This window comes from Cenococcum geophilum (assembly GCF_001692895.1).
Source record: "Cenococcum geophilum 1.58 unplaced genomic scaffold K441scaffold_37, whole genome shotgun sequence".
NCBI classification, from domain to species: Eukaryota; Fungi; Ascomycota; class Dothideomycetes; order Gloniales; family Gloniaceae; genus Cenococcum; species Cenococcum geophilum.
The window spans coordinates 683,142-821,199 of NW_027137595.1; the positions used below are offsets into that span (position 1 = coordinate 683,142).

Consider the following 138,058-nt stretch of genomic DNA (forward strand, 5'->3'; position numbering starts at 1 on the left):
TTAGCGCCTATAAGTCGCCTATAGTGCTCTACTACCTTACTATTTAACCTCCTTAGGAACTACTGCTGCCGTAATAAGCCTATAGACGCGCTAGTATTATAAACTATTACTTTACTACTATAGAGTTACTAGGGGGCACCTACTACTCGCCCCCTTACCTTCTATTACCATTTCCCTTATAACCCGGAACTAATTTAGCACATTTTAACTAATAAGCCACTAGGTAACCGCCTTAAGGCCTTTTTATATTAAGAGTAGTATATTATAGTTCTCTATACTAGCTACTAAGAGCATTATTTCTTAATTAGTGTATAGGGGGCATAGCAGTATTACGTATTTTAGTGTCTGTCTTAGCTAGCTACATTTATATCTTAGGCTACCTACTAAAACACCCACCTAGTAAAGCCAATCTTTTAGTCCTATTATTCCTGTTCTTAAGAGTGTTGCTATTATATTTTCTGCCTTTATTAGGCCTTCTTAGAGCCCTTAGGTATTTACCCCCTATAGTATTAACTATACTATAGCTTAGGTTTGTCTTACCTAAGTTAACCTCTATACCTTTAACTCCTATTTACCTCTCTAGCGTTGGTCTAACTAGTATTGCATTACGGTAGATGGTTTCCTAGCGTTCTTATATATTCTACTTTAGCTCCTTTCTTTATCTTACTGTTGTCTTTACTAACCTCTTACACGTCTCCCTTTTTCCTCTATATAGGCCTAGGCCCTAAAGCGGCACTATTCTTTTTCTACTTTTTTTACCTGTTTCTCTAATATCTCTTCCCTACTTTAGGGTTATTGGTTTATTCTCCTATAGGGCACCCTAGGGTCCCTTTATAGTTTACTTAGGCATGTCTTAATATACTTTATAATATTAGAGTTGCGTTTATTTTACGTCCTTTATATTATAGCGGCTTTAATATATAACTATAGGGGGGGAATATTAGATTCCTTCTTAAGTAGTACTATAGCCGTTTACTTATACCCACCTATAATACTCTAAAGGTAGGCTATTTAGACCTTTTAAAGTAGTTTAAGGAGTAATTTAGGGGGGCCCTTTTTAGTTTCTCTAATGGCCTAAATACTGGATCTATATATTATGGTTAGCCGGACGACTACTATATATAGTAGGCGTAACCTCTAAAAGCATAGNCCCTATATAGAATTNACNATCCTANATAANNTAATANACTNTNCTTAGCCNTTANNGGCCGCTTNCGCCNNATATACGCTCTACCGGAGCTTACTATCTACCTATACTCCTAATACCCTTAGGCCCTAAACTAGTTAACCCCTAAAGCCTTAAATACGAATTATATGCTAAAGATCTGCAGATTAGTTGCGTTTTCTTATAAAATGGATTAGCTAGTATTTCTCTAGTNAGAATTAGACTCTATANCGTNTTGCCTATTCTATATANGTNTTATANGCTTTCTCTAGTNTTCTGCAATTNTNTNCGGCTGTTGGCCTGTATATAATTAGGTTTATATTATTAATAAAGCCTATCCCCTAGGTCGCCCCTTCCTTAAAGGAATTAAGTAGGTTGCTTATAAAGAAAAGGAAGAATATAGGCGAGAGGGGTAATTCTTATAGTATTCTTGTTATAACTACAATAGGGGGGCTCTAGTATCCGCTAAAGACCAGTAATATTTCTTTCTGGCCTGTAAACCCTTAGACAAATTATATAATCCATTCTGGGAAGCCCTTTACCCTAAGGATATATAGAAGACGCTTATGGGGTATATTGTCGTAGGCACCACTAATGTCTAGGCTAAGCATTAATACTATAAAGTCCTTTCGCATCGCCCATATAGATTTAATAGTAGCAGCGAGTAGCGTAAGTGCTAATAGTGTTAAGCGGTTCTTTCTTGCCCCTATTTGGCTTTATGGTAATAGGGCGTATTCCTTTACCGTATTAGGTAGTTATATATTAGCTATAATATAGTAGAGTTTAATATGCCTACTTATCTAGGCCTCTACCCTAGTTTTTAGTGGCTTATTCCCACCTTTGGGCGTTACTACCTCTACGGTTAAGGCTGGGCCAAAACCTCTCCCACCTAAGTAACTTCTATTTGCTCCTTAAGTATATCTTACTAACATATCGCCCTAAAGGCGAACGGTTCCGTCTATTAATATACCGACACGCGTATCCGTTCTTTCGAGCCACGTAGCAGTTTCTCCGGCTAGGGTATAATCCTACCTACCTACTAGGTGCACTAAGGGTTAGAGCCTAGCTAAGGGGTAAGGTCCTTAAAGCTAGCAGTAGCTGCTATATACTACGCCCTATAGGAGGCTAGTAGTAGTATAGGGGCGCAATACCCTATACTACTGCTAGTTCCCGTTTCGCGTTACCTATAAGAGTTTCCTTATAATAGGCCGACCGTGTCTTATAGGAGGGGGCTATAGACTAGGTCCTGTGCCAGGCGACCTACTCCCCCCTTTCCTACTAACTAAGCTTATGTCCCCCCTTCCTATAAGCTAGCCTATATCTCTAACTATTAAGACCTCGTCCAACTGGCCTATATTTCCCCTACAGCCTCCCCTATATATATGTATTAGGTTATATACACCACGCCTATTAAAATCCTCCTATAAGTCGCCTTATATATATACGTTAGGTTATATACACTACGCCTATTAAGACCCTCCTATAAGTCACCTAGTTAAACGCTATAGGGCCGTTAAAGCTGGCCTATGTTTCCGCTGCCTAGAGCTTTGCCTATATTTCCACCTCGTTAAGCTATTTAGTCGCCGTTGCGTCACTATCGCGTTGCTATTATATTGCCGCGTCGCTGTCTTCTAGGTCGCGCGCACTACGCCTATTAAGACCCTCTTTTAAGTCACCTAAGTGTACCAGATACTAGATAGGCCCTCGTAAAGGGGCCTTAATAAGTTTCGTACAAAGTATCTGCGACGCGTTAACCTTAACAAGTTCTTATAAAAAGAGGTTCCCTACGCCCTTACCGCGTCCCTTTACGATCTCAGAGCTAGTGTAAGCCCAAGGGTGTCCTATTATACGACTAGGACGCGTCTATATCGACTAACTAGATAATAAGGCCAGTTTCGGGCCTAGCTACGAGCCAGGTAGTCATATATCGGGTGGTTTTCGTATCCTAGTATCCCTTAATAGGCCTCCCTAGGTAGTAGGGCAAGAGCCTTATACGGAGGCAGTGAGGCTTCTAGTGTTATTAAGGGCGATACTTTATACGGTGGTACGCGTCGCAAGCTCAACACCACAGAATCGCGACGACAGCGCGCTGCACGCGCTGCGACGGCTCCCTACCATCGCCTCTGCACTTAGCCATTAAAAGGAACGATTTCCTAATAATGTTTCCACCCGCGGCGACGTGGACGTGTACAGTAGGGCTTCGCGGGCTTTAATATCATTATACAGTTGCTTATTAAAGCTATTGCTATTCTATATATCTAATATAAAGGCGGCTAAATAGATATCTTTAATAAGTTTTAAAAATTAATCTAGTATAAGAGAACTAATAGCGTCGGTAACGTAGTCTATTTACTTAAAGAAGTCTCTGCTAAAGGCAATAAGGTAGCCCTTACGTTGTATTACTATATAGAATAATACAACTACGTATGCCGTAAAGCCCTACGCAACAATTAGTTCTATTAGGTAATATTTAGCGTTCTCCTAACTACACTAACTGCGACCCTATATAGTAATATTAGCTTATAAGCAATAATAAGCCTCCTCTTTAGAAATAATAGGTACCTAATACGTACGGATAATAGTATTTAGTAGGTTTATCTAGATATAGAACTACGTAGGTATACTAAGAAGCTAATCCCGTCAGTTATATAGTCGGCAAGCCTAAGTTTGCTTATTTTTAACAGCCCTAATATAGATTACCGTAAGTTAGTCTCTATAGATAAGCCAGAGTTAATTACAAAAGTCGTTACGGGTGGGTTTAGCTTTAGTAGGGTTTTCTAGTGCCTATAAACTAAGCTAGTCTAGAAATATACTTTTATAGACGCCGTAAGTACCTTTAATAGTACCCTTATCCTTAAATATAGCCCTAAATTGCCAGAACTTAGTCTGATTTATATTAAGACAATACATACTTAGCATTTTAGGATAGCGATTACTATCTCTAAATATAAAGGTAATACTAGCCGTATAAAGTCTCTTAATTACATCTAATATAAGGCTTCGCGTAATATTTAATTTAATCCTACCGTCTTTACCAGATATACTAGGGGCAGCCAATATATCTTTAAGCCTAAGTGGTATTATTAGATTGTATATAGATTAATATAAACCTAAAAGTAGTAGTCCAGGGCAAAGAATAATAGCCGCTATTGTTATTAACTGTATAGTATCTATATAGCCTATAACCTAGTTACGCTTCCTATCCTTAAAGTTAATATTATTATAAACAATTACTACCTACTTATTTAACGCTTAAAGCTTAAGCTATCTCTAAAGACGTTAGCTAATTAGCCTAGAAGTTTAGAGTTAAATACTATACCTCTACCTCCTTAGCAATCTTACTTATTAACTAATTAGCTTAATAATAACCGTAATACACCCTAAACCCTAATAGAGTCTTAATTACTCGCCACTTTATACCAGAGCCTATTAAATAAACATCTAGTATTAAAGAGAGGAAGCTAGATCGCTTTTTGGCCCAAGAATAATATACTATACTAGTAATAGCAAATAATTGCCTAGATAATACATTAGACTATAGCGTAGCGTTATAACTAGCTTAGTAGGCGCGCTAATTGCTTATAAGTCTTAAAAAAACAGTATACTATATTAGGGCAACCTCCTTAATAGTCTAAAAGGCTAGCTTAAAGTCTAGTATCTCTAGGTCTATAGTATAATCAAATTAAACAAAGTAGGGCTAACGGATAAGATTATTAAGCTCTATAGCAAAAGAATCTGCTAGAGAAGGACGCTAGCAGATGCCCCTTATACGTAGATCATCCACAGTACGCATTAGTGCACGCTGTTGCTCTTATAGATGGGCATATTAGAAGTTCTAAATTATAACCTCTTTACCCTTTTCTGCCCTAGCCCAAGCAAGTATAAAGGTTTAAAAACTCTATTAAACGCGGCGTAGTATATTAGCTACCTATTATAGCTTAAATTACGTAAACTGCCGTTTCTTAGAACTTATATTATATTAACCACGGGTAGAAAAGGAAGGTTCGTCAGAGGAAGGCTAAAGAGCCTTAATAGCGTCGCTATTAAGCTTATTATTAAGGTAGTCCATATCACTATTAAAATACCCATTAGGGTGTCCGTTAGGGTGTCTATTAGGAGAAAGAAGATAGCCAGAAGGGGTGCTAGATAAAAAACTTTATAAGTTATCAGATAGGGGCATATACATTCCACTAGTAGCGTCTATTACTTCTTAATTAGATAAAGGAAGTAAATAGCTTTTAATTAGATCTAGTTATAAGTGTTTTAGAATTAATTTAGGGTATAAGATATAGCGTTATAATAGAAGAGTTGTCGCCTAATAAGAAATATTAATTTCGTATATAAAGGGCGCCTATAAGCTCTTAGACCCTTAAGGAGAAATTCCTTTTAGTGTAATATAATTAGTCTAGAAGTTTATAGGACTTTATAGGACTAGGGTAAGGTGATCTAATTGGCTTAGGAGTTCGCAGGACTTCACAAGCGTAGCGCTAGCCCTTAGCGCCACGCCGTGGCGCTATTTCTCCCCGGGGGTCTAATTTATAAGATAACCGCGAATGTCTTATCTTATAAATCAGACGCTTCGCAGAAGATTTGTTCTATAACATGGGATAATATATAGACCCTCTAAAACTTCTACAAACTCCTAAGCCAATTATAATAGCGCCCTAACTCCTGCTAACTCCTACTAACTCCTAAACCAATTAGAACAGTGCACTAGTGTTAGCCCCCTGCGTACCCCTATTACCTAATAAAATCTTTTATAAAGCGTTTAAGAGCTTATAGGCCTCGCTTTAGTAGTAACTCAGAATTTTAAATCACATATTTTAACTTTAACTAGCTCTATAGAAACCCCATTAACGGTTATTAACACTTTATTTAATGTATTTAGATCTTTAGGTAATAAGCTCTAATTCTATATACGTAAAAGCTAATTATAATACGGTTAGAGGTATGAGATACAGCGCGTAAAACCTTAAGCGCATTTTTAAACGGAATCTTTATACCACCTACAGACCGTTTTACCTACTACTACCCACACCATAGCTATATTACATCTACTTTTATTACTAGCTAAGTCCTATAACCTCTTACAAACTCCTATAAACTTCTGCAAACTTCTAGGCCAATTAAATCGCTCGTGTACAGGACCCTAGGGCACGTCTAGCGTTGCTCCTCTATATATACCACCTGTTACCAATTAAAGCACAGCTAATTTATATTCTTTTTAACTCCTATAAACTTCCGCAAACTCCTATAAACTCCTATAAACTCCTAAGCTAATTAGATGCCTAAACTAAATCGCAATTGTAGGAAGAAATGGTATAAGGGTTAGCGGAAGACCGGGGTAGGCTAGCCAAAGGTTTATTTACGCCCAATACTGCAACTAAGTCGTATTATAGCAATTAGTTCAATAGACCTAGAAGAATTGCCATCCATTATTAAGGAAGCTCAGCGTAAGGAAAATGTTCTATTATAGATGGCCGTTTTAGAAGCATGTCTTTAACGAATACTCCAGTATATAAACCTAGGAGGCCGCCCTTAAACTCCTTATTTTAAATAGGTGCGCACCTTAAGACGTCTAATATTTGGTTTTAGTAATATACTTCTTATTGCACGCACGGGTTTTAGAAAGAGTCTTATTTTTTATACTTTTTTAATCTTAATAGGCAAGATTACTATTTAGTTAATCCTACTAAGCAAGCTTAGTAATAAATAGTTAGATAATATTTAGAAGCTTAATGGTTCCAATTTATATCTTATTACTGCTAAGAGTAGAAGCATAGATAAGGCGCTAATTGTAAAAATAAAGGATGGTGTGTATATATATATACTCCTTAGTCCTAAGCAGGCCTTATTAAAGTCTTTTTAGGATATATTAAAGAGCACAAAACTATAGGCTAGGGTTAGTCTTATTATAATTAATGAGTATTATCTAGTAAAGTAATGGGAAACGTTCCGACCGGCGTTTATAATATTAGGCGAGCTATAAACAATACTTCATTAGGATATAGTTTGGTTTAGTTATTCTGCTACGCTTAATAAAGAGGCAGAGCAACTAGTTCTTAGCAATGCCGGTTTTCGCTCCCTAGGTAATCGTATATACTAGACTAAGGTTATTAGGACTTCTATAAATCGCCCTAATATCTTAATCTACGTACTGCTACTTTGTAAAGTTAAGGTAGATCTATAGGAGGCACTATACTTCTTATTAGACACGTATATAACTCTAGATACCGCCGTCCCGGAGTAAATACTAAAGATAATTATCTTTATAAACGGTCGTGGGTCCGTCTAAGAGGCAGCAGTATACCTCCGAAAAGTACTCCTTATAAAGACTTCAACCTTTACACCTAATAAACAGTATACTACTAATGCCGATAGTAAAGCCCGTTGCGTAACTAATGTGGTCCAGGTATATACTATATATATTTAAGAATATAATCATACTGCTTAATATAAAGAATTTAAGAAATCCTCCTCAGCTATAAGAATTATAGTAGCGACAACCTCTCTTAGTATAGGTATTAATGTTACAGATATTAAATGGGTAGTAATTTAGAAATTTCTAATTACAGAGAGTCTTGTAAATCTATAGTAGCGTCTTAATTGCGGTAGACGGGGCTACCTTTAAACTAGTAAAGGTTATATATTTCTGCCGTATTAGGCCTTTAATACGGAAGGCGTTAATAAACCGGAGGTTAAACAGCTATAATTACAACTAAATATACCTTAGAAGACCACTTATAGGTTATATTAGAATTAACTACTAGCTAATTAAGTAATAGTACGTAGCTAACTAGCTAATGGCTATACGCCTAGCGACGTAAGTAATACGGAAAGTGCAGCTTCTTAAATATTAGCTTCTAGCTAGGCTCCTACTCCTATTAATAAAGATATAATAACTAAATTCTGGACTAAGACAGAGATGTTTTAACGCGCTAAGCTACTAGCTATATAGATGAAAATAATTAACAGTATATGCCATCGGAAGGCTATTCTAACTTACTTTAGCGAGAATAAGCTACTACTATAAGTTAAGGTTACCCGCGTACCGCCGGATTAATATTACAGTTGTTGTAACCTAGTATTACTTCTAACTCTTACTTAGGCTCCGGACATCCCATAACCAATTACTTAGCTAAGAAGTAGTACTCGACCTCGCTTTACCCTAACTCTTATTAATAAATAGGCAACTATATAGGCGAAAGCATTATACAGTAGCATAGATAGACGTTTCCCTATACCGCTATCTTTGTATATAAATACTATGTGCCACTAGCAGCTTGCGTATATATATAAACTAGGGCCAGGCTTTTAGGACACGCTAACCTTTAATTATCTCTATACTAAGGCTCCTTTACTTTAGATATGGCCTTATAGAGAGAAAGATAGGCAACTATTAGTAGAGCAACTTTAGTACTTTATTAAGGAGGTTAATAACTTATAAACGGAAATAAAGGATATAAGAGATATAAGAAAGCAGCAGCAGCTATAGGAGCTGTAAGATTAGTAGAATTAAGTATCTAATATAAGTGTATCTAATTATACTACAACTATTTAGAAAAGAGATAATACTTTTACCACCTAGGTCGCAAAAAGAGAGGTATTAAGGGCTGTATAAATATATGTAATTAAGATAGCTAGAGCAAATAAGAGTACGTTATTGGGTAGAGCAAGAGATAGTATGCCGCCGTTAACCTCATAACTAGGAGAATAGGTTAATAGTGTTATTACTACGTCAGTATTACTATTACTATTACTAATCTCACCTGTACCTAACGGTGTATTAGAAGATATTTAGCGTGCTATAAGATATCTTAAAGAAGCTCGCATCTTAGGAGCAGATATTATTAGGTATAGCCCTAATAGCAGCTAGTTAGATATCTAGCAGCCAGTTATTAATATATTAGATACTTAGAAATTGGCTACTCCTAGTTAAAAAAGATAATGGCAAAGGTGTAATAGTATAGAGCCTATAACCCCACTAATATGTTACTTGCCGTTAGTAGAAAGAGATCTAAATATAGGTAAAATACTAACCTTTATACCTGTCTTAAAGAGAAGGCGTATAAGGTATATAACCCTAAAGGGAAAAGAGAACTTTTGTACAGATATATAGATATCTAATAGCCTAGGAGTTTATAGGAGTTTATACGCGGTTCTAATTAGCCTAGGAGTTTAAAGTAGTTTAGAAAATTAAGAATATTAAAGTAAATATAAATTAAAATTCTAATTTCGTTTAAATCTTTAACCTTAAAATTCTTTTTTATACTTATATCTATCAACCATCTCCTATTAAAGCTTTTTTTTTTTAAATAAAAAGCTTATAAAATGTCTCCTCCTACTTTCTAGGTGCGTGCGTACCCCCCTAACGTCCTCCTTAATAAGGAGAGAATACTATAGGCTGCGGCCCTCCTTTATTATCACTAGCTTCGGTCTAGTAGAATTCGTATTAAGATATAGTTAGTATTGGAAGTCTAACTATTAGCTATAAGATATAACTAACTAGTTTTAATAGGCGCCCTCGCCCTCGCCGCCGCCCTCTCCTCCTAGTAGTAGTAGCGGCAGCAGCAATAGTAATAGCAGCAGCAGCAGCGACAGCATTACCACCACCACCACCACCGCTGCCAGCACTGCTGCCGCCGCCGCCTTCCGCCGCCGCTAACGACGATAATAATAACGACAACGACGACGAGGATAAATGGTTTAGTAGTAGGGAGTTGGGAGAGGAGCCGTAAGTATTAATAACTATATAGTATGTACTTAGCTTATATATGTTTATAGACCACTACTATTACTATTACCGGCCCTGGCCCCGACCCCGGCTCCGGCTCTGGCTCTAGCTCCCGCTCTGGCTCCTACTCCGGCCCTCCCCACCCTTACTGCCGCCGGGTTTGCCCTTACTTAGCGCGCCGACCCCGCCTACCGTAGGCTTGGGCCCCCCGCGGCAAGACGGCTGCCCTATACGCCCCTACCGCCTAGGGCAAATAGTAGTCGCAGTTGGCGGCGGGGTTGGCGGCTATAGGGCCGAATAAATAGAGAGACTGGGGCTATATTGGCCGGATAATAGAGACAGAGTTAGGGGTAGAGTTAGTAGGTAGTAACCAATGCACTGCCTACCAAGCCTTAGGTAAGGAGTGTTAGGTATACTCTAAAAAGGGTATATAGTAGGTAAGAAGGCCTAGGGATACCTATACTTACTACTAAGTGGCGGCCCGTTCTAGTAGGTGCAGCCTCTTAAAGCGTAAGCGTAAGGACCTTAAGAATCCCTTACCCCCACCTCCTAGGCTAAGGTCTTTAGCGGCGTATAAGCCGTCTAGTAGTCTACCACTAGGTCCTAGCGGCAGTGGCATTACAGCGTAAGGGGGGGGCGAAGGTAAAGAGAGGAGGGGGGGGTTAGCGTTGCTTTCTGGCACTCTAGTGCGCTAAAGTGGCGGCTTTTATAGCATATTCTTTATAGGTAAGCTTTAATCCGGCTATATTAATCTAAGGGGTAAAACTTAGATAACGATACTGTCTGGTATAGGCCTAACTGTAAGACATCCTTTATAGGCAAGCTTTAATCCAGCTATGTTAATCTAAGGGGTAATCCTAGATAATAGTACTATTTAGTATAGGCCTAACTGCAAGGCGTTATAGAAGCCCTAGAGTTACCCAGTGGGTAGTATAGGTAGATGGTAGTTAAATATAGTTACTAGGTTCTGTTGTTACCTTATATATAAAAGTTCGTATAAAAGTTTATATAAAAGTTTAATGTATAAGTTCGTGTAGATTAATTAGCCTAGTTAAATAGAAATATAGGCATCTAATTGGCCTAGAAGTTCGTAGGAGTTTATAAAAGTTTAAGAATTAAGTAAATTTAGCCTAAGGGAGTTATTGCTAGTATACTGGTTTAGAGCATTAATAAACGTAGGCATTTAATTGGTTTAGGAGTTTGTAGGAGTTTATAGGAGTTTATAGGAGTCTAGAGATTAGTTAGCTACTGCAATTCCTATAAGATTAATTGTGTTAATTATTATAAGGTTAATTATTAGATCAATAACCCCATCTAACCCCTCCCTAATTTAGTCTGTATAGTCTTCTATATTAGCAAATCTATTAGGATTATTTAGGGCACTAAAAGGATACGACCCCCTAATAGTATCTAATTGTCGGACGTGTTACTAGTTAAATTAATTAACCTTATCCGCTAGTACCTCTATACCTACTTATAAGATATTATAAGAATTAAAAAACTTTATACTAGCTAATTGCTTAGTACTCCGCAGTTCGGCTAGATCTAAAGTAAAGAGAGTATAAGCGAGTAAAAACATATCCAGTAGTATAGTAGTAGTAGTATAAGTCCTGGGTATATACTCGCCGAATATAGCCTTTACTTTTTTACGTAATGCCCTAACCTAAGTATTGGATAGATATACTCGGTTAAATATAATATCTACGTTATAGGTTAAGTTCTTATAACACTTTATTTCAATCTTATAGCTACTATTAAGATACTTAAGCCTAAGGTCAATTGCTTTATATATAGTAGCCCTACTAGGCTAGTTTATAAGCCTAAAGGATAGTATTATATACTATAATTTAGGAGTGTTTACCGGGAAGAGATTTTATTAATAGAACAACATTTTACGGCTATAGTTGTACTAGGTCGCGCTAAAAAAGTAGATAATAAGAGGGTTAATAAGGCGCCTTAGCATACTAATATTAGCATTTTTGACAGTATGCCGAACAGTTAGAAATAGTTTAATCTCCTAAAGCATATAACATATTGTGCGGAATTCAATATTATTATACGGCTGTTTATTAGGGTTATTGCCATTCCACGCATCTAATATAAAGGCGGCTAGACGGACGTCTTTAATAAATTCTAAAAACTGATCCGGTATAAAAGAACTAATTACGTTGGTAATATAGTCTATCCGCTTAAAGAAGTCTCTACTAAAGGCAATAAGGTAGCCCCTACGTCGCATTACTATATAAAATAATGCAACTACGCGCGCCATAAAGCCCTGCGCGACAATTAGTTCCGTTAAGTAGTATTTAGCATTCTCCTAACTATATTAACCGCGACCCCACATAGTAGTATTAGCTCGTAGGTAATAATAAGCCTCCTTTCTAGAAAGAGCAGGTGCCCAATGCGTACGGATAATAGTATTTAGTAGGTTTATCTATATATAGAACCACGTAGGTACACTAAGAAGCCAATCCCGTTTGTTATACGGTCGGTATATCTAAGTTTATTCATTTTTAACAGCCCTAATATGGTATACGGTAAGTTGGTCTCTATAGATAAGCCAAAGTTAATTATAGAAGTTGTTACGAACAGCTTTAGCTTTAATAAGGTCTTTTAGTACCTATAGACTAAGCTAGTCTAGAAATATGCTTTTATGGACGCTATATATACCTTTAATAGTACCCTTGTCCTTAAATATAGCTCCAAATTGCTAGAACTTAGTCTTATTTATAATAAGACAATATATACTCGGCATTTTAGGATAGCGATTACTATCTCTAAATATAGTATTAACACTAGCTATATAAATTCTCTTAAGTGTATCTAATATAAGGCTTCGTGTAATATTTACCCTAACCCTACCGTCTTCACTAGATATACTAGGGGCATCTAGTATATCTTTAAGCCTAAGTAGTAGTATTAGATTATGCATAGATTAACGCAGACCTAAAGGTGGTAGCTTAGGGCAAAGAACAATAGCTGCCGTCGTTATTGCCCGTATAGTAGCTATATAGCCCATAACCTCGTTACATTTTTTATCCTTAAAATTAACGTTGTCATAGACAATTACTGCCTGCTTATTAGACGCTTAAAGCTAGAGCTATCTCTAAGGAAGTTAGTTAATTGGCCTAGGAGTTTATAGGAGCTAGATACTATACCTCTGCCTCTATAACAATCTTACCCATTAACTAATTAGCCTAATAATAACCATAATATATTCTAAGCCCTAATAGAGTCTTAATTACTCGCCGCTTTACACCAGAGCCTATTAAATAGATATCTAGTATTGAAGTAAGAAAGCTAGATCGCTTCTTAGCTCGAGAATAATATACTATACTAGTAATAGCAAATAATCGCCTAGATAATGTATCAGACTTAGGCGTAGCGTCGTAGCTAGCTTAATAGGCGCGCTAATTGCTTATAAGTCTTATAAGAACAGTATGCTACGTAGGGGCAATCTCCTAGATAGTCCTAAAGACTAGCTTAAAGTCTAGCGTCTCTAGGTCTGTGGTATAATTAAATTAAGTAAAATAGGGCTAACGGATAAGATTATTAAGCTCTACGGCAAAAGAATCCGCTAGAGAAGGACGCGAGCAGGTGTCCGTTATGCGTAGATTATCTATAATACGCCTTAGTGCACGCCGTCGCTAATATAGATAGCTATATCGGCGGTGCTTAATTGTAACCTTTTTACTCGCTTTTACCCCAGCCTAAGTAAGCATAAAAGTTTTAAAACTCCATCAAATACGGCGTAGTGTATTAGCCACCTGTTATAGCTTAAACTACATAGACTGCCGTTCCCTAGAGCTTATATTATGTTAATCGCGGGTAAAAAAAAAAGGTTCGTTAAAGGAAGGCTAAAGGGCCTTAATAGCGTTGCTATTAAGTTTATCGTTAAGGTCGTTTATATCGCTGTCGGGTTCGTTAAAATACCCATTGGGGTATCCGTTATAGTGTCCATCGGGAGGTAAAAGAGGGCTAGGAGGAGGGCTGGATAAAGGGCTTTACAAATCATTAGATAGGGGCACATATACCCCACTAGTAACGTCTATTATTTCTTAATTAGATAGAGGAGGTAAATGGCTTTTAATTTAATCTAGTTATAACCGTTTTAGAGTTAATTTAGGGTATAAGATATAGCGTTATAATAGAAGAGTTGTTGCTTAATAAGTAATTCTAAGTTTACATACAAAGGGCTCCTATAAGCTCTCAGACCCTCAGGGAGAAATTCCTCTTAATGCGATCTAATTAGTCCAGGAGTTTACAGGACTCCACAGGACTAGGGTAAGGTAATCTAATTGGCTTAGGAGTTTACAGGAGTTCACAAGCGTAGCGCTAAAGGGCTAGCGCCACGCCGTGGCGCAATTTCTTCCCGGGGGTCTGATTTATAAGATAACGAATGTCGACGGGGGTTGTATGTGTCACGTGCAGCTCAGCGACTGATCGGGCGCTCAGCCGAATCTTGAACACCAGTATCAGAGCCAAGCTTTCAGTCGAACAAGAGTCTGTGATTGACCAAACCCTTATCGATATGCGTGGACGCAAACCAGCGTGGGAAGGGATAATGCTTTTGATTTCATAGCAAATTGATATAAAAGCTTAATCTTTAGAGTTGAGTCACTTGGTATAAGGCCTCTAGCAGTCATCGTTTCTGCAGAACGGTATTTTGCAGTTGGTGGTGTATTTAATGGTTGATTTCTACAGATATACGCGTTGTTCTAATTCTGGTGTTCGCGCACGGGCCTTCTCCTCTGCTCGCCCAAACGGGTTAAGGGATAGGACTTAATGGTGCACTGTGGACAAGGGAAGGTGCCCGTTCATAACATATTATAGTAGAAATTATTTATCCCCTATCATTGCTCTTAGTTAGCAGCGTGCGGGCTTTCTCACAGCCATCTATCGCGCCTCTCTACCTCTTAAACCGCCAAATAAAGTAGAAAAGCGCAGCGGCTAGTACTATACTAAATAAAACGCCCAAAACAATACTAGCAATGGCGCCGCTGGACATACATAAATGGTTCGTAGGGCTAGAGCTTATTAACATTAATGAGGACAATATGGAGACAGACTGGTTAAATACATTAAGAGGACTCATTGGTTCAGTCAGCAGGCAATAATCGACCGCTTAATAGTAGACGTTGTTGACGAATCGTTTTCGAGCCACCTTGTAGTAAAAGCACAGGATATCGTATATTTCTTTTTTGACATATTCTACAGGAGAGTGGCATACAAAAAACCTATTTATCCAATAAGCCGCCCAGCTTAAACACCAGCATCTGAAACATCTGCTTAGCTTAGGGCTTAGCAACTATCACCTAAACCAGGTAATTACCGTCTGCAAGATCTGTAGCTATCATAGGCACAATCACAGAAGACTTTCCCCTCGCCCATGTTCAACTGCATGACCACGTTCTTGCCGGACGAGGGAGATATCACGTATGCGGCAATCTGCTCCTAAACTTCTCGGATCATTATACCGCTCTCAATCTCTAAGAGCAAGGATTCGGGATGGTCGCGCGGGTGCCAGTTTATATGGCCGGGATTCTGCGGTTTATTAATTAAATCTTTCCACTTATTTAAGAACTTCTATATATCGTCAAAGGGGGCGGGGGCAGGAGAAATATGGAATAATTATTAGGGACTATCAAGTTAACATGCGACAATTAGTATATACCGGGTTCTCCCTCTAACTAAAGCTCCAGGTAACCGGCTCCATAACGGTTATCTAAATTATCGGCCTACCTAAGAACGTCGTAGCTAGCGTGTACGGACTGGTCGGGTACAGCGGCGTCTTCGTCTTCTTCGTAATCTTAATCAGCGGGTGCGTCTGCATAGCCGCATATTTAGTCAAGCCCATCTACATACTCCACACCATAGCAAAGTTGCCCATCTCACCACTTCCCGCCGCATTACCAACATCGTTTTAAGTTGGCGGTCCTTCCGTGTTAGTTACAGAGGCCAATCTAGTAACAGAATTCTCTGGGAAGCTGCCCATCATGCCGGTCAACGAGAAGCGCGAGAAGTAGTTAATGACCTGGCCGCCGTTAGTGTCCACCAGACCATCTTAAAAAAGTATATGTTAGCTGTGCTTCCTCCTTATGTCGTTACAACCGCCCCTTACGCCTGATTGCCATTGGCGAACGAGCCTTGTATTATGATCATCGCTACTACTATTTAACTCGCATCGTCTTAACCGCCCGCGACCAGGAAGAGCTGGTACTGGGACAGATCTAAAATTAATGGAGCAATGCAAGAGTCCTGCCACATAATACTTATGGTGCCGCCGCCTACTAACAAAGCGCCAGCTGCGGGAGATGTAAATTCAACATCTGTGAGTGCTAATCGAGCAAAGACGGTAAGTAGAGAAAGGTGTAAGGCGCATGGTTAAGGAGGCTACCGGGCGGCGTTAATGGATGGTAAGATCGGATTCGGCAGTTCGATGTAGGGAGTAACAGTGAAAGCGAGCGTAGGAGTGTAACAGAGCCGTTGTCAGTAGTTGTTACAGGGGTTTCTTGTACCGCAGGATCGGATGATGATGCCAAGCAAATGACGATGATCGAACGAAATCGACGGCAAGGAAGACTCGAGGCCTTCTCCGACCTAAGCCTTAACAGGACAACTATAAACCCTTATATGTGTAGACATGTTCCATCTCAATGCATTAGTTTAGAGCCAACATGGCCTCCAAAGTATACAGCAGCCTCCCTATAGACACCGCAAGCAAAAAAATCCGGCTCATCGAGCTGCTCCCGGGTCAAGATAATGAGCCAATATCCTGCATCTTCCATTGTTACGCACTAGGCTCTCCCAATCTCAAATACACGGCGTTATCCTATACATAGGGTGACCCTAAGAGCCCAAAGTATAAGATCCTTATCGACAACCATACGTTCAATATCCGTCAGAATCTGTGGCATTTTCTGAAGCAAGGCCGCCAATTTGGTCAATACAGTCTTCTCTAAATTAATGCTATTTCTGTCAATCAGAGCGATATAAACGAGAGAAATCACCAAGTGGCTCTAATGCGAGATATTTATTCGCAGGTAAGGAGAAGATTATTAACCGCGCAGGTGGCTTTATTTGACCATAACTAGGCATCTCATATCTTTATCTAGCTTGGCCTAGCTGCTAAGGAAAGCGATTATACAATTAAGAGGATCCACAGATTCCCCAGCAAAGCAGCAAGAAACATATCCCGTCCGATCTGGTCGTATCAAGAGGGCCAGGCAATACTGGCTTTGTTCAGCAGAAAATACTAAAGACGTGTCTAGATAACGCAGGAGATCGTGCTCGCTCGAGAATTAATTATTCTGTGCGGCACCAAGCAGTTCCATTAGACTTCTGTTAAAGCCCTATCCACGGAACTGCAACAAATTAATAAGGCACGCATACGCCATCATCCATCAGCTGGCGCCGTACAAGCAAGTAATGCGTTAAGATTATGCGCTCAAAGGGATCTGTGGACCAACTTACCATCTTTTGACAAAAGGCTCAAGTTACAAGAGCTGTTAGAAACACATCAAAACACCGAATACACCGATATCCGCGATAAGGTATTTAGTTTCCTTAGTCTCACCTCAGCACCGGGGCTGCCTCCAATATTTCTGGCCGATTATTCCAAATCTGTCAATGAAGTCTATAGTCAGACTTTAAGATACCTCTATCTCCGCTCTTGTGGCTCAGATGGAAGGCTATTAAACCCTTCTCTATTTAGAAAGTTTGCCGTCTTACTACAGCATTCACTTAAGCTCAGTCATCTCGAAGATCTCGCTAAGAGTAAGATCAACAGAATTCTAGCCAAGATTGGGGAGGAGCATCCTTCCACGCTGACCAGCATCGCCAACCTAGCGTCGATGTACAGGAATCAAGGGCGGTAGAAGGAGGCCGAAGAGCTAGAGGTGCAAGTAATAGAGACGAGAAAGAGGGTGCCTAGGGAGGAGCATCCAGACACGCTGACTAGCATGGGCAACCTGGCGTCAACGTACAGGAATCAAGGGCGGTGGAAGGAGGCCGAAGAGCTAGAGGTGCAAGTAATGGAGATATTTAAGAGGGTACTTAGGGAGGAGCATTCGGACACGCTAAGCAGCATGGCTAACCTGGCGTTGACGTACAGGAATCAAAGGCGGTGGAAGGAGGCCGAAGATCTAGATGTGCAAGTAATGGAGACAAGGAAGAGGGTGCTTGGGGCGGAGCATCTAGATACGCTAACCAGTATGGGCAACCTGGCGTCGACGTACATGGATTAAGGGCGGTGGAAGGAGGCCAAAGAGCTGGAGGTGCAAGTAATGGAGACGAGAAAGAAGGTGCTTGGGGAAGAGCATCCTTCCACGCTGACCAGCATGGGCAACCTGGCGTCGACGTACAGAAATCAAGGGCGGTGGAAGAAGGCTAAAGAGCTGTTTGTGTAAGTGATAAAGACAAAAAAAAGGGTGCTTGAGGCGGAGCATCTAGACACGCTGGCCAGCATAAACAACCTGGCGTTGATGTACGGGAATCAAGGGTGGTGGAAGGAGGCCGAAGAGCTATTTGTGCAAGTAATGGAGACAAAAAAGAGGGTGCTTGGGGCGGAGCATCCAGATACGCTAACCAGCATAGGTAACCTGGCGTCGACGTACATGGATCAAGGGCGGTAGAAGGAGGCCAAAGAGCTAGAGGTGCAAGTGATAGAGACGAGAAAGAAGGTGCTTGGGGAAGAGCATCCTTCCACGCTAACCAGCATGGGCAACCTGGCGTCGACGTATAGGAATCAAGGGCGGTGGAAGGAGGCTGAAGAGCTGTTTGTGCAAGTGATAGAGACGTTCAAGAGGGTGCTTGGGGCGGAGCATCCTTCCACGCTGACCAGCATATACAACCTAGCATCGACATACAGGAATCAAGGGCGGTGGGAGGAGGCCGAAGAGCTATTTGTGCAAGTGATGGAGATGTTCAAGAGGGTGCTTAGGGCGGAGCATCCAGACACGCTGACTAGCATGAACAATTTAGCACACACCTGGAAGTCCCAAGGCCGCAGTAATAAAGCTATATCTCTCTTAGCTAAATGCCATGAGCTACGAAAGCGGATCCTAGGATCCCGTCACCCCTTTACTCTATCCTCGCTTTGGGCTCTTAATGAGTAGAGAATAGAGCGAACTGTATTAGAATCTTAAAGTGATAATAAGCAAGGCAAACACTTCCCTTTTGTGGAATGTAAAGTAGATTTGATTAGCATAGCAGCGTAAAACGCGCAACCTACTACTGATATTCTTACCGATAACTATTTAGAGTTGGAACAGGCAAGGCGAAGTGAGCGGGATGTGTCAGCATTCAAAACAGACCCAGAACGGTTATAAAAGCAGTTTTTGTACCACAAGTCGCCACCACAAGCAGGGAGGGCGGCCGGACGAAGGCAAGGACGAGGATGAGGGCTCGGCTCGGGCAAGGGCGAAGGCGAAGGCGAGGACCTATAAGGGTGTGGCCACCCTCCCTTCTAGCGCAGCCGAAGTTGTAATAGCACCGCTTGATCCGACTTTTAGCATTAATAAATTCCGCCACTTAAAGCGCGTAGGTTAAGCTACTTAGAATATTGCCTATATTACGATGCTAGGTATAGAGTTGATATCCTCGCTTAGTAGGGTGACCTAACAGGTTAGCGCCGGCCTAACGCCTCCTACTAGTATATTTCCCGCCTAAGGGGGAAACTTATATCTCCTATCTCTAGTAATAAGCGTATAACCCTTATAAAAGACACTAAAATCGGAGTAGTAAATAAGTCTATATAAGTATATATCTCTTTTAACCCTCTTTAAAATAGAGATATAAAGAAAATAATATATATTATATATAAGGCTATTATAACCTTACTACTACTAATATACTACTACTCTACTATACTAAATTGGAGAAATGATATACCCCCTAATAAGTGTCCTAATACAACTGTTGCATTCCAAACAGCTACATAAGTCGCTTGATAGTTAGGAGGAAGCCAAAGAATATTCTTCCCCTCCTCCTCTACCCAATCGTTTGACACAAATAGAGTACGCAACTGCTCTAAAGAATCTAGCGATACCTTAAAAGAGGTCATATCCACTACTCCCCTATCTGTTTTAAGGTATTGGCCCAAAGTAGAGAATGAAAGGTTATTAATAACCACACCAATCTTGAGAGTCTGCAGCGCCACTCCCGTGACGGCGTCCCAGAGCCTGACTGTCTTATCGCGCGAGCCTGACGCCACCAGCTTGCCGTCCGGCGAGAAGGCCACTGACGTGACCGAATCTGAATGACCCTCGAGCGTCTGCAGCGCCGCTCCCGTGACGGCGTCCCAGAGCCTGACTGTCCTATTGCGCGAGCCTGACGCCACCAGCTTGCCGTCCGGCGAGAAGGCCACTAACGTAACCGAATCTGAATGGCCCTTGAGCGTCTGCAGCGCCGCTCCCGTAACGGCGTCCCAGAGCCTGACTGTCTGATCGCCCGAGCCTGACGCCACCAGCTTGCCGTCCGGCGAGAAGGGCCACTGACGTGACCGAATATGAATGGCCCTTGAGTGTCTGCAGCGCCGCTCCCGTGACGGCGTTCCCAGAGCCCTGACTGTCTGATCGCGCGAGCCTGACGCCCACCAGCTTGGCCGTCCGGCAAGAAGGCTACTGACGTGACTGAATATGGATGGCCCTCGAGCGTCTGTAGCGCCGCTCCCGTGACGGCGTCCCAGAGCCTGACTGTCTTTATCGCGCGAGCCTGACGCCACCCAACTTGCCGTCTGGCGAGAAGGGCTACTGACGTGATCCAATCTGAATGGCCCCTCGAGCGTCTGCAGCGCCGCTCCCGTAATGGCATCCCAGAGCTTAACTGTCTGATCGAACGAGCCTGACACCACCAGCTTGCCGTCCCGGCGAGAAGGCCACTGACGTAACCCAATCTAAATGGCCCTCGAGCGTCTGCAGCGCGCCGCTCCGTAACGGCGTCCCAGAGCCTAACTGTCTGATCGTGCGAGCCTGACGCCACCAGCTTGCCGTCTGGCGAGAAAGGCCACAGATGTGACCCAAATCTGAATGGCCCTCGAGCGTCTGCAGCGCGCCGCTCCCGTGACGGCGTCCTAGAGCCTGACTATCTTATCGTCCGAGCCTGACGGCCACCCAGGCTTGCCGTCCAGGCGAGAAGGCCACTACTGAACGTGACCGAATATATGAATGGCCCTCGAGCGTCTGCAGCGCGGCCGCTCCCGTGACGGCGTCCCAGAGGCCTGACTGTCTGATGATCGTCCGAGCCTGACGCCACCAGCTTGGCCGTCCGGCGAGAAAGGCCACTGTGCGTGACCGATTTGAATGGTCGGCCCTCGAGCCGTCTGTAGCGCCGCTCCCGTGACGGCGTCCCAGAGCCTGACTGTCTGATCGTCCGAGCCTGACGCCACCAGCTTGCCGTCCGGCGAGAAGGCCACTGACGTGACCTAAGATGAATGGCCCTCGAGCGTCTGCAGCGCCGCTCCCGTGACGGCGTCCTAGAGCCTGACTGTCTGATCGCGCGAGCCTGACGCCACCAGCTTGCCGTCCGGCGAGAAGGTCACTGACGTGACTGAATATGAATGGCCCTCGAGCGTCTGCAGCGCCGCGCTCCAATTTGCTTGCACTCTTGGCTTTATTTAGATCCAAGTGGGGATACACCTCTCGAATTGTCTCCGAATGATACTCTTCTCTGGGGCGAAGATGAGGGCCGAGCAATATAGCTGGAGGGGTGTCTGTTTAATCACTAATCGGTTATATAGGACGAATTGCTTCGCATTATGAATAAACGCGTATAAATTGGGACTTTTATTGGCCTAGGTATAGATTAGTTAGGATCACCTAATATACTCTAAAGAGGACTTACTGGAATTTGAGCCTCTAAGGACAATATCGCAAGAATCCCTTCTAAAGTCTTTCCTATCCAGCTAAGGGCCTCAAGCCAGTGAAGTAAATGCTCCCGTAGAAACTGATGTACTTGGTTGTCGTTATAAAGTTAAGTACTACTCCTTTGAAGATGCTGGACCCAGTAGAGACATGCGTACTGAACCTCCGGGGGAATACACTGCTCTACTTGACTACTCTCTATGTTAGTAGCAAGAACACCAGGAGCGCTAACACCATAGATGTCTTGCTTGAGAAACTTAGACATGGCCTGTATACAGCCAGCCGCTAACTTCTGATGTGCTTGCTTGTCCATGCGTACTGAACCTCCGGGGGAATACACTGCTCTACTTGACTACTCTCTATGTTAGTAGCAAGAACACCAGGAGCGCTAACACCATAGATGTCTTGCTTGAGAAACTTAGACATGGCCTGTATACAGCCAGCCGCTAACTTCTGATGTGCTTGCTTGTCGTCTGTCTGGAAGTTTGGATCTGTGCACCTGTCTTTGTTAAGTAGAAAGTCGCGAAATGAGGGGTGGTGGAGGCGTAGCGGGTGGGTTTTGTCCCTTGGTATATTAAGGATAGCGTGAAGGTCCTCTAACGTGCGGTTTACTCTCTGTTTTGGGATAAGAAGCAACCTGCTTAAAGATTCCAGTGAGAGCGGAGAGAATAGAACGACGATACTTCTAAGGACGTCTTTTAGCATATTACACAAGCTTCGACGCTCTTGTTTAATGTAACCCACACGGATGGAATTGCGCAGAACAGTTATATAGATGCCGTTAAGGTGCATTTCAGGTGTAGCAGTAGAGGTGCTGCCGTCTAGAATTGTGTATAGTCTTTCCTTAGCGAACAGTCCTTCACAAATAAACCGACAGGCAGTTGCAGCCCAGATGAACAGACCGCTTGTATGCTGGACTAGACGTCTGATAACTTTATCCTCTGGCCAGCCGGCCTCTAGTTTATGTTCCTGCCCGAGTCGTCTTAGATTGTACCTTAGGAAAATGGAGATGTCGTGGTCCACAACTGACGGCGATATGTTATGGAGCATAAAGTCCTGGTGTTTCGCCTCTGGTATCTGATAGAAGCCGTATTGGATTGGAATTTTAGGTCTGCTTGTTAGAAAGACTTGGAGCCGGACCGTCTCCAACTAAGTTTTAGCTAAGAGTTGCAAAATGGTCCGGATGTTGTTCTTATTATTACACTCATCAAGCGCATCGACTACAAGGACATGCGAGGAATGATAGTCGTTGCTGTTAAGCTTAGATAATGGACCGAGAACGAGATGGTGCCACTGATCGCTGAGAGACTGGCTTGCAATATCGCTATGCTCGGTAATAGCGTTACAAATGTAACGCTTCAGCGGCAGAATCTTGTTCGCAAGTTGCACAGCAATGCTTGTGAAAAACTTTCCGGCATGGCCAATATCCCCGCCGCCTCTTGAGAAAAAGAAGCTAGCCCCAAGGCTACCCTTCTCTGAGTATTTGGTGGCCAATGTTCGCGCTACCGTAGACTTTCCAGTACCTGCTAAGCCATTCAGCCAGAAGATGCATGGCGTGTCTTCTCTATTAGCCCAGTTGTATATCTCCTGGAGGAGGTTGACACGGGTGTCGGGGAGGTAGGTTGGCTCGTGTTGTCGCTGGTATGCATTGAACGGGGCGTCCGCAGCGGTGGGCAAGGTCTTGAGCAGGTCGTTTAGGCCTAGACTGCCAGTCAGCATTCTGTGATCTCACGGCCTCTAGCCCGCCGAAATGTACTTACTTCCATTGTCCCCAAAGTACACAGATCCATGAACTGTACCCGCGATGAGCTGCGAATAACTGTTTGCGGACACGCCGCTGATAAGTTGCGTGCCGCCTGACATGAGCTTCGGAGCAGTAATAAAGTTAGGTCTTGCCAGTTGCAAACTACTGCACTTTTATAGCACAGGTTCCTATGCATGTGCGCACTCGAACAGTTGGAGTAAAGTTTCGCTTGTGCATCCCGTATGAGGTTCGAGCTGACTTAAGGTGCTGCGCGCGTTCGTCGCAGCTCGCGTCGGGCAGTAGCAGGGCCTCGTGGACACTAGCGGTGCCAGCCAGTCAAATGATGTAAACTGTTAATGCCATTTACTACACAGATACAATATGTCCTAAAGCATAAGCAGTATCGTACTTTAACATCGTTTGTTCTACATCTTCAATTAAAAAATAGCTAATGCACATCGCCACCGCTAGCAGGGAGGGTGGACGACCCGCTCCGGCCACACCCTTGTCGAGGTGGAGAAAAGCCTGAAGATGATGGGGGGAGTGGTAAATGGGACCGACGAGGAGAGGCTGACAGAGAGGCTTAGCCACATGTGGTGGAGCACGTCCCTTATTCATATTTCATATGCAAATCATTTGTATTTTACGACGCTGATCTCTAAGCCTGTTTTGTACACGGGCCACCGGCACCGTTGTTTGACGCTTGACTTGGTTTAGTATGGGACTGCCAAGAGGTCGTCTTATGGGGGAGGGGCAAAATCGCAGCAGCCAGGCATACCGAAATAAGTTGTGGGACACATTTTAACTAGCCTATGTGAAGATTGATAGCTTTCACAACCATAACGGTTGGTATACCTTCTATAAATTCCTTGTAAGACTCTTCTAGTATTATTTTATTTAACTCTCTTTTTTATTATTCTATTCTTAACCTTGGTTGTGTTATCACGCTGCAAAGAAATCGCTTAGTCAGAAAGTGTCCTACGACTTATTTCAGTATGCCTGCGGTGCACTTAGAGGGGAAGCTGATTTTGCAAGCAACTATAATCCGATAATCACCTGCATGCAGGTGGTCGCTGTTCATGCGGGACTGGGTGACGATCACCCAACTGAGTAGACACTGTCTATTATCTCATTTATTACCCATAATCTAAGTCATCCACGTTATTAAATAATGCGCTGCACTGGCGTCGTCTAATGCTATGGTAATGAAGAATCGCAATAAAAGCCGCAATGAATCACGATTGTGAGCAGAGTACTCCAACAAATGTATGCGAATTGCTCCATCATAGCCCGACTTTCTGCTGATTTGTTCTTGTAGTGCGTAAAATCGTCAGGCGCTGGTGTAGCGTAGGGAGTTAAGGAAGAGGAAGGAAGGGATGGGAGGCGGGGTTGTTTGAGCCTTAAGGTAGATATTGAAGTTTAGAGAAAGGGTTTGGAAGGGAGTGGTACTAACGTGGTATTGATAGGGAGAATTATATATAAGGGCATGGTGGGCTGGTAACCGGTAAATACTCATTAAGTCATTAAGGTGTGCTTGCAGTTGCATAGTTAATAGGAGAGTGAATTCATGCTTGGAGAATGAGTGGTCTTAGGTGAAGGGCGTTGAGCTGAGGTTTGGAGCCTGAGCTCCTCTAAAAAGCCGCTCCTGGTGTTGTGATGGAGGTCGTATGAGGCTGTCAACGAGCCGGTTAGTGTTTTGGGTTGCTCTTCTGCAAGAAATGTGGCGTGTAATTAAAACTATTAATTGCAACTAAATGTGGGAGAAGCTATTAGTATTAACCTGTATACTCGTTATACTGTAACAAAATCTCCTTCTTAAACTACAACCTATACTCGTTCTAACCCCACAGCGTAATATCATAAAGGTTATCAAATAACCTCTTTATATCGTCTATAGAATAAGTATCCCCTAGCCTTAGTAGTCCCAAGAAGAACATGTTGAATTCGTCTAGTTTCTTTAGAATTTCCTCAGCCGTCACAATATAGAGAAGCTAAGTATTAGTTTGAATTTCCACTGCAAAGATAGGTATAGAGAGAGACCAGCCTTTAAGCTGCCGCTTTCGGAATTCCGCTGCTATCTAGGCCGCTAATTATATCGCCGGATCTTTATTCACATAGTTGCGTTTAACTTCTATATTAAGGAATATAGGGTAGTAGTTCGTAAAGGAGGCGGTCTGGTTAATAGACTTAGTAACAGTTAGGGCCGCTTATAACGCTAAAAGGGTATATCAGCTAATGTTAAGGCCAACAGCATAGTTAATTTTCTTATCGAGGTCTTTAAATAAATCAGGTTCGGAGGAGTAAGGGCAAAGCTTAGGCGGAGATATTTTAATGGATGCGCTATAGTAAAACCAATATTAGCAAAGCTTGCACCACACGGATAAATCTACGCCACGCTGCGGAGCTGGGATAAGTGAACGTACATGTTAAACACTATGATATTCTCGTTCCCTAATTTATTCTTCTTCTAAAAGTGGTGGAGGCGCCGGAGCAGGTATAGGATCAGGCCCACGACGACCGAGATATAGTGCGACTCTGTGGTATTAGTAGAGCGCCATTTCTCGGCTATATCAAATGCATCTATTAATATATTATTAATCAACTCAGTATCTGCCGCGGTAAGAGGGATTGGGGAGCTTGTAAAGGGAGGTGCGCTATAGCAGGCCTAGCACTCTCTGTTAGTAATTAACATTCACCTCACTAATGCGACAATTAGTAGTAATATACCTCGCAACGCTCCTAGAGCGCCTATATAGATCCAGAGAGCGTAATTCCAAGATTCTCGGCCTGCCTCATCGCTTTAAATTCGATCCGCGGGCTAAGATAGGCTAAATCCTCCCGCTTTATAACTACCCGCTTCTTCGGCAATAATAACCGGGTACGGGTGGAAGATTGCGATGTCTTTAACGAGACAGTTGTCGGCGGAGGGAACGATAGAACTTCCGATATTGTGTCGAAGGCTAAGACAACTAATGCGTCTTCTGTGACAGGTATAGGGTTTTTATCTTCAGCTATTAAATTCACCGTCGACCGAAGCGATAGCGCTAACCCTAACCTTGCCGCATTCCGGGTGTAACTCCGCATCGCTTAATTCTCCTTATCACCTGCTTTCCGCTGCTTTCGGAGCGTGCTGCTTATAATAGATGGTTTATAATATTAAGGGTTGTGGGTGTGGGAGATGTCGGCTAGCGCGCGGCGATGCTTATGAGTTTGGGATGTAACGGCGGGTGGAGGGCACTCGCTTATCCAGCACGCAATGTTGGGGCGACCATCTATACGAGTTGCGTGTAAGATGTCAAAGACGTCGTGGGGCCGTTTGCGCTTGCGCGAGTATTGTGCGATAGTTATAATGGGAGGCTGGCGATATTCAAGAGACAGAATGAGTGACATGATGTTGATGCAGCTTAAGCGTTGCTCCACCAACCGAAGCGAAGCTTCACGGGGCGACATCAGCCACTACTTGTCACCCATCACTCGCTTTGACTTTCCGCAGCGGCCTCACTGTGTACTTACCGTCGCTCCTCTTCCAAGACCCCCATCTTGTCCGACCTTGAATTTGCCTCGCCATTCCCTTGGCGCCCGCTTTTTCAACCTCTATGTCTACTCTCTCTTAATCGGTGCTAAATAATAGCTCACAGACGTATGTATGTATGTATGTATGTATGTATGCATGTATATTCTATTATGGCCATGCACCATCTAGGGTATGGGCCGTTACAGAGCGCTAACTAATACTTCCTGCCATTAACATGCTTGCTCCAGTTCAGAAAATCGGTGCTAAATAATAGCTCACAGACAAGGGTGTGGCCGGTGCGGGTCGGCCACCTCCCTGCTTGTGGTGGCAATATCTAGTGCTAAACCACTTTGATTACTGTTAGATAACTATAAAGCTGTCTATTCAAAGCGAAGTCACGCCTCCTCTAAACAGCAACATCAATATCTATCACAATCAGCCTTTCGGCTTTTCGCTTTGAAATAAGGCTTATTTGATAGAGAATTTGTTGTTCATTCGTTTTATAGCCTCGATAATACTGTGCCGTATGGCGCTGCGTCGTCGTCGCGATAAAACGTCTTACCCCTTGGAGGATCGCGAAGTTTCGCGTCGCGTCTTTCCACAGCTGTTGATAAGTAGTCTTTCCTGACAATTTTTCCCACAGGGTTTTTAACAGGTTTTAAATTGACGCTTTCCAGCTTCCTCTCCTTCTCCTTCCTACNACGTCGTCGTCGTTAATAGCCTTCAATACTACCTAGAGATTCTACGTTGCTCGAANGGTCTGTTAACGATACCCTACGGGCGCAAAGAGACGATATATATTCCTACATTCATATTNGTTGTTGGGCGCAGGCCTCGTACTGTTAGGTTCTAGCAGTACGCGTTGTTTGGGGCAATGAGTGCGTAATTATCTACCACTGCTTGACAGTAGGGAACCTACTATGCAAGCAGGCTGAGGCGAGATTACCCTCTCCTCGGGCCTACACCCCCCAATACAATACAAATACATATTTGGAATATATCTCTGCGAGCGAGTGAATAGATTGTAGTATGCTTACTTAGCTATACCTGATTCGCATTGTAGACCAGTTTCTGTTTGCTAAAGAACCTCTCGAGGCTATGCCTACGAGACACGAGTACTAGAGTAGGCGTTATATGAATTCGAAAATTGTTCTGCTGAAAGTAGTTACTATACTAGGGCTGATTCCGCCTTTTGCTGCGCCATGCTCTAAGGCTAATCTATGACCTTGCTTTTTCCTTGCTTAGACCTGCTTCCGAACAATTACAAACTCAGCTTCTTAGTGCAGGGCTCGAAGCAACCCCCTTTCGTTCTACATATGATTACCCTCTGTTCTCGTTAGAAAAGCTGTACTTTTTCGCGTCAGGCTTTGGATTTGCTCTGGTGAGTTCCCCGCCGTTAATGCCTTCGCGACCATCTGCCTAACCCCGCGCCATCTCAATGTTATCACAGCTTATCCCCCAACCTATCTCTCCCGTACGACAAAAGATGGGTGTTTTCAAATACGAACCGATTGATCTTGAAAGGCCTGCGTTTCGGCTGCTACGACTTTTTAAAGGCGCAGTAGGGGACGATATCGAGTGCGAGCTCTTTCAAGCCTGGCTCCAAGGCGACAGCACTATTCCTTATAAGGCTTTGTCATATATATGGGGCAGCACGGAAACGACTGAACGCATAAAGATAAATAGGCGAACGCTTGGTGTCACCAATAACCTATACTTAGCACTTAGGTATCTACGTTCCCAAGATACTAACCAGATATTTTAGGTTAATGCAGTTTATATTAACCAAGGCAATAATAAAAAACAAGAACACCAAGTTCAGTAAATAGGGAATATATATTCTTAGGCTAATCAGGTTATTTTCTGGTTAGGCCTAGCAACATACAAGATAAAGATGCTTATGGATTCTCTAAAGTAATTAGAGGAAGAGAGTATCAAGCACGCATATAAGGACTGGAAACTCACTAATATGCGCTAGATGGACCTTTGGTCAGAAGTACAGCGCGCGGGGATGGAAATGCTCTTAGAGCGATCTTGGTTTAGGAGAGTTTGGATTTTATAAGAAGTCGCCAACGCAAATATTGCGGTAGTCTATACCGGCACTAGATCTGTCTTAGCGCACATCTTTGCCCTTGCCCCGTTATTAATGGGAGTACAACCAGAACCTCATTGTCAAGCTGTCTTGGATATAATGCCGGGTCCCTTAAGGAAAGACTCTTGGTAGAGCCGGAAGCGAGATCTTTATACTCTTCTATTAAAGTTTAACGGAAGCTAAGCAAGTAATCCACGGGATATAATATACGCGTTACTTGGCATATATTCTAATGCGCGGACTAATAATCTACATACGGATTATACAAAAACCGTCTAGTAAGTTATTTATAATACCATATTATTCTTATTCGACCTGTCTAACTCCCCCTATTATACAATAATACAATTCTTATGCAATTTCACTTCCTTAAACACGGTATATCTTAGTAGAGTTATAATATTGTGTAATGCGAACAATATAGCCGATTTTTTTAAACGACGAGGAGGCGAGGTTAAGATCACAAAGGAGGTAGTTAAAGCCGCGGCAGGGAATACTTGGAACGGAAAAGAGGTAATGGCGCTTCTTTATAAGCAGAGAGGAGAGGAGGTGGTCAGAGCCGCAGCACAGAGTGGAAAAGAAGTAATGGCGCTTCTTCTTAAGCAGCAAGGAGATGAGGTAAATATTACAGAGGAGGTAGTTAAAGCCGCGGCGGGGAATACACAGAACGGAAAACAGGTAATAACGCTTCTTCTTAAGCAGCAAGGAAAGAACATTACTATTACAGAAGAGCTATAAGCAAAAGCACTAGAAATATGCTTAAGGGTAGTTAGGGAGAAGCATCTCTTTACGCTAACTAGTATGGCCAACCTGGCATTAACGTACAGGAATCAAGGGCGGTAGAAGGAGGCCAAAGAGCTAGAGGTATAAGTGATAGAGACTATAAATAGGGTACTTAAGGCGGGGCATCCAGATACGCTAAGCATCATAACCAACCTAGCGTTAACGTTTTGGAATCAAAGGCGGTAGAAGAAGGCCAGAGAGCTAGAGGTGCAAGTAATGGAGACAAGAAAGAGGGTGCTTAGGGCGGAGCATCCAAACACGCTAAGCATTATGGACAACCTGGTGTGGATATACGGGTATCGAAAGCGGTGGGTGTGGGAAATGTTGGAGATGAGGAGGAGGATACTTTGGGCGAAGTATTTAGACACGCTGAGCAGCATGGCTAACCTGGCGTTAACGTATAGGAATTAAGGGTGGTGGAAGGAGGCCGAAGAGCTGGAGGTGCATGGCCAACTTGGCGTTGATGTACAAGAATCAAGGGCGGTAAAACGAGGCCGAAGAACTGGAGGTGTAAGTGATGGAGACAAGAAAGAGGGTGCTTAGGGCGGAGTATCCAGACACGCTAACTAGCATAAACAACCTTGCATTTACGTTGAAGTCCCAAAGCTGCATTAAAGAGGCCGTCTCACTGCTGGAAAAATGCTTCCATCTCTGGAAACATGTCCTTGGCCCTTAGCATTCTCGCACTCTAAATGAGTAGCAGATAAAGAACATAGAGATCGGACTTTAAAGAGACTTTATTTTATAGGATATCTCCTAGGTGTAACCGGAAGATATTATATAGTAAACAGAAGCTGGCATGAACGTAAAAAGGCTAAACTGCGTAAGCGTGCCTATGAACGATATGTAACGGTAATGAAAGCAATTTGGCACTAGACGTTGCCACCACAAGCAGGGAGGGTGGCCGACCCGCACCGGCTACACCCTTGTGAGGTGGCGAATTCTGTAGCCGTTTTCAGAGAGTTGAGTTGGTTAACCAGACGCATGGCTAAGGTTAAGTTAGATCGCAAGGCTGCGGGGCTGAGGTTGGCCAACTTGCCAAGACTCCGTACAGCCACAGGCTTAGACTTGCTTAATTGACGTAAGTAAATTACTTCCTGGATGTCACGTGGAATGTGCGGGGTCGTTTTGCACTAGCCGGAATTGGTAATCGCTTTAATTAGAGGTACTAACCCGCGTGGCAACCTTGCATGAATTTGCGTACCATAGTAGACACGAGGCTAATAATAACTTCCTAATATTGTAACGAAGTTCTTAGGCTTGGATAAGACCATATTATAAGTTTTATAAGTGGTAAGAGCTTAATAGTGGTACCGTAGTAAAGGGACATTATTACGCCCTAAAAGGAGGCTCTCTGCGAATAAAGCGCGAGGGCGACAATGCGAACGTAATTTATAGATATAAAGGGTCTCAAATATTGCAAAGTAGCTATAGCATACGACTTATATATAATTATAGTGAAGTATAACGTGTGCGCAGAGTTATAGTTACTTAAGGTCAAAGTACCCCTTATATTTTCCGGTACGGTGGGTTTTCCACGACGTAGGGACGGACATTGGGTAGAGGTACGAGTAGAGACACGGGCAGAGCCAAAAGAGAAGTAGGAAGTAGGAGGAGAAGAAGTAGAGAAGGAAGTAGAAAAGGGTAGCCTAGGTAGAAAGGCAGATTTAGGTAAATAGTACTTAAGCTTTAACATTTTCTTTTTAGTTACCCCTTTTAACTATAACCTCTGCCTCTACACCTCTATAACTCTCTACCTCTGCCGGTGTCTCTACTTGTGTCTCTGCTCGCTTGCGTCTCTACTTATGTATTTCTTATATAAAAGCATAAGAGAGAGCAGAGACAGGAATAAAGATAGAAGTAGTAGGGTTAAATTTAACTATCTATAGGTAAGGAGTAGGCGGGGGAGGCTAAAATAGGTTCTAAGTAGTGCCTTAGCCTCCCTTATCGCCTGTTAGGCCGCTAGCTTGACAGAAGATTCGGACAGTAAAGTTACTGCCAAGTGTTACTGTCCGGATCCTGTCCTGTTTTGACACGCTATGGTAAGGAGGCTCGAAAAACGATTTCAGATACGGTTTACTCGTGGTTGATAGGATAAGTAGCAAAGATAGCGAAGCGTAGCACTATCGAGACTGATAGAGCCGTACTGCTTGAACCAAAAGACGACTAAAAGCATCAGATATAAGGTGGTGAGTCCAGCCGCGTGAACGTTGTTAATTCAGGACTCATTGGTGGCGAAGATAACCACGAGATAAAGGACGAGGTATATCTCCGACAGCCAATCCCAATTCCAGGTACGGACGCAAGGACGATAATACAGGATAGGGGTATACGATGCTTGAGACAACTGAGAAAACTCCACCTCCATAAGATATCCATTGTAACAGGAAGTACGCCGGGGTATAGGTATGATATACAGCGGACTACAAACTCCATGCCAGATGCCCACTTTCCCGACCGGCTGATTTAGCACATATTTCATTCTCCATGTCCTGCGTCAGATCACAATCCTTGAGCGAATCAGGTAAAATCATGTGCTCCTCTTCGACGTCTTCGGCAATAGCCCTTGCCCACTCGCCCTCATCTTTCTCATTGCCATTTCAACCATTTGCTGTCTCTTTGCAACGAGTTCATGCCTCCTTTCAATCTCATGCTCAAATTCCATGGCGAGCTTGCGCTTCTTTCGCCGTGCATCTGTCATCTTTTTGACGACATCACCAAACTGCTCGGCAAACCAGTCACCGGCTTCTTCCCACTCCCTTATGGGTAATGAATCAAAGAATTTGCACTGATCTTGGGCTGCAAGGTGGTGTTGGACGAATTCCAAGCGTTCTGAAAGAGGGTTCTGCATCATGTCATCTGGTATGACGGATGGCGGGGCACGGGGATCAAAGTCAAGAGGCTGAGATTTGAGCTCATCGTAAGACATCTTGTATAATTCGGAAGCTTCATAATCCTCGAACGGAATTTTCTCATCTTCACTCGCGAAATCTGACGCAGGTACGTGATGTATATGTGCGCCTGTGATGGTCGAAACTGCAGATTCGTTTCGTGCATGTCGAGATTGATCACTAGGGTAATCATGCACGCTCTGAGGTGTAGGATGACCCGTCTGATAGGAAGGGTTTGGCTCGTAATGGACGTTCTTCTTATGCGTCGGCTCACTCTGAGGTCTTGATATGTCAGCAGGAGGAATTGTTTGTCGTAGGGTAAGGTTCGAGTTGGGGCGATTTGCTTGTCTGAGGGCTTGGCCTTTCTGGTAGATTGTTTTAGGGTTGGCTGAAGGTTTTCGCTGACCTTGGGCAATTGACTGGCTATGCTGGAAGAAGTGAGGGCTTGTATGCTTGCGTTCTTGGTCTTGCGTTTGAGCCTGGGATATATTCTCTTCATCTACAGGATCAGAGGGCGGTTCCTCTACAGCCTCATCATCCTCCAACCGTCCAGAAGTAGTTGTAGGGTATGAGTCGTCTGCGCCAAGCATCTGTGATTCATCTGCGAGATTTCCGTGGAATATTTCACGTTGCAACGCGCCCAGCTGTACTGCACGACTAAACATATCCCCTTCCTTTTGATTATCTTCCTCAGATTCTTCTCCGTCCTCAGGCTCACTCCCAGAGTAGTTCATTCTGCCATCGGAATGCTGAGCAAATGGAATGCCACGCTTATCTAATTGACTGTCCTCTACTAGCACCTCACCGTGACTGTGAATTGTGGTGTCTAGACTCTCAGCATCTGTATCATATAGATCTCGTTTTTGAGATCCCATATGTCCCCGGCCTTCTTGTTTAATATGCTGGCTTGAGGGCTTTGGTGGAGGTAACATATGGCCATGCAAGCTTTGCTGTCTACTCGGTGGTTGTGATGGCTGGAGAGTATGCTGAGATGAGAGATGTGTAGGAGGTACGCCGATTCGTGCATTGTTGGCGATCAGCTGACGTCGAGAAGTGTTAGCATTTTGAGGCTCTTTTTGAACAGGACTGGCTGCTCTGCCTTCTCGGCTTCGGACGAAACCCTGCATTAGCAGAAATGATACTGAAGAACTGAAAAAAGTTGAGTTAACGTTGGATTAGAGATGTTGAAGTTGTTTTGTTGGCAGCCACAAGCGCTGAAAGCCGTCAGTCCATGCGGCGTTGTTGATATAGGCGTTTGACGTTAGCGGAATAACGCGTTGTTTGTCAAATTTCTCCCGTGAGCTTATCGATAAGAAGATGCGCTAATGATGACGATATCCGCCACTATTTTTCGCCGCGGCACCAATTCATTATCTGATTCATTGCCCTTTTTATTTTTTTAATCTGTTCTCCTGTAAATAATTCATCTATAATGGAAACTGCAATAGCCCATCCTTGCTATCTCTCCATGCTTCCCAATGAGGTATGCTCTTCCATGCTTCCCTCCGCAATCACTAATTCATCTTGCAGCTTCTCTTCCATATCCTCACTCCGCTTCCTACACCAACCCTCCTCCCATTAACAATTCTATCACATCGCATCTACGCTGTAATCCTACGCATCTTACACGACCGCCTTCTCCTTGCCGCTACACACCACGACTACTCACTCATCTTAGAATGCTACCACCCCACCGCAAAGCTGACCGAGCCTGCATATTTCTGCACCTACCACGGCACTAATGGTCTTGATACATATCGAGAACCTAGGGCTTCTGACTCGGATCTAGTGCCGAGGTTGGGCCAATTGAGGAATATGTACTCGAGTTTCAGACCGCACCGGAGAGAGTTAGAGGCCGGTGGGCGCAGAGCTAAGAGACATCCGGCAGGAGATGTGCCGGGGAGTCGGACTCATCCCTCTCCCTCGGCAGCGGGACGTAGGCTAGACAACGATGAGTTGGTGCGGCAGATTTTGTCGCTAGATGGTGAAGAGTGGTTTACGCAACTTTGCGCTGTGACGAATTTGGTAAAGGTTGGGCCTAGAAATGGGTTGTTTAGCTGTTTCGTAGAGGTTGAGGAAGGGGTGGTGAGAGTATGGAAGAAATGGTTGAGAGAGATGGCTGGGAGAGAAGGAGTACCGAATTCTGGAGCGCGAGATAAGAATGCTCTTATCATCGAGGAAGAGACCGGCCGGAGCGGGAAAGGGAAGGAGACCATACAAGATTTTAGTGGCATTGCTGATGACCTCAATGACGACAATATTCTCTGGGTTAGTTCGGCTCGAAATACCGGACTTAGATTCACGGTTCGGGAAAGGAAATTCAGGTGCGATACCCCTATCTTGATGTACGCGAACGAAGATACCCCCGTAAGCTATGAAATTGAATATGACGGTATGTCTTTCATATTCTTTATCTAGCTATCCTAGTCGGCCCCTTCGAAATTCCCTGTGCTGACCGTGTTCATTGTGCAATTGCAGAGCTTCTCGTCCGGACGTCCCACCTTCTCCTAAAGTTTGAGAACTCTCTCATTCAGCAAGACAATGCGTCTGGAAAAGCTATTGTCTTTGGCTCGTTTGGCTGAAAATAATTACTGTACGCTTTTATTCGCTTTCTCAATATGTCAGTCTCGGACTTTATATTAATTAATTGTTCTATATCTACTGGGAGATCTTCGCGGAGTTCTGTCGCTTAAACTAGACCGCTCGTAATACTATAAATATTTCAAATCTGTAAATAAATCAAATCACGCCTTGGACATTGTAGAAAATTTCTTCCTATCCTATCACAACTAGTTCTAGCTAATTTCCGGTTCATCAATACCTCCTGGGACCCAAAATCCCAAACTTCTCGCACGCCTCCCCGATCCACCGACAAACCATCCACACCATTCTCCCAGGCCAACTAACAACCCACACAATCTCTCTCACGGCATCAAGCACATACCATGCTCCCATTGCCAGATAGACCACCAAACACACCTTCGCCACTAGCTTAGCAACCCGCTGCACACTCTCGCACCACTCATCAAAGCTACCAGCCCTGCTGCTAGATTTCTCGCGGGGACTTAGCGGCCGGGATAATTTACGCTTGGAAGGAGATGCGAGAGTGAATGGGTCAATGTAAGTTGTGGAGGTGGAATCGGAGCCGTGACGTTGGCGCGAGCTGCTGGGACGCAGCCATGCGAGGCCGGAGCTGCCGGCACGGTGGTGGGGTGGCGTTGGCGTCGAGGAATGAATGCTTGGCGCGGTGCGCCAGGATCCCGGGATTTCTTTGAGGGTATATGGCTTTGGGGCTTTGGGTGAGAAGGGGGAGGGGGAGGGTCGGTGTGGCCGCGTCGACAGGCTCCACCAAGGTTTATCGGATCGTTGTTGGTTGGTTTGGGCGGGGGTTTGGTCGGATCGGTGGCCTTGTGCTTTTGCCATCGCCCGCGTTTTTGCCTCGGTGGGGGAGTTGGGCGGGGGGTGTTTGGCGCCGGCTGAGGTGTGGTCGATTTTGTTGTCCTCCATTGATTGGCGCGGACTCGCGCTTGCGCCGACAGGTTTGCGTATTATTGAGTACCGGGGTGTTGGAATCGAGCGGGAGCCAGAGTTGTAGTGAGATGTGGTGAAGGTTGGCTCGGGAGGTGAAGTTGGGAACGCTCCTGGAGGGGTGGTGGGAGGTGACGATGGCGGAGTAGCATCGAGCTCGAGGATGTAGTGTGGATTGAAGGGAATATTCTCGTACGCACAGTCATAAGACACAGCCATATGAGCAGCGTGTTCAGTCTGGTAATCATTGAAAACGTTGCGTCGAGCTTTCTCTGCATAGTTTTGGTATGCTGCTATTTGGGTTGGAGATGGAGAAGTGTAGGGCTCGGCGGGTTCTCGAGTAGTAGGCATGTTAACTGCAAATGCGTCGGACTCGAAAGCAGGCTGGTCATTGCCAGTCTCTGTTAAAATTGTCGCGGTGGACGTCTTCCGGGAACGTGGAATTTTACCGGTCTTCTACCTCGAGAAGGTTTCCGCGGGCAATTCTTTGGAATTGGAACGCCAGTAACTTCTTTTGCCTACGGGTGACTGAGTTCTTCTATAATTGGACGGAAGTTTTGTAACAACAGAAAGTGTCAATACTTCATCCGGTGCCTCTGGGGTATATGCAAGAATACTGACGGCACCTGGGCTGAAACGACCAGTTTTGGAATTTGGAAACTGAGCAGTGATAAAATCATCCGTGTGTTTCATCTCCATGCTTGATTTTTCGGAAAGAGGATGGATTAAGGAGGCCATTGTGAGCGGAGTGAGAAGGACATCGTTATCGAAGAGAAAAACGGTTCGTGAGCTCAACCGCGGAAAGATAAGACTGCTCGGCAAAAAAAATTCTATTGTGAGAACATTCCAGGTGTAGGCAGCAGTAGCATAAAACATAACGCTTCATCAAACTTGGAGGAATGTTCTGTGGCTGGCTCGGTAACAGATAGGAATTTGACCATGTCATCGCGAAGGTCTTAGGGGGACGAAGATTGACGACCTTGAGCATGCGTTGCTTATAATATTCAATAAAGTGATCACGTTGGTATGATACCATAAACCAACTTATTCGTGCCATAGCAAATATTTATAAAACACTGAGCCATCTTGCTACAGTCCCTCGTCAAAAGTTTCCGCGTTTTGCCAATTTCCCACTAAAACTCACCATAAAAATCTAATATCTTACAGAAATTTACTTTTACTAAAACTCTCCCTACTAAAATTTTTATTTAAAAAATATGGAAAATTATTATAGGATTATAAAGTTAATAAAGAAGAAAAAAGTATTTAGATGGTTAACTTTTTAACTTTTTAGTCTTATAATAAACTTTTATACTTTTAAAATAAAAATTTAAACTTCAGAATTAATCATGTGGTTATAGTAATCTGGCAGAGTGTTATTAACCATCACAACTAATCTGGATTTTCGCAATTGGCAAGTTTTCTTAACTGCTTGCATGATTGTAAGATTATTTCAAATCTAGAGGCTTCCACATGCGAATCAGTGCTTGAATTCTAACATGAAAGAGGGAAGATTAGAACAGCGACTTGCTTGCTATGCAAAGCTACTAAGATTTCCTTTCCCTACTCCACTTGTCCGCTGCAACTTTGCGAGGGACTAAGATATGATTCATCGGAGTTTTTCCAAAAAAGCAACTCCAATCGAGTAACTTGTTTACGAGAATATACTCCATGCAGAAGTCTCTCCCATTTGGAAATTTTGAAGCGGGTATCTAGAATGTGTGACGAAACGTAATTTTCCAATCCATAGGCGGAAAACCTAAGTGGTCTACAATACCCAAGAACGCCAGTGTTCTGGTGACGAAAAGACATTCAGAACTCTAGATCCATATTCGCCAGATACAGAGAAATAACACTGAGTACCAGCTCAACGATCTCGTGCAGCATCGATTTCAGCATATTCGAGCCATTTATTATTAACAGCTTTCTTCCATGTGCGTATAGCGCCGTCATCACCCGTAGAAACAAGGAGATCACCTAAAAAAAGGTAAATGGCTTTCTAAAAAATATATCGGAGAACTTTTACCTACCCATCTGAGAGAATGCCACTCGCCACACTGCACCATGGTGCTGAGTCAGCTCAGCAACCATTTTCACCACATGCCTTACTCGGCCTGGATGTTGTTCACTGTCCTGAGCATTGTCGTTGACGCGGGATGCGCCAGCCAGTCCAGCTCCAATTCCAGATGGCGGGTTGCTTCGTGGGCCTCGTAGTCGGGGAGATACCATATTATCGGCAGCCGTAGATGCAGCCGATACGTTGGCAGTTAATGTTTTTTTGGTTGATTGAGGTGTTGTTAGCTCATATACACGAATAGCCCCATCTTTGCTAGCCGTAGCAATCACATCATAGCCTCTCATAGAACCATTTGCCCAAGCGATATCGCGGATTACTTGACGGGCCCCTTTCAATTCTGCGGCAAGATAGAAGCGCTTCGCTTTGTCCGTTCTGAAGACCTGAACATTATGCATGGCAGCAACTGCAAGTGACAAGGCCTTTCGATCAAGACCGGCCATAATAGAAGTCCAGCAAGGAAGCTTCTCCCTGTGGAAGCAGACTTTGAAACCTACTTCCTCTTGCCTGTCGGGCGGAATTTCGCAAACCCATTTTTGCGCAATTAAATTCCATTCTGAGAGATTACTCTGGTCTAGGGGTTCATAGACGGTGAGACGGCCGTCTCGTGTGACTAGCGCTACCCAGGTGTCTTGTAGGATATTCTTGAAATCTAATGACATGAATGGTGCTCTGGTATCGGAGCCAATATTAGTGATGAGCTTGAATCGTCGACTAGATGCGGGGACCTCGGTAACATCTTCTTGCCAGAGCTTGAATCGTCCATCTTCCGCAATACTACCCAGAACTTCTCCCATGAATGGGCCATTCCATTTCACCTAAGAAAAGTTAGTCGTACTCGTAGCATATTAGTCCGAAGAACTCCCGCACACGATAGAGCAGTAAATTCAGATCGACTTGGAAGGAGTATGTGAAGCTCATACTGGGCCGAATGCGTGAAACGAGGATGCTTACATCAACAATCTCCGCATCGTGTCCTCTCCAACTGTCGACAAGGTTCCACGAATCGTCCTTTCTATCCCAAACCTTGAGCCTGTGATCAGACGAGGCTGTTACCATGCGTGTGCCAAAATAATTAAAGTCCACGGCCAAAACCAAGTCTTGATGGCCATGCGAGAATGTTTGAAAATTGCGTTCTGATGCCATCTTGGCATATGCGTGGTGCGCGTCTAAGAAGCGCGCTTCTAGCTTCTCGCTGATGCACTGGGCTACATTCGGAATGTCGCCATCGGGACTTAGCTCTAGAGTCAAGATAGAAGCGTATTCTAATTCATCGATAGAGCCTTCAAACGTGATAGAGAGCTTCGAATGACTGCGCTGGTGATGAGAAAACGAGTCGCGTGCTTCGTGTAGGGCTTCCTTTGGCGAGAGAGACGAATCAGAAGCGGCTTGAGAAGGCAGACGGCTGGGCGAGAGGCTTTTCAGAAAGCTCGGGCGAATGAGGCGATGATTAACTGCGTTGAGGCCCTCTTGAATGGGATCGTGATGATCTTCTTGGTGGAGTTGGTCGTCAAGATCCATCTTTGTTAATTGGGACTATCGCCGTTTCGCGTTAGATTTTCTTGCGATGGCTGGGGCGGTGAGAGGAGTTGAACACCTTTCAACTTTTGGAGCAGCAACACGCCAACTTCATTCACCAAATTTAAAATGTCTGCCAGACTTGGCCGGACGGAGGTTTTATCCCTTCTTTCTTTGTCGCTGGCGTGTATTGGGACTTTAGCAAACACGCTGCATGGCGATGGCGAGCCTCTAATCGCTTCGATTGCTTTTAGCGGCCTGGCTTTCTCTTTCACATACGCTTTAATACGATGGCTTGGGAATGCTTTTATGAGAGCTGGCCTCAAAGGGAAAGATTTGTCCAAGCTTCGGCAGGTTGAAATGTATGTAGGCAATCAATATTTCTCCGTGCACCCAACAAACCTACTACTACTGCTCACATATGTGATAGTCCAGAAACCATGGGCGCTGTTTGTGCCGTTGTGTATCTTCTTACAATCATTGTATTTATTCCATGGCCGTTCTACAAAGACATTGTAGCTGCCACGTCTGGTGGAGGAAACAGAGATGTTATTCTCGAACTCCGGCAAGTTGAAACCGGACGGCTACTTCATCGATTTCCTCATAGCAAGGTTAGTTTTTTAGCTTCAACTATATGCATAGACTAAATCTTTCCCAATAGCTGGCATCGTATCTTTCTGCCATTCTCTCTTTGCAATCTATTGTAATACTCGGCATTGGTGATGACCTCTTCGATATCAGATGGCGGCATAAAGTCTTCATTCCAGCGTTTGCCTCGATCCCCATGCTTATTGTCTACTTCGTGGACTTTGGTGTCACGAAAATGGTTGTTCCAACTCCTCTTCGACCTTGTCTTGGGGAGTTGTTTGATCTCGGTACGGAGGTTGATCTCGTTCCGGTCAAAAATGAAGCTGACAGGCCCCTGCAGGATGGCTGTACTACGTATATATGGCCATGATCTCCATATTTTGCCCCAACAGCATCAATATCCTGGCAGGAATTAACGGAATCGAAGTGGCGCAATCCCTGGTAATTGCCATGCTCATCGTGTTCAATGATGCACTGTACTTGTCACCATTTACCCCGTATCCTCATCCGGCAACGGACTCACATCTCTTTTCTCTGTACCTTCTCCTTCCCTTCATTGGCGTATCAATCGCCTTGTTGATGCACAACTGGTATCCTGCCAAGGTGTTTGTTGGTGATACATACTGCTATTTTGCCGGTATGGTGTTCGCTGTTGACGGTATTCTCGGGCATTTCAGCAAGACCCTCATATTGCTTCTTCTCCCTCAAATATTCAACTTTGTGTACTCAGCCCCACAGCTGTTTCACATCGTACCATGCCCCCGACATCGGCTACCCCATTTCAACGTCAGAACGGGTTTGTTGGAGTGTTCCACTGTGGAGTTTAAGAAGCCTCTGGCTTTTCCGATAGCGGAGGCTTTGAAGCTGCTTCACCAATTACGGTTACTCCGAATAGAGACAAATGAAAAGGGAGAAGTAGTATCGTCCACCAATTTCACCATCATCAATCTGTGGCTTGTGTGGTTTGGGCCAATGCGGGAAGATCGGTTAGCGATGGGCTTATTGGCGTTTCAGACTGCGTGCGGATTGGTAGGTTTGTTTATCAGGCATCGACTGGCGCTTTGGGTGTTTACGCAGGATAACCTGTGAAGTATGTACATGTTAGCTAAAAGCGATTCAAGCTGCAGCACCGATTGTAGGTTTAGGCGGCATTTTAGGCGTATCTTAGACACATCACTGTTAGTATTCATATGGCGAGAAGTAGACGGACTTAAGTAGTATCTGTTCGAAGACAGGCGTAAATGTGAATTGCAAAGGATACCCTTCGTCCCTGACCAAAAGTTTGGAAGGTGGAAATAACGAAGTTTAGGGTCTAATGCCGATCGTCCTATCAGATTTGTGATGATTCGAGAAGTCCCCGCACTCCGATATCGGCATTAGGGTCTGATGGTTTCTATTGAAGAAGGCAATATTTCAAGTGCCACCAGCTCCTCTCCAAGTCGTGACACTTCTCTGCTAACTTTCCTCTACTCTCTTTTCCTTTATACATCTCATTCCTCCCTTGTAATTCCTCCTTCCAATTGACTCCCTTTTGTACCACCTCCACCATGCCGTCTGCGGTGAAACCACCACAGACCCTGTACGACAAAGTCTCCCAGGACCATATTGTCGAGGAGAAAGAGGATGGAACGATTCTATTGTATATTGGTATGTCTCTGCCTTGGATTCGTTATAGGTCAGCGCTGACTGAATCTCCAGACAGGCATCTTGTGCATGAAGTGACTTCTCCCGTGAGTACCCGCTGTTAACCATGCAGCAGAAGCGGAGCATTGACACGGTGCAGCAAGCATTCGAAGGACTTCGGAATGCCAGCCGGAAAGTGCGAAGACCCGATTGTACCCTGGCAACAGTAGACCACGTACGTTTTTGTCCTCGGCTTTTCCACATTCTCGCCACTGACACCCACCAGAACATCCCCACCAGTTCCCGAAAGAACCTTACCACTACAGCAAAGTTTATTGATGAGGCAGACTCGCGGACACAATGCGTGACTCTCGAAGAGAATGTGAAGGATTTCGGCCTCACATACTTTGGCCTGGGAGACAAGCGACAAGGAATCGTACATATCATCGGTCCAGAACAGGGTTTTACTCTGCCAGGCACCACAGTCGTTTGTGGTGATAGCCATACCTCCACACATGGAGCTTTCGGAGCTCTAGCATTCGGTATCGGTACTAGCGAGGTCGAGCATGTTTTGGCTACACAAACATTAATCACACGACGGAGCAAAAATATGAGGGTCCAGGTTGATGGGCAACTTGCACCCGGTGTGAGCAGCAAAGACATTATCCTCCACGTAATCGGGGTTATCGGGACTGCAGGAGGTACTGGTGCTGTAATTGAGTTCTGCGGGTCTGCTATTAGAGGTTTGAGCATGGAAGCTCGCATGTCCATATGCAACATGTCAATTGAGGCTGGTGCAAGAGCGGGAATGGTCGCACCTGATCAAACAACATTCGACTATCTTAAAGGTCGGCCGTTGGCTCCCAAGCCTGATAGCCCAGAATGGAAGAAGGCTGTGGCATACTGGTCGAGTCTAAAATCAGATGAAGGAGCGAAATACGACATGGACGTCTTCGTAGACTGTAAGGATATTGCTCCGACAGTTTCATGGGGTACATCTCCACAAGACGTCGTCCCTATCACAGGCGTTGTTCCTGGCCCCGACGACTTCCAGGATGAGAATAAGAAGAAGGCCTGTGTTCGTGCTCTTGAGTACATGGGATTAACCCCAGGCACACCTATGCAAGACATTACCCTCGACAAAATATTCATCGGCTCCTGCACGAATGCTCGAATTGAGGATCTTCGCGCTGCTGCCCGCGTTGTCGAAGGGAAGAAGATTGCTCCCAATCTTAAGCGTGCCATGATCGTGCCAGGCTCTGGCCTAGTAAAGCGACAGGCTGAAGCTGAAGGTCTTGACAAAATCTTCACCGATGCTGGTTTTGAGTGGCGGGAGGCTGGCTGCTCCATGTGTCTTGGAATGAATCCCGATATTCTCTCGCCTCAAGAACGGTGTGCCAGTACGTCGAACCGTAACTTCGAAGGTCGACAAGGAGCTGGTGGTCGAACGCATCTTATGTCTCCCGTCATGGCCGCCGCGGCAGCTATCGTTGGAAAGCTTGCTGATGTCCGTAAACTCGCACCTCAGCCAACCTCTGCTAGCAAGGCCTCTCCGAAGGTCGAGCTAAATGCACAAACTGAGGATATTGAGAGTGATGATGATCTTGACCGCATCTTCGACACTCTTGTAGATCCTCAAACCCGCCCCACGAACTCCACCGCGGCTCATTCTTCAGGAGCTGGTATGCCTAAATTTACCACTCTCAGGGGCATCGCTGCTCCCATGGAGATCTCCAACATCGACACCGATGCCATTATTCCAAAACAATTCTTAAAAACAATCAAGCGATCCGGACTTGGGACTGCTCTCTTCCACGCTTGGCGCTACATCCCTGGCACGGACAAGGAGAATCCCGACTTTGTTCTGAACCAAGAGCCATACCGTAAATCCAAGATCCTCGTCTGCACCGGCCCGAACTTTGGATGCGGAAGCAGTAGGGAACATGCGCCATGGGCACTGCTGGACTTTGGCATTACATGTGTGATCGCCCCCAGCTATGGTGACATTTTCTTCAACAATACATTCAAGAATGGCATGCTCCCGCTCATCATTCCTCCCGGTGAAGCCCTCAACGCCATCGCTGCTCAAGCTAAGGCTGGCCATGAGATCGAAGTCGACCTACCAGCGCAAGTCATTCGCAACGCAGATGGTAAGGAAATTGCGAGGTTCGAGGTCGACGAGTTCAGGAAACACTGCCTTGTGAACGGCCTTGATGATATCGGATTAACTATGGCGAATGCTGATAAGATCGAGTCGTTCGAGCAGAAGAGGACGAAGGAGTGGCCATGGTTGGATGGGAGCGGGTATTTGGCTCGGCATAGGAGTGGACCGGTTAAAGTCGATGCGGTACCCGTACCGACCACGAACCGGGGTGAGATCCTCAAGGAGCCCTTAGAGTGGTGATGTGCGCGGCTTCTGCCAAATAAGAAGTTGGTAAGGAAATGTCTGCCGGAGAGAAAAGTATAATGATTGTGTTTGGTAACGGTTGATGACTGAACCATATAGGGGAATGAGTCTATTGGACTTACTGGTATTCCTATCTGGCTGTGCTTTTCCTGGCTTTTGTCAGTGGCCTGGAAGGATTTTATTTCATTCTATATGGTCGGCCAGTTTGGCTTTATGGTTATGCTTAATAGGTGACAGCCTTAAATATCAAAGGCTTCTTGCAATCATCGTAATATCTGCACGATAAATTGCGCGAAGAGAATATGACATTCTTAGTTATACTTTTAAATTTTTCGCAGTGACATCTTCTATTGAAGTACCTAGGACACGGAGAAATTGAGTGTTTCAAGTACAAACCGGGTATGCGTAACATCCGGACCGAGATCTCAGATAAAATCGAAGTAATATTGAACCATTTAACCCATCCCATGCCCGAACGCCTAGATTCTAGTCTTAAAAGACCCGTACCGATGCCCTAGTCCTATGCAAAAACCCAGCCTAAGCATCAAATCGTCTAAAGCTCGCTTGAACGCAGGGAAGCCCGTTCGCCGCCAATACCTCAGCTCCAACCACAAGTCCAATTAATTTCACTTGTTTTATGGGGATTCGGACGGTCTAAATGCGGTCTACCTCGCTCCGCCAGGCCCATCCTTCCCCCACCCTCTCGCTCGCATATTCTCCTCAATCGAACCCCACACCTGCTCCACAACCTCTCGGTCCCGCCACCTCCCCGCGCTACCCTGGACGCCGTTCCATTTGTCGACCTTGACGTTGATGACGCCACGGCCCCAGCCCTTGACCACTGGCGGCGGCTCCTCACCTTGCCAGCCGACGTAGACGCCCAGGACGTGCGAAAACAGCTCGGTTGGCTGCGTCCACTTGTAGCCCTTGAACTGCCATGTTTGGCCGGTGGTGAAGACAGCGACGACGCGCGACCAGTAGTCGGGCTTGAATTGGTCGGGAGTGTCGACGAGGATGAAGCGGAGCGGGCGCGAGGCGTCGATTGAGGGCAGAGTACGCGAGATGTGCAGGAGGTTGACGGACGTGGTGGACGCTTCAGCGCTATTGGCGGGGATGTAGACGCCGGAGTCAAGGAAGGATTTGATGTTGGACATGCGGAGGAGTGAACTGGCAGAGGGCGATAGCAGGATGATAGGTTCGAGGCGGCGGGAGGGCTTCTTGAGGTTCGAAACGAGGGCGGCGGACGGGGCAGGGAGGGCGGAGTTGGCTGGTGGTGCGGTACCTGGTCGGTTAGGGTGGCGCGATGTTAGGAAGGTTGCGGCGGTCTTGCGGACGTGGGAGAAGTCCTGGATGGTGTTGTTAGTAGGATACTATTTTCCCATGGAAGCAATGAGAGACTGTAGGACGGTAGCATGTTTGGAAAGCGGTGCCAATTATGAACAGGTTAAGGGAATAGAGAGCAAACATACCGTAGGCTTGATTCCCCGTAACACACTGTTCCGATCTCCGATCTTCCTTTCTCCCTCATAAATCTCTACCAACCTCGGATCCACTTGCCTTCCAGTCTTTCCTCCAGCCGCTGCACCCGTGGCCGGTACTGTTGCAGCACCTCCGGTGGCTCCAGACGCAACATCGGCAGCGCTTGTTGCTTGCGCGGTAGCAGCCTCAGAATCCAGAGGCTTGATATATTCACTCTCATCCGAGTGTCCCTGCAACCACGCTATCAAATCGAGCTTCTGGACGAATACGAGATTCTGCACGCCCCCGCCTGCGCCGCCGGGGAGCTCTTCATTGAGACGCTGGGTTGTAGCAATATATTCGGGGACAGTAGCATCCTTGTTTAGCCAGGCAAAGTAGATACTGCGCAAATCGATTGAAGTGCCAGCTGAGACAAATCGAGTCAGAGTAGTGAGAGGAAAAGAGCGGTGCGTATTATCATGATTGAATTGGATGTGGGTTGCGAGTGCTATGTCTTGCTGAGGGTCATTGGTAGAGATGGGCTCAGCGGTTGTTGTTAAAAGAGGAGCAGTGTTGGTTGCAATAGCGCGGCGGAGGTTGAGGAGAGGATCTTCTAATTCAACCAAAGAAGCCATAGCTGGGTGTTAAAGGAGAAGGCTGATGTTGGAGATGCAGAGCGACGCTGGAGGTTGCGACACAGCTACGCGAGATTTTCTCGAGGTTCCTGCCAAGGCTCGCGTTCATTCTTTTACTTCATTTTTCAATGGAATAATAAGACGCCTTCAACCGGTCCCCTCATCGTTTTATTTATTTCACAAAAGATATATATCAGTGTATGAGAATATGACTTCATCTGCCCGTGGCACTATCAGGACCAATTTCATCCCTAGGTAACTCCTGAGCCTCCTGGGCCGTCTTTCCGGTTAAAGCATCCTTCCCAACTCCGGTTAGTCTTCTCTCAAAACCATAACCAATTCATCACAGTATAATTTCATCGTATTTGGTTGCAAATGTAATTGATGGAAGAGGTTTGAAATCAAGGGTCTAGCTAAGGCCAAGGATAAAATTCTCAAGATATACATGATATGTCTGAGAGAATGGCAGTTGCAAGTTTAATCTGAGCAGCCCGCCTTACACACAAATTAGACGCATGTGTCGGCTCTTTCCAGGGGGGAACAGCAGAAAGAGTAATTCGTTCACTTATTAAAATCCAACAAACAATTTTGAAATACTGCTGGGTCCCCATAAGATGCTCAAGAGCCTAACATGTTAAAATAGTAACCAAGGAAATGAGGAGGGGGCACTTCAAAATTTCTTCCAAGACCCCAAAGTTGTCAGTGCCACAAATCCAGGCTTCATCCGAAATATATATTTGGTTCCACAACATTTCGTAGTACCATTGCAAGCGTCTATTGGTATTCTCCTGGATCATACTGAAACTCCTGTGGCACCTAGTCAAGAATCGGATAGAAGCAATTACTCCGCCTCCGCCATCGTGTATTTGAGGCTTGGTGATCTCGAGAATTTTGCACCTGTGGCCATCGTATCCTGCTGCGGCTGAACGGCTGAAAACAATCAAGAAGGCCGTGTCGATCTGTAAAGCGAGTACGCGCCGACGTACGAGACGTGGCTATCCCTTCCGCTGGTATGGTTCTCTTGATCCTATTGATCCTATTGGCTGGCTTTTATCGATAACCGTAGGACCCATTTTACCAGCGGAAGGGATACCAAGATATTGTTTCCAGATGAATTCCTTGCCAAAACTGCCCTGATCGATGATTTGCTCGCATATTTTGGCAGGGATGATCTTGCGCGCAAATCACAGGGCTGAGCGAGCTGAAGTGACACGCACAATCTCCACCGACTTAAAATCAAGCATATCCCGGACGAGAATGCGCTCGTTGAATTTTTAGTGGCCGCTAAAGCGATCTAATTTCTCGGTGGCTCCCGAATCCTCTCCTACCAAGTAGTAAGCATCGCAGCTTATACGGGACAGGAAAAGGAGGTTTACACGGAACCATTCTCGGCTTTCTTAACGTTACGTATTTCGATTCTTGCATTGGTCAGACCCATTTGAGCCGGGTATATACACTCTCTTACTTGACGCCATGGTCGGCAGACTACTCCTTGGCAAACAGTGGCGAAGTCACAGCAGGATTAGGTTTGTGAACAGTATGTCCCTGAATTACTTTCGAATATTTATAAAGCCTTGTAACTGGCCGTTCATTCTTTCAACCCACCAAAAGTACCACATTCGTTACCATTGCTTGTACCTGTCACTCATTCCCTCTCCAAGAGGACTTACTCTCATTAATAAATACTTTTACCTACTTTGACCAATCCATACCTTCTTCATTATGAGATTCTCATCTCTCGGCCTCTTGGCCGGACTTGCAGTCTGTGCGGTAGCAGAAGACCTCCTTTTCATAGATTCATTGCAGGATAAGGAGTATGACGAAGCTATTGCATTGGGCTATACAGCAAAGGTTGTGACCGAGACTGAATGGAGAGCCATGACTACAGCCGATTTCGCGGCATTCAGGGCCATTGTCATTTCTGACCCGGATTGCGGAGACATTAGTCAAATTAAGTTCTTGGAGGACACTAAAGCCGTTTGGTCTCCTGCTATTCTTGGGAACATAATCCTAATCGGTATACCTCCTTGCAAACGAAGGCCGCTCTCTCGCTTTACTAATGATTCGAAAGGAACCGACCCAACCTTCCACTTCGGTACAGGTGGTGCGCAAACATTGATTGACAATAGCATCAAGTTCGTCGCTTCCGGGAAGACTCCAGGTGGGGTCGATCAGACTGGTCTCTACTTCGCTCTCTCTTGCTATTATAACGACATCGATTCATCTGCAGTTGATGCTCTCTCGGCGTTTGGTGACTTCACCGTTCGTGGAAACCTCAATTGCTACGACAAGGCTCACTTGGTGGCCCACTCCGATGCCATGACCTCCCTCGATGATGCTGCTATATCCGACTGGGGCTGCAGTGTTCACGAAGCATTCTCTTCATATCCATCAGTCGGCCTCAATGGATTCCAAGCTCTTGCTATTGCTCAGGATATCATTGGTGATGGTAGTCAGACCTTTGGTGATGGCACTATTGGTCTTCCTTATATCATCAGCCGTGGTGCTACTCCTGCTAAGTGCGGCGATGGGGTTTGGGACAAGAGTTTTGGAGAGGAATGTGATGATGGCAATACGGTTAATGGAGATGGTTGCTCTGCCAGCTGCAAGTGTGAGAGTGGTCTACCCAAGGGTGATGGAACTTGCCTACCAGCACCTGGAGGAAATATCAGCACTCCTATCAGCACTCCTATTAGCACACCAATCAGCAGCGGCTCTGTTAGTGGATACCCGACGCCGCATGGCGGTTACTATGGGTAAGACAATCAATTAGACTCTCTTGCGGTGTTTGCTAACATTTCTTTCAGCAACCACAGCGACACAGCGACACCTCCCTATCCCTACCCATCTACAACCGTGAAGCCATTCTACCCACCCCCATATGTCACTCCTAAGTGCCCAACGGGGCCCAAGATTGTTGGTGTCGAAGTCATTGTCGAGGTCACAATCACGGAATCCTGCAAGACAATCGACTCTACTTCCACAGGTATGTCTACCTACAACTTGAAATAATAACTCTTAATTGATACTTTCTAGTCACCGAAACCATAACTGTGCCTTGCGCCACAAAAGAAAGGCCAATCTACGATGTTGAAACTTCTGGTCTCCCGTGCTACGTCTGCGCGATGAGCTCTGAGGGCATTAGCTGCCCAACCAGCCATTTCCTCACTGTATCTACAGTAAGTAGCATGCATAAATTCTCTCCGCCAAATTTATACTAATCTAACCTAGACGGCCTGCCCTTCATGCTCCGGTGGCCTCCTCCCGACATACGCTCCTCCTGTCATCTACACCAGCAGCTCATGCTCCGGTTACACTCTGACCAACACCGATATAATCACCCCCGGCGCATCCGCATACACTTACCCCGCGATCCCATACCCAACCACCAAGCCGCATGAACACCAGGAAACCGCGACCACAACGGAAGCCACCGCCTATGCGACTCACAGCGTGTACGGTGTCCCGAGCGGCACCGGCATAGCCACCTACAAAGCCACCGGCACCGGTTCCGCCACGCCTTATAAGCCGACCTCATCAGTCGTCCCCTTCACTGGTGGCGCGGGCAGCAATGCGGTCGCTTTCTCTGCACTGATCGGCGGAGCGTTGCTGGCGCTGGCAACGATGCTATAAGCAGATGCCTAAGGTGCTGATGATTTGGTCGGATGGTTGTGACGGATGACGGACGGTGTTGGTTGGTGGATTGCTTTTTATTTTACTTTTGTGGGGTTAATTTTCGAGAGGGGACGGGTGATTGGTGATTTTTGTAGGATAGAAGATTGGCAAGGCTTAATTCTATTCTGATTTGCTCTGCCGGGGAGAGGGTTCATAATGTATTTGTGATATTACCATTAGAACCAAGCTCTGGAAGGTTCTTCGATCATTCATCAAGAATATAAATGAGAGTATTTCAAGGGATATTGCGATAATTGACGGTATCATTGTCAGATCTGCTATGCGTCTATCCTCATACTACCTCAACCAAGAAAGCAACAACTTTCGCGGTGAAAAGGGTAAAACCAAAGCATTGCTCTCTTTATCAAGCGGCTTGCCGGAGACTTGTGGATTAAAAACTGTAGTGAAGACTATTCCCGCTACAATGTAATATTAATAAAAGTTTTAATATTTATGATATATATTTACCGCGTGTAAGTTTCTTCCAGCCAATTAGAAGCTAGCTTGGCAAAGTTTAAAAGTCTAAGACCTGAAAGTAATAGAGTACTTGTAAACTTGGGTCAATGAGCATTTAGGTACGATTTTAAATATTGAACTACGTATAAGAAAAATAATACTACTATCTACAAAATACACCAGCTATCCCGCGGGATATGAGGGATAACTTCGGATAGGCGAGAGCCAAACAAACAAATCCAAATACTATTTACACGTCCTCTTTGATTGCGATCAACAGTCGTATTACTCGTAAGGCGGGCATGACAGGCTGCAGTTCCCAGTGGCGGCCTGATTCGTAAGCGCGACTAGGATTAAAGAAGGAAAGTAGAATGACAGCTGACATGCGATAACATGCCGGCGGCTGAGTAGTCCGGTAGCTGCCGTGCCTAGAGAAAGGCATATAATTCTCCGCGCTCCTTTTCCTAAACCAATGCAATGTAGAAACAAGTCTAGATCCTTCTAGCTATACCAACAAACTTCGCACTCATTTATGTAGGCAGCTCTAGGGGTAATTGCGGTGGCTGTGGCTGTTGCTTGTATCTCACTCCCCCTTGGTTAACATATGCCTGGCCCATCTCTGTAGTCCCCATTTCCGTAGTCTGGCTAGAATCAAGCTCGGTGGGAGAGTAATGGTTTGCGGGCGCGAGCGAGTACTCCTGTTGCTTGGGCTGAGCCGCACGTTTTCGCCACCAGAGGAATGCTCCGATAAGTAACGCGATGGCTGCAATACTACCGATAACAGGGCCAGCAATCCACGCCTTGCTACTGCTGCTGCCGCTGCCAGAAGATGGCTGATTGATGCCACTAGGCTTGGACGTTGGAATCGAGGTGCCCGTGAGGAGAGCAAAGGTAGTGTTGGCGTTATTAGTAACCACGCTCGTTGTGTTCTGGAGGTAACAGTTCTGGAAACCACCCTGCAGTGTGCTATCGAATAGAACACCGACGCAGCCCTGCTTGTTGTTCGCGCAGGTATCCATACAACTAGTCAGGTTTGCCCGATGGACAGATGTGATGTTTGTTCCAGCATTTAGCTGTCCACAATGAATCTCAAATGTTTTGCCGCCGGTGGTATAGGAATTGTCGCGAGGGCAGGTGGTGTTGATCGTTTCTATGCTTGTGACAACTGCCGTGTGTAGTACTCCCTGACCAGTTGCCGGGTTATCAATGGCATTCGCAGATCCAGTCTTCGGCCAGCAGTTTGCATATCCGATTTCCATGCCAGGGTTCCACGATACAGCGAGGCAGAGTGGGTGAGATTGTGCGCATATTCTCATGCATTCCTGCAGGCTGTCGGCATGCCAATACCCAACAAAAGGCGAAGGAAGACATTCAGGGTACTCCTGGAAGCAATCGTCGAAGCCACCGATGACTTTCCCGCAGTGGATGGTGAAGCCTTCGCCGCTGTTCAGGGTCTGCACCGAGAGGTCGCTGAAAGGACAAGAGGTGTTCAGCGGCGAAAGTTGTGACCGTGGGACCAACGCAGTGTGAGAGCCTGTTTCTGGATAAAGGCGTGATGTAGATATGGTGGAGGTTTTAATCCAGCAATCCGTGGTGTTTTGGTTCCATACCACCCCGTAACATCCCTCGCTGTCGCCCCAATACCTCGAGCAATGTTCCATACATTCTTCCATTGTGCTCACTTTGAACTGCGATGGAATGTCGCTCTGTGGATCGTTCTGATTGCAATACATGGTGAAATTCATGCCATTTCGGCTCTGATAGCCGCTGGGACATTGGGACGAAGCGCGGATTTCCAGATCGCGGGTTTCAAGCTCGGGGACTTCGATGCCGCCAATTTCGAGACTTTCTAAGACAGATGGTCAGACAAGCTCGAGGAAGAGTTAATATCGCATCGGGGTCCTACCTATTGCTGTGCCTATGGAGAGAGCGGCGATGGATATCAGAGTCCAACCGCACAAACTCCATGACCATGAGCTATCGTTCCTCATTTTGGCCGAGAATCCTCAGAGATGTTCGAAGGAGGGAAGCAGTGTGACAACGGGAACAAGTAGAATTTTAGGCATGAATTTTAGGTGGATGAGTTTCAAGATGGGCAGGGCCATGGCTCCATGTATTTCCCGGCGGAGGCGACCAGGGCTCGCCGGAGGTGTCAGACAACACTGCCTTGAAGTGGGAAGGATCTGAGTCCTCCATGGTTGCGTAGGAGGGTATTGGCCGTAGAGCGGTGCTTATGCCTGCGGTGTTTTTATTTTAGTCAGAACTATGGGGGCCAGCCTTACCAACTTCCTCACTCAGGGATCAGCGCTCAGACCCTCACCCACTCGTGCCACTCAAAATAGGGAACCGCGCCACCATCTCTTGGGAGCTCAGCCCTGCGACTGGTGTGGCAAGAGGGATCTTCTGGTCAAGGCCCCGCTTCAGGGAAATATCTACTGAAGCTTGCAGAAATCATGAGGGCTTGCCAAGTTATTATCCCGGTAATCGAGCGCCAACGGCCTGCAATATGTGACTCAGATGGACATGTCTATGTGGCTAAGCGAGCACTGCAGCAGCACCCCTGCATCTCAGCAACACCAACATCATCAACATTCACAAAATTGAGCCTTGCTTGCTTGCTTTCCATATTAGTCTTATTTAAGAGCNAATGCCTTATTTACTTAATTTCTAATAATTAATTATTACTGTTAATAACTTAATAACTTATACGCTTGTCTAAACCTTCGCAAATTATCTATAAAAACCTTAAAAACTTAACTAATAATAATACACTTAACAAGCTAAACTCCTTAGAGGTTACCTACTAGTCTCCCTTACCTTCCCCTATACCTTTAGGCGATACGCCAGCGTTATAGTCTCTATCCTTTATAATAGTGCCTCTCTCCACGGCTTAATGTAAGACTTTAGCTGCTAAAAAAGCTAAAGAATAGCTTTAGTAACTATATAAGGAGGACTTAAGGATTAGAAGAGCTTAGGTAAAGAAGGTTAAGAACTAGGCAACTAACTAGAAAATAAGACTTCTTTAGAAATAAAAGGACTATACTAAAATGCTATACGTCTAAAAAGAATAGGAAGATTAGGTAACTAAACTCTATATATTAAGCCTCGCTATAGTAATAGCAAGATTAGCTATAGTAGTATTATCCTTAACCCTAATTAATAAACTAGGTAAGTTGCTTCTATTTATAGCTAATATTCTAAATACCTTTTTCCCTAGCGTCCTAAATAAAGAGATACTTAAAGTATTTTGGGGTACTTTTTTACCTAATAACCTTTCTTACCTCTAGATATACTAGCTCTAGTCTAAGCCTTAAAATAATATCCTTATTATTAATAGCGTTCTTTTTATAAGACTAAAAAAAGGGATAATAAAGGACTACCTATCCGTTAAAGTATAGGTAGAGGGCTTCCTTAACTATATAATAATTTTAATTATTATATATAAGAATCTTTTAGTAAATCTTATTCCTTAAATACTTACCTTCTATAATTAAGTTATTTAGCTATCTACTACCTATTAAATTGCTCTTTTAATAACTATAGCCTTAGAGTACTACTTTATAGTTATTTAAAAGAACTAGTTAGAACTAGCTAACTAAAAAATCTTTAGTAATTTCTTAGATATTTATTATAATCCTAGTACTTATAAATCTATATTTATCTTAAAACGCGTATAAGTAAGTACTAATATCTTAAGAACCTATTATAGCTTTAATAGAGGGAAGTATAACCTAGGTAAGGATTGCAAGTTCCTATATACCTATAGTAAGTACGGTAGCCTATATGCTATAAGAAATTATAAGTAGTAATTACTAAAGAAAAGTGTTAATAAGGAAAAGGAAGAGGAGGAAGAGGATTTTATTAAGCTATACCTATACTTTACCAAAATCGTGCTCTACCCTTATAGTATAGGTAGGCTAAATACTATATTATTATTTCTAGTTTTTCTACCCTTCTCTCCTCTATAGGACTTTCCCTCCCCTTTAATTATTTAAGTGTAGGGGTGTTATTTATCTTTATACCCTAGTAACCTCTAACGTAATATTATCGGTATCTTAAAGTTTAGATACTAGATTAGGGTAAACCTAGAAATTAAGCTCCTTTTTTAAAAGAACTAAGTCTTAATAGCCGTAAATACGGTTCTAATCTTAGAGAAGATTAGCACTAATCTAGATATAGGTAGGATTATAATAGTAACGTCTCCTATTATATCTTTACTATTAGGTTTAGTACCTAAAGCGAATAGGGAATAGCGCCGTATTTATAACTTATCCTTACTATCTAGCCGATTTATTAATAACTTAATCCCTATAGTATTCGCTATACTATAATATTTAATAGTTAATTAGGTTCTCTAATACGTTATATATACAAGCCGTAGTTATATAATTATTAAGAGGGATATTAAGGACGCCTTTTAAAATATCCTACTTTTTATTAAAGCTTAACGCCTTATAGGGTTCTCCTAAAAGGGTATAGTATATTTTAAACGTTGCCTCTTATTTAGCCTTTAAACTATACCCTTTTTATTTAATCTTTTTATAGAGGGATTTTACTAGATACTTATTTAATATATCTTAAACGCCACCTTAAAGTATTATCTAGATAACTTTATCTTTATACTCTTTAACGCTTCTATCCTCCCTTAATTACTTAGTATATATAATTAATTAAGTAATAAATTAGGTATTCTATAAAATAAATTAAAGAATATTAAAGGCACTATAGCTAAAGTCCTAGGTTATATTATAGATACTCTAAAGTCTAAGCTATATCTTTTTCCTTTAAAATAGGCCACTATAATTAAGGAGATTAATAAAGCGTTAAGTGGTAGATCCCTAACGCTAGTTTAGAGTTAAAAACTAGCTAGTAGACTTGCTTAAAGCGCCCAGGTAATTAGGCTTAGGCATTTATATAACCGCTCTATTTAGGAGTTTATCTCTACTTTTATAAAAGTAGGTAGTTATCCTCGCTAACGGCTAATAGCTAAACTTTACTAAGACTTGTTATAGTAGAGGGATACTCTTACCCTTTTAAATAGTATCCTCTTCTTTAATAATACGGATTAAAAATAATTCTATCTCTTTTTAGATGTATCTAGGATTCTTAGTTATAGGGCCTTTTTTTTTCTTAAGGATTCTTAAGGGATAATATAGCCGCCCTATTTAGTATCTCTACCCTAAAATAATTCTTTAAGCTATTACCCTAATATAGAACACCGCCTTGCCCTAATTAATAAGTGGGAGGTCTAAGCGATTATAACCTTATTTTAGCTCTGGGTAATATAATAGGAGTATAGCTTAGTTTATATCTATATAGATAATATAGTAGTACTTTTAGGATTTTAAAATACGGTAGTAAAAGAACTAGGTAATTACCCGCTTTATAAGATCCTCTAACTAGCCGCAGCTTATAATATTACGCTCTATATAGAGTAGGTTTTTATCACAGTACTATAATAAAGTAAACTGAATAACTACGTTGTGGTATAAAGAGGGGAAGAAGGTAGAAAGGGGGTATTGTATATAAATAGTAGGGCCGGCCGCTAAGTCGCTAGTGGTAGGCCAGCTAATAGTAGGGAATAGTATAAGACAGTATGAAACAGTATGCGTTAGGTTAGTGCCGTAATAGTACTCCTTTCCCCTAGACGGTTTGGTCCCTAAACTAAATAGATAACTTAAAAATAGGCAGTGTACGGGGTTGCCTATTTTTTACCGCAAAGATATCAGTTCCGCTTACCGCCCTTAACTAAGCCAATGGCGATTTTCTATACTGGGTATAGAAAATCCTAATTAGTTAGTTTAGTGAGTAAGGTTAGCAGAACTCTACACCGCCACCTAAATCGGTCCGTGTGGCGTTTCTTAGCAAGAATTTAGCTAATTAGACAACTTTAACCGCCAGTTAAAGTTCTATAACATCTTAACCACTATAAATTTTAATGCGGTGGTCGGCCGCAACCTTAACGTAACTTTTTCTTATCTTATACCCAGTCTAGGGGTCTTGGCTTCTTAGGGTATTGCTTATAGAAGCGCTATATAGCTTATTCGCAACCCTTTAGGTCTTCCTCTAGCTACTAGGTTGTATCCTTATAATATTTCTATTTAATCTCATAAGTTAGGCCCTAGGGGTCTTTATTATATATATTAAGGATTTTTTTAAACTCCCATTTATCTTCTATATTGCCGTTATTATCTCTCTCTGCCACTCATCCTTATATATTACGGCGCTCTATAGTATTAATATTTGCTTGGCTAGGGATCTCTTTAGCAGCCTAGAGGCGGACCTTAGATATATAAAAGGATTTATTTACTTAAATATAGTCCGGGAGGTCTACTACGACTACCCCTTAATATACTGCAAGTACAGGGTACAGGCCGTCCTATTTATTATCCTATTTCTTCTTAAGTTTATTTATCTTTATATTTTTTAAGCTAACTATAACCATATTACCTTCGTAGAATAACGCGCTCTTATCCCTACGGGTATTAGCATTATCTTTATAGCGTTACTATAAAATCCAGGCTAGGGCCTTAAGCTATATTAATATCCGCTTAAAGCGGTTGGCCACAGAGTTTACGCGGAAGAACTCCTTCTTTACTTATACTAATAGTGTCAGTAGGTAGGGGCTAGTAGGCTCAATTCCGAGGTAAGGGTTAAAGCCATAGTTTATAAAAAACGGGGAGATGCCTATGCTCTTGTTGACTTAGTTATTTATAGTAAACTCGGCGAGCGGCAGGTAGTTAACCTAGTCGTCCTATATAAAGCTAATAAAAGCATAAAGGTATTTATTTACGGCGGCGTTAATAATTTTAGTTTAGCCGTCTATTTCTAGGTGCTAGGCTAAGCTTAGTCGCAAAGTTGTCTTAAAGCGTTTACTTAGTTGTCGCTAGAAGTTGCTAATAAATTATATACCACAATTAGAGATAATCGTGCTTAGTACACCGTGGAGCTTATATACGTTATTAATAAAGCTATTAACTAACTCCTTTATTAAGAGTCCTATTACTAAAACAAGGTATTATATTTTAGTTAGGCGGTCTATAATAATAAGGATATATTTATATGCCTTGCCGTAGCATTAGTATACTAGCAGCGTTATAATATAGTTAATTAAGATATCGGTCTACGGGCGGGTAGGTAATTCTAGTAGCTTTAGGAAACTAGGCAGGGTAAAACGGGGGGTCTTAGTGCGAAAGTATAGGGTATAGTCTTTAACAAAGGTAGCTATAAACTGGGAGATTCCTAGCTACTAGTATATTTGGTTTAAGAGGTTAAAAGTTTTAACCCGGCTGGGGTAACTAGCGGGGCCGCTACTATAAGAGTGATGGGTAACTTCTAGGCGGAGGTCTAGGGCGTTAGGGATAAAGAGATATTAGCGGAAGTAGATCTGTCCGTTAACAATACTATATTCTAACTTATCGCAACAGAGTAATTTCCTAATTTTCTTTAGCTAACGGCGAGCTTTCCAATCACGTAGGGCTGCCACTATATCTCTTACGAGTTCGTTCTCCTAGTATCCTAGCTAAATTAACTCGTCTAGTGACTTTTTGGCTATTTTAGGGTCTAGAGCGGCTATAAACTCTACATTATTAGAGTTACGGGACTTATATAGTAATTCTTCTAAGATTATAGGGTTAACTTTCTAGGGCGGTATAATAACTTAGGCTCAGTGGCGGAGGCGTTTATTATTAGTATCCTTAGGCCTTATTCCTAGTAGCCGGCTTAAGGCATTAGGGAGCGTGGCTTTACTGCCGGGTCTATATATAATTACAAAGTTAAACTATAAAAGAAACTCTGCCCACCAGACTTAGCGCTAGTTTAGCTGCTTAGTAGTTATAAACATCTATAGGTTCTTATAGTCGGTAATAATTTTAAACGGCTCCTTAGTCCCTTACAGCTTAGGATGCTATTCCTCTAAAGCCTTAATAATAGCTAGGAGTTCTTTATTATAGATCTTATAGTTACATTCTGGCGCGGAGTGCTTTATAGAGAAGAATATAACTAGTCTTAATTTTCCGTCGTTATTATATTAAGAAAGGACTCTACCGGAAGCCTAATTTAATACATTTATCTCTACCACTGTTTTCTTTATATAGTTATAGTATACTAGTACTAGTGCTAAAATAAAGGCTCCCTTAAGGGCCTTAAACGATTTAGCTTATTCTAGTCCCTATAGCCATCCGATATCCTTCTTTAGAAGTTTTATTATAGGTATAGCAATAACAGAGTAGCCTTGGATAAATTATTAGTAGAAGTTCGCAAAGCTAAGAAATTATTATAGTTCTTTAATTAATATTAGGTTCTTCCATTTCTATAAGGCCTATATCTTCTTAGGGTCTATAGTTATACTATTAGTTAAGATAATTAAGCCGAGGTATTTTATTTTAGTAGAGTAGAACTTAAACTTATTAATATTAATCTAAAGTCTAGCATTGCCGAGTCTTTAGATAACTTCATTTACATACTTAGTATGCTTGGCGCGTGTTTTAGAAAAGACAAGGACGTCGTCAAGGTAGGCAGTGTAGTAGTTATTAAGGGCGTTATATAGAATATAGTTAATATAGTTCTAAAATATAGCGGGTGCGTTATAGAGGCTAAATAGTATAACTAGTATTTTATAGAGTCCGAACCGGGTAATAAATGCTATAAGTCATTTATGGCCCTCTGCAATCCGGATCCAGTTAAACGCAGCAATTATATTAAGTTTAGTAAAGTACTTGGCGCCATAAAGTGCGTTAAGTATCTTACGGATTAGTGGCAGTAGGTATTAATTCTTAATAGTAACTATATTTAGGCCTTAGTAGTTATAGTAGATTTATATACCGCCGCCGGGCTTAGTAGTAAGGAGGAGTAGTATAGCAGCTAGTAAGGTTAATTCGCGGATAAAACCCTTATCCAGTATCTTATTAATCCACTTCTTTATATACCTAAGTTTAGTAGATAAAAGTGGTCTATTTTTATAGTACGGGGCCTAGTTTCTAGGGGTAATCTTAATTTTATAGTCCCATAGTTAGTAAGGGGGCAGCTTATCTACGTTTTTAGGGAGAAAGTGCTTAATATATTTACTAAACTCCTTTAATAGGCGTTATAGAATATCTTCGCGGGTTAATCCTAGTTTACCTTTTAGGAATTTTTCAATATTAGTGTCGACTATCTTCCAACGTAAAAGCTTGGGTTTAGTTTTTAGATTTATCTTAAGGAAGTTATAGAAATAGGGGGGNAGCNCTTTACGGGCTTNCTTTATTNTATAGTNGCCTTCNANNAGCNNGNNGAAAGACCTTTNTAATAGGTTCGGTACTTCTATTAGGCCTATAGGCAGCTCTTTAAGTAGCTATTAGTGCTTATCTTATTTAACTAGTTCTACTAGCTCTACTATATAGATCCTTATTACCTTTACGTCTTTTTATTTACAGAACTGGGTAAAATTAATAGCATAGGTGCATTTAATATTGTCTAGGTTAGGGCATATCTGGCTCTCTGGTGCTACGGCTAGGCTAGCACAGCTTAGTCGGCCCAGGGGGGCGGAAATGAGGCGGCGGCCCTATACGGTACGCGCGGGAGATAGGTATAAGGTTAGGCGTTATAGTAGCGCGGTTTCTATTATCTGGGTCTTGGTAGTTTTATAGCTAGTCCTTACTATAACGCGAGCTGTAGTGTGCGTATATAGTATATGGCTTAGTTCTAAGTGTTGGGCTAGGCGGCTAGGGTTTAAATAGTGCCTGGGTTGGGGTTGGTTTTTTAGTAATAGCGGCGCGAAGTAAACCTTCTTCTTTAGTCTCGGCAGGGCTGGCTAGCCCATTGTTTTAGTCTTAAGTGCTAGGTTAGTCCAGTTTTCCACTATCTTGTTTCTTTATAGCTATATAGGCTCCCCTTTATTAGGAACGTCTTCTACTATTAAGGCTTTATATATAGTCCTAGGCACTAGGCTTAGTAGTACTAAGTGTCTATATAGGGCGTCCCTACTAACATCGGCTATCCCCCATAGGAGGTAGTGCCTAGAGTAGTAGTCTAAGTTAAAGCGGATTTTAAGTTTCCTAAAGCTAGAATGGGGCTTATGCTTTTAAAGCTAGGGCATACCTAGGATAATTAGGGTAGTAGGTAAGAGTTTAGTAATAAAAAAGAGTATAGCTTTAGTATAGAGGCCGATTAATATTTAGGCGGTAAAGTAGTCTGTAATAAGTAAAGTTGGGATGCCGTTTATAAGGCGTAGTGGCCTAGGTACTAGCAGCTTCTTAGTTATAACGTTATACTTTCTTATAATAGACTCTATATTAATAAATGCTATTATAGTACTACCGGAGTCCACTAGGCTTACTATATTAATATAAACTTAGGGGTATAGGTTATATAATAAGGAGAGTTAGGTTTAAATAAGGATTAATTTCTTATTACTATTTACTAATCTAAGATTAAGTGGCAGTTTATTAATAGAAAGGACTAATTAATCTAGTAATAGGGACCTAATCTTCTCGTCTTCCTCCTTATATGGTTTAAACCCTTAGGCGCGACTTAGTCTAAGGGTCTGCCTTTTAATGACTAGGGTATAGGGCTGTCTTAGCGGGGCGGTCTAGTGTCCGTCTAGCTGGCGGTATTTATCTCTATTTTAGTCGGGGTATAGGAAGATAATACCTCACCGATAACGTGGCTGTGTTTGTATTCGCTAACGCGAAGTTGCTAATACTAGGCGTTATTAACGGGTTAGGCTCCTATATAGGGCATAGTTTAAAGTAACTAAGCCGTAGGGTTAAAGGGGGGGGGTCGTCCGCCGCGGCTATAATAGGCTCCACGGTCGCCGCGTCTATAATAGACTCTACGGTTACCGCGTCCGCGGTTATTTATTCGCGTCGTTTAACGGGGTGGTATTAGGACTGGGTTTACTATCTTAGCGGGGTTATAGGCATCCTTCTAGTGGCTAGGTAGGCTATAGGCAAGGCACAGTTTATTATTAACGCGGCGCTTACGCTCCGTGTCTAAGATTCTATTAAGGTTTATAGGTTCTCTAGTTACTACTAGGGTTAGGGTTAATATAGGGGCAGGGGCTTAGGTAGGTAGGCAGTAGTTAGCGTTCTTCTTAAGGTTGGCTTAGTGTATATAGTTTATGAGGTTCTTAATAAATACATCCATCTGCTTACTCTAACCTATATAGTTACTATTATTAATTTTATAGGCCAGTCCAAGTACTAGCTCTTCTATCTTTAAAGAGATAAATTTTTAGAGTAGGTCCACCTTCTATTTATCTATCTTCTTGGCGCGGACTATTAGCTTATTAAGCTCTCCCTTNNAGNACTAGTAATTACGCTCGCNNTAGNGGAAATAGTTAAGCTTATTNTTTNNGACCTAGGTTATNTTAAGGACCTTATAGTAGGCAGTAAGGTCTTTAAGCATATCTTCCTTAGTAGGCCATTTCCACACAGATATGTTATTTAGGTTCTCGTGTATAAGCTCTAAGCCCTACTTAATAAACTTATAGGCCTTATCCTCTAGCATATCCGAGATATAAAGGATTTAGGACTAAACTATATTAAAGTAGTCCTAGTCCTAGTCGAAGACTCCCTTAATCTTAATATGCCAGGTCTTGAAATTAGCTTATTATTCTAGTAGGGTGCCTTTTCCGCTAAATATTGGCGGGTCTTTAGATCTCCGTTTTTTCTGCTAGGTTACTACTATTATTATAGGGGTTAATTATTTTAGAACGGTAATAGTCTCTACCTAGAAGTTAATAGTTCCTATCTAGAAAGCGATAAGGGCACTAAGGTTTTCGTTAGCTTTCTTATTAGCGGTGTTTGTGTTATATATACACTATAGTCCTACTTTAATATTATTAAGGAACTCATTAGTATAGTTAATAAGGGTAAGGTAAGCTTTACTAGGCTTAAAGGTCTTAAGGTACGGTAGGGAGCGGCGGATTGTCCACGCGATATTAGGATATATCTCTATAAATAGGTCTACAAAAACGTTATAGGGGTTCTAGATTTTGGCCATTTCAGCGTCGTTAGTGTCGCCTATCTAGGCGCTAGGTAAAAACTAAGGATTGTTCTAGGACTGTACTGGGGACGTATTGGTTTCAGTAGAGGCGCGCGTAGGTCGCGATTGCTCTAGGGTGGAGGTTAATTAGCTAGGGTACGGGGAATCAGTGATCGCAACGGGGCGCAAATTAAAGATACTATAAACTGTCACAGTGCTACAATAAAGTAGACTAAATAACTACGTTGTGGTATAAAGAGGGGAAGAAGGTGGAAAGGGGGTATTATATATAAATAGTAGGGCCGGCCGCCAAGTCGCTAGTGGTGGGCCAGCCAACAGTAGGGAATAGTACGAGACAGTATGAAACAGTATGCGTCAGGTCAGTGCCGTAACAGTTTTCTCTATAGAAAATAGGCTAGCTAATACTTTATCTCATTTTAATTGCAATAGGGTATTATTACTATACCCGCATTAGGATACTTCTAATTTACTGTTACTATACGCTTCTTTATTATATTTAATCTAACGCTAAAATAGAAGATCTGGTCCCTCTTAAAGACCCCCTATTTAATTTTTGGATTAAGGTAAAAGCCCCCTTAGAATACTTTGGCCAACTATTATAGTATAGCCTCTCTAATAGAACGAGAGATTTATACTATCCCGTAATTAAGAGTTAGGAGGGCTACTACAACCTTTATAGAGCGGTAAAGTACCTAGCGCCCCTCTACTACTTAGGAGAATGGATTACCTAATAGATCTTTAGTAATGCTAGTCTAGGAATAAGCCGTATTAAGCCTACTATAATTAAAGCCTATATCTCCGCAATTTAATCCTACTATATTAACGCTAATTATAACACCTTTGTCTTTAATAATCCTATTATTAAGAGGATCCTAAACGGTGTAATATTTATAAATCCCTCTACTACAGCTAAAAGATTGCTAATTACTAAAGATATCTTTACCTAATTAGTTACCCTAAATACCTAATCCGTTAAAGATCTTAACTTTAATACTACCGTTACTATGGCCTTTACGGGATTCCTTTATCTAGGTAAAATTACCTATACTAAGGCTTAGAAAGATAGCCACGCCTTTTTTATTATAAAATGTACTAAAAATAATATAACGCTAATAGAGGACTATATAATATTACGTCTAAAGCGTAGTAAAACGGACGTTAATTACTAAGGAGTTTTAATTATAATTACCGCTTTAGGGCAACTTAAATACGTAGTTCGAGCTATAAAATACCTATTTAAAAATAACCCCTAATCTAGAAACGCCCCTCTTTTTTACTTTAAGAGATTGGCCTTTATAAGCTACGTAGTTAGAAATAAGCTAAAGTATAAAGTTGCCGCTCTTAGCCTCTACTCTAAGCTCTATAATAGATACTTATTTTAAAAAGGTGCTGCTTAATACGCTTAAGATAACGGTTTTATAGATAGCTAAATATAATAACTAGGCCGGTGGTCCTTATAAGCGTTTTAGCTTTACTATTTATTATCCCTAAAAAACCTATTTTAGCTAAGTATAAACTTCTAATATAGAACGCTAATACTNTTNTTATTATTACTCGCCCTANATATAATAGGNNAANGTATTTAGNNATAANNGCGTATAGNAGTNCCTATTTTNGCACTCTAATATATTAACTTAAATCTCTCCTTTCCCCCCCTTTTTTATTTTTTATTTTTTCTTTCCCCTACTCTACCTTATATAGTACAGGCGCTGCGCTTTTAGGTCTATGGGTATTATATTTAGTTAAGGTAAGGCAATCCCCTATAAATGGCCTTACGAATATACCTATTCTTAATTAATGCCTTTAAGCCCGTACCCACTAATTAGATTAATTAATTCTCTTCTCTATAAGCGTGTAAATAATAGATAGATATATCTATATAGCTAAGCGAGCATTATAGCAGCACCCCTATATCTTAGTAATACTAATATTATTAATATTTATAAAATTAAGCTTTACTTGCTTACTTTCCCTCCCACCTACACCTTTTTCTTTAGTTGTATATTTTAGGCTTTATAAATAGATACTGTAGTGATATGCTTGCGCACGGGTCTATAGGCATCACGTTTAGTCAAGGCAGGGCAATTCCCTATAAATGGCCTTGCGAATATACCCATTCTCAATTAATGCCTTTGAGCCCGTACCCACTAATCAGATTAATTAATCCTCTTCTCCGCAAGCGTGTGAATAATAGACAACTTTCCAAGGGTTCAACGTCGGCTGTCCTACTGACAATCTGTTCTTCAGTAGTTGGCGCCCTATGAACGTTTTTCCAGCCTTCTTCGGGTCTTCGGAATGGGATTGAGTAAGTAGAATGTCTTTCTAAAGTTCCTATTATGACTGCATCTAAGAAATGCCTGCAGATTTGCAACCCGAACCTTATCAACACGGTGCGAGGCGCCATCCGTCTAATTGGTGTCACAGGCTACCCGGTTTAAATGAGCCCTTAAAGGATCTCAAAGGAGTGCCCATATCACATCATCCTCAGATGCAATGTATTCGGTCGAAGGCTTCAGCTTTCCAACCAGTGCTTTTTCTCACTCGCCAGGAGAAGACGCGGAGGTCTGAATCTACTATTTTCCGCTGGGGAAACTTCGCTTTCACTTTTTCTTTGCGGATTTACTTATTCGCAAGATGTTGTATCGATCTCAGACGTCCACTCTGTAGTATTCCGGTACGTTATGCCTTTCGGAACAGTTAAGAGGCTAAAAAATTGCAGGCTCCTGAGCGATTTGTTAAAAGATATTTTGCTAATATTAAATGCGGTAAGGCATTTCTGACGGTGGCTATTTATATTACCATCCTCCATTTAGTTGAGAGCCTTATTATTATGTAGTACTCGTAATTAAACCAACCGCGCCGTAAGTTTATCCAGAATCCGATCTCCCTTCCCCACCTCTGCGGCCTTTGCCGCCCTCTCCGATGCCTCCTCAAGCCTCGCCCCCAAATTCTCGTCGACTTTTGCAAACATCTTATACGTTCTTTCTCTCACCTCCTTCTTCGCCGCAAACAAATGCGAAGAAACATTATAGACGAAATTTTCCTGCTGTCCCTCTGTCCTGCCTAGAACTCCCCATAGTCCCGTCGCTTGCACAAAGTCATCATCCACCACAGGCTGCAGCGCGTTTACCGCAGACCCAACCCAACGCTCGTGTGCGGGGTGCTTGTCAACGGGCTTGTACGTCAAAGGCCGCAGCGGAGAAGGGTAATTGGGGTCGGAGCCATAGTTGCTATGGACGGTGAAAGGCCCGTCGCGCTGGAAGGGGCTGTAGACGTGAAGAGGTGTGTTGACGGGTATTTGTTGGTAGTTGACGCCCAGGCGGTGCCGTTGGGAGTCAGAGTAAGAGAAGAGACGGGCTTGGAGCATGGGATCCGCGGAGGGTTCGATGCCTGGGACGAGATGTGCAGGCGATACCGCCATCTGTTCGATCTCGGCAAAGTAGTTTGATGGCTGTGTACGTTGAGATCAGTGGACTGCGAATTGTGATAGGAGCAAGGGACATGAACTCACATTTCGGTTTAAAGTCAGCTTTCCAACCGGGCGGAGAGGTACGTCGGCGTGCGGCCAGATTTTGGTTACGTCGAAAATGTTCCAGCGGAACTTCTCAGCATCAGCCGGATCAAGAACCTGGACGTATAATGTCCAGGATGGATAATCGCCACGCTCGATGGCGGAGAATAAATCTTGGGTGTGCCAGTCTGGGTTGGCGGAGGCGAGATGAGCCGCTTCGTCTTGGGTAAGGGTTTTGTTGCCTTGGTTCTATCCACTATAAGTCAGAATTATCTAGACTTTGGTTGCAGCAAATGCTAACTTACAGTCTTGAAATGAAACTTGACATATTTGAAAGTTCCATCCTGTTTAGTAAACTTGAATGTGTGTCCCGAATACGTGTCCATGTGTCTGTACGATAATGGAGTTCCTCGATCACTAAAAAGATGCATCACCTCATGGATTGACTCCTGATTGCTCGATAGGAAATCCCAGAATGCCGTGGCATCCTTAAGGTTGGTCTGAGGATTCCGCTTCTGCGTGTGGATAAAAGTAGGGAACTTGACTCCATCACGGATGAAAAAGACCGGTGTATTATTCCCAACCATATCCCAGTTTCCCTCCTCGGTATAAAATTTGATAGAGAAGCCTCGTGGGTCTCTTGCGGAGTCTGCTGACCCCTTTTCACCTCCAACAGTAGAGAAGCGGGTAGCTACTTTAGTTTTCTTGCCGATTTCGCTGAATATGTCGGCCGAGGTTTGTTTTTTGTTAGTCTACTAGTGTCTATGACAGCACGTGCTACGATTGGGACATACTATATCGGTAATGTCATGTGTCACTTCAAATTCTCCATACGCTCCAGCGCCTTTCGCATGCACGACGCGCTCCGGAATACGTTCGCGGTCGAAGTGGGCAATAAGGTCGATTAGGTGGAAGTCTTGGAGGAGGACAGGACCATTTTGGCCGACCCTCTGGGATGCTGTTGCGTATGTGATTGGTCTGCCGTTAGAGGTTGTGTAGACCTGGCCAGTAGTAGAGGCGGTGATTTCTGTGGCCATAATGGTGAAGGCGGTATAGAGATGAGTATCGGGAAATTGAGTTTAAATGTTGAACGGATGATTTCTAAACCTGGAGCTTTAATTGTGTTATGTTCTCCTTAAATTGATGATGATCGCTGATTGACTTTCGGCCTACTTTTATACACTAAGGCTTTCCTTCTTTGTAAGTGATTACATAGAAAGAAAAAAATAAGTCTCATAAGCAAGAAATCTAGACAGGCCCTCATTACCGCTAGGCTGATATGACAGATATTCTCATCATTCCAGGTGATCTGGAATGGATTCCGACCTGAAAATCTCGTAAGTCACGTCTCCTAAACGCCGGTGATGCTTTTTAAGAGGCCCTGAGCTGATTTCTGGTTGCAATCTAATCGCTTGGTAAGTTGAATGTCCAAGTATGCCTCTAGACCCCCTGATTTACAATCCTTGGTGGCGTTACCCATCCGACACTATCCCTTAGCACGGTGGCGTCCTACGAGCAAGTAGTCCGTGCACAAAAGCTTCGAACTCCTGAGCACAGGCACTAAATTCGGCTCCACTAATTGGCTAGTTCTTATCGATACCGGTAGGACGCAAATTACCGTGCTAAGGGACGCTGAAGTTTGCCGCGGAGATGGTTATGGAAGATAATCATCAACAGAGTAACCAGGTTGAGTTTATTCCTTGGCACGGTTTAATTTCGTGGAATTCACAACACCGTCTAACGTCACTACAAGACGATGATCTTCATCAGCATAGTACTTGTCAGCTCGCACGAGGTGGAGGCTTGAAGAATGCTTCTTGCAAATCTATAAACTCATAGAATGCCTTAGTTAAGCCGTGGTCTGGAGTATCTCAGAAAATACTACCTCTCGCAGGATTATCCCTTAACCCGTTGATTTGGGTCCTACGGTTATCGATAAGGAACTAGCCAATCAGAGAACCCGGTTCAATGCAAGTGCCCAATCAAATCCAGTAGCAAATTCTCTAAGGACCCCAAAGGTTCTTAGACATGATTATGCAAGAAGGAAGATGGCGTAGCTGTTATTCCGACGCTAGCCAAAAAAAAAATCACGTCTGAGCTCGCCGAGGTAAAATTGTTTCTACGGTCGACCTTGCTGAGGTAAGGTCTTAGTTCTCAAGCCGTAACCCTCGCCCATCTTCGGTGTTATGGCCTCTGAGCACGCTTTCCTGGTCTACAAGTTCAAAAACCGGCCTAACCCTGCCACTACCGAACTTCGACGTTCGGTTTATTTCAAAGGAATGGTCGTCGCAATTGCGGTTGCTTTTACGACAATTCTAGTGCCGTGTATCTACCGTGTGGCCAAGATGGCGGGTGGGTGGAGGAACTCTTTAAAGCAAGGTCGGGCTCTCTTCATTGTACTGGACAGTGTGTAAGTTCTCTTTTAGGGTTGAATGTACTGTGTTGGGGAAAAGGGTTGTGGTTCAATTCTAACTTGATTCATTCATCACTAATTGTCTATCCACGTAGGATGTGCTTTATCGCTGTCATTTCCCTCAATATCCTTCACCCGGGCTTCTTGTTCTAAGAGTCTAAAGCTGTAGACAAAGGGAGACGGGTCTCCGATGTGCAGGTTTCCATGACCTAGCCCGTTGCCTTTGCAAGTTTCCTAGCGATACAAGCGGTGACGTGGCTTGGTGATATTCAGCTAGCTGAGTAGACCGGCCAATTATTGTAGTCATTTGACAGCTGAGAGCGATAGGGTTCGGTTTTCCTGCCACAACGCTTAGAGTTTTAACTTTAGGATTTAGGTTAAATCATGATCCCACCAGTGTCAGAGGACATTTAAGCTTTCCTTCATTTTCGATATTTCTGTAGAACTCCGTTGTTCGGTTTTTCGAGACCTATACATTAGCATAGCTCCAGAATAGTATATTGTCTAATCTCTCATCGACTCGCATTGCAACTCTTCGTCAATCTGCTAGGTTGAGTTTCTTCAAGGCTCTTCGGAGAATCTCGACCGCAGCGGCAAAACCTCCTTACTCCCCAGCCCGATATGAATGTGTACGCCTGGGGTTTTACAAAGATTCAAATTCCCCCAAATTAGTGCCTTCGCCTGCTCAAGCATCGGCAACCACGCGGGCGGCAGCGCAGACTGGATTTCCGCTATCTCGCGATCTGATGCCCCCTCAAGCCACCAGAGCTGATTCTCGATGGGTTTCATCATAGCGAAAAATGCTCCTACCATGACTAAGGTGCGTGGATCCTGCAACTTCAGTAGCTCGATCAACCGTGTGGGCGCCTCGCCGAGAAAGCGAAAGAAGAATCGCGGCTGTCGACAGTTAAAGACACTACACATATTCGAGGCTGCAAAGGCATAAATGGGGTAATCTACTTCATCTCCATCTAGGCCCTGAAGTAAGAAATTGAAAGTACAGTCGGCCCGATGGTGGCCACAGGCTCTAAGCGGTATCCGCCATCCGGGCAAGATCTGCGCCATTCTGCTCCCGTTTGCCGCGTCTGGCCGGGTTGTCGTGAGCGCTTGGACACCTTGGAAGGGTTGGAACCACTGAAGGGGAATTGTGTCGGCTTTGGCGGATTCTGGGGAGAAGCGCCGGCTGATGAAGGTGTGGAAGGCGATGAGGAGCGCAGTCAGATATAGAGCATCAAAATTTTGAGTGTGAATGTCGTCGTGGAGTGTTTCGAGATACAGGCGTATGGCGCGGGCCATATATTTATGAGAAGCCTGAACAAGTGCGCTGTCTTGCGGGCACTTTAGTCTGAGATGAAGTGCTGTGCAGGCAAGCAGGCTATCCATGAGGCAAGGGTTTTGAAATGCAAGGGATGGAATCATAACGGTCCATAATTCCTGAGCAATCGGCATTTTGTATTCAGGGCGGGAATTCCAGAGAGTATAGTGATGGAAGAGGCGCAGCTCGAGCAGACGCTCACTTCCTGACCAGTCAGGGGTTTGGGATCTTGTTGGTGATATTTTGGGGTCCAAAGAGAGCGGGGATGGGGATGATGATGTTGATGAAGAAGATGATTGTGCGGATCTACTAGATACTTTGGATGTGGACAAACGAGAAATAGCGCGTTTAGATGGCTGTTCAGCCACATGCACCGTTTGTGAGACATTGAAATCGCAAGGGACGTTGTGCTTAATGCAGTTGCCACACTCTGGGTGTACTTCATCGCACTAAGACGATATTCAGTTCTGTACCGGGTTATATGCAAAGACAAGCCTTATCCTACCTTTATCTTCCGAAGCTTGCATCGACGGCAACCCTTTTTAAAATCAGCGCGATTTTCGAGAACGTTAGAATGAACTCTAAGTTAATTCAACAACTCACACGCCGAGATTTGGTATGCGATCTTCTTGGATAATTGTTACGATTACGTGGCGTTGGCGCTCGAGCCAACCCCAGCGGAGATGAAGAAGTTTCGGAGCTCGATGATGATGCTGGTGAAGCTGCTGAATTCATGGCTAGTGGGACCCGTAGAGGCCTTTTATGTAGAATATGCTATGAAATTGTCATGACTGAGAAAGATGAGAAGGAAGTTAGGCTTAACAATGGGTAAGTAAGGCGTGGCCGAAGTTGACGAACCGTTTCGGTAAAACCCTTGCTAGGCCCCCACGTCTTGTAGAGGGATCTCTGTCTGCTTCCAAGTATTATCGATTAGGAAGAAGTCATGGCTAGTAACGTGTCAACGGTAGTCCGCAGGCTCGTTCTTGATATAGCCTCCGGGTTATGGTAAAGACTGGAGTTCTGGTAAAGACTGGAGTTCTGTTGAAGACCCCAGCTCCAAGTTTAGCTGCAGGGAACCACAGCCCTCTCCAGTCCACAAGGCTGAGGACAGTGTCGTAATATTACAGTCATGGCCGGCCGGCTTGTCTCTAATTAAGAGGACCTGCATGTCAAGGTGTAAGGCCTATTAGTACAATTAATGGCTATCTGTTGAGAGACCTCAGTGATGATGCATTCAGCAAGTGTGTACACCCAGAGACAGACCCTGGATACTAAGGAACTCACAATAAAACCAATCGACCCTTTAAATTTAGAACTATCAAGCTTAACTACTTGACACCGTGAGAGAGTATTTTTTGTTAAAAAATACTTTTACATTGTGCGTAGTAGCTATTTACAGCTTAAATTGCTTGTTTTGGATTATCAGCACCTTTGTCAACCATGCGTCCACATACACAGTAAATCCAGAGTAAGGCGCAACAACAGAGATAGAACACTCGCATCCACCTACAAGAATGTTGGTTCTAACTACTGGTTTCTGCCGGTCAGCATGACTAGTAGCCTGTCATGTGTTTTGAAGTTGCCAGGCCTATGGATCTTGCTATCGAGCATAACAATCGAGCGGAGTATGAAAATCGATGCAAAGGCGTCCAAGGCCAACAACGTTACTTGGCTATGAGACAAGTACAAACTTACATACCCCGTCACTAAGAATGAAATCCGCACAACGAACCAGGGGCTATCGAAGTTCCCATAAGCAAGATTCTAAATCGTAACGCCTCTTCAACTATGAGTAAACTTTCCTTCGTATCCAAAGAGTTCTATGTATAGCAACACAACAACCATGTTTATATACAACAGCATCGAAGAGGTGGGATCTAAATCAGTAGACCGAGATATTGACGACATCGACATTTTGCTAGGCCTGTCTTTGAACTCTACTCAGCCTTTTCTATTGTTAGTCAAGTATCCCAAGTTTCTTGTCCCTGCTAGAGCCAACCATTTCATGATTTGGTACTTACCATATACCTCCGCCCCACGAACGACTCAGCCCGTAAGCTCTCTAGGTATATGCACACCCAACCTCTCTACAAGGTTTAAGAGAAAAAGAAAAAATCCTCCCATCCTCTCCTACCTAAGTAAGTGATCTTCATCAGCCCATCCCATCCGTTATAAAACCCCGCTGAGGCCAATTTCAGCAGTCATACCGTAATATCGACTACCGAAATGTACGAATCGGACAAGAAATAGATTGGTACTATTGAGAGTTAAATTTGAAGACGAGGCTAATTGTTTTGCGGCGTAAGCCATATTGATCTCAGTAGAAGAGACGGTTCAAGACTAGATTTGGCATATAATACAGTACTGTATACTTGCATACAATAGGCATGTAGAGGTATTTGGCATGAAATATCAGATTGAAAAGTGAGAGCAAGAGCTTTGCCCACAACACAAGAAGGGTAGCTACAAAGATCTTGGAGATGGGCTTAATCTAGCTACCTTCAAACACAAACAGTGGAAAGCGAGGTATTGGAGATATTTTAGCTCTTAATACCTGGTGTAGCATATGCGAAAGGTCTGTTATCGGTATTCAATTAATAGCAAAGGAGTTTCAGGACCAATCAAAGATGGGAGAATCAACTTTATTTTGCAGTCATCTTCAATCAAGAATATTCTCGTACAATATGCGGGACTCATCCCCAGTATCGAAGACCTTGATCAGCTACAATCTCAACATGCCTGAAGAAATGATAATATACCGACGAAGTTTTCCAGGTTAAATTTGCCTTATTCAAGACTAGATTAATAGCAAATAATTTAGTCCTTGTTTTACAGCCATATTTGCCATGTGGCTAGCCCTCGAATTTCTCGCTGGCTGACTAAAGGCCCGGACGTTGCTTTGCTGATGGAAAACTCCTCTATCAGGTGGTAGGGCCTAGGTATAGAGCAAGGCATGAATGCGGGCCTAATAGCAGGCTAGTTTGTAGATCGTACATTCTCTAAGATGCAATGCCGCGTTTTTCGCTCTCAGAGAAGAAAATGAGCATACGCCATAGTTTCTTGACCAGAACCTCGGCTTCCTCATCGAGAGCCTATCCAAAGCAGTCAGTACTCTTTTCAAACAAGGCGAGAACATAAACGGATAAGGTGAAGGGTCGTGGCTTACCCCCTCCAACTCCGCAACCAACTCCTCTGGTTTCCCTCGTTTCCGGATATGTTCGTCAACAACATCAACAAGCATCTGCTCTTGGACGCCCAAATACTCGACAATCTTCTTCTCCACGAATGGTTTGAGCTGCTCCGACACCACTGTGTCATCCACAAACTCCCACCGGACGTCCCACTTCCATAAGCCTTCCTTGTCCGTCGGAATGTCGCTAGCTAATTGTCTAGCCGCCTGTGCACGTTCCTCATCTGTTAGGCTTGCCGCTTCTGCTGCAGTGTCGAACTTGATAGGAATGAGAGTGCGTTTAGTAGACGCTTCGTTCTCCTCTTCGTCTTCCAGCAGGCCTTCAACCTCTGCAGCAGTACGACGAGGGGCCGCTGCGGCCTGGACTTTCTGTGCCGCGGCTCCAAGCGACATCTTGAATTTCTGAGGTTCTCGAGGTGTCTGGACGCGGGAACCAAGTTCTTCGGCTTGACGGGCAAGGAAGGAGTCCGCCATACCACGGGCATCTTCACGCTTCTGAAAATCTCGTGCCTTTTCGCGCTCCTCGTTTTCTCGATCTAGATTATCTGCTGCCGCTTCGCGTGAGCGGAAGGCGGACCGATTTCGGAGCCAGAGACTACGATCTTGATAGTATTCCTCGATTTTGCGGGTGGTTTCGATATCGTCATTCCATTCTTTGAGTCTTTTGGCTACTGCCTCTTTCTCCTTTTCCACAACGGCTTCCTCTTCTTTGTCGCGGTTTTTCTCGCGCTCTAATGCTGCAGCACGACTTCGTTCGCGATTGAGCCACCGACGCTCATAGTCAAGGTAAAGTTTCTCTTGCTCCGTTTCTTTCTTTTCACGGTGGCGGTTTTCAATTTCGGAATCACTAGCTGAGTCGTCCTCGTCCTCACGTCTAACCCAGCCCGCTTCAGCAGCTCCATTAATGCCACTACCGTTTACAAACGACACTCCGCCTTGGTAGTCCCTGGGCATCTGTGCGCCTTGGAATCCTTTCGGTCCGCTAGGGGCACCTTGTACACCTCTATCCCTTGGTCCCAATGGAATTCCATTAGCACCTCCACCAGGACCACTCGGCGCTGTCGGTGGTGGTGGTGAACCAAGTCGGTTAATTTTAGGGCCGCCCAAATTTCGCTGACGTTCCGCCGCCTCCATCTCCTCCTCTCGCCTCAGTCGTTCTAGGTCTCTGCGATTACTCCGATCTCTGAAAGCTGCAATCTCTGCAGCAACGGTCTCGCGCATTTCGGCGGGAATATCGGAAAGTTCGTCTTCGATGGTAAGTGGTATGGTGACAACTTCGGCGTTTGTTCCGTCAAGTCTAGTATCTCCATCTTGCATGGCCGTATCCCCGTCGGTGTCAGCCCGAGTCGAAGCCTGGGGGTAGAAGAGACCTGCAAGAACACTCGATAGAGTCTCCTTTGCAGTATCAATACGGAATTGAGCAGTGGTTTCGTCTTCGTCGCGACGTGACTTCCATTCCTCTGCGTACTTCATGGATGCTTCGTCGACCACCACCTAGACATTAGTTAGCCTTAAGGTTAATTCCGTTACAGCCTGGGGCATACAAGTAGCGTGGTTTTCCCTATTTTCTCTTCCTCTTCGTCCTTGATTTTGTTTGGGTCCTGCTTTTTAACAGGCACCTGGACATCCTTAAATATCTCGGCAGCCGTCTCCAAACTCTCCGCATCTTCGTACTCGGCAAAACCAAACTTGCACGGCTTGTTATCTGCATCTGTAGCTCGAGTCCACCTGCGTAGGTTGCCAGCTGTCCGCAGTATCCTTTCCAAGCCCTCATCCCCTCCTACCCCTTCTGTAATGTTCCCAATGAAAATCGTGCGCGCAATCTCCTCCCTTGTTGGTGGCTGTAAAGCTAACAATGTCTCCCTTATCTGCTGCCTCTGTTGCTCCGTCCCTCGGTAGTCATGTCCTAGCCCTAATCCACGTCTGCTTCCCGCTGACATTGGATCTGCAGCGCTCTCTCTGCGAGAACCTTGCCCCTCTGGTGCAGCGGGTCTTGCTGGCCCTGTGGTACCTAAGCGGATAACTGGGGCGCTGAAGTTGATGTTAGGCATGCCCGCCGGAGGTTGAAAATTCGGCGGAAGTCCACCAGGTCGCCCTGGGAGAGGATTTTGAGCTTGCTGGATGCCAGGAGGTGGCGTAACACCTGGTGCAGGAATAGATGGTGGAGGGGCACCTGTGATAAACTCTTAGTGAATGCCATCTAACCTTGGGGGTCGGAATAGTCGTACCCATCCCTGGAGGCGGCGCCATACCTGGGGCAGAACTTGATTGCCCAGGGAAACCTCCATATCCTGGTGGCCGAGAATACTGTCCAGGCGCTTCTATTTGTTAGGTACCTTATATAGATGGCATACTAGGTATACGACACACCTTGATAGTTGTACATTGTGCAATGTAGAGATAGATGGAGGAGCTGAAGTGCAGTATTTTGGCGCAAAAGCACCAGCGATAAAGAAAGAGGTGTGGTTGGAGAAAATCGAGGAAGGAAATTATGTAGGAGCGTGGCTGCTGTGGAGGTTCAGACGTTCAAGGTTTGAGATCTCAAATGTCGCGTTCGCGAAAAATTCGGACCACGTTCAATCGCCTAAGTTTCTTCAACACCATGACTTAATCACCACCATTAGTCCTATACGCCGGATGGAATCTCAACAGCACAATTAGAAGTATTTACAGCTTCTGCAAGCCCATTATGGAGTTCCGCCGGGTAGGAGAAACCCTTTTGCGCTCTCCACAGATCTTCCTCAACCCCCTCATCCCGTCGGCCTCAATTCAATCATGCCGATGTCCTATCGGCTCTTTCTCGAATTTTCAGACATATAAAACCCCACAATTGCTGTCATCCCATCGTTACCTCACCACTACAAACCGCGTCTCCCAACAAGCCTCCGCGCCCCTCGAACCACCCTCTTCTGACAACCCTCAACATAAATCTGAGCTAGATGACCTTTCTCGTCAGATTGACTCCCTTCTCGACTTTACTCCATACAATCGCTCAAACACTGGAAATATTTCAGGCTCAACACGGCGTAATTCTTCTGCGGATGAGGCATCTAATGCGTTCCGCAACCATAGCCGCAACCGCGACTTTGGTGCCAATTTCTCCCCTCTCCCGAGGCGTAACAAACCCGGCCTCGACATTGACCGAATGGAAATGCCCGCATCTTCATCTGATGTAACCACCAAACTACCTCCAGCGCTCTCCATTGCTCAAAAGTCGAAGCATCCACGTCTGGACGCTTCAACGGGCCGTAGCATCGATCTAGATCCGTCCAAAGGTCGAGATCTGGTACGTGGATTAGGCCAACTTAATTCGCTCCTTGCGCGAAATAAAGTCAGGGCTGACTTTAACAAGCAACGATTCCATGAAAGGCCAGGGTTGAAGAGGAAGAGACTAAAGAGCCAAAGGTGGCGGAAAAGATTTAAGGAAGGGTTTAGAGAGGTTGTGGGGAGAGTTTCTGCGTTAACAAGGAAAGGATGGTAGGCTGAATCTGAGGGCAGTGAAAGTGTATGATAGGGGTTGGTAGAGATAACGAAGCAAAGGGGCGCCAGAACATAGGATCTTCGCCGATGGATGGGTACATTAAGACTGAGGTGCACGCCTCACATTTGGTGCGTAATCCTGGACAATGCTTTCACTGGGCGGATATTTGACCGGTTTTCTATTTCCCATGTCTTCATGTGTCTTGCCTGTACAGTATCATCGTCCTGCTTATACCGCTTGCGTCTAGAACTGATAGGCTTCAGGTTTTTGCAATGAATGCTTAGGATATAATATTTGAGTGGTATTAAATTTGTTTCTACACGGAGAGAATATCCTGATTATATACGCGGTGTTCCCATCGTATAGAATAATATGATAACGTGCAATAGGAGGAAGTGAAGGTAAAGTAACGCTAGGATCAGCATGGGATGAACACGAAAATCCGTCCTATTATCAGTATGTTGTGTTATAGAGAGTTATTGAATAGTTAAATACAAGATAGCACGGAGGGTAAATCTTAAAGCCCGAAAACTCATTGCACCCATAACTGGTCTACAGATACCAGTGACTATGAAGTTGGAATTATCATAGTAAGCTTTATATAACTCTTACACTAGCTCTTTCTTCAAGCTCAAAATGTGATATCAATTCCATGCAAATGTCCCCATTTCGACTCGTATAATACATCCTTTTACTGGACTGGCAACAACTATATACATCCCTTCTCCCTGGCCAAACAAAAATATACAAGAAAGTCTTCCACACAAACTCTAATCTTTCTTACCAATTCCATATCCGTATCCTCCATGTCCATTGCTTTGAGGTAACCCGTACCCATACCCCCCGAACCTTGCCTCCCCGCCACCACCTCCAAATGTCTTATCTCGCGCATACCTCCTCAACCGCCTCGGTAATTCCACTCCACGGAAGTATGCAACGCACACAGCCGTCGCGGCGCCTGCGCTCAGCGCACAATATACCAACGTGCTAGTGTACACGTGCCCGCCTACCCCACTCCAGCCTGAGGGTAAAGAGGTTGATGGGTACCAACGAACGCTGAAATGGAGGGAAAGTGAGTCACCAATAGAGATCCGAGTTTGTTTAGTATGCGCCGAGATAGAGTAGGCAGCCGCTGCGTCAATAGTACCTGGAGTGACGGATTTCGGAGCAGCATGCAATAACAGGTTTAAATGATTAGAAATATGGAGGTGCGACAGTTGAAGTGTGCCAGCCAGGGCAATAATAAGAGGAGTATAAAGCGTGCTTTCCGTGCCCATGGCGCCGGTTTGGGCTGTAGGATCTGACACTGTGTACTCGGCATCTTTTAGAGGGGAAGAGCTACCGCTAGCGGAGGACGGAGATGAAAGAGGGCGAGAAGGTACACGGCAGGTTAGGGGCGCGTCGTTGTGGACATAAAATTCGAGAAGGTGAAAGAAAGGGTCGGATATGAAGTCGATTGTGCAATTGATCTCTGGAGCAGTAGGTTAGGCATCATAGTATTGGGGAAGACTCATTAGAGGGAAGCGGTGCATATGTACCTTTTTCGACGCCAAAGAAGAGCTCGAGTGGCCGTCCAGTCTCATTGCAGGTTGGGAAAGGAATGTACTGTAGCTGCCCTTGGGCATCCGTAATCTATAGTTCCAATCAGCCCCGGGCTGCTTCTTCGCAACGCATATCGTCCCCATCGGAATATGAGGATATCTCAGGGCAGTATATAATTCAAATGCTCGCGTTGAATTATTCGGGATTTCATACATGTTCTCCAGTATCTCTGCGCACACGACATTAGCACTTCCCCGATGTAAGGGTCAATTTTTTAGCTAGAGAAGACCCACATTGTCCTATTCAAGCAACTGACAGGAATGGCTTGCCCCGCAGTATAAGCCGTCTTCTCCAGCGACTTTAATGGTTCCTGGCCAGATACCGCCGCTACGAGACCAACGTACAACGTGCAGAGAACTGTTAGAGCTAGCCATGGTGACAAAATCCACCAAGGCATGTTGACGAGGGGAGAGGATTGTTAAATAATAATGCGTATGCGTAAGTGGCACTTTATCCCACAAAATACATGGTGGCGGTGGTAATGGCTGCGGCCTGTTGACAGACGATCAAGCCACGGTTGCTTCTTCAAGTCCGCTTTGCGTTCACACTCTCATCACTTTATTCTTTTTCACACCTTTTCCCTAAAATTTACTGGCCACCTACTGTTCTCATTAAAAGTAGGGTAGAATAATTTGTTGTCTCTATATAAACCAGATTCAATCTTGGCACTATATACTACCACCATTCTACTTTTCGTTCCATAGCGATCGCATCAGTCATAAATCATAAGCTTTCAAGTCTACAACAACCTTTCATACTTCATGATTGACCATTCGGCCCACTCACAGAGTAGACTTCTTCTTGAAAGCATTAATAAGCCCGCCTGTGCTAGCATCGTGACTTATAGACTCGCCGGACTCGTTGAGCTCACTCAAGATTTTCTCTACAATTCCCGGCACGTCAGCTGCTCGATCTCATAAGACAATTACATTTAGGTTTTACTTACTAGCCAAAACCTTGCCCAACTCTACACCCCATTGATCAAAGCTGTTAATGTTCCAGATGGCGCCTTCTGTAAGGGTCATGTGCTCATAATAAGCAATCAGAGCTCCCAAAGTACCTGGAGTAATCTTTTGTGCTAAGATTGAAGTTGTGGGTCGATTGCCCAAAAATGTCTTATGGGGAACGAGCTCATCTGGGGCACCCTCCGCCTTAACCTCGTCTGGCGTCTTGCCCACCATGAGAGCTTCAGCTTGGGCGAAGAAGTTGGAAGCAAGCATCCTAATATTGAGTTAATAGGGATGAATAATAAGCCTGGGGATTATAGCTGACTTTTGATGCTTATTGTTCTCGACTGGGTTGTGGCTTTGGGCAGCCAAAATGAAATCCGTTGGGATAAGTTTTGTGCCCTGGTGGAGCAGTTGGTAGAAAGAGTGCTGAGCATTTGTTGCTGGCTCACCGAATAGGATAGCACCCGTAGTGTACTTGACATAGTCACCACTCCGGGTAATAGCTTTGCCGTTTGACTCCATTGAAAGTTGCTGGAGGTAAGCCGGGAATCTGTGAAGGTACTGGTCGAAGCTGAATTGATTATTAAGTTTACGTATTCTGCCACATGAGGCTAAGGGGTCACTCACGGAGACACGAGATGCGTTTGGGCACCAAAGAAGTCTGAATACCAGACGCTCAATAGACCTCCAATGACAGGAATGTTTTTTTCCAGCGGAGTTTCCTTAAAATGCTTGTCCATAGAATGTGCGCCAGCAAGGAACTCGTGGAAATTATCATATCCGATGTAGAGACAGACACTCAGGCCAATAGCACTCCAAACACTGTATCGTCCACCCACCCAGTCGGAAAAACCAAACATGTTTTTCTTGTCAATGCCAAACTTGGTGACCTCCGCTTCATTGGTTGACAGAGCCACGAAATGCTTAGCAATGGCAGATTCGTCTTTAGCATGTTTCAGGAACCACTGCTTGGCGGTGTTGGCATTGGTAGTTGTTTCTGCGGTGGTAAAAGTTTTAGATGCCACAAGGAAGAGAGTTGTTTCTGGGTCTGAGTCTCGGAGCGCTTCCGCGATATGTGTACCATCGATATTAGACACGAAATGTAACTTGAGGTTTCGGTCGCCGTATGGTTTGAGAGCTTCAGAGACCATAACAGGCCCACTGCAAAATATTAGTAATGAAGATAAAACCACCTCAGCTTTAGTTTTAGTTACGCACAGGTCAGAACCACCAATACCGATGTTAATAATGGTGTTAACCTTCTTGCCGGTATAGCCCTTCCACTGTCCGCTTCGGACTTGTTCCGAGAACTCCTTCATGTGCTCCAAGACGCTGTTAACACCTTCAACAACACTTTTCCCGTCAACCTGCATAGGTTGGTTGGTGACATTCCGGAGGGCGACATGGTACACAGCACGGTGCTCCGTGAAGTTGATCTTCTCTCCTGCAAACATATCATCACGGAGCTTCTCCAAGTTCGCTTCCTTAGCCAGTTTTACCAAAAGACCTATTGTCTCTTCGGTAATGAAGTTCTTAGAGAAGTCGAAGAGTATTTCCGACTTGTCGGCATCGTTAAAGAAGGTGTAAGAGAACTTTTCAAAGCGTTTCGGATCTTGAGCAAAGTATTCCTTAAGGACAATGTCCTTGCCCAGCTTCTGATGATGCTCCTGCAAAGAGCTCCATGCTGACAAATCGTTTGCTTGTGAAAAGCCTGGCATTGCGGTGGAAATTTGAGGATGGATGTATTGATAGAGAGGAGAGCTGAATCAGTACCTGAAGCAGTCAACGCTTTAGATAGCTTCCATTAACACCAACGCGGGGTAGCTCACCACAACTTGAAGGAGCAAACTAGAGAGTCTCTGGAAGGTGCCAATTGAAGGAGGGGAAGATGGTTGAAGAGTTTTCTGCGAAAGATTCGCCGGCGAAAAGCGGAATGAGGTCTGATGATGGGAATGAGGGGTGCAACGATATAGTGGGGTTGTCCAGGCTGGCCCGAGGGACCCTTAGCCTTCTTTGTCACCACAAGTCAGCATCTCATGTAACGCTTTGCACGATCCTCAAATCTGGCGTAGTATTGGTTTGATCTAAGTATTGTGTTAAATTTGATAGTTACAAGCAGCCGTTAAATGCTAATCCGGACGCCAGAATGCCACAAGCCAAGAGCCCGCCCTGGAAAGAGCAAAGAAATGGCCTACTCCATGCAGTAAACCAGCTGCACTTATGAAGAGCAACCCTGCTCATTGCGCTGCACAGTCTCTCGACAGGGCCAAAACTATCTTGACAGCGCTACAGGTTGACAACGCAACAGTGAATCTTACCGAGCTAATCAAATGTCGTGAGAAGAGTTGTGAAGAAGAAATCTTGCCTTGTCCGAAGTCTTGTTTTATCTATCCGCAACGCCCTCGAACGATGGGTCTTTAACGCTGCCTCCAGCGTCGCCCAGGCCAGCAACAGGCCGGTTATATGACCAACCGGCGAATTGCTGCTGCATCGTTTGAGACAGCATAGGCCCGTCGACATAAGAGTCAGTCGGCGCTTCAGACGTGAATTCACGATCGAAATTTGCAGTATCTTTTTGATCAACCTAAAAAGCAGTAAGTAAATGGATAGAACTGTAGAAAATTTAGTATGACGTACCACATTGGGCTTGAAACTAGGTTCGTATTTGCGGTCCAACAGCTTCCGCCAATCGATACTGTGAAAGAAGTAGTGGGCCTTGATCTCCGCGGCACCCTTCGCTCCCAAACGTTTCTCAGCGTTCCGGTCAAGGAGCCTGGTTAATAGATCTCGCGCGGCTGGCGGCACTATTTCGGGGCCTGGAAAGTGCAGAGGCTCTGTGAGGATCTTGCGATACATGTCGTTGGTATTTTCATCATAGAATGGAGGTAGGCCAGTCAACATTTCATAAAGAAGGACGCCAAGAGTCCACCAGTCAACAGTCTTTGTATAACCAGCGCCGGTCAGGAGCTCAGGAGCGAGATACTCGGGTGTTCCACAGAATGCTAATCACGGGTCAATTGATGCCATCTAGATCTAAAGGATTGTCAGCTTACTGTTGGTTCTGTCCTCATCCTTCATGTCCAATTTGCACAGTCCAAAATCGCAGAGTGCGATGTGTCCGGTGTAGTCTAGGAGGATGTTCTCCGGCTTGAGGTCACGGTAGATGACGTTGAACCCATGTAGACACTCGAGGGCGCACAGCAGTTCTGCGGCATAGAATCGTGCTCTGTTGATATCGAATCGCTGCTCTTTCTGCAAGTGATGGAATAGCTCCCCACCATTGACGAAAGCAAGGACCAAGTAAAGTTTCTCTGGGGACTGGAAGGAGAACTTGAGCGGGACAATGAATGGATTGTTGATCTGAGCAAGTACAGATCTTTCCGCCAGGGTGTGAGCAACCTCAGAGCGGGAAATGATATGAGCTTTGCGGATAGTTTTAAGGGCGTATATGCGATGTGTATCACGTTTTCTAAATCGTCCAAGCTTAGTGAATGGTCTCACCGAATGATTCTGGAGTAACTTACTGAACTTGCATAACCTTCCCGAAACTGCCCTTTCCAACGACTTTGAGCAGCTCAAAATCCTCGATTTTAAGGGAATGTTGTCGGTTCTCAACAAAATTCACTCCTATCTTCATGGAACCCGTTCCGTACTGAACATCAATCCACTCGGCTCCGGCCTGGCCAAGAGTCCGCTCCTGCTCAGCGTGTGCAGCTGCTGCCTTTTCTTTGTCTTTCTTGCTTGATTTCTGGTCTTCAACATATGGTTGAAGCTCTTCAAATCTAGGGTTGACCTTGCACGTGCCTATGAATATATCTTCATTTCTGCCTGCGTTAGGAGACGCGTTTGGGTTACGAATGTATAGAGATATCGATAAGTCCGTAGTCCTAGAAACATCGAATTTGTATTGAGTGTTACCGCCTGCCCAAAGAGGATTTTCTGGGGTGCCAGAAACGGCGTTGATGAAAACCTGCTGTTTGTCAAAATCGACCAGCGCGTACGGGAGGTACTTAGACGAGTATCGCCCGTGAATTGTTGGAACAGCATTTATGCTGCCAGCGGCAGATTGTGGTCGATTGGAGTTAACATAAGAGCCCACAGTACCACCCTGGTTTCGCGATGACGAGTTTGGTCTCATGGACCCCGCGACCGAGAATCCGCCACCTGTAGACAGGGAGCCCTGGTGATGAGTAGTACTAAAAGCATTCTCTGCTCCTGGCGGCAGGGAGAAGCTTTTTCCTTCGTGCAGTGTTACTATAAGTATACCTGGCTTTAAGGGAGGTGGAGGAGGGGCGGCGTTCGCTTCAGACGCAGCTAAGAGGTGTTAGTTCCGAATAGATACCAAGGAGATGAACCAACCGATGCCATTAGGATCCTTAGAATCTACTAGTGTGGTACTACTTGATGTGCTCGGAGGCTTTGGCGCGTTGTCAGATACTATGGTTGAGGTTGAGGAGGACCGGCTGAAGGTGTTCGCTAATGGAGCGAGATGGGTCTCCTTGAGTTCTTTGAGGAATGAGAGACTGCTTAATCGATACTGGTGCAGAATATGCTTACTCTTGGTGAGTTTCCAAGACATGGCAGCTCTGTTTGCCTACAGGCGGCTTTGATATGAGGATGGTCGAGCGTTATGAGGCGGGGAGAAGCGGAGGAGGGAGAAGGCGGTGATTGTGCTCCTCAAACAACAATTCTAATTCGGGCCAGCGAAAGAGCGATACTTGTGTCTGCGTAGGGAAGAAGTAGTAGTCAATCAAAGTGCATGGGATAAAGTAAGCGGTGGGCCGTATTCGTAATGAGTGTTGTTGGCTTTGACTGCGAAGGTCGCCCTTGTACCCACCGCAAGATGAGGGCGAATTGTGGAGGCGAACGGGCTCCCACGCCAAGCTTCGGGCAATCCGACCTCAACCTCAAAGAAGGATGAGGCCAACTTTTTAATTTACTGAAGCGCTTGCCCTTCTCATCTCGACTTTTACTATACGCAGACCCTCCTCAAGACATCGTCGTCCCTATCACTCTCACCGAATTTTCATAAAATCGCATTCTTCTCGCTGAGGGACGCCATATCAGCCTCCAGCCCCCTCCTCCGACGCCACAACCAAAGCGTTTCTTCGATGGCAATATGGGCTTGATCAAGAAGAAAACTGGCTCTCGGGGTACTGAAGGGGGTGTGAAGTATGTCTGCGACGTTTGCTCATCTGATATCACCTCTACAGTAAGTTCTCTTCATCCCCGCACCTCGGGTATACTTGCTTCACGCTCCGTCTCTGGCTCAGGCACACAAGTGCCAAGCTAATCGCCATATAAAAGGTGCGAATTCGCTGTGCAAACTCCGTTTGCCACGAATACGATCTCTGTGTTCCCTGCTTCTCCGACGGCAAATCCTCGCGCGACCATGACCCTAGGACCCATTCATATCAGGTCATCGAGCAGCATTCAATACCTATATTTACCGAAGATTGGGGTGCAGACGAAGAGCTAGCACTGTTAGAAGGTGCAGAAACATATGGGCTGGGATCATGGGCGGATATTGCCGACCACATCGGGGGCTTCAGGACAAAGGACGATGTTCGCAAACATTATATTGACACATACTTAGAGAGCTCTAAATTTCCTCTGCCTGAACATGCTAGTCCAGACGATAAAGAACTCAGCGAAGCGATTCCCCGTGAGGTATTTCAGGCCAGAAAGAAGAGGAGGATTGAAGAGAAAAAAGAAGCCGCCAAGAATGCCCCGCCAGCTACTCCCAAGCAGAAACCCACTGCCAGTGTCCCAGCATGCCACGAAGTACAAGGATATATGCCTGGTCGACTCGAATTCGAAACAGAGTACTTCAATGAAGCTGAGGAGGTAGTGCAACACATGCAATTCGATCCGGGCGATGGCATCAATCCTCGTACAGGGGAGAGTGAGCCAGAAATGGAGCTAAAGATGACGGTAATGGATATTTATAACTCTCGGCTCGACGCGAGAGTGGAGAGGAAAAAAATCATCTTCGAACACAAACTTCTTGAGTACCGCAAGAATGCCGCCGCGGACAAGAAGCGAACAAAGGAGGAAAGGGATCTGTTAAACAAAGCGAAGCCTTTCGCTAGGATGATGAAGTACGAAGATTTCCAGGAATTTTGCAGAGGCCTAGAGTACGAACACAATTTAAGACAAGCCATTATACAACTGCAAGATTGGAGACAGATGCAAATTGGGGATTTGAAGGCTGGTGAAAAGTACGAGCAAGAAAAGCAGCAAAGGCTCTCCCGAGGACCGCCGGTTGCTCAATTCGATCGACTAGCAACGAATCGTATTAACAAACCTACGCCACCTATCGAAACGCCCTCAGCAACGACCGCGTTAACCGCACCAGATTTACCACTTCGGTTACAAAATGGGCTCTCTACCCCGCCTCCGGATAGGATTCTAACGAACGGTGCTAATGGCACCAACGGCGTCACAAACTGTGTTACAAACGGTATTCTTACGCCTCAACTAACTAAACAAAAATTTGTCACACAACCACTGCCGAACACTGTGCCACTAAAGTTCAGCAAAGAGAATGCAGCCGATCTACATCTACTCACTCCGGAAGAGCGAGAGGTGTGTAGCATATTGCGAATCATGCCTAAGCCATATCTGGCCATCAAGGAAGCTATGATGCGAGAGGCAATGAAGCAAGGTGGAAGTATGAAGAAGAAAGCGGCTAGGGAAGTTTGTAAGATCGATGTCAATAAAGGGAGTCGACTGTTTGATTTTTTTGTCCACAGCGGCTGGATCGGCAAGGCATAATAAGGGTTATTGTTTGGTTTGCTTCATGGAGTATGGGGGTTTGGCGTGTCCGCATACTTTTGTGCTCCTTAATATACCCGGTGGAGAATGCTAACATTTGCACCTGGGCGTCGAGGCTGGTGTACATTCCCTCGGCAGTACAGCTACATACAATGGTAGGATTGACACTATTACAATTCATCAATAACTCATTCGATTATCATTGAGTATCCTGCCGAGCCTACTTTGCTTCCTTAGGTAAGGCCACATTACCGAGGTGCTTAAGTAGTCACCGCCTTGCTTCGCGCGATGGAAAATACCGTCCGTGCGGGAATTCACGTCCCGCTCCTAGCAACGAACCCATGAACCCATAACAAACTCTCCATCTATACATCCGGCATCATTAACAACGTGAGATATTACACTCAACATCATGATCGCATAAAAAATGCACGGCTGACATCGAAATCCTGATGCGCATCCCCGCTACTCGCCAGGATAGCCCATTTCATCATCACATGGTCAACATAGCCCGAGAAGCTCCTCCCCGCAATCAAATCAGCTCGAACATGCTATGATGGCCACCGTCTCACCTCAACCACGACACATGTCTGGGCCATATGGCCCTCCTCCCCCTCCGATGCTCGATACACAAACAGCACGTCCACCCTACTTCTTTGCGCCTCTACCGCGAAGTCCCGCTATAGCTCGCTCAACTGGCAGACAGCTAGCTGAACTAGGTGGCTTTCAGGAAAGCAGGAAGCGCTCACGACACGGCATATCCGATTCATATTTCAGGACTCAGTATTCTACCAAGGCAGAGAGATATTCGGGTGCCTCCGTCGCTTCTTCGATAGATCGATCAGCCGATGCGAAAAGTCCGCCGCCTCTCGCAAGCACTAAATACCTTCTGTCTGGTGGGATGGAAACCCCTCAAACCTTTGCGAACACTTTGAGGGATGACGATGAGTACAATGACCTTGAATATCGACGTGGCATATGGACTGCTCCGACTAGCCCGACCCTCGGCAGTGTGAAACCCACCATGAACGCAGAAAGGAGATTAGAACCATCACAGAACGGCACCAACCCTTGGGTACTGAGCCAACTTCTTAGTCTGGTTGGTGGTGTAGCGGGCAAGATGTGGCAGTTCTGTCAGGTTCCATTCCGAGGTTTTCACGCTGGTGGTGGCCAAGGCTACAGCATTGATACCCAAGGAAAAATCACAGAGTCAAGTTTATGGGAAGATATAGATCCAAATCCGATGGAGATGTTCGAATCGCACACCCCATTACTAGGACGGTTCCCGGAAAACAACTTCGGTGTAAGATCCATTACTTCGATGGCTTCAACAGAGGAAACACCAGTCCGGCCCTCCAAGCGGTTGTGCACTCACGATGAGTGGGTCATGGTTGGTGGTGTGGATAATACAGACTCGCGAGCTTCAAGTCCACGTCTTTCGGAACGGCGAACCCCGTCAATGGCAAAGCCTCGTTCACCATCTCAAATTCCACGTCCCGTTCAACCACGTACTAATCCTGGTACACGTGGATCCAGTACGCGGCCCTCTCTACTCCCGGTCTCACGCCGCACATCGCACGCGCGCAATTCTGTCAAACCCCACTCTAGCTCTCCGGCTGTTCGTCCAAATAAGTCTGTCTCTCTTGGTTCTCCGCGCGCCCGCGGGTATAGCCGCCAGAGCTATGGCTCTCCAGTTCTATTCCCGAGTCACAATGCAAGCCCACTTCCCCCCGATTCGCAGCGCTTGATTAACAAGATACGGCGTGACGAAATGGAAGAGGAGGCGAGAATGCGAAAGATGAGCGCTCAAGCGAGAGCAATGCTCAAGGAAGCTCGAGAAGCGCTAGGCACGAAGTACGAAATCGAAGACGTAGATGAATTCATGAATTTATGAAAAGGAGATGAGTGGAAGATACATCAGAGAACTGTCCGGCAGCCGGGTTGAGTAGATGTTGTTTTCCTTCTCTGTAAACATCTCCACAACCATTTTTGGATTATAGGCGTCGGGCGAAAGGCAGCAAACGGAATACCCCTTTGAGGCTTCTGGATTGCAGGGTATTTGGCAAGGCTCACGGCAGATATCTTCGACCCCTAGTTCCTTACTTTCGTGTACATGTTTCAATGCGTGACGCAATCTTCTAGAGCATATCAAATGGAAGCGCAGTGAGAGAAGAAAATTCCACCGAGATTGAAATGGGAGAGGAAGCACGTGTGCAACGGAGAGACCTGGCAGTACCTGCGAAGTTCTACCAGGGCCAATCCGGGATTACAAAGACCAACGGACAAAACTGTCGTCAACCTTCTCATGTTTCTTGGTCCTGGATAACCCACTCCTGTCCAAATGTATGATGATGTATGACTCGATGCGACTCAACGCAGACGCCCATTGTCTTGTGCCAAGCCGATTTTGCCCCACTCTCACGATTGACCGCGGAACTATCCGTCTTTGCTACGTGTACGTCGGAGCAAACACAACACATACAAAATATACAAAACACACTGCTAGACACCACACTATAGATACTAAATTTCCACTTATGACACAGATAACATCGAGGCTGTGCACAAAGCCCATGGTCTGGAGCGTGCCGAAGAGGCAGGCCGTTGGGCGGCGCTTCAGCCCACCAGCCATCAAGCCTGCCCTAAATTCTTGCCCCGCAATCCACAACTCGTGCTGTTTGGATGGCCTTGCATGCCCGCCTCTGGATTTGGGCCGTTCTAATGCCCATCTAGAAGTCACCTCGGAGCACATGCGAGGTGTGCCTGAGTGAACTGAAGCCAGCTGCAAGTCAATTCCACCACAGTATTTATGCCCGGCGCCCCCCTCAGGCCGAGGCATTATTTGTCCATTTTTCCTCTGTTCCTCCTTTCCCTCTACGCCAGAGACATTAAATCCTCCGCTTGCCCCATTTTCGGTTTGCTCTCGTCGTTGGGATCGCTCATTCAATAGCATCTCGTTTTCCCATTTTGAGCATTCCCCCCTCTAACAAATACTCCTACTTTCTCTCCATTCACGCGACCATGACCTGCAACATTACAAACACTCTTCTTGATCCTGAACCTCTACCCCTCTACCGCCGCGACCCTGATGCCACCTCAGTCCGCTCCGCCGCGCCCTCCTACGTCTCCGAAGCTCCAACATACACCTCACGAAGGCCAAGCATTCCCTTTGTGCCCACGCCTACTCCCTCTACTACTACCACTTCGTCTCCTCTGGCACCCCCACCTTCTCCCCCTCGTGGTTTACCTTCCCCGCGCTACGCTCCTGGGTTCCAATCTCGCGCCCACGGCTCCATCTCAGACATTGACTCTCACAACTATAACATCAGCCACTGGAGCAGCATCAACAGCAGCCATGCGAGCCGCCAATANCATGCTGTGGCGCGCCGACGAACCAGCCAGGCCGCCTCTACGGCCGCTTTGTTGAATTCACTTACAGCAGTCCCACCGCCTCTCGCGAGCCCCTCCATCACTAATTCAAGCGCAAATACCTCTCCATCGTCCTCTCTCCCCACCCTCAACAACTCTGGGCCGCTGTCTGCTGACTCTAATACCAATGGCAACAATTCCTCGCCCTCCTACCCCGCAGATGTGAGCACAACACCCTTGTCACCGCTTGAAGATCCCTATCTCGTCGGCGAGGAAGCGGCGGGACGAGCACGTGCCCAGCGCATCTATCGTGAGATGTGTCTAAGAGGAGAAGAAGCGGTGCGGTATGAAGGGAAGGCGTGGGAGTTCATGCTAGCACAGATGGCGGATTGGGAAGAGAGAGAGAGAAGTTGGAGACGATTTAGAGAACAGGTTGGACGGACAAAGCTTTTGGGTCCAAGGATCGGGCTGCGGAGCTAAATCACTAGTTGATATAAAGGGTATTTGGATGAAAATCGCAAAGGTAGAGGATTAGGCTGCGGTTTGGTTTTTTGCCGGCATTTGCAATAGTAGACGACGGCTACTTGGATTATTCCAATTTTACGAACTTTATGACGGATAAGGGAAGGCTGCTTTGACCTCGATAGAAGGGGTGACCTTCCTAAGGCTTTTCGGTTTTGATTTGGTATTTCTAAGCTCATATGGCGGTGGCTAGCACATCTCTAATCTTCATAACATCTCTGCATCTCATCAAGGTTTGTAGTTACACATCAAGAAGCTCAGGCTCCTCTGAACCAACGTCATCATAATATCCCCCTGCAGTGATATGACTGGGGCTTAGGGCTCCAATCCTCTCCATCTTCCGCCTGATATCCCATGATTCTCTCAGCACTGCAATCCCATCCTAGAACTCCTTCAAACAACTTCTAATCATATCCTTTCTCCCTCCAAAATTGGCTTCGCCTCTTCACTCCTCCACCAACTCACGCCCTCCTTCCCTGGAAATTCGAATCGTTCTAAACTTTCCGGGCGCATCTCAACACTATAACCAGGCTCCGTCGGCGTGACGTAATAGCCATCTCTAATGACAGCCGGGTGGAAAAAATGCTCGTGCAAATGGTCCACGTATTCCAACACACTTTTCTTACCGCTTACAACCACGTAATCGATTGTGCTAAGGTGCTGGGTATATTCAGGTAGCCCGACACCGCCAGAGTGCGGTACAATGGGAATATTAAATTTAGCAGCCATAAGAAGTACCGCAAGGACTTCATTGACTCCGCCGAGTCGGCATGCATCAATTTGGCAGACGTCGATTGCAGAGGCTTGCAGTAGTTGCTTGAATATGACTCTATTCTGGCACATTTCGCCCGTTGCTACGCCAATACTAAGTGGCTTCAGCGCTTGCCGAATTGCTGCGTGCCCAAGGACGTCGTCGGGCGACGTAGGCTCTTCAATGAACCAGGGCTTAAATTCCGCAAGTTCATGCATATAGGTGATAGCTTCTGGTACCGACCAGACTTGGTTTGCATCAACCATGAGAATATTACCGCGGTCGAAGCCGATGATTTCGCGCGCAATAGTTAGGCGCTCCCGGTCTTGAGCAATCGAGGAGCCGACTTTAAGCTTGAAATGCTTGTACCCTGCATCCAGCGTCTGCTGCAACAAGCTCCTCATCTTGTCCTGGCCATAGCCTAACCAGCCGGCTGAGGTGGTGTACGCGGGAACCGCTTTACTGTTCTCTGCTTCTTTGACCCGTGCTGCTTTTCCTTCGGCGCTTTTCGTGAGGATCGCGAGCGCTTCTTTAGGGGTCAGCGCATCGGTGATGTAACGGAAATCAATGCAGGATACGACTTCAGTTGGTGTCATGTCGGCAACAATGCGCCAGACGGGCTTATTGAGGGTTTTAGCCCACAGATCCCAGATCGCGTTAACGACGGCACCAAGGGCGAGATGAATAACACCTTTTTCAGGGCCGATCCAGCGAAGTTGAGAGCTGTTGAGTCAGTATAATATCAAGGAAGCCATGTTGTGTACAGAGTATGTTGGGGCCCTTAGAATCTAATGGGTTCGGCATGAAAGAAAAAGAAGGAAACCCCCCAGGAGCTTACTCGGAGACTATATATCGCCATGTACGGCCCCAATTGGAGGTAAGGGAGTCCAGTGTCTGGCCTTTGATGCGGTCTACGAGAAGGGAGATAGCGGTACAAACGATTTCATTGCCACGGCCTATGGTGAAGGTCTAATGAGGGCTTAGCAAGAGTTTGTGAGGTGTCTATATATGGAGGCACGCGTAGCGGAGAGGCAGGGGCTTGAATCGCAAGAGTGGGGAATCTCGGACTATGTAATAGAGCTTGTACCATTCCATGACCAGTGTACTCGGTATCAGTGTGGAGGATGCAGTAGGCAGCCGAATAGTCCCCTGCTGCGTTCATAGCATCGGAACCGGTTTTGTCGAGGGATGTCTAGATATTTTCGTGAGCTCAGCATTTGAGTTAAATTCTCCGGAGTCAAGAAACAATTGAGATCGATTCGGGACTTACAGGAAATCTCACATCACGCGTTTCCGCGTGCGTGATTGTCACCATAATGACTTTCCTCGGCTTTTTACTTTTAATAGTTCAAGGGTAAGCAAATTAAGGCAAGGAATACTGAATCAGCGTAAATTTTTGTAATGGTGAAGTCAAGAGTCCCATTTCTACAAAGCAGCGTATTTAAGAAATGATTCCCCTCGATCATCAGGGTCCGTCGGAACAATAATATTGCCCGCAACGAGGCCGATAGGTGGAGAAATTCTTTCTAAAGGGCATTTACCAGGGATGATGATGATGAAGTTTATTCCGCCCGGAGGCACTAAGCCTAAAGGGCACTAGTACTATATTACATATTTTCGCTCCCTTTAGTCTCGCCATATTCTCGCCATATTCTCGTACAAGCCCGTACATATGCCTTATTTAGTACTCCATAGTGTTTCTTATGCCTTATTCTGCGAGATCTCGTGGGTGGTTAGTAGCAGGTAGTCTCGGGGGGCTGTTCCTCCAAGTGTTCAGTGTTCTATCTTCGGCGATTAAAGCGAGATCTGCTGGTGGCACGAGGGTGCGTGGTGTGGGTTGGTTAAAGCGTGGGGTGGGTTAACTGTGGTGGGCGGGTTATTAATCTGGTTCTGCCTTAAGTCGTCCGGTAGCTATTACATATTTTACTATTATTCGGACTACGTCCACTGTCTAGGGTTAAATAGCGCTATACCCCTAAAGTAGAAGGATAGGCTGCCTCTTCTTATATCTATTTGCTGCAGCATTTGCTCTTAATACGCTGTCTATTTTATATACCTAAAAAGGGAATATTCTACTGTTTCTCTTACTTATCTATAGTTATATTAATCTAATTCTACCGCTCTGATCTAGTATAGATATCTATTAAGTTATACTATCCCTATCCGTAACTAGGCTAATATATTTACCTTTTCTTGCTTAAAGGAGTTATATAGCCTATAGGTATATTTACCTAGTAGCATTATATCTATTTTTCTTAAGTACCTCCCTACGTCAGGAAAAAATTTACCAGCATTTTTGCAGCATTTGGCAGCATTTGGCGGCCAAATGCGCATTCCGCGCACTACAACGTGTAGCGTATGGTATCAACTAAGGTGCGGCATACTGCCGTATTTAATAATGCGGTGCAGCATACTGCCGCATACTGCCGTACTTAACAATGCGGTGCCGCATACTGCTGTATTTAACAATACGGTGCCGCATACTGCTGTATTTAACAATGCGGTGCCGCATACTGCTGTATTCAACAATGCGGTGCCGCATACTGCCGTATTTAATAATGCGGTGCAGCTAATTGCGCATTTTGCACTTAATGCGCAATTAATATATAATGCCCTCCTTGCGCATTCTGTATATCTTGCTCACTTTACGTAATAATTTATATTATTTTAGATAATTTAATATAATATAGCGACGGTTCTCTTCTACCTGCCTACCTACCGACCTACCTACCGACCTACCTGCCTGCCTGCCTGCCTGCCTACCTGCCTGCCTGCCTGCCTGCCTACCTGCCTGCCTGCCTGCCTGCCTGCCTGCCTGCCTGCCTGCCTGCCTGCCTGCCTGCCTGCCTACCTGCCTGCCTGCCTGCCTACCCGTCCGCCCGTCTGTCTGTCTGTCTATCTGTCTGTCTGTCTGTCTGTCTATCTGTCTATCTGTCTGTCTGTTTGTCTGTCTATACCTACCTATCTGTGCCTACCTATCTATGCCAACCCGTCTATGTTACCTTGATTCGATCGATCGATCGAATCGTTTATAGTGTTCGCTGGCTGGTTGTTTGAACGGTTGTCTGGCTCTAGCGACGGTCGTCTAGCTCTGGCGACGGTCATATAGCTCCGGCGACGGTCGTCTACTGTCGTTGTCAAAATACAGCCGTTTCAATAATATCGGTAAAAACCGCCAAGCCAAAAGAGCCGCATCGCACCCCACCAAAATTTGTATGAGGGGTAATTCTTTCGATTTTTGCCACTTATAATGCGTTAACCACCTACTATAAGTGCCCAAATATTAAAGCTGGCGCGTTACCTAATTAAGTCGATTATATAGGAATCTTGGTGTTATAACTTATGGCGCCCCAATAGCAGCAGCTACCTACTAGATCGTCAGGCCGTGTTCTAAAGCCTTCTAAATAAAAGCGGGCTTAATCTGCGCCTGCTTCTACTGTCTTACAGCCGCCTAAAAAGAAGGTAAAGAAGAAGATAAAGAAGAAAGTAAAGGTGGCGAAGAAGAGGCAGAAGATAATACCAGTACCGTTACCATCGCCATCACCGCTACTGTCTCTACCGTCGCTAGCAACACCCGCAGAGCCTAGTGTAGATGAGGATAATGAGGGTGAAGATAAGGATATTAAGGAGCCCGTAGAGGTAGAAGATGAGGATATAGGCTCGCCGCCGCCGCCGCCACTAGCACGCTTTATAAGTGTTTGGAAGGCAGTTGTAAGTAATAAAAGAGAGTCTCTTCCTGGCACGAAGTTAGCTGTATTTAATACCAAAAATATATACTACTTCGAGCTAGACGAGTGGTAGAACCAGATTATACTGCTTTTATTACTACGGAAGTTCAAAATCACTCGGCTCTAAGCTGTCGCCTCCTATGAGAAGGCGCGATAAGCTGACTGCTGCCCTTAAGATATTCGGTTGAGTAAGGATCTGGATTAAGCTCTCGCTATAATTAAGGAGTGGCACAAGTGCTAGCCGTTAAAGTCTTTGTCCTTAAACTTTACCTTATATTTAGTTAAGGAGAAGAAGCTAGAGACTTAGGCTCCTACTGTAACTCTAAGTTAGCATATAAGCAATAGGCCCGCGGGCAGAAGGATAGCTATATAGGCTTAACTTACCAATTTACCTAACGTACTTGCTGCTGAGGAGGCTTCTGGCAATAGGATTCCGGCGATCGTAGATAGGTGGCCTTATATAAATATATATTGCCGCAATAAAGGTAAGACGTGCTAGTAGAATAAGAAGTTACTTAACTCGCCTAACAGCGCAATTAATTATTATCCTATTAGCATAGAAAACTTCTAACGGTGGAACAAGGAGCTCCTCTCTGGTGAATTTACCGTTAAGCAGCCGTCGCAGAATCTTATTATCAACTTGGTTAACTACAAGGAGAGGAGTTAAAAGAGCCAAAAGAAGCAGGTAGTGGAGAAGGAAGTCCCTACTTAGTTAAATATTAACAAACTAGTGTTAGTTATAATGGTAAAGGAGCTCAGAACTATAAACCAAATTACTTACCTTTCTTTATAATACGCTCCTCTATAGTATACTCCGCCATATTTAAATATCAAAGCACCCTAAAACTTAAGCCCCGTTTAGTCGGAAACAGATCCAGTTAAGCTACTTAGCCAGTTCTTTAAGTAGTTGGCTAACTAGCTAGAGTTTAATAGCGAGAGATAAAGGGCTATTTTGGAGTAGATTAAGGATAAGCTAGTAGAGGAAGAATGGAATCTTAACTTATTGAGGTTATAGAAGCCAGGTAAAGGCATAACGTTAAATTAATAGGAGAACTACAGCTTTAAGATTAAAACGCTACATAGAATTAGGCCTTTAATCTTAAAGTTTAAGCAATTAAGATAGTTATCTATTAATCTATAATATATCCTGCCTCTTAGAAGTGCGCTCCTGCATATATACTATATACTTAACTAATAGCAAAATATAGGAAACTCTTAAAGCTCTTAAAGTCCTTAACCAACTATTGGTTCCTTCTAATCTAAGCCTTAATATTATTAAATATGGCCTTAATAGGATTGTAATCTAGAGAGTATAGTGGTAGGAACCGGAGCTTAACACTATACTGCTCGCAGAGCTCTTAAAGCCGTGTTAATTTATAAATAGAAGCGTTATTAAGAATAAGGATTAAGTGCGGCCCTAGGTATAGTAAACAATAAAAAAGCACCTACTTCTCTATAAAGGCTTTAAATATCGCAGAGCTAATAGAGCCTTAAAAGATAATATAGCTCAGATATCCGTTAACTGTTAATGCTAGTAAAAAACTCTACCTTTTTAACCTCTTAAGCGGGCGTGCTATACCACATATAGTCCCTTCTAGTAACTAGCCGTACTTCCTATTACTAGTCCTCTCGTTTGCCGCCAACTCATTAAGAAATACTAGCTACTCTATGGTTTAGCCCTTTTAGATACCAATCCAGGCGTTATAGAGGAGGCTACTCCTTTCAGCAGCCCAAGCTCTAACTATCTTTCGCGACCAGTAACTCCTCTTAAGGATATTATAAACGGTTGCGGCACATACTTAAGCGTCAAACTCGTTAAATAGGAAGGCTTGTATCTTATCTAGATACGCAGTCGGCTGGTCCTTAAGGAAGTCAAGAAGCCTCTATAAAAGCAGTCAGTAAAAAGCTCAATAAAAGCTTAACACCATAACGTAATATATCACCATTTCTTAGTAGGGTAGCAGAGCTCTCGGTCGCCCAAGAACAACGGTAAAAGGAGTGTACGGTTCGCCCCAAATATCGAGGTTTAATCACATCTTATAAATCGTCTTCTTAGCCACCTTTACTGCGGCTGCAATAGTTGCTATATTCTTATTGGCTTCAATGCGAAGCCTAATTTTATAAACAACTTCATCTAGAAGGCGGCGGCCCATATTAACCTCAATTATAGTGGTTAAAATTAAAAGAATTGCCCCTCATACAAATTTTGGTGGGGTGCGATGCGGCTCTTTTGGCTTGGTGGTTTTTACCAATATTATTAAAACGGCTGTATCGGTAAAAATCGCCAAGCCGTACGACGCGCATCGTCCCCTCCATTAAAACAATACACCCCCTTATAGTCCTACTAATATAGCTCTATATTTTATAAATAAAGGCCTGTTTTATAGCGCTAGAATAGGGCTATAAAATAAGCCCTTATTTATATAATTTAGGGCTGTTTTAGTAAAGTTATGGGGGGTGCTTATTTCTAGGAATAGAGGGGTCGGCTTAGCCAGCGCAGAGCCTCAATTCAAGTCTTACAGCTACCCCCTATAGCCCTACTAATACAGCTCTATATTTAATAAATAAAGACCTATTTTATAGCGCTAGGATAGAGCTATATTGGTGGGGCTATAGGGGGTATACTGCTGTTTTGGAAATATTAATAAAATCGCCAAGTCGCAGTAGTATATCACCCTATATAATTCCACCAATATTAATCCAATTTATATATATGGGGGCTCATTTTGTAGCTCTATTCTAGAACTATAAAATAGGTCTTTATTTATTAAATATAGAGCTGTATTAGTAGGGTTATAGGGGGTAGCTGTAAGACTTGAATTGAGGCTCTGCGCTGGCTAAGCCGACCCCTCTATTCCTAGAAATAAGCACCCCCTATAACTTTACTAAAACAGCCCTAAATTATATAAATAAGGGCTTATTTTATAGCCCTATTCTAGAGCTATAAAACAGGCCTTTATTTATAAAATATAGAGCTATATTAGTAGGACTATAAGGGGGTGTATTGTTTTGATGGAGGGGACGATGCGCGTCGTACGGCTTGGCGATTTTTACCGATATTTTGACAACGACAGTAGCTCTGACGACGGTCGTCCAGCTCTAGCGACGGTCATCTAGCTCTGGCGACGATCGTCTGGCTCTGGCGACGGTCATTGACGATGGTACTGGAGGAGTCCTCCACATGCGTTTCCTGCTTACATAAGCAGAGTCCCTTCTTGTTCGGTCTCCGCAGCAACTACTTCGGTATCCGTAGTAGTCACCCCGGACCCCGTAGATATAGGCCTATATCAAGGCCTATATTCCTCATAGATAGATTTAATAGATTCTTTTATTCTTTTATCCTCAGATCTAGTTCATTAGGTTATAAGCACTCGTTACTACTAAGCTGCGACATTAGAAGATTAACACCTTACCATAGGTTGCATTAAGGGTTACCATACCCGTGCTAGGTTATTCCTTACTGCTCTGCATTATTTCTTATTATTAAATCTACGCGTTAAGTTCGTGTATTTACGCGTTAAATTCATTTATTTACGTGTTACCATAGGTAAAGACTATCTAGGCATTTAACGCCTTAAGAAAGACGGTTTAAATTGGACCCAATATTGGACGCAGCTTAGCACGTACCTACGTGGTAAGGGCCTTCTGTATATTATTTGGGAAGATGCGGGCCTACCCCTCTACCTAAAGCTCTAGGAAGAAAAACCTACGATATCTATTAATTAAGTACTAAAGGATGCCGATAAGGAGGAGCGAGACAAGATCCTTAAGAGGTCTTAAATTATTATAGATACCAATGATTTAATTCGCTTAGCCAATAAGGCACTCTCCTATAAGTACGATAAGGAGTTTAAATAGTATAGCAAGGAAGACGGCAAAGTCTATTTAGTTATCCTTAGTATAATTAATAATAAGATCCTTACTGCCTTGGAACACAAGCAGACGGTAAAGGACTATATTAATTACCTTAAGCAGACGTTTAAGGCCCGTGGCTTAATCTATAAGGCCAATATATAGGAGACTTTTATTAAGCTCCGTTTTTAATTAGACTAAGCGGTTACTACTTTTTTAAGCCGTTACTAAGAAGCGGTTTAAGGAGTTAAGTAGGTAAAGCTTGCCCTAAATAACAAGATCATTAACTATTAATTCATCAACGCCGTTAACGAACACTTCCCTATATGGGCTTAAATCCAACGTAATAAGATTCGTGACGGCCACACGATTTCACTGCTTTAATTAATCACTAACCTCACCGACAAGGCTCGGCGGAAGGACTTACTTAAGAGCTTCGCCTTGGTCAATAAGCTACCAGGTGACTTACGTTCGAATGACTAGACCGGCCGAGGACGCGGCAATGGTCGTGGTCGCGGCAATAGTCGCGGCAGAGGCGGGGGAGCCGGCTGTGGTGCCTTATTAGGCAATCAAGGCTCTGCTAAGGATGCTTTAAACAAGTATAGATAGTGTAAGCTAGGTTATCCAGGTGGCGAGGACGATTGCTAGATAAAGCACCCCCACCTAAGGCCCAAATAGTGGAGACCTAGAGAGAGATAACCGCGCTTAGGTAACGGAGCAGCCTTAATAACTACTAATAAGGCCTCCAAGGGGACATCTAATCGCCCCTCTTAAGCTACCAATTCGGCAACTAGAGGGATCTTTGCTACGTAGGCTATTAGGCCAGTAGCTATAGCTTTAGAAACAAATATTAAGGACTCCTAGATAGCTAATAGTTGCTTAAATATTTATATAGGCAATAATATTAGGAAGTTTATATAGTATAAGGAAATTAAACCTCTCTAAATCTAGATAGGAGGAGGCCTAATAAAGGCTATTGGCGTTGGATTAGTTAAGCTTATAGTCGCCTAAACTAACCACTTAGCCTATATAATTATATTTACTAAAGTATATCACTATCCTAACTTCTTTATAAATATTATCTTACTTAATATTCTATAGGGGAAGGGCGCGTTCTTTAACGGTCTCTATAATATAATTAACTTTGTTAAAAACCGGGCGGAAATAGCTTATGTCCTATACGTTAACGGACTTAATACGTTTATACTAGTAGACAACCCTATAGAGGTTCCTTTTATAATAGCTCTAGCTACTATACAATCGCGCCTTTATAAGAAAGGCGTGCTTGCTAAAGCTACTATAGAGACTTAGTATAAGAGACTATAACATCTTCCTCCTAACTAGATACGTTAACTGGCTAGAAGTATAAAGGGGATTATAGTTACTAAGGATAAGCCATTTCACTATAAGGACTATTACCTTAAAAAGGCCAAAAAGCAAATATTAAAACGCCCTTAATAACGTAGCAATCGCATATTTAAAAAGGTGTATGTTAATATAGTTAGGCTATTAAAATACAAAGGTCTTTATAGAGAGAAGTACTAGGTATTATTTACTAATAACCGAATATACTTTAAATGGATCTACTATATATCGAATAGAGGCTCCGCGGCCTTTACCTTAAAGTAGTTTGTCCGTATAATTAAGACTTAAACAGGGATAATAATTGGCTGCTTCTAATTAGATAGAGCCGCTAAGTAGTTTAATAAGAATATAACCGATTTCTTTAAGAACGAAGGCATAGTTACTAAGGCCTCTACCCCGTATACTATACACCAAAATAGAATAGTAGAGAAGGCCAATTACCTAGTTAAAGAAAGGGTTAGGGTGATATTAATTAAGACTTAATTGCTACTAAAGCTCTAGCCTAAAGTTGCTAAGGTAGCTGTATACGGGCTTAATATGTTACCTATATTAGTTAATAAGGACAAAGCTCCGCCTACTTAAGCAATAGCCCTCGCCTTAAAGGATACCAATTTTACAATTATATACGCCAACTAGAAGATCTATAGCTATCCCGCCTACGTCTACATTAATAAAAAAGACCCTTAGCGGTAGTAGGGTAATAAGTTCGTTATAAGAGCTTAAAAAGGATAATTAGTTGGCTACGAAGGTTTATATATATACTACGTCTATCTACCTCATAAGAATAGGGTTGTTTAATTAAGTAGCGTCACCTTTAACAAATTAGGAACCTTTCTTACTACACTAATTAGTGAGGAAGAAGGCAGCGACAACGATATCTACTAGATACTACTTAAGGAACTTTCTATTAAAGACACTACACTAGAGGTCTCTTAGTTACCGTAGGAAAGAAGCAAGACTTCTTGGTCACTGTAGGAAGGAAGTAAGGCTTCTTAGTTACCGTAGGAGGTAGACCAGGACTCTTAGGCCTTGTAGTTAGGGGGTAACTCTTAGTTGGGGGGTGCCTCTGGCGATTATAATATCGCACTATAGCTTAATCGACCTCCTCTTACTAATGACAAACAGGCAGGTCTTGACTAGCAAGAGCTTCCTAATCTAGGAGGACACCTCCGTTAGGAAGTGACTCCCTTAAGGGATATCTACCAGGAGGATCTAGAATAGATTCTAACTAAGTACTTAGATAAGGAACCTAAACCTATAGTAAATACTTGTATACGGTTAAAGCCACGGCTTAACTATAGCGTACTCTATAGAACTAAAAAAAAGGAGCCGGCTATAAAGGCTACCTACCTTACCCCGTCCTTCGCTTACACGTTTATAAGTGCTCTATTATAGCCTTAGTGGATAAGAATAACTAAAGAACTACTTTTGGAACCTCGCAACTGGAAGGAAGCCGTTAATTTAATATTTAAGAAGGAGTAGAAGGTAGCGGCGGATAAGGAATAGGAGTCTTAAATAGTTAATATCTTATTTAAGATCGTTAAACTTCTACCCGGAGCTAAGGCTCTACTTATTAAATGGGTCTTTATATACAAATTTAATAAGAATAACGTCCTATTTAGATAGAAAGCATAGCTAGTATTATGCGGTAATAAGCAGCGCCTAGGAATTAACTACGGCGATATATTTATAAGCGTTGTTCAACCTAGTATATTTAAGCTACTAATAGCCTTAGTTGCCGTATATAATCTAGAGTGCGAGTACTTAGATATAATCACGGCCTTCCTTAATAGGAAGCTTGACTACAAGAATATCTATATTTAGCTGCCAGAAGGATACCGCCAGTATTAAAAGGACGGCGTTGCTCTTATAGGCCTACTGCTTAAGGCTCTCTACGGTCTTAAATAGGCCCTACATCTTTAGTATAAGGAGCTTAAGAGCTTCCTTATTACCCTCAAATATATACCAATTCCAGCTAACCTATACGTCTTCGTTAGCCAGCAAAGCGGCCAAATTATTATTATCTACGTCGATAATCTTATCTTAATTAGACGAGATATACGGACGATTAAACTGCTTAAAGAAGCACTTAGGAATAAGTATAAAGTAAGAGACTTAGGCCTAATTGCGTACTATCTAGGTATTTAAATTATAAGAAACCGCTAGGCGCGATTAATTCGACTAGTATAGAACGCCTATATTAGGAAGATCCTATATACGTTCTATATAGAAGACTGCGTACTAGCCTCTACACCAATCTACCTATCTGTAGTAGACTTTAGGCTATACAAGCTTAAGGATTAAGCTCTATCGGAGCTGGTAAAACGGTACCAATTGCTAATAGGCTCTCTATTATATCTATGCAATTAGACTTAGCCTAATATGGCCTAGGCTATAGGGAAGCTCTATTAGTTCCTATATAACCCTACCGAACTACATATAGACGCCGCGATGCAGATACTCGCCTACTACGTAGGGACGATCGACTTAGGTATAGAGTTCGGCTTACCCTAAGGGCAGCAGCCACCTCCGAAAGCCTTCGCTGAGGCATTAGCTACGGACTATACTACCCCTAATTGTAATAGGGAGTATAGCGGAAGCGCACTAGGTGATATACCTGACCTATAACTACACGGCTATAGCGATGCAGTGTTTATAGATGCGGTCGATAGGAAGTTAACTTTTAGCTATATCTATAAGCTAATAGGTAGCCCAGTTTTATATAAATTAAGTAAGCAGTTAATTCTTATAACCTCTACTATAGAGGCTAAGTACGTAGCGATAACGTATACGGCCAAGGAAGCCTTATGGCTCCGTTAATTACTTACTAATTTAGGCTATACCAGAAAGGATTTACTACCGATATATTTATATGGCGATAATTAACCAGCTATAAGCCTTGCTAAAAGCGACGACTACCACGCGCGTACTAAGCACTTTAAGCTATACTAGTACTACATTTGTAACAAGGTTTAAAGCGGCGTGATCCACCTACAGCATATTCCTATAAGCAGTATAGTAATAGACGGTCTTATAAAGCCACTATTAACAACTTAGTTTAGGAACTTTGTCAAGTAGCTAGGCCTCGTTTAATGCGATATAGACACTAAACCCAAGTAGGAAATTGTACACAGGTCGGCAAAACCTCGGAGGGTACGCCATTCGATAACTCTAACCAATGCTGACGACTTTTAAATAGGGGATGGGAACGATGTAGAGCTTATAACGGGTGATCGATTATAGCTTAGGGAGAGGTTAAATAGGACCTATAATACACTTGGAGGATTATAAGGTGTTTCTTTTATATATAAACAAGTTCAACACTAATTTAGGAAGGATCTACTTCTGTTTTAGTAGAGCACTAGGGGGTATGACGATGGTACTAGAGGAGTCCTCCACATGCGTTTCCTACTTACATAAGCAGAGTCCCTTCTTATTCGGTCTCCGCAGCAACTACTTCGGTATCCATAGTAGTCACCCCGGACCCCGTAGATATAGGCCTATATCAAGGCCTATATTCCTCATAGATAGATTCGATAGATTCATTCATTCTTTTATCCTCAGATCCAGTTCATCAGTCATCTGGCTCCGGCGACGGTCGTCTAGCTCTGGCGACGGTCGTGCGGCTCTGGCGACGGTCATCTAGCTCTGACGACGGTCGTGCGGCTCTGGCGACGGTCATCTAGCTCCAGCGATGGTCGTCCGGCTCCGGCAACGGTCGTCCGGCTCTGGCGACGGTCGTCTGCTGGCTGTCGTTCTGGTGTCCCCCTAGGTAGGGAGGATGTAAGGAAGGAAGGGTAAAAAATGAGGTGGCTACCTAGGTGTATATAGGTTATCTCAGGTGCCTCAGCCGCTTCTCTAAGGAATCTATCTCTCGCACGGCATAAACAGGTCATAGTCCATTTCAAATATATCGATTGTGGGGGGTGCAGGCCTATAGGGCGGGATCTAGGCGATATCCTAGCGTTTATAAGGCTTTTTAGGCCTAAACTTCGGAGATCTGGCCTGAATCCTACCCGGTGTCCCTAATGGGATAGCCCGCCGCTAGACCTAAACAGGACTGTAAGTAACTAATCTAATGTATATCGTAAGGGGGGTGGGTGGGTAAAAAGAACGACCTATTGAGTGCAGTTGCAAGCGATGATGTTATTAACCGTGTTGAACATCTGGTTGAATACCTGAGTTATAGGGTTTTCGGCCAAGCAATGTATAGACACATGACATCTATCTCTCACACAGCACGAACAGGTCATAGTCCATTTTAAATATATCAATTATAGGGGGTGTAGGCCTATAGGGCGGGATCCAGGCGATATCCTAGCGTTTATAAGGCTTTTTAGGCCTAAACTTCGGAGATCTGGCCTAAATCCTACCCGGTGTCTACTAGCGAAGCGCCTGCTACCTATAAAGAATTAAGTTAAAACAGGAGCAATATCTGTAGTATAAACTGTGTGATAAAATCAAAACATTATATAAGGAAAGAAGGTAAGGGAATAAGAAGAATGGGTATATATCGTTAACTTAGTTACTTAGTTAACACATTACCACAGTCCTGGCAGAATTTAGCAGACTTAGCCAAATTTGGCAGAATTCAGCAAATTTAGTAGAATTTTGCAGAATTTAGCAGACTTGGTAGAATTCGGCAGACTTAGCAGAATTTAGTAGAATTTAGTAGAATTCGGCAGACTTGGCAGAATTTGGCAAAGTTTAGCAGAATTTGGCAGACTTAATAGAACTTAGCAGAGGTTACGGATATTGCCAATATTACGGGTGTTACAAATATAGGACAATCTTGCGGTGGTAGGCAGAGTATAGTAGAATACGGCAGATTATGGTAGAATACGGCAGGTAGCGTGTATAAGGTATTATGGGGTAGTCCCGTAACAAAAAGTATAGAGTCCCTATTTTAGGCTTCCCTAGCCAGTATAGGCATACTCCACTAGAAATTTAAGTTTAATTAAAGTCGTTCGGTTTCTAAGGTATTATAGTAAAGTTTCACCGCATCTAATATCCATTAACCTAACTGCGCCGTTTATAACTCTGTAAAGCCATAATTATGCGTATACTACGCTGCACCCCTACAAAAGGAGTAGTTAGAGTAGCCGTTAAGTAGGATACCGCCAGCGGCTAGGCGGGTTAATAAAATCTTACGTACTACTGGCACCGAAAATACTTTATTATTAACGCTAAATAATAGATCTAATAGAGGCCGGGGGTCACGGTTAAATAACCGTATTATCGCGGCCATGGGGTATAGACGATCTCCTGGTATAGCGGCGATCTAGATATTAACGCCACTATAGGTTTTGTCTGTCTTGCTCTATTTTAGGTAAAAGACTATTAAATAGCCGTTAGGGGCGATCCTGATATCATTATAGAGGGCCCTCGTAGTGCTAAAGTCCTTAGCTTTCCTATTTAGGTACATAATCTCTCCTATACGTAGGAAACCCGTAAACGCCATTATAAATACCACGTCTACATTTGCATCCGCCTTATAGGGTCTAGAGGTAACAATCTTGTCTAAAATATCCTTCATAATCGGTAGTTTGGTCTTTTTAGTAGATGGGAATAGTAATATAGCCCCCGCTAGGGCCCTTTTAATAGTATAGTCTTTAAAGGCGGCAATTAAGTAACCTAGGTCTATATAACAAGATTAGATTACGGAGATATAGTTAGAGAGGGTTTCTAGCTTAATCCTACCTATTAGAGGGGCGGCTATACCGAACGCTCATTAGGCAATCCACTCCCCTAAGTTTATCCTCTTAGCCGGATACAGTAATAAACCGTTTAGGGCTAAGAAGGCCTCCCAGCTCTTAATAGCGGAGGAGTAGCCTTTCCTTATATTAGCTGCCAAGCCATGCTATATAAGTAGTAAAAAGTAATAAGACCCACCGATCTCACTCCAGAAGGTTGGGGGGGGTTAATTAAATAACTCTAGGTCAACTATAAGAGTTAGTAGCCACCTAAAGGAGAGATATTATTTTTCTGGCAAAAAGCCTTTATTTATCCGGCAAGAAGCCGTCCTTCATTTAGTAAGAAGCCGTTATTCATCCAGCAAGAAGCCGTTATTCGTTTGCCACTTAGGGCACAGTAATAATAATTTCTCGCGGTTAAATCGCGAGAGAGCATTAGTAAGCCCATTGTTGGCGCTAAAGACCTATATAGTTATTATAGTAATATTATTTATTATTAAGGATATAAGTATCTCTCAGAGTGATCGGTTTCTAGAACCTTTTATAATATTATTCTAGATGCCGCTATAAGCAACTATATTATCTGTATAAATATAAAGAGACCTATACCACCAGACCGATAACCATTTTTTAAATGCCTTCGTAATAGCATGTATCTCTTTTAGGTTAATATGGTCATCCACCTAGTCTAGTAGGGGATAACAGCTAAAGGCCTAGGCCTGGGGTAGGGAAGCCGCGTAATTAGGCCAGTGGCCGTTCTCTCCACTAAAGTAAAAGCCTCTATAGCCTTTAAGTAATAAGGCGTTGGTAAACAAGTAAAACTACGGCCTCTCCTTATTATTAAAGAATAGTATACCGTTACTTAATATAAGAACCTTAAGCCAGAGGTTAAGGTCTTCTTTTAGCTCTAGGGGGAGGCGTTAGGGCATATTTCTTAATAACCTAGTAGGCCATTTTGTTATAAAGTCCTATAAGGAGCGAGAGTACAAGCGCCTAAGGCGGATAACTCTTATATACTATGCTAGGCGGCCCGCCAGTTATTAGGCTTACTGTAATAATAGCCAGCCCTTCTAGAGGGCTTTGGTTACCTAATTAATAGCTTTCTATTACTTAGCTAGTAAGAGTTTTATCTCCATCGCTATAGTGTTAATAGTGTAACCTAATACTTCAGCCTCCGTACCTTTAATATTCTTAGCATTATTTTAGGGTACCCCTAGCTGGTTAGTAACTAAGAGGTATACCTCCCTTAGTAACGGTAGTATAGTTAGACACTTAACTACAAATATAAAATTATTAAGGTAGTGCTTAATAGTGGAGTTAATCTATTATGCTAGGATCCAGTAGAGACCTTCGGCAAATAAGTTAAAAAGGAATGGGGCTATTTATAAGCCAAATGGCAGACAGCATTTGACGTATATAACTCCCTTCCAGATAAAGCCGAGTAGGTAATATAACCGCACTAAAACGGGCACCATCCGGAAGGCATCTTTGATGTCTTGTTTAACTAGGTAGCAGCCTCTACCAGCTATAATTATATATACTAGTATAGTCTCTATCCGGGTATAGTATAGTACTGCCCAGGCTGGGTCGATAGAGTCATTAACTAAGAAGCCCTTAAGTAAAGAGAGGTCGTAAATACAGCGGAAGCCGCCATCTGCCTTAAGCACTAGGCCTAGGGGTAAGGTAACTGCAGAGTTGGTGGCCTGTATACGGCCTAGGGCCAGGTCAGTAACGATCTTTTTAGAGATAAGGTCTTCGTTATTATATAAGGAGAGGTGGTTTTTGTAGATATTAGGTAGTATAGGTAACAAGGGACCTATCTCCGCCCTATAGGTAAGGATACCTTATAAAATTACTGAGAGATTTCTAGGGTACCTATAAAGGAGCGTGCTCCAAGCGAGAGATCTTAGAGGTAATAGTGAATTAGCCAGGAAAGTCGTTTATAAATAAGTTTCGAAAAGAGGTACTAAATTAGGCCTGCCTTAGAGCCTTGGCGTCTATAGCAGGTCTATCTAAATAGTTAAACCTAGGAAGATATCTTTATCTACTATCAAATCCTAGGTCTGACTACTTACGGCGGTAAGCTACCTAGGGCACGACTTTAATAGGTGGTTTTTATCGCATTTAGAGCATGCGTAGCAGTAACGACATGGATCTTCTCTACAAGCCTGCTAGTTATTCCAGCTGTAACAGGGCTTACTAGAGGGGAGGGGAGGGGAGGTATTCTTTCGCGATCTTTTTAATGCTATACCACGGACTTCAAGTCCCTGGCTCCATGCCTTTATATTAGCTGCCCGGCAGTATAGGGCCTTAAACTAGGTAGGCATGTTCTAGTTACTAGGCTTAAGCTAATTGCGATCTATAATATACCTATAGTAGTTAAGCGCGAGGTCTAGGATAGAGGTCCAGTTATAGGTCGCGGAGTAATCGCGGATCTTATTTATTTAAAGCAACATTCTTATATAGAGGTTAGTTGGGCATACATAGAGAGTGCTTATGATCACTACGTAGTTTATAAATCCAGTAAACCAGACCTCCTTATTCTTATAGACCTTACGGCTAGTAGTAGGTCTCTTTAAAACAAGCTTTCCGTTTTTAATAGTAGCCACATTAAAAAGGTCTGGGCGGCCAGAGTGTACCTATAGACGGGCTAGGTTCTCTAAGCGGAAGGATCCTTTCTATATATTATAGAGGTCTCTTCTAGCTAGGCCAGGGAGGTCGAGCTTAAGTGTGCCTAAGCCTTCTAGTAGGTTATAGAACTTACCTAGTTTATCTGCCTTAGTAGTAGAGGTGTACTCTAGTGGAGCAGGCTGCTTTAGAGCGGCTAGCCTTGCCTAGTAAAGCTCCTCTTCCTATTCCGTCTTTCGGATCCGTGCCTATTCCTCCTGCTCTCTCTTTTAAATCTCTAGGTTATGGAGTTATTAGGACCTCTCATCTTATTTCCTAGCTCTTTCTTCTTTTAAAGATAAAACCATAGTATATTCGGTAGATGGGATGGTAGTAGATAAGGAGGTAGATGATAGGGCGGTTAAGCGAGGAGTTTTCGAACGGGTGCTATTGGCTAGAAAGTCGGTCATAGGCCTTAATAATTATCGCCACTAGGAACACTAATCGCAAGCAATCTATGATAAAAAGAACAACCTATTGAGTGCAGTTGCAAGCGATGATGTTATTGACCGTGTTGAACATCTGGTTGAATACCTGAGTTGTAGGGTTTTCGGCCAAGCAATGTATAGACACGTAACATTTATGGCGTTGCATGGGCCCACTCTCTTGCCACAGCCCCACTCTGCGGCGCGCACTAACTCCTGAGCCAATAGAACGTCACGCTATCCCTAGCCCCCCTGCAACCCCCAAATTCCTCTGCGAAGCGTCTGAGAGATTATAGGCGCACGTTTGCTGTAAACCGGGCCCGATTCTTAACGTATGCTAACTTTAAGTAACTATAATAGGGTTAATATACTAGCTACGGTCTTAGTACGCGATACATTTAAATTATAATCTCTTCTTTTATTTAATTATAATATTATTATTCATTGCTTAACGTCCGATTTAGATCCCTATTAGGCCCACGCGGACTACTCCTTATATACATATAGGGAGAAAACTCTATTTAAGAAAACCCCGTAATCTATCTCCCTGCCTTTTAGGACTCGCCTATAAGGCGCCTATAAGGCGCCTACGAGTCACCTATAGTGCTCTACTACCTTACTTTTTAACCTCCTTAGGAACCACTGCTGCCGTAATAAGCCTACGGACGCGCTAGTATTGCAAACTTTACTCTACCACTGTAGAGTTATTAGGGGGCGCCCATTACTCGCCCCTCCTACCCTTTATTACTATTTCCCTTATAACCTAGAACTGGTTTAGTATATTTTAGCTAATAAGCTACTAGGTAACCGCCTTAAGGCCTTTTTATATTAAGAGTAGTATATTATAGTTCTCTATACTAGCTACTAAGAGTATTACTTCTTAGTTAGTGCGTAAGGGGTATAACAGTATTATATATTTTAGTATCTGTCTTAGCTAGCTATATTCGCATTTTAGGCTACCTACTAAAACACCTACCTAGTAAAGCTAGTCTTTTAGTCCTATTATTCCTATTCTTAAGAGTATTACTATTATATTTTCTACCTTTATTAGGCCTTCTTAGAGCCTTAGAGTATTTACCCCCTATAGCGTTAACCATACTATAGCTTAGGTTCCTCTTGCCTTAGTTAGCCTCTATACCTTTAACTCCTATACGCCTCTCCAGCGTTAGTTTAGCCAGTATTATATTACAGTAAATAGTTTCCTAGCGTTCTTTTATACTCTACTTTAGCTCCTTTCTCTTTCTTACTATTATCTTTACTAGCCTCTTATACGTCTCCCTTCCTCCTCTATATAGGCCTAGGCCCTAAAGTAGTACTATTTTTCTTCTACTTTCTTTACCTATTTCTCTAATATATCTTCCCTACTTTAGGGTTATTAGTTTATTCTCCTATAGGGCGCCCTAAGGTCCCTCTATAGTTTATTTAGGCGTGTCTTAATATACTTTATAATATTAGAGTTACGTTTATTTTACGCCCTTTATATTATAGTGGCTTTAATATATAGTTATAGGGGGGGAATATTAGCTTCCTTTTTAAGCAGTNCTNTAGCCNTTNGCTTATATCCNCCTATTATACTNNANAGGNAGGCTATTTAGACCTTTTANANTNGTTTAAGGAGCGATTTAGGGGGGCCTTTCTTAGATTCTCTAATGGCCTAAATACTAGACCTATATGTTATAGTTAGCCGGACAACTGCTATATATAGTAGGCGTGACCTTTAAAAGTATAGACCCTATATAAAATCAACGATCCTAGATAATATAATGTACTATACTTAGCCCTTATAGGCCGCTTATGCTATATATACGCTCTACTAAAGCTTACTATTTACCTATACTCCTAATACCCTTAAGCCCTAAACTAGTTAACCCCTAAAGCCTTAGATGTAAATTATATGCTAAAGATCTATAAATTAGTTGCGTTTTCTTATAAAGTAGATTAGCTAGTATTTCTCTAATAAGAATTGGACTCTATATCGTCTTGCCTATTCTATATAGGTGTTATAAGCTTTCTCTAGTGTTCTACAATTCTCTACGGCTATTGGCCTATATATAATTAGGTTTATATTATTAATAAAGCCTATCCCCTAGGTTACCCCTTTTTTAAAGGAGTTAAGTAGGTTACTTATAAAGAAAAGGAAGAGTATAGGCGAGAGGGGTAATCCTTATAGTATTCCTATTATAACTATAATAGGGGGGCTCTAGTATCTGCTAAAGACTAGTAATATTTCTTTCTAACCTATAAACCCTTAAATAAATTATATAATCTATTCTAGGAAGCCTTTTACCCTAAGGATATATAGGAGACGCTTATAGGGTATGTTATTATAGGCGCCGCTAATATTTAGGCTAAGCATTAATACTATAAAGTCCCTTCGCATCGCCTATATAGATTTAATGGTAGTAGCGAGTAGCGTAAGTGCTAATAGTATTAAGCGGTTCTTTCTTGCCCCTATTTAGCTTTATAGTAGTAGGNNNTATTNCTNNGCTATNTNTACTATATANTCCNCTATTACCNTTTCTAAGATCTTGCTAAGGGTGTTTTTTAAGGTAATAGGGCGGTAGCTTCCTAGGATTAAGTAATCTGCTTTACCTTCTTTCTATAAAATAACTATCGTTATAGATCTTCCGAGTTGCGAGTAGTAGCCTATAGTAAAGTATGCCCTAGCTATATCTATAAGCCAGGGTACTATAAGTGGTCTATAGGTTTTTAAGGCCTTATTTAGAATCCTATCTAGTCCTAATACTATATTATTTAAAAGGCGGCTAATAGTTCTAGCTATTTCCTCTATTGTTATATTACTGTTAACCCTTAGGCGAGTTACTAATGTTTTATCTATAATGTTACTAAGGTCTACTAGAGCTAGTTAGGGGAAGAACCTCTCTATAAGGATCTTTACCTTCTTATTATTATTATTAGTAGCCTATAATTCCCCTACTCTTTATAGGGGTAGTAGGTATAGGTCTTCTACTAGGCGCCCTACCTTTTTCTTTACCTATTTTACTATAGCCCAAAGGCCCTTATTATAGGGGAGGCTTAGGTTAGAAGTATACTTGTTTATAAACTATCTCCAGTTATTTCTTACTTCTTTCTTTAGGGTATTTTTTAACTAGTTTCTTATATCTTTATATTATCTCTCGTCTTTAGGGTTATAGCTGCTTATATATTTCCTTCTTACTCGTTATTAGCTAGTAATAAGAACCGCGTATTATACGGACCATACGTATTACGTATAGGGGCCCGGTTTTAAGACTAGGCAGTGCTCTTCTAGCCTATTTTTAATTACTGCCTAGATCCTTTCTAGTCTTTAGTCGATTTCCTTAAGGGTAGCTAATAAGCCTCACTTATTTAGAATTAGGTGGATTTCTTTTAGGTCTTAGAGTTGTTATTTAACTATATTAAGAAAACTATCTATCTTAAGCTTCCTTATTACATATCTTTTACTACTTAGTTACGCCTTAATATCCAAATCTAGCTATATCTGGATAGGGATATAGTCTAAGGTAAGTACCTATTCTTCTTTAGGGTTATACCTTTTAAGTCTCTAGTATAGGCCTTTATCTATAAATATAAGGTTAATTATACTTTTAGAGGTTCCTTATTGCCATATAGTTGCTCCTAGGGGGGTAGCTAACTTAAGGCCCTAGGTATCTATAGCTCTTAGTAGGCACTCTACCTATTAATTAGCAGCAATATAGATACCCCCCTACCGCGGGTGGTAGAGGTTTATATCTCCTAATAGGATAGACTCTATACCTTTAGTTTCTAGCAAGCTTATTACTAATATAATATTCTCTATTTATAGGACCCCTTTAACCCTAGGGTTATATATATTAATAATTTATACCGGTCCCCTATATATCTAGATTGTTATAACTATAATATTTAGGTTAACTGCCTGCCATAACTATAAGGATAGGCTAATAGCCTTACTAATTATAAAGTATATGCGTATAGCTGCTTTTAGTTTATATAGGAGCTAGAATCCTTAGGGGCAGTATATTAATTATATATAGGTATTATAGTACGGCTCTTATATAGTAAGGATATAGTATTTCTCTAGGTCTAGACTATTTAGTAAAGGCCTTATAAGACAGTGGTTTATATTGCCGTAGTTATACTATATAATAGATAGGTAGCGAACCCCCGGCAAGGGTCCTTCGCCTCTTCTTTATTCCTCACTTCTTCTATTTTTACTTTCTCTAAGATGTTTAGAACTTCTATCTCTTATATTTATACCCTAGTTACTACTTATTTTATATAAAGCTTTCCATTCCCGTATCTTATATTCCTACTAGCGCTTCTATATCTAAATCTATTATTATCTCCAGTTCCTCCCCTATTCTTACTAGCTAGCTATACGCCCTTTATAAGTTGGCTGCAAATGTTATATTTGCCGCATTAAATCTAATTCTTAATTATCCTGGTCTTAAGCTTGCTATAGCTATCTATAGGGGTCTTCCTACTAGGCGTCCTCTTCCTTGTGTCCCCTATAACCCTTATATCCCTATACGGTCTAGTAATGTCGCGCAGCGCCGCTTCTGGCCCGTTAAGGCTTAGGATAGCTAGCCTAGCCCCCTAGTGCTAAAGGTAGGAAACGCTGGGAAGGCACCTATATCCCCCTAGCTTATCGCCTATTATTTCCATTTATATAACCTAGCGTATAGTTATTCCTATAGCTGTTAAGCCCTTACCTTCCGCCTTCTATATTTAATGCAGTCTTCTCTCTCCCACGCCTTATATATACTTTAGTAGCAGTTTGCGCATTTTATTTAGTCTTAATTTAAGCAGTGTTTTATATTATAGGGGCCTATATAGTGGCCGTAGCACACCTATACTACGTATGTGGATTAGGTGTGTCCCTCTTATATATAGCAATAGTATTGTTCTAGGCATAGTCTATAGTTATAGAGCCTTACGTTATATATAAGGCCATTTATAATTATTCCTTTTTAGATAAGGAGTTTTTGCATTCCTAGTATATATATGCTAACAATAAGGGAGCTATATATTTGACCAGCGTCTCCCTAGTAAGTCTCTAGCGACCCTTATATCCTTTTATTATTCTTATTATTTGCTTAGTTTACATTTTCCTATTAAGGCCATTAGATTTAGGTAATCTTAAGGCCTAGTATAAGGCGTTCTATATATTTTACTATCTCCTATATAGTTGCTATATTATCCGCCTAGCGTCCCTTTTCTACCCTAAGGCTTATAGGAACCGCTAGGACTTTAACTAGGTAGTCTTTATAGAGTACTTTTATGCCAATATATTCTCCTAGCCTATCCCTTACCCTTACGGCTTATTCCTTTACCTATTAGTCCTTTAGGGTGACTCTAATATCTCCGCTCCTAAGGTATTAGACTATAACTGCGTTATAGACCTCTTTACAAATCTCCGTAAGGACTTCTGTTTCTAATTATCCCCTAAGCCCCTCTACTTTTTCTATATTTAGTTATATTATAATTATATACCCAGTTATTATCTTAAGGGGGGTGGGTTCCCTATGCTATAGAAGTGCGGCTACAGCGGCCTAGGTACGGTTCGCCGGTAAAGGGGGGTTTTATTTATTTTTAATTTTACTTAGCCGTTAGAGGATTTAATTAAGGGTTTACTAAAGGGGCGCCTAAGGTTCGCTAGACTAGCGGAGCCATTCTGCTAGCTATATTAGTTCGTTATAGCTAATAGTTACTCCCCCGTAATTCTAGATACTAAACGCGTCTAGTAGGCTTTATATTTTATTAAATACCTTCTTAATAGAGGTGTTTCCGCTTTATAGTGTGGTATTCACCCGTCTTTATTATAGAGGGCCGTTATTAGGTATAGATCTAGCGGTTACACGCAAGTGCGAGCTACTGTCGGTTAATATATGCCTCCCCTATAATGTATATATCTTAGGGGGATTCTCTAGGTGTTTTTTTAGGGTTCTTTTTGGTTGGTTTTAGTCTTTTTGGGCCAGGTGCAGCAAGAGCTCCTTCTCTACTTTTTCTTAGTATATTATATATACTATTGTTTTAGAATTATTAATATTTAATTATAATAATTATAACTAGCTAACTACTGTATTAGGGGGCGAGATACAGCCTTAAAGTTTAAAGACGCGTTTTTAAACCCAGTCCTGCCCTACTAGCCTCGTCGACATAGCGACCGTACTCCACCACTACACCTCTACTTACCCTAAAACTTCCTAAGGTACCTCTTATACCCTATTACAAACAGCTTACCTAATTATACTATCTAGTAGGAGGCTGCATATAGCATACGTGGTATAACTATAGCAGTATATAGCTGTCTTATATATCTGGCTATAATGCCCTATATAGATCCTGTGATACCTAATAGGTATACAAGCTAACCTATTAATCGTTCTATAATGTAGTCTAGGTATACCTTTCTAGAGAGTTAATTATCTAAAATAACTCCTAGGTATTAGGCTTTTATTATTAGTTAGATCATCTATATTCTTCCGTTTTTTAGTTAAAGCACTAAAGGGCGCTTCCTATTTTTTTTCTAACGTCTTCTTTTTTAGGGGAATAAAGTATATAAGCTCGTACTTCTATAGTGCGAATACTGAAGCGTATTAGTTTGCCCACTTTTCTACCCTTTTATACAGCATTACCAGCGTCTTTATTATTTCTTTAGTGGTTCTTCCGTTTACTATAATGCTTATATTATTAATATAGCCTATAATAAGCCTATGTCTAAGCCCGTCTTCGTCCATAGCTATATCTAAAAGGTCGGCGTTATAAAATAGGTAGAGAATTAATAATATTAGTAAACCTTATAGGATCCCTATTAGTATAGGGAACCTTTTTAATATGCCTTCTAGTAGCCTAATATAGGTTAATCTTCCTATAAGGAAGCTGTTAATCCAGTTAACTATTAGGGTAGGTATTCTTTATTTTTAGAGGTAGTGGATAAGCCTACGGTGTAATATATTATTAAAGGCTCTACTTATATTAAGCATAAGCAGGCTTACTATATCTTCTTCTCCCATTTACTATAACGCGTATATCTTTTCTAAGAGGAGGTACACTACATACTTACATCCAGCTACTACTATTCCACCCATATAAGTACGTGGTAGGAGGCTATAAGCGTCTACTATAAAGAGTAGTCATTTTACAAGCACTTTATCCATTACTTTACCTACTATATTTAGTAAGGTAATTAGTCTATATATCTTAGGGTCTCTAAAGTCCCCTTTCTTTAGTTTTTGGAGTATTACTATAATAGATCTTCTAAAGTGTGCTAGGCAGTACCTTATTATTAGGCAGTAGTTAAAAAGTTAGGTAAGTAGTTCTTTTAGTTCCTAAGTGGCCTTATAGAGTATATAGCTTAGGAGCTAATCCTCTCCTAGCGCCTTATCTGGGCTAGTTATTTTAATAGCTTCTTTTACCTCCTATATTATAATCTCTAGGATCTATATTAGGTTTAGATACTAGTACTTATATATATCTTTTAGATCTACTATAGGCGGCGTAGAAAATAAGGAGCTTTTTAGGGCTACTATTTTCCCTTTTATAGTATATTATAGGGTACCTATTATATTTCTAATATCTAATATAAATATAGTCCTTATAATATTCCTCCTCTTAGCCTAGGCATATAGGGACTATAATCCCTTTATATCCTTAACCTCACTAACTCTATCTCTATGTTCCGTTCTTATAGCCTTTTTAATAGCTTTAGTCTTTTCTCTCCTTACCATCTATAGTATAGTATAGTTCTCTTCTATTAGAAGCCTATTATAGTGTCTTTATACTTATCTCTCTACTTTAATTACTTTAGTACATTCTTCTAACTATCCTAGTTTAGATTTTAGGCTAATCTTAGCTATTAGCGCGGACAGTTCCACGGCCTTAGTAAGTATATTAATAATTTTAATAACCGTTATATCGATCTAATCCTATAGTAGGGTTAATAGTACTTTAGGCAGCTCTTAGAGTACGTTATAGAATATTTATTTATTTATTTTCTTAAAGAGTCGCTATATAGGCTCATTCTCTCGTTTCAATTAGTACCTAAAAACGGTTTTAATTAGGAGGTAGTTTAATCCTTTATCCAGTTCCGTACTAACCCTTAATTAAATTAAGTAGTTAGCTATATTAGGAGTAATAAGGCTAAGATTAATTATAGAGGGGCTTATACCTACTCCTTTAGCTAGTTTTATAATTAATCCTATTTTAAAGCTTAGTCTAAGTTCGTTATTCTCTATTACCTTAATAAGGTATTCTACTACTACTCTATAGTTAAGCCTAGCTTTAGGCCCTCCCCATTTAGGGTAGTAGAGATTAAAGTCTCTAACCACTATAGTACTGTAGTTTAGTCCTCTTATTCTTCTTAAGGCATTATTTAGCTTTAAAAGTATATAGCCCCTTAGGAGCCCGTCTAGCCTATTATACGGTAAAAGGGGGTTTAGGTTATAGACATTAAATATAGTAATTATATACTACTAGTCTTCTCCTTAGTTTATAATTAATACTATAACTAGGTTTTATCCGTAGTCTATAATATAAAGGTATTTAATTAAAATACTTCTATTAATAAAAAGGTACACTCTCGTCCTTAAATGGGGGGGGGGGGGGTGGTATAGGTAGAACCTGTTACTAATTAGGTTAGTAATTATAGGGAGGTCCCGTTCTGGACTCTCGCTATACTATACTTCCTATATAGCAAGCACGTTATACTACCACGTCTATTTATCCTAAAGGAGCTCTTATATTCGTAGGTAGCTCTTTCCTATATTATATTATAGTACCTTAATAGTATAGATGCCTAGGTCGTCCGTTATTAGGAATAACTTAAGATATTTATCTATAGTATATAAGCTTCGCACAATGGGGACACACCTAATCCACATGCGCAGCACAGGTGTGCTACGGCCACTATACAGGCCCCCACGATATAAGAAACTGCTCAAATCAAGACCAAATAAAATGCGCAAACTGCCACCGAAGCACATATAAGGCGTAGGAGAGAGGAGACTGCATCGAATACAGGAGACGGAAGGTAAGGGCTCAATAGCTGCGGGAACAACTGTACGCTAGGTTATACGAATGGAAACAACAGGCGATAAGCCAGGGGGGCGCAGGTGCCTTTTTAGCATTTCCTACCTTTAACACCAGGGGGCTAGGCCAGCTATCCCAAGCCTTAACGGGCCAGAAGTGTTGCCGCGCGATATTACCAGACCGTATAGGGACATAAGGGTCACAGGGGACATAAGGGAGAGGACGCCCTATAGGAAGACCATCATGGACAGCTACAGTAAGCTTAAGACCAGGACAATTAAGAATTAGACTTAACGCGGCAAATATAACATTTACAGCCGACTCTTAAAGGGCATATAGCCAACTAGTAAGAATAGGGGAGGAACCGGAGATAATAACAGATTTAGATATAAAAGCGCTACTAGGAATATAAGACACGGGAATAGAAAGCTCTATATAAAATAAGTAGTAACCAGGATGTAGATATAAGAGATAGAAGCTCTAAATGTCCTAGAGAAAGTAGAAATAGAGGAAGCAAGGAACGAAGGAGAGGCGAAGGACCCCCGCTGGGGGTCCGCTACCTATCCATTATATAGTATAACTGCGGCAACACAAACCACCGTCTTACAAGGCCCTTGCTAGACAGCTTAGACCTAAAGAAATACCACATCCTTACTATACAAGAGCCGTATTATAATGCCTACACATAATTAATATACTGCCCCTAAGGATTCCAGCTCCTATATAAACTAAAAGCAGCTATATATATGTGCTTTATAATTAGTAAGGCTATCAGCCTATCCTTATAGTTATAGCAGGTAGTTAACTTAGATATTATAGTTATAATAATCTAGACATATAGGGGACCGGTTTAGATTATTAATGTATATAACCCTAGGGTTAAAGGGGTCCCATAAACAGAGAATATTATATTAGTAATAAGCTTACTAGAAACCGAAGATATAGAGTCTATCCTATTAGGAGATATAAACCTCTACTACCCGTAGTGGGGGGGTATCTATATTGCTGCCAAATAATAGGTAGAGTGCCTATTAAAAGCTATAGACACCTGGGGCCTTAAGCTAGCTACCCCCCTAGGAGTAATTATATGGCAATAAGGCACCGCTAGAAGTATAATTAACCTTATATTTATAGACGAAGGCCTATACTAGAGACTTAAAAGGTATAACCCCGAAGAAGAATAGGCACTTACTTTAGACTATATCCCTATCTAAATATAGCTAGATCTAGATATTAAGGCATAATTAAATAGTAAAAGATACGCAATAAGAAAGCTTAAGATAGACAGCTTCCTTAATACAGTTAAATAATAACTTTAAGACCTAGAAGAAATCCACCTGATACTAAATAAGCGAGGCTTAGTAGCTACCCCTAAGGAAATTGACCAAAGACTAGAAAGGATCCAGGCAGCAATTAAAAATAGGTTAGAAGAGCACTGCCCAGTCTTAAAAGCGGGCCCCTATACGCGATATGTATGGTTTGTATAATGCGCGGTTCTTATTACTAGCTAACGATAAGTAAGAAGAAAATATACAAGCAGCTATGATCTTAAAGACGAGAGATATTACAAAGACATAAGAAACCAGCTAAAGAATACCCTAAAAAAAGAAGTAAGGAATAGCTGGAGACGGTTTATAAATAAGCATACTATTAACCCGAGCCTCCCCTATAATAAAGGTCTTTAGAGGATGGCAAAATAGGCAAAAAAAAAAGGCAGGACGTCCAGTAGAAGACCTATACCTTCCGCCCCTGCAAAGACTAGGTAAATTACTAGCTATAAGCAACAATAATAAGAAGGCAAAAATCCTTATAGAAAGATTTTTCCCCTAACTAGTTTTAGTAGACCTTAGTAATATCACGGGCGAAGCACCGGTAACTTGCCTAAGGGTTAATAGTAATATAATAACCAAAGAAATAGCCAGAACTATTAGCCGCCTTTTAAATAATATAGTACTAGGACTAGATGGGATTTTAAATAAAGCCCTAAAGACCTGCGGACTACTAATAGCACCTTAGCTTGCGGATATAGCTAGAGTATGCTTTGTAATAGGCTACTACCTAAGACTTAGAAGAGCTATAACAACGTTTGTCCTATATAAAGAAGGTAAAGTAGACTACTTATTTCCAGGGAGCTACCGCCCTATTGCCTTAGAGAATACCCTTAGCAAGATCTTAGAAAGGGTAATAGTAGACTATATAGCAGATACGGTAGAGGAATATACCCTACTACCATAAAGCTAAATGGGGGCAAGAAAGAACCGCTTAACACTATTAGCACTTACGCTACTCGCTACTACTATTAAATTAGTATAGGTAATGCGAAGGGACTTTGTAGTATTAATGCTTAGCCTAGATATTAGTGGCGCCTATAACAACGTACCCTATAAGCGTCTCCTATACATCCTTAGAGTAAAAGGCTTCCCAGAATGGATTATATAATTTGTTTAAGGGTTTACAGGCCAAAAAGAAATATTGCTAGTCTTTAGCGGATACTAAAGCCCCCCTATTGCAGTTACAACAGGAATACTATAAGGATCACCCCTCTTGCCTATACTTTTCCTTTTCTTTATAAGCAACCTACTTAACTCCTTTAAGGAAGGGGCGACCTAGGGGATAGGCTTTGTTGATGATATAAACCTAATTATATATAGGCCAACAGCTGTAAAGAATTGTAGAACGCTAGAGAAAGCTTATAATACCTATATAGAATAGGCAAGACGATATAGAGTCTAATTCTTACTAGAGAAGTACCAGCTAATCTATTTTATAAGAAAACGTAACTAATCTATAGATCTTTAGCATATAATTCGCATCTAAGGCTTTAGGGGTTAGCTAGTTTAGGGCCTAAGAGTATTAGGAGTATAGGTAGACAGTAAGCTTTAGTAGAGCGTATATGCAGCCTAAGCGGCCTATAAGGGCTAAGTACAGTATATCGCATTATCTACGATTGTTAATTTTATATGGGGCCTATACTTCTAGAGGTCATGCCTACTATATATAGCAGTTGTCCGGCTAACCATGATGTATAGGTTTAGTATTTGGGCCATTAGAGAATCTAAGAAAGGCCCCCCTAAATCGCTCCTTAAATTACTCTAAAAGGTCTAAATAGCCTGCCTTTAAAGTATAATAGGCGGATATAAGCAAACGGCTATAGTACTGCTTAAGAAGGAAGCTAATATTCCCCCCCTATAACTATATATTAAAGCCGCTGTAATATAAAGGGCGTAAAAGGAACGCAACTCTAATGTTATAAAGTATATTAAGACACGCCTAAATAAACTATGGAGGGACCCTAGGGCGCCTTATAGGAGAACAAACCAATAACCCTAAAGTAGGGAAGATATATTAGAGAAATAGGTAAAGAAAGTAGAAGAAAAATAGTGCTGCTTTAGGGCCCAGGCCTATATAGAGGAGGAAGGGAGACGCGTAAGAGGCTAGTAAGGACAATAGTAAGAGAGAAAAAAGAGTTAAAGTAAAGTATAAAAGAATGCCGGGAAACTAACTACCGTAATATAATACTAGCTAGACTAACGCTAAAGAGGTGTATAGGAGTTAAAGGTATAGAGGTTAACTAAAGTAAGAAGAACCTAAGCTGTAGTATAGTTAACGCTATAGGGGGTAAATACTCTAGGGCTCTGAGAAGGCCTAATAAAGGTAGAAAATATAATAGCAATACTCTTAAGAACAGGAGTAATAGGACTAAAAGACTGGCTCTACTAGGTAGGTGTTCTAGTAGGTAGCCTAAGATATAAATGTAGCTGGCCAAAATAGACACTAAAGCACGTAATACTGCTATGCCTCTTATGTACCAACCAAGAAGTAATACTCTTAGTAGCTAGTATAGAGAACTATAAGATACTGCTCTTAATATAAAAAGGCCTTAAGGCGGTTACCTAGTAGCTTATTAGCTAAAATATACTAAACCAGTTCNGGGTTNTAAAGGAAATNGTAATANAAGGNAGGGGGGNNAGNAANNGGTGCCCCCTAATNACTNTATAGNAGTAGAGTAAAGTTTNCAATACTAGCGCGTCCGTAGGCTTATTATGGCAGCAGTGGTTCCTAAGGAGGTTAAAAAGTAAGGTAGTAGGAGCACTATAGGTGACTCGCAGGCGCCTCGTAGGCGCCCTATAGGCGAGTCCTAAAAGGCAGAGAGATGGATCACGGGGTTTTCTTAAATAGAGTTTTCTCCCTATATGTATATAAGGAGTAGTCCGCGTGGGCCCAATAGGGATCCGAATCGGACGTTAAGCAATGAATTATTATTATATAAGCTTCGCCTTGGCTCCTTATAGAGTACTAGGAGCTTTAAAAGCTTTAGCTAAGATCTAAGCTATTATCCTTAATATTAGCCTATTTATCCATTTTAATCTCAATTATCTCCTCCTATATTTAGCTTTATTGTTTACTTTAGCTGCGGCTATAGCTAAATATTACATCTTCTTTTGTTTTTACTTTACCCTTCTTTTTACTAAACTTTAGTTTAATAGTAATACGTTTACTTAGCTTAGGATAAATTGGTAATACATCTCTTTATAGGCTCTTAGCGCTTACTATCCTACTTACTTCTCTTTCTTATATTACTCTTCCTATTAAACTTCCTACAGAGCCCTCTACTAGTCTCTTCTACCTTTACATTTCGTCTACTTCTATTAGTCTTATTCCAGTTATACTGTTTACTATATTTAGTATTACTAATAGGGGTAGGGAGCTTAGCTAGCTACTAATTTAACTCCCTATTTCTAATAGCCCTAGTATAATATATACTGGGTTCTTAGGCTAGTATAGGTTTGTATAAAGTCTAACTTTTACCTCCTCCATATAAGCTATCTCCTTTTTATATTTAGGACAGGTTAATAACCAGGAGTTATGCTTCCCTTAGTAAAGGGTATACTTTTACTAGTTAGCCTTACATTCTTTTATATTATAATCTTAAGCGGAGCATCTTCTGCATATTTCTTATTTACGACATTAAGTTCCTTTATATCCGTAATAGTAGCATTTAAAACATCGCTTTACTAGGTAGGCTCTATTAAACCTTTTAGTTCTCTTATAGGTGCTATCCTAGCAGAGAACCTCCGCGTATATCGCGGTATTTACACCTAGTATAGTCTCAAATTCTAGCACCAAAGAGGCATCTCTTTGCTTCTCCTTTGGGGGCCTAAGCTACCTCTAGCTAATAATCCTATAACAACCAAGTACTCTCTAATTTTCCAGCTCAAATTTCCTAACAACGGCCTCCTTCTCTATATTGTTAACTAAATGTATAGGTACGCCGTGTGTAACTACTTTATATATAGGCTTAATTACCTAAGCGCTTCTCCCTAGGGTCTTTTCCTATTTATCTCCGTATCTACGCAAGTCGTCCGCCTACGCTAGTGTTTCTATAAAAATAATAATGTCTCCTAACCTAAGGATCCGTAACGCGGTAATCTATACCTTATTTATAAGAGCATTTCCCAATTTAAATAACGCGTTATTTAGTTTTTCTTAAATATTTTTATAAGGCTCTCTAAATGTCTAAAGAAGTTCCACGTCTACCTTCTTACTAAATTTAATAACTATATATTAGTATTCCGGTGCTGCTAGTATTAGAGTAACACTAGGTAAGAGGCGGGACTATACAGACGGGGACGGGGGCGGTAGTGCGGCTGCAGTAACGTTTGCCTAGCTTTAAACGGCTAACTATAGGCTTCTGCTTTATGCGGTAGGGGGTATAGCTATCTCTTAGTTATATTTAATGTAATCTACTATATTCTTTATAGCTTCTATTTAGCGTTTAAAACGCGTAAGGGTCTCTTCTAGTTTCTTTCCTAAGGGCTATTTAAGGGCAGTTTTAATATATTTTAACACCAAATTAAAAAAGGGCTTATATACCCTATACGGGAGGGCCTTTCTATCCAATTTTTTTATGCGGCGGAGCACTAAATTCGAGGATTTTAGCAATTTTAACCGTGATGTTTTAACCGTGCGCGTTATAGTTTAGGTTGACGCGTCCCACTTCAGGCCAACAACCCTTCTTTTCGGCCATTTCTAGGTATCGTATGATAGCCAGAGGGCTTGCGAGAAGTATGCAGCTTGATTTAGGACGCTAGGCGTTATGGTTGTGGAGTTATTTCAAAAATTTCGTTTTCGCAAAGATTGGTGTTTTTCTCAGGTAGTAGTACGGTACTAGCGGCGGTAACGATAGTGGTCGAGCACAGAGCTCGTCTATCGGTTGTCTTGTGATAGTAGGTCAAACGTAGAGCTCGAGCTATCGAAAAGTCGTGGATCGCAGGCGTATCGGCACGATCGTACGGTCGGTGGGACTGTAGGCGTACCGGCACAGTTGTTGTTAGGTCGTAGTAGCAGGCGTATCGGCACTACTGTTGTCTAGTATATGGATTGTATGCATATCGGCACGATCGGTAGTCAATAGCAGAGTGATGCCAGCGTCGGTAGTCCTAGTGATTTCGTTCCTCGAAGCTCGTATTACTCAGTATTAGTCGGGGTCGTTTATCGCAGCCAGTGCACTAGTCTCAGTATCAACCGATTTCGTTCCTCACAGTATACGTGGCTTAGTGTCTGTCAAAAAGGACTATTTAGGTAGCAGTACGGTGCAAGCGTCCGTAGACGTACAGTCAGTCGGTCGATCGATCGGTAGGTAGGTAGGTGTACGCGTTCAGTTGGCGGATATACGCGTCGCTCGGTCGGTCGTCGTTCGTACGGTCGGAAAGAGGTTACTGCCTAGCAGAGAGAAGAAGAGAATAAAAAGAATTGAAATAAAAAACAAAAAGAAACATGAGGGTGTCTGCGCGGTGTAGGGAGTAAGCTTCTCGCAACCCAGCCACCACAGGACTTTGGTCCTTGCTTTGTTATAGAAGTATACATCTCCTTCCTTTACCTGCGTATAGGGCTCCGTCCACCCGTCTACTACAGGACTTAACCTAGATTATAACAGCCTACGTCTAACTAAGGGATCTTAATATAATATTATAGCGACTTAGTTAATTAAGATATAAGTGCCGTAGAATATATACAAGCCTATATAATTAGTAGTCTATAGACCCGGATATTAAGATAAGAAGTAAAAGGTAGAAAAGAATACGTCTATATATATATGCTAAGGCTTAAGCAAGCCCCCTACCTAGATCCGTTACGGTACTGTAATATTACTCCCCCTTTAAAAAAGCTTACCTTTAAGCTTTATCCTTAGGTGCTTGTCTTCTACCTCTTATAAGTTATAGTTATTTACTATAGGTAGGGCAGTAGTAGTTAATAAGATACTATAGGCAGAGTAGTAAGGGTTAGTTATTATACTATAGGTAGGAGCAGTAGTGGTTAAATTAAGGTTTAGCTGTAGGTAGGTCTTCTTGTATAAACTATATTTAGGTTTTCCTATAAATCTCGCCAAAGTCTCTTAGACTAAGAAAACAATTACCGTCCTAAATCAGCTTAGCGGACGGTGCGGATATTCCTATATCCGCAATCGATTTCTTAGTCTAAGCTTCCGAGGTAAATTATTAACAGCTCTAACCTTAACCAAATCTCGATTAATTTTCAACTAAAAGTCAAAATCTAACCTCGACTAAATATTAATTAATTATTAACTAATTTGTTAGTTAAATCTAAGAACTAGATCTTAAGTCAATTTTATCTCCATTTTACTTTAGTTAAATATTATTTAAATTTTAATTAAATCTTAATCAAATTTTAAGTATATTATTTAATTTATCTATTTATTTAATTTAATTTATCTATTTAATCCTATTATTTAATTACAGCACCTAGTATATAAACGCGTATTTACGCATTTATATACTAACTACCTATATACTAACTAATTAGGGGGGAGGCGCGTTAGTATATAGACTATATAGTCTACCTTAATAGAATTGACAGTTACCACCATCCTAAAGAGCATATAATACTATATATATTTTGTGCCCCGGGATACAACTTACTTATACTATTAAGTTAGTACAAATACTAATCAGTAAGTGTATATAGATTAGCAATTACTTAATACCTCCCCCTAAGCAATATATACGACAGCAACTACCCGTTTAAACTCCTAGTACAACCTACTAAAAGGTTAGAAGTCAAGAATTACGGACCTATTACTAACTCTATATACTTATTTAAGTCTTAGTACGGTTTATTAGAAGTTTATAAACACAAATACAAACCTTTATAGACCCCCCCTATCCTTAAACCTTAAACCCCTATTCCTACTACACCCTCTTTTAATACCTCCAATGTCTTTTTAGACCCTTATAGAGACCCCTTACCCTTCTACAAACCGTTACGGACTTATTAATTACCTTTACAGACCGTTACGGAGACCTCCTACCCCTTTGCGAACTACTATAGACCTATTAAAACCCCTTACGGACACTTTTACCCTTTTATAAACCGCTATAGACCTATTAACCGATTTTACGGACTACTATAAGACCTCTTCCACCTACTATATACTACACTATATATACAGTATAGTAGACATCAGCAAGTAAGTTAACCGATATTAATAACTATATTAAATTTAAAGTTCTTAAATACGAATATTTTAAGCTTATAAACGTTGGCCTATAGGAGTAATACTAGGAAGACTTCGCGGATTTTACAGAAGCTATCTTTAAAGTATGCAACCCTACTACTATCTATAACCTATGGACTGTAACGGAACCTTGTAGCAAGAACTACGGTGGGCTCGTTATTAGGCTAGGTGTATAGGAAATGCAAGTATAAAAGTTAACAACGTAATAACAACTGGTGGAGTGGTTGCCCAACAAATTAACTCTAATTATATTCTAAGAATCACTATAAGGAAGGAACTATCTAGGTAGGGACTAAGGGTCCTTAAATACACAACCGTACTCCTATAAAATCCTTCTTATATATAATATATATATACTCTATCTACTCTATTATAGATTACCCAGATTACACAGATTATATAGATTACCTTACGTGACCTTAGTTACTATTCCTCGTTACATAGTTCTATCGGCTCCATTCTAGACCATGCCTATATTAACCAACTAGCTTCTTCCAACTCTTCTCTAAGTAGTTATAATATTGTACTTAAAGCGTCCGTAACACTATCTCCCTCCTTTTTATCTTTATCCTTAAAGATTTAAAACATCTCTAAGTTATTTACTAGAGGTATAATGTCCGTCTAATTAATTTAGTTAATATTATTGCTTATTATACCTAAAGCAATTTCTTCTTCCTCAACTGCTCGTCGTGCTTGCACTATCGCTGCGATATTATCTCTTAGTGAGATCATACCGTCTCTATATTCTCGCTGTTTGAAAGAGGGGTTAGTTTATATTGCGTTGGCGAACCTATTTTCGCGATAACCGTCCTCTTGCTCAGAGTGCACTAAAGCAAATATTTATTTATCCTACGACGTTCGCTCCGTCTCTAATGCCGAATATACACAACCTATTACTCTTAATAGTCGTCTAGTTCCCTAATTAATTTATCTTAGGGTCTCGTGTTTAATCTGCTACTGCGCGGCTAAATAATAAACTGTCTGTTACTTTAGCGGAGTTGCGCCATTCTTATAATGCTAAATAAGAGGCTGCCGATGCTCAGCAACGGGCCCTTAAATCTCGTCTTATGGCATCCGCTTAATTAATCCGTCTTAAGAAGGTGCGTAAGAAGGTTTATTTTAAGGAGTGGAAACTTATAAAATAAGGTCTACAGGAACTTGGCGATAAAAGAATAGATTCTCTTCTAACAGAGAAGGAAATAGATCTAAGTAGTTCGGCAACTGCTCTTCTTAGGTCCCCCTTAGGTAACTTATTCTTTAGTGATCCTTCTTTATTAATACTACCTAACCTAATCTCTTCTGATACTCCTATACCTTTCCTATAGCATTCTTTAAATTTTCTAATAGCTCCTAGGTAGTCTTAGTATAGCCTATCCACTTAACCTTATACTATATTTTATCGTTAACATCCTTATAACTAATAATCTTTAAAACTTGCCATTTATCTTCCTCTTATCCTCTATATATATCTACTTCGTAAACCAGTGGCTTAACATTCCTATATACTAGCTCTAGTATTATAATATGTTATATAGGGTAGATCTTCATTTTAGCTAGTAGGTTTAACTTAAACGTAACCAGTAAAATCCTCTATATAATTTTAAAAGGTCCTAGTCTAACATAATCCAACTTCTTGCTTAGTCATCAACTCTTAAAATTTTTGTATAGTAGCTATACTTTATCTCCCTCCTTAAGATCTAGTCCCTTAGATCTTTTAGCATTATAGTACCTTTTTATTTTCTCTTATACTTTCTTTACTAATTCTATAAGGTCTATATAAAGATTTATTAACATCTTTATCCTTTCTTTAGCTATGTTACTCATCTTCTTTACTTGCCGTAGTAACAACAATATCCTTAGCTTATATCTATAATTTGCCTTAAATAGTAATATACCTATTCCTTCTTAAGGTATTACATTATATGCAAACTATATAACTAGTAATAGCGATACCTAATTATTCTGTGCATAATTAATATAATGCCTTAGATACTGCTCTAGCGTCTAATTTAATCTTTCCGTTTAACCGTCTATCTGCGGATAATATATAGTGGAAGTTACTACTTAAACTCCTTACTCCGCTAAGAATACCTCCTAGAATGCTGCTATAAATCTTAAATCTCTATCCGATATAATCTTGCTTAGTGCTCCATGTCTTATAAACACTTCTTTAACATAAATTCTAGCGACATCTTCCGCTGAGATTTCTTCTGTATATGCTATAAAGTATCCCCACTTTATAAGCTTATCTACTATTACTAAGATCGCGTTATAATCTTATCCGGTAATAGGGTCTCTTAACTTTAGCAACTTAATAATAAAGTCCTATAATATAACCTCCTATAGTCTCTTTAGTATTTTAACAGGTTATAGCCCTCCGTATAGCTTATGCCTTATTAGTTTATTCCTTTAGTAATCTAAACACTCCTTTATAACCTTTCTAGCTATCCTTTAGATTCCGTCAATAATATACTCCTCTTAGAGTCTTAACACTAAGCCTATAGCTCCGTTGTGTCCTTAAGTTAGTCCCTTATAGAAGTCCTCCACAAACTACTCTACTATGCTTCTTAGGATATACTTTACTTAACCATTTACCACACATGCAACCTTACCAAAAGGTAGCGCCACACTTTAAAACTTACGCATACCTATCTTACCATCAAAAACAATCGATTTTCCAACTTTTAAGACCCAATTCTTACTACCTAGCGAGCTAGAGGTGGATTTATTTATCGTTTTACCCCCTTTCCCCTAACAGAAAATTCTTCTTAGGGGTGGTCCTAGCTTATAAGCGAGGCACGGACAGGAATACTAAAACTAAATACCAAAACCACGGAATATAGAGGCTAGATTTTCTACTACCTTTTAGCCTAATCTCCCCAGAAATCTTCTAGTAGGATTAGTAAGGAGAAAGGGTATAAGGGTAGTAAAAACTAGGAAACCCCCCTATAAGATACAAAATGCTAAAGCCTAATAGGTCTAAAAAAAAACCTCCTATAGAAATAAGTGATGAGGATTCTACATCTACTTTTTCTCCCCCTTCTCCTTCCCCTGGCCCGTTTAGGACAGGAGAAAAAAGAGGATATCCTTAGTCTTCTCCTAAAAAAGAAAACCAAAAACCTACAAAAAAGACAATAAAACCAACGACTACTACGGATAGTACGGCTAATATGCCTTCCTATTCCCCTTCCTATTCCCCTTCTCCAGAACAACATCTAAGCTTCGCCCTAAAAAGCCTAACCTAGGCCTATAAAGGGCTAAAAGAAGAAGAAGAAGAAAGAGAAAAAATAAAAGAATAAGTTAAATAGCTAGTGTACTATACACAAAGTATCCTATTAGGAGAAAAACCCTTTACACAAGAAGAAGAAGAAGAAGAAGAAAAAGAAAAGAAAAAGGCAAATAAGGTCCTAAAAGGACTAGTAGAAGAAGTAAGAGCTCTCCATAAGGAGGTAGCCTCTACTAAAAAAACCTACGCAGAGAGACTAAAGAAGGACCTCCCTACTTCGTCCTCTCTACCCTCCCCACCACTACTATCTCCTACCCCTTCTCCTTCTAGTAGGAGTACTACTTTTACTAAAAGTAAGAAAAAGCAGCTATAAGAAAGGAAGCTAGTCCTAATTATAGACAAAAAGGACTAACCTTTAGATACCTTCTCTATACGAAACAAAGTTAATTAACTATTCGTATTAAAACTACAGGTAGAAAAGCTAGTGCTAGCGTCTATAGCTAGAACTAAAGGGAAACAAAATATTCTCCTTATAACTACAGAAGAGTATAATACAGATTTCCTAGTCAAGTATAAGGATATTTGGCATAACTGCTTTACCTTTTAAAGAGAACAAAAACTAGAACCCTAGGTTCAAATTATAGCCTATAGGGTTCCTACCCTACCTTTTCTAGGAGAGGAAGGCTCTAAGCTTCTAAAAGAAGAAATTGAGACCTTTAATCCTATAAGGATACAAGGACTACCTAGATAGATCTTATCTAGTAAAAAAAGACACAATCCACAGACCAGATTTGGCTCTATAGTTTTTACTATAGAGAACAAAGAAAAAAGACAAGAAATCCTNAAGNAAAAAGAGATATTAATTNCAGGTACAGCTACTAAGGTAGTAAAATACCTTAAAGTCTCTCCTACTACGCAGTGTATAAGCTGCCAAAAATTTGGCCATATAGGAGACAGGTGCTCTACTAGAGCCTGCAGATACTATGCAGCTACACATTTATCTAAAGACCATTCCTATTCTACCTGTATAATAACAGGCAAGCCTTACTAGCATACCATCCCTCTTTGCATTAATTGTAAAAAAAAAACACTTTGCTAATAGTAAAGACTGTAAGACTCTTAAAGCAGCTAAACTAGTACATAAAGAAGATTCTATGGAAGAATAAAATAGATAGGATTCTAGAAGGAGGCAACTCCTACTAGGCTCTTAAAAAGATATTAGAGAGCAAAAGGACAGAATAAATTGCAAAAGGACAGGGACAGGTGTTAGGATTTTATAGTTTTTCCTACTATTTTCTTATTCCCTAGTAGTTGTAGGAACTTAGGGATTACTAAGGAACTATAAACTCCTAGTTTAGGAGTTTATAAACTACTAGGACATAGCTACTAGTACATATTAAGCTATCTAGAAAGGATTTATGTATATAGAACTATAGCGCCATAGCCTAGAGGCTGCATGCACAGTATTGTACGTAGTATAATACAATTGGATATAATAATAAAAAAAAAAATATACTTTACTTCTCAATTCTCATATATTTCCGTTTATAGATCTTCTAGCTATACTTCTAGAATTCTTTGTGCCTAAAAGCTCTTTAGTATCTCGTAGACTTTCTCTAGTTCCTTATCATCTTAAGTTACTGTAATCTTTAGATAATTATACCTAATTAATCCGTCTGTATCTTTTTGCAGTAAAGCCCCTAATAGCTTCTTATCATTTTATAGTTCAGCTTTGCGGCTTAGAGCGTCTGCCCGCGTGTTATCTATACCCTTAGTATACTAAATTTCAAAATGGTATTCTATAAGCATCTCTACCTATCTAACCTGTCTTTAGTTAAGTTCCTTTATTATTAAGAATCCTATTAGGTTCTTATAATCCGTCTTAACTATAAATAGTTTCTCTATACCTTATAAGAATACTCTCTATTCCTTTAGTACTATAACTATACCTAATAACTCCTTATTGTAGATGTTATAGTTTAACTCTAGTAGTGTCATCTTCCGACTATAGTATGCCACTAGGTGCCATCCATCTTAATATTTCTGCATAAAGTACGCCCCTAGTGCATAGTCTAATGTATCTATCTCTACAACCGTCTCTAGTCCTAGTTAATAGATCTTAAGAACTGGCTCCTAGGTAAACAACTCTTTAACTTTCTTAAAGAGTTCTCTTTACTCCTCTCCCTATGCCTATAGTTCTTCTTTCTTCGTTAATCGCGTAAATAGCTTAATGTTCTTTAACTACTATACTATAAACCTTCTACAGTAATTACAAAACCCTAGGAATAATCTTAACTGTATAACGTTCTCTAGTTCTTGCCAATTTACTATAGCCTCGATCTTTTTTAGATCTATGCTAAGTTGGCCTAGTTTAATAATAAATCTAACGAAATCAGTCTTCCTAGTGAAGAACTCGTATTTCTCGATTGCTACTAGCATCTGTTCTTCCTGTAGTCTCTTTAAGACCTATTTAACGTGTTCTCCGTATTCTTCCTTAGTTATTAAGTAGATAATGATGTCGTCGAGGTATACTATAACAAATTCATCTAAGTATTCTCTTAATATATTGTTAATACGCTTCTGGAACGTTGCTGGTGCGTTTATAAGCCTAAATTACATAACTAATGGTTTATATAGTCCTTCCTTTAACCTAAAGGCTGCCTTTTATTTATCGCCTTCCTTAATCCTAATCTAATGGTACGCCTATCTTAGATCTATCTTTGTAAAGATTTACGCGTTACCTATCCTATCTTAGATTTCGCTAATTAAGGGTAAAGGATACCTATCTTTTCTAGTGATACTGTTTAACTATCTATAGTCGATACACAGCCTTAGTTTACTATTCTTCTTTAATACAAATAGTACTGGATAACCCGCTGATAACTGCGATAGTCTAATGTATTCTTTTTGTAGATTTTTCTAGATAAACTCTTTTAATGCTCTACCTTTTTCTTCGGTAAGCTTGTAGATTAAAAAGAACTTTAGACTTATTCCTAGTTCTAACTCTATCTTATAGTCCTATGCTATATGCTCTAACAGCTTTTCACTTTCTAGTGACCATAGTTTCTTACTATACTTATGGTATCTCTTTAGTACGTAACTTAAGCCTCGCTCAGTCTCTTTGTATATTGCTCTGACTTAGTACTATACTAACTTAGCTTATTATTATATCTTGTGGCGTTAAGTATCTCTAATATTAACCTAACCTGTAATCCAATCGATTCTTGGATTATATTCTTATAACTAAGGTATTCCTAATACTACCTTATCCTGTCCTAATGGTAGGATATTAAAAGACATCTCAATTCGTTTCCCTTTAATGGTTAGCTAAATAGGTCCTATTTTAAGATTAATAATCCCTCCTCCGTAGGCTATTAGATCTCCTAAAATTGTAACTAATAGGTAAGGTTGCTCCTTCTGTCTGTAAGGTAGTCCTATCCTTTTAACTGCTATTAGCGAGATGTAGTTCCTTATTGCTCCACTATCTATTAATACCTCGAACTGTTAATCTTGCTATTTAACTTATAAATTTAGGTGTCGTCCTTAAATTCCTTTAAGGGTCTAAGGCTTTACTACTAGCTCCCTCTAGTCCCGTAGGCCTCTACTTTTCCTAACTATTAGCTGCTTAATCCTATTGTACTTAGCTTACTCTTTAGCTAATGCCTAGTTTGCTTTTTGTCTTTAATATGCCATAGATATATATTCTTTAGGCATTCCTACCACTGTTGTCCTTTTAAGCATTCTTCTGTAAGGAATCTTCCTGGTTAAAGTGCTAAGCTTCCTTTCTTTTGGACCTCTGCTGGATGCCATCTATATATATATTTGGCATTCCTATACTATCGCTTATCTATTATCTAGTATATCCTTATAGGGTATTTCTAATTCTTTTCTTTTAGATTCTTGTGTATCTCGTATATGTTGTCCACGTACGCAATCTATAATAACGTGTGGTGTGCTAGGTGCTTTGGGTCAACTCGTGGCTTATCTTTATCCTTAAGTTTAAACCTCTATCGTGCTAATCTGAACGTTACGACTTTATTTATAGGTACTAAGATACGTCTCTCGCTTTTTTAGTCCTCTAAACGCTCCTTTAGATCCTTTAACGTTATAATTAAGGCTCCCTTAATGTAAGTTATAGCCTTCTCTATAATTAGGTGGTCCTAGATAACTTTTTTATTTAACTATATATAGAAATCTTCCTACTTATCGTTGTGCCTTTGCCTATACCACTTTTAATACAGCTGCTGGAGTATATACGGCTTATCCGTAAGGAAGTATCTTCTTATTACTGCATTGTAATAGCCCTTAGTATGTCGTTCTTTAAACCTAGTTGGAATCCCTAGATCCTCCTTATCTTCCAGTTCGGTAAGCTACTTAGCTCTTAGTATACCTGCTTTAGGCCTATTAGTAATTCTTTATACTAGCGCTCTATCCTTTATACGTCTTAATATACTAGATCTCTTATCTAGTTTCTGTTCTTGCTATGCGATAATTCTTTACCTAAACTCTTCTATAGTTTCTTTTAGTTTACGTCTTACGCTCTAATCCTTAAAGTCTTCGTACTTCTTAATCTTAGTATTAACTTTTTAATCTTTAGTCCAAACACTGTGTTCTACTAATAAGTCTTCTAGGTCTATGTGTTCGTCTCCCAGTCTAATTACTGTTTATGCCGCAGATTCTCTAATCTATAAAGAAGCTCCTTACCTCTTGCTTATAGGTGTCTTAATTCGTACCCCAAATTCCTAACCCCTTAGATTCTTTAATCCTAAGCTTACTTCTAACTTAAGCTTAGCTCTAGCCTTAGTCCAACTAGGCTTACTTAGTATTCTTATCTTATCTTAAGAGTCTTAAATCTTACTTATCTCGTCTTAAGAATCTTATGCCTATAGGAAACTTTGTTCTAAGCTTATTTATTTATTTTTAAACTAAGCTACTGCTCTGCTCCATTAGTTTTCATCTATTATAGGTCCTTAAGCTTACCTTATCTCGTCTTAAGAATCTTGGTTGTCTTTTATCTCATTATAAGAATCTTAAGCCTTTGGCCTTTTGCCTTTATTAAGTGCCGAAGTAGTTCGCTATCCTACTTCTCTTATGTCTCGCGAAGCGATAGACATTGTGTCTAGTAGGGTTTTGATCCCTACTAATATTCCCTATTTTATAGTGAAATTATCCTCTACCTCTAGTATAACATCTCTAAGGTTTACTCGCTCCTAGTAAGCGGCCCTTATTGCCTTATCGTTACGGAATGTTTCGCCTACATTAAATTCATCGTCCTTAATGTCCGATTTGCGAACTAGTTTATTGGTTCCTCTGTATTCTATAGGTAATAGCTCCTATAGCCAATAGCTTGCGCCGTACTTAGAGTCCTTATAAATTTGGTATACGTTATTATAACAAAACGCAAAACTTTTAATTAAACATTCTTTTGTTTCTTATAGCACATTGTCGTCCCTTTATACGTGTATGTCGTCTACTAGTCTTATACCTTTTACTGCGTAGTGACTCTGCCCACTTCTACAGTCTCTGATATAATAACCCTATTTTCTGCAATTTATGTAAGCTCCTTCTTTAAACCATTTTTCTTATTATGGAGTCCGCCTAAACGTCTTCTGCTACTAAGATCCCTAATTCGGCCTCTGCTCCTTAGACCTTTAATTACTTAATCCTTATCCTCTAGGTTTCNACGGTTACTTACTCTATCTCTTATAGGCTTCTTTGGTACTACTTAGGTCCATTAGCTCTGCGCTATACCATAGTTTTTAACTTGGCTTTTATCGTTGCGTACTCTACGCCTTATACAACTGTGGAACTCTGTCCTAACCTCTCTTAGCCTATTCCCTTTAGTAAATCCAATTATTAATCTTAATCGCTTAATCTATTAGTTCCCTTAGGGTATCCGCATCTTCTATTAGGATGATTACGTCCTAGACTTTAGCCTTAAGTCCCTATTTATACTGTGCTATAAGCGCCCTATTATTCCACTTAACTTATATTGCTAACGTTTAGAACTACGTTATATACTTAATTGCTAAGGTTCGTTGTATAATGTCTTAGAGTTTTCTTTCCGCCATAGTTACTGCCTTTAGGTCTCTAAATATTTATATAAGTCGCTCTACAAATCCGTTCCAGCTTAAGAATATAAACCGTACCTCTTAGTTCGTAGTCATTATTCCATTTACCTAGATTTCTATAAGGTAAGGCTCAAACCATTTAAGTGCTCTTCCTATTAAGAACAATCCTGCGTATGCTATTTGATCTATAGGTGTTACCAGCTTAGCTCCCTCTTATGCTACCTTAAAGTGCATTTACGTAAGGAATCCTTTAAGCTTCGATCTCTCTCCTAAGTATCTTTTAATTGATAGTAACTTAACCTTTACTACGCCTATTCCGTTAATCCTATTTTCTAACGTTGCATTATTTTCTGTTAACTGGTTAACTATCTCTTGTAGCTGTCCGACCGTTATAGGTTGCTGTGAGTTAGTGTCTACTATACTGGTGTCGTTACCTAACCTTAATGTAGTTGCTACCGTCGATGGCGTTATAGTGGCTGCTTTTGGTGGCATGTTGTTCAACTTCTTATATTAATACTGTAATTAGGTAGTGATTATATAACGGAACCTTGTAGCAAGAACTACGGTGGGCTCATTATTGGGCTAGGTGTATAGGAAATGCAAGTATAAAAGTCAACAATGTAATAATAACTGGTAGAGTGGTTGCCTAATAGATTAACTCCAATTATATTCTAAGAATTATTATAAGGAAGGAACTATCTAGGTAGGGACTGAGGGTCCTTAAATACACAACCGTACTCCTATGAAATCCTTCTTATACGTAATATACGTGTGCTCTATCTACTCTATCGCAGATTACCTAGATTACACAGATTATATAGATCACCTCACGTGACCTTAGTTACTATTCCTCATTATATAGTTCTATCGGCTCCATTCTGGACCGTGCCTGTATTAACTAACTAGCTTCTTCCGACTCTTCTCTAAGTAGTTATAACATTGTACTTAAAGCGTCCGTAATATGGACCCTCTTACGTAACTAAGGTATATAGGTTAAAAGGAATAAATAAGTCACTATTATATAGTCCTTATATAATATAATATATAAGAAGGACCAAACGGAATAGACTAAAGAGGAAATCTTAAACTAGTTCTAAGAAACTAAGGAACTCTTTACTTCTTCTAAACTTAATATAATTACTAGTCTTATACCTAACCCACTTAACTAAATTTGTCCTATAAACCTAAGCAGTTTCGGAATTAATCTTATGGGCTAAAATATACCTAGTACTTAAGTTACGGACCGCAATACCCCTATAACCCAAATTACGGACCACAATACCCCTGTAAACCAAATTACGGACAAAATTACCCCTATTATTTAAGTTATAGATCTACAAGCTATATATTCGCAAGCTATATATCTACAAGCCACAGATCTATAAGTTAAAGATCCGTAACCTACCTAACTAAAGACCTACGGCAAGGAGCTAGCTAACTTAGCTAAGCTCTATACTAACGAATCTAAGTATAGCGGCGAAAATAATAACTTTAACTTTAAACTAACTATAATGGCGCTATCGCACGTTACCTGCCAAATTCTGCCATATTCTACCGACTTGTAATTGGCCCGCCCAAAGCTAGCGCCTTAGCGGCTTACCCTATATATTTGTTTATATCGGTCCTAGCAACCCCTTTTCCTTCTCTTTAGCTTAGTATCTTTATAAGATAGCATTCTACAAGCTTCGGTTTAGAAGCATTTATACAAGCTGTTATATTATACTAAGCTCTCCCTATATTGCCTAGGAAGGCCTTAATAATATCCCACCCCAAAAGAAAAGAAACTTCGTCTACAACAACGCGTTAACGCGCTATACTTAAACACTAAAACAACTCTATATTACCTGGGAAGGCCTAAATAATATCCCACCTTATAAGCTAGATAGGACTGGACCTGCACCCCTAGAATTAAAACTAAAGCATACGATACTAACGAACCCTAGAAAGCTAATAATAGCACCCAAAGCAAGCTTATCTAAGAGAGCTACCTCTACCTAAGAGGAACCTAAGATCCAATTGGGATTAGAAATTAAAGACAATAATAATATTATAGACGTACACGAGCAGATTCGCGCCCTTACAGCCAGCCAGGAAGCCGATTATCTTAAGGTAAGGAATATATAAGAGACCCTACAAGAGATCCTAGAAAGCCTCGCGGCCCTATAAAATAGCCTAGCTTCCCCTTCTTAAAGCCCTAGCCGATATACTTACTCTACTAAATATAATACACCAGGGAGTACGGATATAATAACAAAGCAAGCAAAGTCCGTTAAGCTCCCTAACCCCCAACCACTGTCTAATAGAATAGACCCTACCTTTAAGAATTAGAAAATTTAAGTATAAGGAAAACTCCGCGTTAACTATAACCATTTCCTTTCCAAGGAAGCTAAAATGCTCTACCTTTTTGGTTGAACCACTGGGACGCCTAACGGCACCTTTAAGCCAAGTTTGAGGACAATTCCCCTGTCTAATTTATATCTGTTAATAAGATAATACGGCACCTAGCGGCTATTTACGTTAACCTAAATAAAGTACGGGACGCCTAATACAACTATAATCGCCTAATAATAAAACCGAACTAACCCTTTACCAAATTCTAGACTTAATTCCTACACCTTATAGGAGAAGGCTAGGTTCCCCTTAAGAACTACCGATTAGACTTATACGATAAGCTAATAATTCAGCTATAAAAGAAGATTACTGTAACCTTAAACGACCTTCTAATATATAACAGACTCGCAACTTGTTACCTATTACTAGATTTAGAACTAAAGCAAATTAACGCCCGCCTTAATTAGTAGAAGCGACCCCAGAACGATTAAAACTCATTAGCTGTACCTATAGGAGCTAGAGTAGGAAGACAAGCCACGA

The 138,058-nt window shown here is 42.4% G+C and overlaps 26 protein-coding genes across 26 annotated transcripts; 12 read left to right on the forward strand and 14 right to left on the reverse strand.

Moving 5' to 3' along the window:
* Positions 1-16,088: 16,088 nt before the first annotated feature.
* On the reverse strand, positions 16,089-16,274 carry K441DRAFT_573750 (uncharacterized protein; the record flags this gene model as incomplete). Its single annotated transcript, XM_067644064.1, has 1 exon — positions 16,089-16,274. A coding segment is annotated over one exon (186 nt), but the record flags the coding sequence as incomplete, so codon positions are not given.
* A 1,683-nt stretch (positions 16,275-17,957) lies between these two features.
* Positions 17,958-18,193, forward strand: K441DRAFT_664265 (uncharacterized protein). Its single transcript, XM_067649331.1, has one exon. It carries the CDS (start codon positions 17,987-17,989, stop codon positions 18,143-18,145), a length of 159 nt encoding a protein of 52 aa, XP_067501226.1. The 5' UTR covers positions 17,958-17,986; the 3' UTR covers positions 18,146-18,193.
* A 348-nt stretch (positions 18,194-18,541) lies between these two features.
* On the forward strand, positions 18,542-19,015 carry K441DRAFT_573555 (uncharacterized protein; the record flags this gene model as incomplete). The annotated part of the gene is made up of 1 exon (XM_067644057.1): positions 18,542-19,015. A coding segment is annotated over one exon (474 nt), but the record flags the coding sequence as incomplete, so codon positions are not given.
* Positions 19,016-19,948: 933 nt separating this feature from the next.
* On the reverse strand, positions 19,949-23,727 carry K441DRAFT_707059 (WD40 repeat-like protein; the record flags this gene model as incomplete). The annotated part of the gene is made up of 11 exons (XM_067653701.1): positions 23,521-23,727; positions 22,963-23,460; positions 22,154-22,887; positions 21,881-22,028; positions 21,741-21,850; positions 21,536-21,690; positions 21,385-21,502; positions 21,182-21,321; positions 20,523-20,922; positions 20,029-20,391; positions 19,949-19,975 (listed from the first exon to the last, which is right to left on the reverse strand). Exons 1-11 carry the CDS (start codon positions 23,621-23,623, stop codon positions 19,949-19,951), a joined length of 2,796 nt encoding a protein of 931 aa, XP_067501228.1. The 5' UTR covers positions 23,624-23,727.
* Positions 23,728-30,079: 6,352 nt separating this feature from the next.
* K441DRAFT_573662 (uncharacterized protein) lies at positions 30,080-30,304 on the forward strand (the record flags this gene model as incomplete). Its single annotated transcript, XM_067644060.1, has 1 exon — positions 30,080-30,304. A coding segment is annotated over one exon (225 nt), but the record flags the coding sequence as incomplete, so codon positions are not given.
* A 103-nt stretch (positions 30,305-30,407) lies between these two features.
* On the forward strand, positions 30,408-30,563 carry K441DRAFT_468809 (uncharacterized protein; the record flags this gene model as incomplete). The annotated part of the gene is made up of 1 exon (XM_067641843.1): positions 30,408-30,563. A coding segment is annotated over one exon (156 nt), but the record flags the coding sequence as incomplete, so codon positions are not given.
* A 1,860-nt stretch (positions 30,564-32,423) lies between these two features.
* Positions 32,424-33,911, reverse strand: K441DRAFT_679439 (uncharacterized protein; the record flags this gene model as incomplete). Its single annotated transcript, XM_067651263.1, has 1 exon — positions 32,424-33,911. The coding sequence occupies one exon, from the start codon at positions 33,909-33,911 to the stop codon at positions 32,424-32,426; it is 1,488 nt and encodes a 495-aa protein (XP_067501231.1).
* A 249-nt stretch (positions 33,912-34,160) lies between these two features.
* On the forward strand, positions 34,161-35,802 carry K441DRAFT_664269 (uncharacterized protein). Its single transcript, XM_067649332.1, has 3 exons — positions 34,161-34,267; positions 34,315-35,176; positions 35,263-35,802. Exons 1-3 carry the CDS (start codon positions 34,217-34,219, stop codon positions 35,364-35,366), a joined length of 1,017 nt encoding a protein of 338 aa, XP_067501232.1. The 5' UTR covers positions 34,161-34,216; the 3' UTR covers positions 35,367-35,802.
* K441DRAFT_200027 (uncharacterized protein) lies at positions 35,401-36,869 on the reverse strand. The gene has a single exon (XM_067640478.1). It carries the CDS (start codon positions 36,661-36,663, stop codon positions 35,599-35,601), a length of 1,065 nt encoding a protein of 354 aa, XP_067501233.1. The 5' UTR covers positions 36,664-36,869; the 3' UTR covers positions 35,401-35,598.
* Positions 36,870-37,700: 831 nt separating this feature from the next.
* K441DRAFT_615746 (WD40 repeat-like protein) lies at positions 37,701-39,907 on the reverse strand (the record flags this gene model as incomplete). The annotated part of the gene is made up of 3 exons (XM_067645722.1): positions 37,701-38,289; positions 38,343-39,204; positions 39,341-39,907. 3 exons carry the CDS (start codon positions 39,905-39,907, stop codon positions 38,180-38,182), a joined length of 1,539 nt encoding a protein of 512 aa, XP_067501234.1. The 3' UTR covers positions 37,701-38,179.
* Positions 39,908-40,012: 105 nt separating this feature from the next.
* Positions 40,013-41,581, forward strand: K441DRAFT_615750 (UDP-GlcNAc-1-phosphate transferase; the record flags this gene model as incomplete). The annotated part of the gene is made up of 4 exons (XM_067645723.1): positions 40,013-40,266; positions 40,335-40,515; positions 40,566-40,779; positions 40,833-41,581. The coding sequence occupies exons 1-4, from the start codon at positions 40,034-40,036 to the stop codon at positions 41,579-41,581; spliced, it is 1,377 nt and encodes a 458-aa protein (XP_067501235.1). The 5' UTR covers positions 40,013-40,033.
* A 350-nt stretch (positions 41,582-41,931) lies between these two features.
* Positions 41,932-44,856, forward strand: K441DRAFT_615751 (3-isopropylmalate dehydratase). Its single transcript, XM_067645724.1, has 4 exons — positions 41,932-42,139; positions 42,191-42,222; positions 42,276-42,350; positions 42,402-44,856. Exons 1-4 carry the CDS (start codon positions 42,040-42,042, stop codon positions 44,517-44,519), a joined length of 2,325 nt encoding a protein of 774 aa, XP_067501236.1. The 5' UTR covers positions 41,932-42,039; the 3' UTR covers positions 44,520-44,856.
* Positions 44,857-44,986: 130 nt separating this feature from the next.
* Positions 44,987-46,615, reverse strand: K441DRAFT_615755 (CDC73-domain-containing protein; the record flags this gene model as incomplete). The annotated part of the gene is made up of 2 exons (XM_067645725.1): positions 44,987-45,868; positions 45,992-46,615. The coding sequence occupies 2 exons, from the start codon at positions 46,613-46,615 to the stop codon at positions 45,188-45,190; spliced, it is 1,305 nt and encodes a 434-aa protein (XP_067501237.1). The 3' UTR covers positions 44,987-45,187.
* A 1,345-nt stretch (positions 46,616-47,960) lies between these two features.
* On the forward strand, positions 47,961-50,709 carry K441DRAFT_707065 (uncharacterized protein). Its single transcript, XM_067653702.1, has 5 exons — positions 47,961-48,632; positions 48,687-49,371; positions 49,423-49,601; positions 49,652-49,794; positions 49,847-50,709. Exons 1-5 carry the CDS (start codon positions 48,338-48,340, stop codon positions 50,246-50,248), a joined length of 1,704 nt encoding a protein of 567 aa, XP_067501238.1. The 5' UTR covers positions 47,961-48,337; the 3' UTR covers positions 50,249-50,709.
* Positions 50,710-50,848: 139 nt separating this feature from the next.
* Positions 50,849-53,143, reverse strand: K441DRAFT_698293 (uncharacterized protein). The gene is made up of 2 exons (XM_067653049.1): positions 52,653-53,143; positions 50,849-52,595 (listed from the first exon to the last, which is right to left on the reverse strand). Exons 1-2 carry the CDS (start codon positions 52,735-52,737, stop codon positions 51,277-51,279), a joined length of 1,404 nt encoding a protein of 467 aa, XP_067501239.1. The 5' UTR covers positions 52,738-53,143; the 3' UTR covers positions 50,849-51,276.
* A 12,337-nt stretch (positions 53,144-65,480) lies between these two features.
* Positions 65,481-67,653, reverse strand: K441DRAFT_698294 (peroxisomal catalase). Its single transcript, XM_067653050.1, has 4 exons — positions 67,037-67,653; positions 66,548-66,994; positions 66,243-66,491; positions 65,481-66,182 (listed from the first exon to the last, which is right to left on the reverse strand). Exons 1-4 carry the CDS (start codon positions 67,277-67,279, stop codon positions 65,577-65,579), a joined length of 1,545 nt encoding a protein of 514 aa, XP_067501240.1. The 5' UTR covers positions 67,280-67,653; the 3' UTR covers positions 65,481-65,576.
* A 1,563-nt stretch (positions 67,654-69,216) lies between these two features.
* K441DRAFT_679449 (uncharacterized protein) lies at positions 69,217-70,705 on the reverse strand (the record flags this gene model as incomplete). The annotated part of the gene is made up of 3 exons (XM_067651264.1): positions 69,217-70,419; positions 70,476-70,508; positions 70,574-70,705. 3 exons carry the CDS (start codon positions 70,703-70,705, stop codon positions 69,217-69,219), a joined length of 1,368 nt encoding a protein of 455 aa, XP_067501241.1.
* Positions 70,706-72,824: 2,119 nt separating this feature from the next.
* Positions 72,825-75,740, reverse strand: K441DRAFT_200317 (uncharacterized protein). The gene is made up of 4 exons (XM_067640479.1): positions 75,531-75,740; positions 75,389-75,478; positions 74,705-75,333; positions 72,825-74,654 (listed from the first exon to the last, which is right to left on the reverse strand). Exons 1-4 carry the CDS (start codon positions 75,544-75,546, stop codon positions 72,936-72,938), a joined length of 2,454 nt encoding a protein of 817 aa, XP_067501242.1. The 5' UTR covers positions 75,547-75,740; the 3' UTR covers positions 72,825-72,935.
* Positions 75,741-75,747: 7 nt separating this feature from the next.
* K441DRAFT_664284 (mitochondrial 37S ribosomal protein bS21m) lies at positions 75,748-76,991 on the forward strand. The gene has a single exon (XM_067649333.1). The coding sequence runs from the start codon at positions 75,850-75,852 to the stop codon at positions 76,639-76,641; it is 792 nt and encodes a 263-aa protein (XP_067501243.1). The 5' UTR covers positions 75,748-75,849; the 3' UTR covers positions 76,642-76,991.
* Positions 76,992-77,182: 191 nt separating this feature from the next.
* Positions 77,183-78,739, reverse strand: K441DRAFT_641099 (uncharacterized protein). The gene is made up of 4 exons (XM_067646639.1): positions 78,477-78,739; positions 78,397-78,412; positions 78,180-78,273; positions 77,183-78,112 (listed from the first exon to the last, which is right to left on the reverse strand). Exons 1-4 carry the CDS (start codon positions 78,638-78,640, stop codon positions 77,412-77,414), a joined length of 975 nt encoding a protein of 324 aa, XP_067501244.1. The 5' UTR covers positions 78,641-78,739; the 3' UTR covers positions 77,183-77,411.
* Positions 78,740-78,812: 73 nt separating this feature from the next.
* Positions 78,813-81,152, reverse strand: K441DRAFT_664286 (Phosphoglucose isomerase). Its single transcript, XM_067649334.1, has 6 exons — positions 81,023-81,152; positions 80,412-80,966; positions 79,821-80,354; positions 79,516-79,764; positions 79,190-79,464; positions 78,813-79,126 (listed from the first exon to the last, which is right to left on the reverse strand). Exons 2-6 carry the CDS (start codon positions 80,909-80,911, stop codon positions 79,026-79,028), a joined length of 1,659 nt encoding a protein of 552 aa, XP_067501245.1. The 5' UTR covers positions 80,912-80,966; positions 81,023-81,152; the 3' UTR covers positions 78,813-79,025.
* An 89-nt stretch (positions 81,153-81,241) lies between these two features.
* On the reverse strand, positions 81,242-84,013 carry K441DRAFT_698300 (serine/threonine-protein kinase YPK2/YKR2). Its single transcript, XM_067653051.1, has 6 exons — positions 83,751-84,013; positions 83,553-83,699; positions 82,718-83,507; positions 82,247-82,662; positions 81,831-82,195; positions 81,242-81,777 (listed from the first exon to the last, which is right to left on the reverse strand). The coding sequence occupies exons 1-6, from the start codon at positions 83,770-83,772 to the stop codon at positions 81,577-81,579; spliced, it is 1,941 nt and encodes a 646-aa protein (XP_067501246.1). The 5' UTR covers positions 83,773-84,013; the 3' UTR covers positions 81,242-81,576.
* Positions 84,014-84,166: 153 nt separating this feature from the next.
* On the forward strand, positions 84,167-86,165 carry K441DRAFT_664288 (transcriptional adapter 2). Its single transcript, XM_067649335.1, has 2 exons — positions 84,167-84,405; positions 84,501-86,165. The coding sequence occupies exons 1-2, from the start codon at positions 84,313-84,315 to the stop codon at positions 85,968-85,970; spliced, it is 1,563 nt and encodes a 520-aa protein (XP_067501247.1). The 5' UTR covers positions 84,167-84,312; the 3' UTR covers positions 85,971-86,165.
* A 424-nt stretch (positions 86,166-86,589) lies between these two features.
* K441DRAFT_573722 (uncharacterized protein) lies at positions 86,590-87,864 on the forward strand (the record flags this gene model as incomplete). Its single annotated transcript, XM_067644063.1, has 1 exon — positions 86,590-87,864. The coding sequence occupies one exon, from the start codon at positions 86,590-86,592 to the stop codon at positions 87,862-87,864; it is 1,275 nt and encodes a 424-aa protein (XP_067501248.1).
* A 1,127-nt stretch (positions 87,865-88,991) lies between these two features.
* Positions 88,992-89,819, forward strand: K441DRAFT_688748 (uncharacterized protein; the record flags this gene model as incomplete). The annotated part of the gene is made up of 1 exon (XM_067652224.1): positions 88,992-89,819. The coding sequence occupies one exon, from the start codon at positions 88,992-88,994 to the stop codon at positions 89,817-89,819; it is 828 nt and encodes a 275-aa protein (XP_067501249.1).
* A 225-nt stretch (positions 89,820-90,044) lies between these two features.
* On the reverse strand, positions 90,045-92,115 carry K441DRAFT_200422 (L-galactonate dehydratase). Its single transcript, XM_067640480.1, has 4 exons — positions 91,883-92,115; positions 91,700-91,804; positions 91,451-91,581; positions 90,045-91,335 (listed from the first exon to the last, which is right to left on the reverse strand). The coding sequence occupies exons 1-4, from the start codon at positions 91,925-91,927 to the stop codon at positions 90,270-90,272; spliced, it is 1,347 nt and encodes a 448-aa protein (XP_067501250.1). The 5' UTR covers positions 91,928-92,115; the 3' UTR covers positions 90,045-90,269.
* Positions 92,116-138,058: the final 45,943 nt, after the last annotated feature.

Coding starts and splice junctions, on each gene's coding strand:
- K441DRAFT_664265 (XM_067649331.1), top strand. CDS start 17,987: ATGGCTAACCTGGCGTTGACGTACAGGAATCAAAGGCGGTGGAAGGAG.
- K441DRAFT_664269 (XM_067649332.1), top strand. CDS start 34,217: ATGGAAACTGCAATAGCCCATCCTTGCTATCTCTCCATGCTTCCCAAT. Junction 34,268..34,314: donor TCTCCATGCTTCCCAATGAG/GTATGCTCTTCC, acceptor TTCATCTTGCAG/CTTCTCTTCCATATCCTCAC. Junction 35,177..35,262: donor CTATGAAATTGAATATGACG/GTATGTCTTTCA, acceptor GTGCAATTGCAG/AGCTTCTCGTCCGGACGTCC.
- K441DRAFT_200027 (XM_067640478.1), bottom strand. CDS start 36,663: ATGCCTACTACTCGAGAACCCGCCGAGCCCTACACTTCTCCATCTCCA.
- K441DRAFT_615751 (XM_067645724.1), top strand. CDS start 42,040: ATGCCGTCTGCGGTGAAACCACCACAGACCCTGTACGACAAAGTCTCC. Junction 42,140..42,190: donor AACGATTCTATTGTATATTG/GTATGTCTCTGC, acceptor CTGAATCTCCAG/ACAGGCATCTTGTGCATGAA. Junction 42,223..42,275: donor TGCATGAAGTGACTTCTCCC/GTGAGTACCCGC, acceptor GACACGGTGCAG/CAAGCATTCGAAGGACTTCG.
- K441DRAFT_707065 (XM_067653702.1), top strand. CDS start 48,338: ATGAGATTCTCATCTCTCGGCCTCTTGGCCGGACTTGCAGTCTGTGCG. Junction 48,633..48,686: donor TGGGAACATAATCCTAATCG/GTATACCTCCTT, acceptor ATGATTCGAAAG/GAACCGACCCAACCTTCCAC. Junction 49,795..49,846: donor ATTTCCTCACTGTATCTACA/GTAAGTAGCATG, acceptor AATCTAACCTAG/ACGGCCTGCCCTTCATGCTC.
- K441DRAFT_698293 (XM_067653049.1), bottom strand. CDS start 52,737: ATGAGGAACGATAGCTCATGGTCATGGAGTTTGTGCGGTTGGACTCTG. Junction 52,596..52,652: donor CTCCATAGGCACAGCAATAG/GTAGGACCCCGA, acceptor CATCTGTCTTAG/AAAGTCTCGAAATTGGCGGC.
- K441DRAFT_698294 (XM_067653050.1), bottom strand. CDS start 67,279: ATGGCCACAGAAATCACCGCCTCTACTACTGGCCAGGTCTACACAACC. Junction 66,995..67,036: donor CACATGACATTACCGATATA/GTATGTCCCAAT, acceptor AGACACTAGTAG/ACTAACAAAAAACAAACCTC. Junction 66,492..66,547: donor TCAAGTTTCATTTCAAGACT/GTAAGTTAGCAT, acceptor TATAGTGGATAG/AACCAAGGCAACAAAACCCT.
- K441DRAFT_200317 (XM_067640479.1), bottom strand. Junction 75,334..75,388: donor GGCGCCGCCTCCAGGGATGG/GTACGACTATTC, acceptor AGTTTATCACAG/GTGCCCCTCCACCATCTATT. Junction 74,655..74,704: donor TAGGGAAAACCACGCTACTT/GTATGCCCCAGG, acceptor ACTAATGTCTAG/GTGGTGGTCGACGAAGCATC.
- K441DRAFT_664284 (XM_067649333.1), top strand. CDS start 75,850: ATGGAGTTCCGCCGGGTAGGAGAAACCCTTTTGCGCTCTCCACAGATC.
- K441DRAFT_641099 (XM_067646639.1), bottom strand. CDS start 78,640: ATGCCTTGGTGGATTTTGTCACCATGGCTAGCTCTAACAGTTCTCTGC. Junction 78,113..78,179: donor CTTCTTTGGCGTCGAAAAAG/GTACATATGCAC, acceptor CTACTGCTCCAG/AGATCAATTGCACAATCGAC.
- K441DRAFT_664286 (XM_067649334.1), bottom strand. CDS start 80,911: ATGCCAGGCTTTTCACAAGCAAACGATTTGTCAGCATGGAGCTCTTTG. Junction 80,355..80,411: donor GGTATTGGTGGTTCTGACCT/GTGCGTAACTAA, acceptor AATATTTTGCAG/TGGGCCTGTTATGGTCTCTG. Junction 79,127..79,189: donor GTTGGGCAAGGTTTTGGCTA/GTAAGTAAAACC, acceptor CGGGAATTGTAG/AGAAAATCTTGAGTGAGCTC.
- K441DRAFT_698300 (XM_067653051.1), bottom strand. CDS start 83,772: ATGTCTTGGAAACTCACCAAGA. Junction 83,700..83,750: donor GTCTTGGAAACTCACCAAGA/GTAAGCATATTC, acceptor CATTCCTCAAAG/AACTCAAGGAGACCCATCTC. Junction 81,778..81,830: donor CTAGTTTCAAGCCCAATGTG/GTACGTCATACT, acceptor ACTGCTTTTTAG/GTTGATCAAAAAGATACTGC.
- K441DRAFT_664288 (XM_067649335.1), top strand. CDS start 84,313: ATGGGCTTGATCAAGAAGAAAACTGGCTCTCGGGGTACTGAAGGGGGT. Junction 84,406..84,500: donor CATCTGATATCACCTCTACA/GTAAGTTCTCTT, acceptor GCCATATAAAAG/GTGCGAATTCGCTGTGCAAA.
- K441DRAFT_200422 (XM_067640480.1), bottom strand. CDS start 91,927: ATGGTGACAATCACGCACGCGGAAACGCGTGATGTGAGATTTCCT. Junction 91,805..91,882: donor CGCGTGATGTGAGATTTCCT/GTAAGTCCCGAA, acceptor GAAAATATCTAG/ACATCCCTCGACAAAACCGG. Junction 91,582..91,699: donor AGTACACTGGTCATGGAATG/GTACAAGCTCTA, acceptor AGCCCTCATTAG/ACCTTCACCATAGGCCGTGG.